At 39.2% G+C, this 107,438-nt stretch overlaps 5 protein-coding genes across 9 annotated transcripts in view; 3 read left to right on the top strand and 2 right to left on the bottom strand.

The window, feature by feature from the left end:
- Window positions 1–2,492: 2,492 nt before the first annotated feature.
- On the bottom strand, window positions 2,493–24,062 carry pak4 (p21 protein (Cdc42/Rac)-activated kinase 4). Its single transcript, XM_036561935.1, has 10 exons — window positions 23,899–24,062; window positions 14,665–14,886; window positions 14,027–14,247; window positions 13,113–13,560; window positions 12,363–12,806; window positions 11,633–11,766; window positions 10,898–11,024; window positions 8,109–8,234; window positions 7,838–7,972; window positions 2,493–7,726 (listed from the first exon to the last, which is right to left on the bottom strand). The coding sequence occupies exons 2-10, from the start codon at window positions 14,863–14,865 to the stop codon at window positions 7,571–7,573; spliced, it is 1,992 nt and encodes a 663-aa protein (XP_036417828.1). The 5' UTR covers window positions 14,866–14,886; window positions 23,899–24,062; the 3' UTR covers window positions 2,493–7,570.
- A 1,949-nt stretch (window positions 24,063–26,011) lies between these two features.
- On the bottom strand, window positions 26,012–37,468 carry aifm4 (apoptosis inducing factor mitochondria associated 4). Of its 2 annotated transcripts, none has more exons than XM_036561916.1 (20): window positions 37,175–37,468; window positions 36,678–36,797; window positions 34,869–34,947; window positions 34,200–34,309; window positions 33,787–33,896; window positions 33,593–33,637; window positions 33,373–33,448; window positions 32,047–32,159; window positions 31,805–31,891; window positions 30,730–30,821; window positions 30,519–30,649; window positions 30,266–30,381; window positions 30,109–30,180; window positions 29,964–30,027; window positions 29,052–29,128; window positions 28,851–28,968; window positions 28,674–28,772; window positions 28,507–28,582; window positions 28,285–28,389; window positions 26,012–26,654 (listed from the first exon to the last, which is right to left on the bottom strand). In XM_036561916.1, the coding sequence occupies exons 3-20, from the start codon at window positions 34,940–34,942 to the stop codon at window positions 26,621–26,623; spliced, it is 1,599 nt and encodes a 532-aa protein (XP_036417809.1). In that variant the 5' UTR covers window positions 34,943–34,947; window positions 36,678–36,797; window positions 37,175–37,468; the 3' UTR covers window positions 26,012–26,620. The 2 variants fall into 2 exon arrangements, with proteins under 2 accessions (XP_036417809.1, XP_036417816.1); XM_036561923.1 differs by having other exon boundaries at window positions 37,335–37,468.
- A 2,092-nt stretch (window positions 37,469–39,560) lies between these two features.
- Window positions 39,561–69,262, top strand: tlcd2 (TLC domain containing 2). The gene is made up of 4 exons (XM_036561904.1): window positions 39,561–40,135; window positions 40,240–40,322; window positions 43,007–43,089; window positions 64,062–69,262. Exons 1-4 carry the CDS (start codon window positions 39,957–39,959, stop codon window positions 64,479–64,481), a joined length of 765 nt encoding a protein of 254 aa, XP_036417797.1. The 5' UTR covers window positions 39,561–39,956; the 3' UTR covers window positions 64,482–69,262.
- A 1,514-nt stretch (window positions 69,263–70,776) lies between these two features.
- On the top strand, window positions 70,777–83,957 carry si:dkey-54n8.4 (coiled-coil domain-containing protein 92). Its single transcript, XM_036561891.1, has 4 exons — window positions 70,777–71,257; window positions 72,300–72,444; window positions 74,360–74,407; window positions 80,211–83,957. The coding sequence occupies exons 1-4, from the start codon at window positions 71,246–71,248 to the stop codon at window positions 80,879–80,881; spliced, it is 876 nt and encodes a 291-aa protein (XP_036417784.1). The 5' UTR covers window positions 70,777–71,245; the 3' UTR covers window positions 80,882–83,957.
- A 2,192-nt stretch (window positions 83,958–86,149) lies between these two features.
- cluha (clustered mitochondria (cluA/CLU1) homolog a) overlaps window positions 86,150–107,438 on the top strand; it is a 23,401-nt gene continuing 2,112 nt past the window's right edge. Inside the window, exons 1-26 of one of the 4 annotated variants that reach the window (XM_036561853.1) lie at window positions 86,150–86,446; window positions 93,159–93,352; window positions 93,465–93,636; window positions 93,845–93,988; window positions 94,079–94,206; window positions 94,742–94,896; window positions 95,055–95,180; window positions 95,341–95,488; window positions 95,571–95,663; window positions 95,747–96,441; window positions 98,638–99,017; window positions 99,793–99,894; window positions 99,979–100,079; window positions 101,179–101,331; window positions 101,421–101,483; window positions 101,606–101,850; window positions 103,198–103,282; window positions 103,377–103,530; window positions 104,042–104,181; window positions 104,276–104,356; window positions 104,556–104,681; window positions 104,860–104,981; window positions 105,175–105,268; window positions 105,995–106,129; window positions 106,237–106,310; window positions 106,389–107,438. The exon at window positions 106,389–107,438 is cut by the window's right edge and continues 2,112 nt beyond it. In XM_036561853.1, coding sequence (XP_036417746.1) covers window positions 86,317–86,446; window positions 93,159–93,352; window positions 93,465–93,636; window positions 93,845–93,988; window positions 94,079–94,206; window positions 94,742–94,896; window positions 95,055–95,180; window positions 95,341–95,488; window positions 95,571–95,663; window positions 95,747–96,441; window positions 98,638–99,017; window positions 99,793–99,894; window positions 99,979–100,079; window positions 101,179–101,331; window positions 101,421–101,483; window positions 101,606–101,850; window positions 103,198–103,282; window positions 103,377–103,530; window positions 104,042–104,181; window positions 104,276–104,356; window positions 104,556–104,681; window positions 104,860–104,981; window positions 105,175–105,268; window positions 105,995–106,129; window positions 106,237–106,310; window positions 106,389–106,518 — 4,170 coding nt within the window. In that variant the 5' untranslated portion in view covers window positions 86,150–86,316 and the 3' untranslated portion in view covers window positions 106,519–107,438. Of the gene's footprint in view, window positions 86,447–87,638; window positions 88,156–88,476; window positions 88,564–93,158; window positions 93,353–93,464; window positions 93,637–93,844; window positions 93,989–94,078; window positions 94,207–94,741; window positions 94,897–95,054; window positions 95,181–95,340; window positions 95,489–95,570; window positions 95,664–95,746; window positions 96,442–98,637; window positions 99,105–99,792; window positions 99,895–99,978; window positions 100,080–101,178; window positions 101,332–101,420; window positions 101,484–101,605; window positions 101,851–103,197; window positions 103,283–103,376; window positions 103,531–104,041; window positions 104,182–104,275; window positions 104,357–104,555; window positions 104,682–104,859; window positions 104,982–105,174; window positions 105,269–105,994; window positions 106,130–106,236; window positions 106,311–106,388 lie in introns of those variants that run through there. The other 3 variants (XM_036561836.1, XM_036561845.1, XM_036561863.1) reach the window with 3 other exon arrangements.

Raw genomic sequence — 107,438 nt, 5'->3', positions numbered from 1 at the left:
AAATCTTCGGAAAATGCTGCTGAATTAGGCCCATTGTTTACAAATTACATCAAAATATTTTATTTCAAAAAAGAGAGAAAAAAAAACAGTTTTCCATGATATAAGCCCTTTAAATACTGAGAGACTTGTACAACTGCAGTACTACGTCTTAGTACATCCAGCATCATCACAGAAAGTAAAATTTGTTAGGCGCCTTCATCTTTTTTTAGGTAAGTAAATAAATACTAAAGCTTTACAATGAGATGCATGAACAACAGCAAAGCGCTACAGATGTGGTCACCAACAAATCAGAATGAAAGTAAACACAAAAAAGGAATTAGTAACTAAATCATGATGACTAACAGTAACATGAGTAAAGCATTGACTCATTTCCTCATGATTACACTGCATGTCAAAAAGTATCCAGACACTCCCTCTAATTAGTGAATTCATCTACTTTAAGGTGCACCCGTTGCTGACGCAGGTGATCAGCTTCTATAATCTCCATGGAAAGACTGACTAATACAATAGGATGCTCTGGAGCGGCTCAAAGCCAAACATCAGCTAGAAGGGCTTAAAGCCCCCCCAGCACTGGCCTGTAGAGTAGTGGAGCTGCATTCTTTGGAGTGTTGTAATTACATCCAATACCTTTGGGATGAGTTGGAGTGGTGGGTATGATCCAGAACCAACAATAATCAACCAACAATAGTGTCTGACCTCACTAAAGCTCTTGCAGCTCCATGCAATCAAATCCTCACAGCAATGTGTTTCAACATCTAGTGTCTACTCCCAGAAAAGTAGAAGGTGTTACCGCAGGGAAAACAAACTTATATTAATACTCTTGATTACAGAAGAAATGTTGGATGAGCATGTATCTACAGACTTTTGGACTTATAGTGTCCAAAATATGAATTTACATATGGAATGACTGGTTATTTTAAGTAGAATTTTATTTATGAGATTATGATGTCATTTGTGTTGTATGTATGTCATCAACAGGTGATATGAACGCACGTGCGGTATTAAACAAACCAGAGTGGAGGCTGTTTGCTTTGTTCCTTTTCGTTCATTTATGAGCCAGATAGGACATTTGAAAGATGTTCAGCTTCACTGCTGCCTTCGACGTCTTTACAAGATAAACCCTTTTCAGTGAAAAACAGTGAAAAATAGAACTGTACTCATCATTCATTTAACATGGCTAAGTAATGACTAATACAGACTTGATGAGGAAAGAGTCACTTGCTGTCACAGTCAGACTCTCCGGCCCAGATAAAAAAAAATGTATATCCCTGCTTTCAAAGGCGCATTGTAACATTAGTCATACTGGGAAGCTTGTTTTCTTCTGACCACATCATTCCAACCCATTATTCACATCAGCTCTAAAAAGAGGTGTTTTCAGTAGTTGTTGTATTCACCCACTCTGTTGGTCATGCTGAGAAATAAAAGTATCTGTGAATATCACAGAACATATTTTGTCAAATACACGTATCACAAATACATGCCATACATTTTAAATATCCTGTTAAGTCTTCTCATAAAAATGCACGGGGGCATCATCGTTTGATCTGCATAAATCCAGTGATCAGTAAATCGGGTGATGGGCCTATTTGAGCCATAAGATGTGAAAAAGAGACAAGATGATCAGACAGCAGTGCTGCTGGAGTTTTTAAACACCTCAGTGTCACTGCTGGACTGAGAATAGCCCACCAACCAAAAATATCCAGCCAACAGCGTCCTGTGGGCCGCGTCCAGTGACCACTGATGAAAGGTTAGAGGATGACCAACACAAACTGTGCAGCAACAGATGAGCTATCGTCTCTGACTTTACATCTACAAGGTGGACCAACATGGTAGGAGTGTCTAATAGAGTGGACAGTGAGTGGACAGTGTTTAAAAACTCCAGCAGCACTGCTGTGTCTGATCCAGCACAATACACTAACACAACACCACCACATTAGGGTCACTGCAGGTCTGAGAATGATCCACCACCCTAATATCTGCTTTCTGGCAGTCCTGTGGAGGTCCTGACCGTTAAAGATTAGGGTGAAAGGAGGCTAGCCAAGTACAGGACTACAGAACAGGACTACAGTCTGTAATTGTAGAACTACAACATGCTCCAATATGGTAAGTGGAGCTGATAAAATGAACAAAGTGTAGATACAACGAGGTGTGATTAATGCAGTGGCCAGTCAGCGTGTGTGTGTGTGTGTGTGTGTGTGTGTGTGTGTGTGAGAAACCAATATCTGATGATGTATTTCTTATACTCTGGAGGAGTATTCTCTTTACTGCATCTGTAACCCTCTTCAAATAAACATTAGATTTCCCCATAATGCTGATCCAGGTTTTTACATTTTAGAAATGTTTACATATCCGCATCGATGTACATGAAAAATGGGTTATCAGCGTCGGCCCACAGTTCCCATGTTGGTGCATGTCCTTAATCTTTACCTATCCGTCTCATTAAACAACTTAACAGAAACTATAACAGTAAAAAACACGAAGGGAAACACTGGTATGAGGGAAAAAATGTATTTGCAAAAATCAGAAAGTCTGCAACGCTGACAGTCCTTTAAACAACAAAAATTCACAAATCATGGAGGGAACTGATACCAGTTGACTACGAAAAGTGATGCGATTGCATAACATGACTACAGTGAACAGAATGAGAGGAACACTGATTGAACTCTGATATTTCACACACAAACATGAGCAGGCCAGTCAGTAGTAGTCACAGTCCAGGATTCTGGGCTTCCGTTTGAGGAAGTTAGTCTAAATTCATGAGTTTTAGTAATAAAGACAGTCATGTCTAAATCAAATCAAAATCATGTCATCAATAGTCTATCAAAGAGTTTTATCGTCATATGTCTACTCCAAATTTAATTAAACAAACTGATTCTTTAAAATAGAAGGCTGACAAAACAGTATTGTGATTACAGATTTAGTTACAAATGCATACATTCCAGCATTCATCACAGGTTTTAGAAACAAGCCTTTAAATGTAATAAGAGCCACTGGATGAATAAGTGAGATCTGTTAGTAGTGTAGTGACAAACTGAAACAGATCTGACAGAAGGAGACATATTAGGCATGTATGATAACATCAGTACCATATCACTATCAGCACAGTACACAAACCACATCAGTATCAGACCAAAATTTAGTGCTGATTTGGTAACACATGAATTAGCCACATTCTGCATGAGCTAATGAACTTCTATACATACTCAGTTCAGAGAGCGCATAGGGCGCCTTTTGGACCATTAGTGTAAAACAAAGCTTCAAAGCATTTCTCATCGGGATGTATTATCCATATTTATAGCACTGGCAATTAAGAGACGTAGAAATAAAAGCATCAACCCAGAATGATCACATCTTGCATACAAATGGGGGATGCACCGATTTCATAAATGTACCTCTTTAGTGAACGCTGGCATAAATCACCAAATTCTACAAATAAACCCAAACTGTTAAAGGAATGGTTCGGTTTGAAAATCAAATTTACACATTTTGTCCTTGTATTTCAGATGTAGTCCATCAGCAAAGACATGTTTAGTGTCCAAATTTCGCTTCTTTAGTAAAACTGATACTACAAAGCTAACAATGCTAATAAACACTAGAAATCAATAGTCACCCAAATAATTTCCATAAATACATTCCAAAAACTTTTCAACCTGCTCAACTGCATCCAGCTCTTAAGCTTGTAGACACTTATCAGCATGGTTTAGAGCACAGTATCACTTACTGAAACTATACAAATGAACACAACTTCACCATGCAACGTTAGCTAAATGCAGCAGGCAGCAACTTCAGATAACACCTGCTGTCTAAAGTGGCTGCCCTCTGCATTAAGCTACCCAGCAAAGATTCTCATTTTTTAGCTCACTGTAAGTCATACTGTGTCTTAAACCACACTGCCATGCTTGTGCGACCTTAAGAAGTCTTTTTAGTGACTACTGACATCTATTGACTTAATAGTGTTGGCCTTAGCATAATTAAAGGAGGCAAAAATTGGACACCAAACATGGCTTGGCTAATCGACTACATCTGGGGTAAATGGAAAACTGTGTAACCAAACCATTGCTTTAAATGGACACAAATATTTTAGTAAAAAGAGAGACAGACAGGAAGTTCCTCGACACACTCATTCACAGAAATGTTTCTCTGAGCACAGCATTTTCCATTTTCACATTCCAACAACAAATATAAGGCTTGAGGCTATAAGGACGCATCCTTATACTGAAACAGTCGTGTCATATGTGAACATTTTGCAGTTTCAAAGGAAGATGCAAATATCTCAATGAGAAGCTGCAGCTAAAATCGTTGGTAATACCCTGTATGTAGTGTCCACGGACACAACAGCATGTGTCATCTCGTAGTGCGGCTCTAAGGATTTTCCTGCATTAAGGCTATATGTTCGTCAAGGAATGATCAGGATGGTGATCCCTGGATTCAAAACTTCTCTCAGCTTCTGCCAGTTTAACATCTACATAGAATTTACTCTTCCAGCAATGTTTCAACAAACCATGTGATTCTAACCAAGGCTATTTGGTCATCGAAAATAATTCATTCCATTCCTACACATTAAATCTACTTTCTCTGGCATTAAAATGTTAGCATTTCATACTATTTCATATTTTACTCAGACATTTGATTGTCATTTTTTTTTGTTCTATCTTCCACCTCCAGAAAATTGGAGCACTTTTCTTTTTTAAATGAAGAAACAAAAGATGTTAAAACAAATATTACTACTAGGAAGGAAAAACAAACAAAAAAAAAAAAAAAAAAACAAAACACAATTCAATCATGTTCACTAGATCTGATCATAAGTTGAATTTTTACAAGAATTTATGACTAATATTAGAGTGAATTAGAGATGTTAAACCATCAGCAAAGATTCTTTTAAAATATCTCACAAAATATGTACAGTATCAAACTAACCTCTTCAGTCTAACCACTTTCTACAGAACATTTTCGCAAAAGGTGTTAAAATATCAAACTGCTCAAGAGACTAAAATGAGACTACTCCTTTGATTCTGATTATTTCAACACGCACTCGAATCATATACACCGGCATTTCCCAACCCTGGTCCCTCGACTGCACAGGCCCATCATCGATCACGAAATTTTAGCTGATGATTAATTGCCATGTAAATGATTGTGATAAACAAAGTGTCTTTTTTGTTCTTTGTATGTAACTTTTAAAGTAGAAACCTAAATTGGACAAATAACCTGATTAGCTACCTTACTTCCTAAATGCTGATACTTAGTAGCTCCCAACTGATGACAGACACAACTTGGGCTTGAATAAATAAACATTATTTCACCTCCAAAGGTGTTCTAGCACCAGGCAGAAGTTTGAACTTTTGTTGCTTTTGTGAGACCCATAATGGGTCTCAATGTGTTTTCTGCACTCTTTCATTTACATGCTTTTGCTTCAAACCAACTGAAAACCAGTACCCGTAACTTTACTAGAGGTGTTTAAAATTTTGCATACGACTGTAAATAATTGTGATCAGTTCAATTACGATTGCGATCATCATCATCATCATACATTCATTACGTGGTTTGTACAGCCTGGTTTATACATTTTATTGGTTTCCCTGCCTTAACACACACAACTCAGTTTGGGGTTGTTAATGAGCTGATTAGCTGGATCAGGTATGTTGGCAGCAGGGAAAACACTAAAATGGGTAGAGTAGTCGGCCTCCAGGATCAGGGCTGGGAAACACCAGTGTTCACAACCGACAAATCCAAATCTCTTCCAACAGATCAACACCAGTAATCTAATTCGATCAGAACTCAATCCACTCATCCACTTAAGGCCTAAACATCTGTGACGGAAGAAGCGAACATACAGTATCATGACAAAACGCTGTGTGGTAGTGTAGTAGTATAGTATATAATTCAGTATGTTTGGGTCCATTCAAACCAGTGGGTTTCTAGTAGGTTACTCTCACTTCACTCTATGAATGATCTTTGGTTGCAGACTAGGTGCAAGCTAATATGCTACTAGCCTTAGGAGCTGAGGACTAGAGACTAAGGCACTGGTGGAACCCCATTTTGAAATACCAAAACTGTGCTTACTATAAAGTAAGCACAGACTTGCAGCTACATCAATGTGCGAGTGCTCTATGGTAGTGTTCAAGCATCAAATCTATGCAGTGGACGCGGTTCTAGCAGCTGCTTCACAGTCGGATTAAGCTAAGTCTCAACAGCTCCAGTCTACATCCCTAGCTAATTAGCCCTAATAAACTTTAGCCCTAGTAACATACAGGATGGCAGAGAAGTCAAGACTCTAGTACTGGATGGCAGGCACTGCAGAGTTTAGTATTTCCCCTGATTTAACTAATCTGACAATCAGCAAGCCCTTCATAAGCTGAAATGAGTGTTTTAGAGCAAACACTAAACTCTGCAGTGCTGTGGCCCCTCATGACTTGGTAGCCAGCAACAGGCTATACATTCATGTAATGCATTCCCCTCTTCCCTCCTACAGAGAACACCTTAAAGGATTAAAATCTGCACAGGAAAGGACTGTACTTCAACAGCGATGTGGATTACACAGCCCTGCAATGGAAAGACCCTAGTAACAGTCAATATCTGCAGCCATCGAGATATGGTGCTACAATAAAAATCAGCCTTCAAATGTAGTTCACGTGCCCCTCCACCCCCCTCCCCGAAAGAAAAGAGGAAAAAAGAACAAATTAAATGAAAAAGAGTGATATTTCATTAATCTATCACAGCCTTTGACATAGAAGAGGATTTTCTATGTGCTGGAATCGAAAAAAATGGGAGTGCAGCTTCAATCTCAAAACAGTGCTTCACTGTCACCCAAAGTAGAAAAGAAAAGAAAAAAATTAAATCACAATATATAAAAATTACATATCTCTATGTTTACCAAACTTCCATAAAACTAGAAATGGTCTGAAATAAAAGCACACTTCCAGTGTTTACCTAGCATAGTGTTGTATAGGAGCCTAGTGTTTTAGTGTTTTCCTTTTGATAAAGTACAAATATAGCTCTTCTTCAGTAGTTATTTTCCTCTTTAAATTGATTTGAAGTAGGAAAGTGGTTGTGGTCCAGGAGGTGAAGCTTGAGTTCAGAGAAGGAGCATAGTTTCCACTGTAGGGGAAAAAAGTGAAGCTCCGCAAAGCTCATTTGGTGAAGGATGTCAAGTCACTCACTCTTCACCTAGAGACACAGGGCTTAAAACCACTGACAGACGAGGCTTCCCAAAAGCAAAATGATCCAAAAAAAACCCTAACGAAGAAGGAACACTGGGACCAAATTCTCTCTTTAACAAAGACGACATATGCCAGTACGGTATGCATGAGACCATAAAATTAGTGTAAAACAATTAATGTTTCTTTTTTTTCAGTGATTTCTTTAAAGGCTTCTTTTTCTGTCTTTACAACAGCTCTCAGCTCTGACCAAGCATAGCATCCACAGTACCAACAGTTGGGTCTGTTCTTGGGTCTGCTTGACCAGAATGATAAACAGTCTCTGAAGTGTGCAGAGTAGCATCTCTCTGCAGGTCTCCTGCCTCAAAGGGTCAGAGATTTGAGCTCAGCTAAGGGTCTTTGAGATCTCACTCTCATCTCATGCGATTCTGCCTCATGAGGGGCACGATACAGGAAGGAGGGCCAGATTTACTGAGGAATGGGTGCTTGAGCAGCTCCTGGGCTGTGGCCCTCTGGGCAGGGTCTCTAACAAGCATCCTGTCCAAGAAGCCCTTGAGAAGTGGTGAAACCTGAAAAAAGTAAAAGAAGCTAAATAAGAAAGTGGACCATACCAAGCCAACCAAATTTGTGTTGAAGATGAAGACAATAAATGAGGAGGCATTAACTAAGGGACAATTTACCTTGTGAAGGTTTTTCAGTTTGGGTGGTAGATTGTCTCGGATCATCTTCATAGCCTTCAGCGGAGGTTCATTAAAATATGGAGGCTCTCCGTCAACCATCTCGATCACCATAATGCCGAGTGACCAAATATCCACCTGTAGCAAGAAGGATCATTTCAGTTTCCTTAATTGTACTCATATATCACTCAGTGTTTAAAGAATTAATGCACATAGCATAGTCATAGTTAATGAGGACAGAGTGGTACAACATGGTTGACAAACAGGATCTAACCTCTGGTCCATACGGCAGTCTAGAGATGAGCTCAGGGGCCATCCAATATGGTGTTCCCACAAGTGACTTCCGTCGCTGGACCTCTTTTGAGACTTGAGCACAGAAGCCAAAGTCGGACAGCTTCACCTGGGAATGCAGAAAAGAGGGAAAAGGATAGGTATGTATTATGAAACATTTAATGTGAGAATAAAGGTTGGAAATATTTTAAAACCACACTGTTTTAATGGTAAGAACACAAAAAATGGATAAAATGATGTCACACAGTCATTATAAAACAGATGTGAACATCACTTCCTAGTACATCGGGGGTTTTACACCTTTTGACATAAGAGGATGAAGCTTCACAAGAGGACACAAAGTCATTTCCCTTGATGTTCTTGCTAACTATGGCGCAACGTAATTCAGTTTTGTCAAGTACTGAACTACCATGTTAGCCAATAAATGTTGCATGCACGTCTGATCTGTTTTAACATTGCATACACTGCAAAAAGTAATATAAAAAAAGCTATATAATTCGTAATATTCCTTACATTTTCTAATAGATTCACGCATTAGAAAACAGATCCACAACTTTTATAATGAGTATGCATGCAGCTTGTGCTCTGTAAGGAACTTTTCAGCATGCTGTGACCTATTTGTGGCTCACGTGCCTCAATCTGGAGAAGCACTAGGTCAAAGGATGAAGAGACATATCGCCAATTCAAAATATGTGATGGCAAATCGAACAGCTACAGGAGAACTCCAAATATAAATTATTACTATCTCTGTTTTTTATAATTACTCAGTGAAGCTAATCAGGTTTTCTAAAAAGACTTTGCATTGCTTGGTTGGCTAAACATATGAAGAATTACGGTCTGCAGGGCACTGCAGCAACAGTCCTGCCCCACGTTAATGAGGAAATGAAACACATCAAGGCAAACACATACAAAGTCTGACGAGAAATGGCTAAGGGTTACTGAGAAAGCTTCCTCTTCTGTTACCGCAAGATAAAATCAAACACTGCCTCTATGTGACACCACCATTTATTTCATTACCAACAAGTGGGTATGGGACGGGCACCACAGAGGGCAACAAAGGCACTTAGCGCTGGTGGATGGTACAGGCAACGTCTTTATATTTCACAGATATAGGCTCTCAGGCTTCCAAGCACATTAAAGCTCAAAATGGATTTAAACAAGAATAGAGAAGGTACCATGGTTATGGTTTTAACAGTTTCGCTTTTCTAAACCATGTTCATGCTAGATGAGGACAACACAAACTCAAATTTATATTATGACATCTATTACTTGGACAGTAATTATATGATATTCCAATACATACAATTTAAAAATACTAAAACTTGTCTGCATTACTGTTTTGTCCAGTAGGTCTGCAGAAGGAAGCCTGCTCTGTATCACAAAATAGTAATCTACACTGCGCCAACAACAAATACCTGCACATTATTTCATGTTATTCAAGTCTAATTTGTCATGAGGACACAGCTGTCTGTGGCTCACCATTTTAGGGGTTATCATGGCATCCACTGTAATTACGAGCACGGGTACTAGAGTACGGGTACTAGAGTACGGGTGTTATTGACAACTCAAGGTGCCAGTATACACAAGCTAACAATTCAGTGAAACATGACGGCACTGCTCTATTTGTGAGTATGTTATGCTCCTCCGAAAACACAAAACAAAAAGTGCCTGGATAATGTCTTCCAGGTACGTCAAACACTAGAGGGCACTCCCAAAGCCAAAACGAAAGAGTTTCAATAGAGCTACTGTTCAAAATCATAGTCTGTAAATGCTTTATGATTTTTTTTTTTATGTAGTCAAATTATTAAAACACACAAACTCATCATTTCACAGAACATTTCAACAACCCTGTTATATTTTTATATTTCAACCCTGTTATATTTTTGGACACTACTGAACTTTTTAAGAGTGCCTCATGTATGTTCATGACCTCAGTGAGCGCAAACTGCTTCACTCAACCAATGAGCTGATCAGCTTACCAACAAATTAGCACTCATTAGCAGTAATGCTAGAGTCCTACTGCCCAAAATCTGTTTGCTGTAGAAAAATGGAAAAACATACTTGAGGTATATTTTAATTTTGTACTGTAATATATAATTCTACTTTCCAAAGTTAAGGGAAGGCCCTTCACAAATGGTTAAAAACAAGTTTATAGTTTAATTTTTAGTCATTTAGCTCCACTCTACCCCATTGATTGAGGACTCACGGAGGAATAGCTAGTGGCCAGGCTTCCCTTAAACTGGCTCTGTCAAATAACATAGACCCAGTGTAGAACATGACATGCCATCATCAGCATCCAATGGTACACTTGTGAGCTGTTACATTAGCTTACCTGAAAAGACAACCTCCGTTACTCATCTGACACAAAAACTTAAAGTTTCTCAGCTGTTTGTAATCATAAAACTGTTGCTCCGTGTGCTGCTATATTTTTGTGAGATACCAGTGCTGTCACTAAAAGGTAAACCTACAGCCCTATGTTATATATGTCAAATTCCATTTTCTGGTTGTTATTTTACCATCTCTGTGTTTAATTAAATATCCGCACATAAACTCTTATGGATACCTGAATATCAACATTATTCCAAATGCACATCCCTAACCCACTGTATGGTAAAATTCGTATCATTCACATGGGAGCAATGACATCTTCATATTCACTTTATACTGGTATTACTCTCAGCCCTGGTTCATACTTTAGATGAGGAGAGATGGTAACACTAAGGATTTGAATTTAAAAGACATAATGAAATAAACAAAGCTCAGATAACTCACTCTGCCATCGTGAGTTAGCAGAATGGAGTCACTCTTGATATCTCTGTGGATGACGCCCTGGGCATGCAGCACTGACAGAGCCTTCAGGACAGACAGACACACAGTGGCAATCTGCTCCTCATTCATCCTGAAACACAGACATATCATTAAGCAAGCTGTCATTACTGCAGTGAAGACAGAAATGAAAGTAACTTGCAGTGAGAAGCAGGGCCTAATGACTGCAGCGCAAACCTACCATCTAGTGGTCAACTTTTCCATTGACTTACTACATGGTACATATTAGAATATGAAATGAAAACAATGCGGATAACTGTTCTACTACAGAAATGTCCATTATTGTTCAACGAATATCCACAAAATAGCAAACAAGCATAACTGGCAGAACGCAATATTCTTACACATGCAAATGAGCAACAGTCCATACAGTACATTTAGATGAACACAGGAGCCTAGCTAAGTTCTGAACCCTTTTGCCACTTGTGTTGATGTCATCACAAAATGCCACTTACAACTCAAATATCTTGATTAGTCTGATATCAGCCTGAACCACATGTATCGTTCTCAGTAAGGTTAGGTCATTCTAGACTGAAGTTGGACCATGACAACCTTTGATAACTTGTAGGACTGAGTAGTCTCAGACCACTGGGATGTGTGTGTGTGTGTGTGTGTGTGTGTAGTTTAAGATTAATTTGTAAGTACTACTTCAAATTCATTTGAAAGCACACAAATACTTACCTGGTATGTGTGACAATGTCAGTGAGTGCTCCACCTTCAAGAAACTCCATGACAACCCAGAGCTCATCACCCACTAAATAACTATTGTACATCTCCACAACATTCTCATGATGATAGTCTCGCATAATCACCACCTTGAAAAAACAAAGCTACAGTAAGTGAAACATTTTACTAGCTGAAAGAGGCATCACACAAACGTCAAGTTTCAAACCAGAGAATAACTGTTACGAAATTCAACCAACGACCAGGCAGATTTTTAAGGCATGTTAGATTTCCATGTTTATACTGGAGGTTAAAAACCATGATAGCAGCAATTCTTAAAGCAAAGATCAGCTAACACAATGGCAAGTTTAAATTCACAGTACCACTGGATCTTATTTCACCGTAACAGCGCATTTTATCACAGATGAGTGGCAGCAGCGTCTCCAAACAAGAGCAGTGAATGAGAGCCTTCTAGTTCACTTGCCACATCACTTCCATTTGTTTTATTAATAAAAGATATTGGACGTAAATGCATATTGGACGTAAATGCATTATGGATCATTGTTTTAAAACTACAAAGTTCTCAGACAGTAGGAAAATAGAAATCATGTATAGAAAAAAAAAAGATGCATCGAGATGCATCGATAATCGTTTTATAATCGCATCGCAGCCCTCTGAATCGTAATCGAATCGAATCGTGAGGTGCCTAGAGATTCCCACCCCTAGCAGAAAGTAAGCAACAAGTCACCTCATTAAAGAGCAGCTCTCGCCGCTGCTGTTTGCGCAGATCCATCTTTTTCACAGCCACCAGTTTGCCTGTGCTCTTAACTGTGGCGATACACACAATACCAGTGGAGCCCTCGCCAATCTTGATGTAGTGGTCCAGGTAGGTGCGTGGATCTCCAGGGTCCACCACCATCTGCAGAGCAGCACGGAACTGCTCATGGGAAACCCGCTGAGGCTCCCTCTGTGGAGAACGGCCTTGCTGTTGAGGGCCAGGGGGACCTGGTGGTCTGGGTGCTGAGGGGAGCTGCTGACTGTGTGGTTCTGGACCAAGGGCTGGATGAGAAGAGTGATGCTGCTGGGACTCCCCTCGAGAAGCAGCTTTACCACCGCTGCCTCCACTTCGATTTGCCACACTGGAGGGGCCATTGTGGTGAGGAGGCTCATGAGTTTTGCCTGGTTTCAAGTCCTGCAAGAAATGTAGATAAGAGGGATCCACTATGAGAGCTGAGCCTACACACAATTGCTTCAGCAACAGGAATACAGGCTGAAATACAGCCTGTGCTGTTTTTGATTATGGACACAGACTGAACAACACAGTTTGAATGCAGTATTCTGTAGTGTTTCTAGCTCGCACATAGCAAGGGAAAAGACCTGGTAGAGTAAAGCACTGACAAAAGCTGACAATATTAGAACATACCATGTACAAACGTACCAAAATACCAGCTCTGAAGCCTCAGTGTTTCAGTTTTTTTTATTTTTGTTCTCTGCTTACCTGACTGCTGGGACTTCTCGCTGTGTCGCTTTCTGTGCGCGGGTAAGTGTTAAACGGTCGGCCCTGCTGGGCAGTCTTCATTACCCCTTCTGTGACAGGCAGGTTGGGAGTGCGAATATTTGGTCCAGAGAGTGGTCTCTTGTCCCGCGGTGACTGTGGGCTGCTGTCACGGCCTGTGTAGCTGGACTTGGGTCGTTTATCACTACCCCCCTCCCTCCTGACCACCTGGTCATGGTACTCGCGTGGCTCTCGCTCTCTGTCACGTTCTTGCTCACGATCTCTAGCTCGTTCCCGGTGAGGAGGAGTGGGCGGTCCAGCTGGACGCTCCCGCTCCTTGTGCCTGCTGGGCTCTTGTCCGCGAGGCTGCTGCGGTCGTCCATCTTCACGCGGGGCCCGGGCCGGTCGCTGCCGGGGGTCAGCACTCGGATGCTCCTGACGAGCTCTCTCTCTGCTCAGACAAGGAAAAATAAGTGGAATAATAAGGAATTTTCTCATCTTTTGAAAGCATTCTCCAGTGTTTGCGGTTTCATTACAGTAATTTCCTGAGTAAACTGTGTGAACCCACTGTATTGCTTCAAATGTTTTCTTTTAGGTGCCTTATCATGCTAGTCATGTTGAAAGCAGTTCTGCTACTACCTTGTAAAACACTGGCACTGCAGATATTACAAATAGTGGCTCTGCTGTATTAATTCTCAACTTGTTCTACAATTATAGATATTTCCACAACAAAAAGAATGAAAGTTCTGAAACTGTGTTTCACAGCCACAAGTTGAAAATTATGTCTATTCATGTTACCTCTACAAAAGTCAAGAAAACAGAGCAGAACATGGTAAAACAGCCTTAACGAAAGAAAAGATTTTGAACACTAATACTACAGCTAATACTAATGAATCAAAATATGTCTAACATTATACCTGTCTTTACTGTCTACAACGTGCTCAGGTCGTTCGCCATGGTGCCGACTGGGGTGCTCCCCGTTCTCCTGCCGCCCGGAGGAGCCGGAGTCTCTGCGGGGCTGTGTAGGTGGGCTGCCTCGTCGCAGAGAATTGGAGCGAATCACTGACATGGTCTCAAACTCATCCAGCAGCCATGTCAGAGAGCCATCCACCCCTATCTTACTGCCCCGCACAATGGTCTGAAAAACAACCACACATTGCAACAAAAGCAAGGGCAAAGGACAGCAAACCACAATGGAGTCATTATCTTAAACTTTTAAGAAGATCCAGTTTCATTTTAGCATAAACCAAACAAAATATGCCAAAAGGATTTTTAAACCCCTTTGCAAAAATCTTCATATAATATATGAAAGCAACTCGTACAGTAAATAAAATGGCATACATAAGTTTGTTGACCTAATTCCTGACACTGTTCTGCAGAGAAGGTACAAGTATAATTCAGTTGAGTCTGCCCATTCATGTCTCAAATGAGCACACCCACTACTTTGAAAAGTTTCATCTAATTGCTCACTAACCTTGGTCTCCCATTTGATCACTTATCGTAAACTAAGAATATACATTTGTTCTCAGTTGTTTTCCAACATACACATAGATACCTTGCGAGGCTCCACAGTGGTGATGACTGTGGCATCGATGAAAGGCTTAGGCCTCTTGGCTGTGTCCTCAATAAGACTCTGCCATTGGCGGGGAAGTCCCACAAACTTCTGCTCCTGCTCATCGAAGTCAGTGTGCACTCGGTGTTCAAAGTTGGAGGGTGCCGAGATCTGGATGCGCTGCTTTTTCTTCTTGCTGAACATGGCTGCAGCAGAGCATCAGCGCTTGAGGAGAGAGGAAAGCAGGAGTGATCATCACTAAACATGCTTGTGTAAAGAGCCTTAAGCACCACCAAAATCTTGCATTATGTGCCATGATGCACTATGTGCATAGAGGACACAAATGGTAAACCTGTAGGAACATCAATGCAGCAAATAATTTTTTTCTCTTTTTTTTTTGTTTGATAAATGGTTATTTAGTAAAAGGGTTATTTGCAGTGATGCCACAGAAGAACCATATTAATGTTCCTTTAAAAAATTCTTTAACAGATTTTTTTTTTTTTTTAAAGATCCAAACCCAGTAATCATTTAGGAACCTTTAAAAGTGTACATGTTGGATATATTTGTTTAAAATCTGCTTTAGGCTGCCCAAACTGTTTCTCCAAGTCCTTTCAGTTTCTCCATCTGGTAGCATAAACCTCTCTCTTCCTGGCTGGTTTTACTTTTCTAAACCCGCCTGTTCTCACTGCAGGGATCAGAGACACTCCCTGAAGCCAAACACTGGTCTCTGATATGAGCCTGTTGAAGCCCCCCCTGCCCTGACGGGCCAGGCCGGGGAAACCCACCGGTTTATTGGTCTGTGGCTGTACTGAAAGGCATTTTTCAAAGGGCAGTAGCTTTTGAAGTGCAATCGGATCATTTGCAGAGACGTCAGCAAGGGCATGAGGTCTGCCTAAGGGGCCTCAAAATCAGGGTGAAACTATTACTCTTTTCAGGCATTTTCCAGAGCATTTGACCAAATATGAAAAACGTAAGAGGAAAGGAATTGTGATTTCATTTGTTTCAAATGTTTTAGCAATTTCAGACAAACCACACAACCAAAACAACCACACACAGACACAGCAGGCCCACTATTCAAGAACAAAACCAAGCTAAGGATTAACTTCAAATTAAGTGGTTACTTCTACAAGAATTCACAATAAAAACACAAGAGATACAATTTCAATCTAAAAGTGCATTAAAAAGTGTGAATGGGACAGAGGATGAAAAAATTAATGACTGCATCAGTGAAAACTCTTAAAGTTTATAATCTAACATTGTGATATATTTTGAATTCTAATTAGAAAACATAACCAAAACAGTTCATTGCGTTACTCAGAGGATCATGCAGACCCGATTTCTTATAGAATCTTGCTCACTGGTACACAAAGCAGTATTCAGATCATGAATGTTTAAAAATGTCAATATCTTCTGTGTTCTAGGATGCTTCTGCTGATAGGAAGATGGACATTGAAAAAATATCATCATCATTACCTATTTAGAAAAAAACATGCTTTCTAGGATGGAATTAGCTTGTTTAAAAACTTCATGCAATGGAGCAGACTGAAGCTACAACAATCCCCCAACTTTCTACGAAAAACAGTGGAATGAAAATGAAACAACCCTATACCTGCACCTGTCAGGCACTTTTTTCCCCAAACAAGTCAGTTGTGAACCCCAGGAGCAGGTGATCACACTGACAGATAGTTCCTGAGGCCCTTAAACAAACATATGCACAATGGGTAGAACAGACAGCAAAACAGATGTCTAACTACTCAACTCATCAACTATTCAGTAATTCCATAAATATAATTCCATTTCACATAAAGAACCTGATAACATTTATCTTTATATAGTGTGTCTTAATGCACATAAGCAAATTAACCTAAAAGGTACACACAAGTCACAGTAAACTTCACACTTGTGATTTTAAAATGGTAATAAGGGTTCTTTACAAATTCCTCAACATCTAGTAGCATGTTCACGGCAGCTACATCTTTGCATAGACAAAATAGTTACTAAATGCATAAGCAACTCTGCGGTTTTTATCTGCTATGCATACAACACATTTTAGTATACTGGGGAGAAACAGTTAGTCACGCCTGAAATGTTAAGGAAGTGTATGGCAGCCAAACTCAAACAGGCATGGCATTTCCTAGTTCAGTCTGGCATTCCACTGACATACCATTATGCACTGGTGAACAGCGAGAAAGATGTCTCTGTGGTCAGGGCCATAGAGATACGCCACTGCCAAAGCCACTGGCCAGATCCATGAGAGACAATTTCTTTAAAGGAATATCATATCACTACCAAGACAATCGCAAAAATGTCCATTTAAACAAAAGAACACCTTTACTATGATACTCAGATATTCTTAACATGGAATGACTTCTGTAAATTTTCCTGTAACTGAATAGTAAAGACGTATGTGTTTTCTTCTACGTAAAAAAAAAAACAAAACAAAAAAAAAACTGCTGCACAGCATAGTCTCTCACTGCTGTCAATGGCAATCAAGTCACTCTTTATCAGACTGACCTTTTTACATAGCCTGCTGCACTCAGCACTCAAACAGCAGAACGCGGCTGACTCCTGAAATCTGAATCAGCATCAGATTCAATCCAGTGGGTACAGATCTAAATCAGGATTTCATTCCATCTATGCTTCCTACTAGCTCTGAGTGTTATATTATCTACACCGGTACTGGAGTCAGACAACAATATTGATTTTTTGGTTTTCCTAGCGTTCATAAATGACAAAAACATAGTGAACCGCAACGCATCATTTTCTGGGTGCTCCAAATTGTTTTAAAAGAACACCACAACTATGTTCAAAACACATAAAAACAAAAAACAACAAAATAGTAAGTCTCCTTTTTAAAAAAATGACAGCTGTCTGGCTGAAGTTCACAACATTGTAATAACCCAATAAAATCCAATAAAACAACCCATGTCAGATTTATGCAATGCTCTTTTTGTATGCAGTAGCAGTGTTCAAGAAGCTTGGGCTCATCTTGTTGACAAACTTACCAAACATATCATCTGATATCATGATATACTTGGAAAATACTGTCATGCTGAATTGTCTCAGTACCACACTGCATTACAGCCTACACTTACCAAGAATTCGAGATTTTGTGAGGGGTAAATTATGCCCTTGACAGATGCAAGCAAGACAGCTGTCAAAAACGATGACATCAAACCAAAACTATGCGAAATTCACACCTACATCATCAGAGCAACAGAAATGAGTAGTTTATGCGGTTTACATTTTCAGCTTTTAACTGTAAACTCTCTCCACTGATCTTCCAAAGTGACGGTCTGACTGTCGCTCTTGTTTTGACTAGTGATTGACAGAAACCGCTGGCTGTTTACTGATCTTTTAGGATCCCCTTAAGGACACTTGGTCAAGGCCATCTCAAAATAACACACTACATTTACTATAACATTGCTACACTGCGACTTATTTGCAAATGGATAGCAAAACAATCAACCAAAATAAAAACAATGACCTTTGCTTTCAGTCTCAATTACCTGCATTGATCTGGCTTTGACTACTAAGCTTATAGTAGTATGACAGTCACTAACATTAGTCTACTGCTGCCTTCACGTTGCATCGGAAATATTGTTTTTGCGCAGTGAGCACACATGAACGTCACCAAAAAGTCATATTTACTAGTGGGAAAACTTGATTGATTTTTCAATGAGCCCTGAGCTGGAGACAGGCTGTATTTCAGTTATTCAGCAGCCACACATGAACACCGCAGGGTAAAATCATCTACATGCGAAAATACAAATGTGAGCACATTATGTGATGCTTGTAACTAGATTTAAAACACTATTCATCTCATAAGAATTCTCCGATCTTCATTTTGTTGCAATAACACAAAGTACACAGACTCTCTCTAGTGACAGGAAAAAAAAAGAAAAAGTATAAACATTATCTCCAGTATATCTATCTAATTTACAACCAAAACCACTTGAATTCAAATTGAGTTGTTCTTACGACCTCCAAAGTCGTATGTAGGAACTTCCAAAGAGGATACGAAGGCAGCATATTAGTGGTTACTAGTCTATCAGGTTGCTACTATTTAGGCAAACTCATTATGCTGTTCTAAACTCTACAGGCAACAACAAACCTAGCAAAGCAAGAAGTGATGTAGCAAATTCATCAGTGATTTCTCTAAACAATACAGTTTAAAAAACTACACCACAATAACATCAGTCATCTCACAAGGCTTCAAAAACAAGTTTCACATTTTAAAGAGACCGCTCCCTGTTTAAACCTATTCATCAGAAACAAAAGCGCCGCTGTATCCCTTCCAAATATTCTAGGATAAGGCCTACATAATGCAACAAAAAGCACCAGCACCTCTTTTCTTGCTTAGCCAAAATAAATAAATAAATAAATAAATAAAATAAATAAATAAATAAAAAAGACCTACATGGCATTCGTATACCCGGCAGCAGCTGTCCTGTGACCATAAACCATAATGCTTTGCAAGTGCTATGTATACATGGCTTTATACTGTCTGGATTGCAGTCCTAAAAACATCTTCTGATGGGTACAAACATGCTGATGCCACTGAGTACCATATAATATAAGGCAGATCAGTGGGCATGGCACAACACTGCTGTCATGACAACAGCAATGGTTGGTAAGCTCAACACAGCACAACTCCAGACGGAGGCAAAAAGGGAAAAAATGCATTACACCACACACTGGCCTACTGCCAATCAAGCACTTCTCAGTGAGCATAAACCTTCATACTTATGACCACCTCCTACACTACACAGCGGTTGTCAGACCGTGCCAGGTGCTATAAGTGGGAACTAAGCCTACAAAAGTAATAGTTTAATTTAAATTCCTCTACAGGCAAAATTCTCACATCATAAAAATTCAGATAATTACGAAATCACTGCTTTGATTCTACATTTAGACAAACAGCCACATTAGATTTTTCTCCCTGTATATCCACCATACATACAGTTTTGACAAATTATAGGAAAAAAAAACAAAAACAAAAGTGGCTTGGCATAGATTCTACAAATCTCTGGAACTGTACTAAAGAAATGGAGGACCGTTCTTTCTAAAGATATTCTCTTAATTAATGTTTTGATGATGGCCGTGAAAAACGGCAACACTTTGGTCAAAAATCTCCTATAGGTTTATAGTCGGGTCTGTGAAGGCCATGATTAACAATTTCCATACTCATAAAATAAGGGTTTAAAAATGTACCGTGACATTATGTTAATTATCATCTGATATATTGACATTGCTTGAACAAGAAATTTTGCGAATGAGCTCTACTCCCAGCTCTACTCCCAGCTCTACTCCCAGCTCTACTCCCAGCTCTACTCCCAGCTCTACTCCCAGCTCTACTCCTTTCTAAGGGGACAAGTGGAACCAAATCATGCCAGCAAAATGCCTTCCTACAGCTTAACAGAGCCACCTGACCTCCTCACTGTAGGGGTCAAGCATTCAGGCCTGTACCACTCTTGTGGTGTATGCCACACATGCACTGGCCCACTTGTGGAGAATATGGTGAAGGATGGCTCCTCTGATCATATCACATTTTTCCACATCTCTGTAGACCAGTGTCTGTGGTTTTGCACCACTGAACTTTCAAAGATACATTCATCTTTGTAATGAGTGTTTAAGTACTGCAGCCCTCCTATAACATTCTTCTTTATGTAGCTGTGGACGGACCCTTTTTCCCCCAAAAGTCTCTTTATGTCCTGCACTGACATTCTCAGTCACTTGAGGAACAGATGCTCTTCTGTGTCTACTTACATATTACACTAACGCATCATGCTCACTGAATGTGTGCCATCAACTACAATTTCCAACCCTATTTACTGATGTCTTTTCCATAGACCTAAATGCAGATGCCACTTTAGTCACCGCTCCTATTGAAACACTAGTCAGCTGAGTTGTCTTTGTTAATGAAGTATTTTCATATATGCCACAGAGCACAGCAGGACATTAACTGCTTAATTGTATCATGCAATACACCTGTCTGGAAGCATCTGCACTCACTATGTTTCTCTACTTACCTATCTATTCAGATTTTTGCTTTAATCTGTCACCCATCTGAGTCTCAATGTACTGATCAAACGTTCTAATGACCAACAGGGCCAATTAAACTGTCACAAGGCACAAACAACACTGATTTGTCCAAGAAGAACTGTTGTTTGTTAGTAGTAATGTTTGACTTGAATGCAATGATATGCATTAAATGTGCAGTACTCAGTGTAAATCCAATACACTTTATATCTCCTCTCCTCGTCCACTAGCTGTCCATCTGTTCTATTTTGCGTGCTGGAACAAACTGACTGAACTCCACGCACTGTCAAGAAGGAGAGATGGCTGAGAAAAATCCAAAGAGAAGAAAATCTGAAGAACCAAGGCTGAGACAGAAGTTTGTACATCAAGCAAGGGCAGAGAGCTGTGTTAACATCAAAAAGGCGTTTCAAAGATGGAGAGACCGCCGAGAATCAACGAGGATGAAGTCAGCTTCATTTTCACCAGCTTCTTGTTTAAATTTTCCTGTTCCATTCCCTGCACCATTTAAGGTGGAATGTGAAAATCTGAACAACAAGAAGCTGGTGAAAAAGAACCTGACTTCAGTTTCATCAAGAGTTGAAAAGCATGAGAAGCATGAGGAGGTTGCTGTGTTTTTGCTTGACAGGTGGGTAACATTTACTCATTTTTGCTGTTTCACAGAACCAGTAGGTCAGTATTGTTTTGTCCCATTTGCTATTGTTTGTGATAGCTAATCCTAACTGGTTAGCTTCACAGCAGCAGTTGTAGCGACAGTTTGCTAACCCACAACCTAGCTAACCTTAGTTACATAACTTGCTGAGCTGTTGTTTGCTCTAACCATTCATCAGGCTATCTTCTGAAGAGTTTTATGGTCACGAAGATCTTAAAAAATAAATAAATTAACAAGTTTGCTACCACAGCATCATTCGTCTTGGAAATGCATGTCCATGCATTGGACAGAGCTTCTGAAGGAGAACTGATGCGAGGGGTGTTTGTTTTTCTTTTAAGTTCAAACTCCACCTTTAACAAAGAATTAAGTGTGCAGTTCTACTCGCACACAAACATCAAGCTTATTTAAACACATTCCAGTTTAAAGATACTGAGCTTTTGCCTGCAAACTGCTATCTGAACACTGTCGGAATCACTCAGTTTAATGCAGCATATATAGCTCTAAAGACTGCACATTCTGTGCGCCCCTGTTCAGCCCTAGTATGCAAGGAATGTCTGGAGTGTCCAGTACAGATATGACTCATCCAAATCTCCCATCACACCTCCTTGAAACTTTTAGGATATCAGCTGCCATATGTAAGAGTAAAGCAGTTGTAATGAGGCAAACTCAGAACAAAGAAGTCAAAGACAGTAATATGGGAAGACCGTACTTGACTAGGACAGCAAAAACTGTATGTGACTAAAAATGTCAATTATTTGTGGTCCATAAAAGGAAATACAGCATGTTTCAAATCCTTCCCTCAAAAATTCCTGTGGGAAATAAATGATGAACATTTTCTAAAAAACAGTGATTTATCTTGAACGACCAGTGATCAAATAAGTGTTTCCCCAACAGTAAACTGGACATGAGAGAAGATGGATTAATGTTCCTTTACAGTCCTGGGTCATTATAAGCAGTCTGCTTGTCTTCAATACGTGTTAATGAATTAAACACCATTACATTACATCAGTTCTGTTTCAGCTGCACACTGTGCTTCACCCAGCCTCACTATCAGCATGCAAACACTTGCAGAAATGAGTGTCGGCACATAAATACATTACAAGTTACAAAACAGATGACTGTCTAGGTATATAAATTACATGACAGGTGACTTTACGAACCCTACGAAGACTCGCTGAAGCATGTGGAATTGGAATATTAACTCCTTCCTGGCACAGTTTTAGTCAGGCCTTAGGTCTTAGTCAACTCATCATCATGCAACTCCTACAGCAAGTAAAATGTGTTTCTTTCCAGCTGGACACCCATGTTTTGAGGTCAACAAGTTGTTCACTACATAACAGAGTGCATCACATAACGCAGTGAGCTCATCTTCTGGAGAAACACACTTTTTATACTGAGGGCACATGAATTGCTCATCATCTCAAGAACACTGAAACTAACAGGCACTGACCTGAACCTATTCATCAGGAAATGAAAAAAAAAAATAAAAAGGCGGGGTGGGGGGGGGAGACAAAGTGGCTTTTTATCAACAACAAAAAAAACCAAACAAGAATTAAAAGATCAACCAGGAACTTTTCGATTAGGTAGAACAATTTCACCACTTCTTCCTCACCTCCCACAGACCTTAACCACAACTAATAGCAACCATAGGTTCAGTGTTAACATAGTAAGCCAGTTGTATCTACAGCTGTGCAGGTTTGTTTTGGGGAAATAAGGGTTACTAATACAGGCCACTGATTTCTAAACTAACTAGGTTACATAACTCGCTACTTAGCTATCTGACACCCGGACAATTAGGTTACAATGTTATTATGTCAAGCTGATAGTTTAGCTGTCCAGCTAAACGTACACCTCAAAATAAAAAAATACTCACAAGTCAAATAAACAGAGATATGTAGACATGTTAACAACTCAAAACACAGCCAATATCAATATCAATAGCTACGTTTCGAGACACTATAACACTACAAAATCAAGGTCTTGTTAGCTACACGCTAAATAGCTGGCTAGCTAACTACTTAACCTAAATAACTAACCTAGCTAACATTCATGCTGAGCTACAGCAAACACTGAGCTGGCTAGATAAGACTACTGTCATGCTTTCGAATGAAACAACAACTTGGCAAAAGTAACCAACTTAACAAACAATTAAATTTCACGATAATAATTTAACAAAATAGTTCGTTCAGGTTTAGCAACACTGAAGCTAAAGGCTACAGTCTGTTTCCTAAGCAAATCTGAGGAGCTTATTATTTAAGCTACCGACTCTAAGAAAGGTACTAGGGTTTTACCCAGTCAGTCATTCAGTCAGCTAGTTTTATATGCAATTATCTTTCAAAAATAGCCACAAACCTAGGACACACTGAAAGTCGGGGTCCCAGTGCTAGGCTGAGTGGACATAAGCCGAGCATGTGAGCTAACAGTTAGCGTGAAACTCTGAGCTGAACTCATCGAAACTCCAACAGTCTCAAAACAACCTGTGTTTGTAGAGCGAGAGATCCTCAAATAAACCACTGGAAGGATAAACGGCTCAGAGCCCCACTCACCTCGTATTAAACGGGCTTCTGTTAAGGGTTTAATCTCATAAATCCCCCGAGCGTTGTGGCGCTGTGAGATGATATAAAGTTTACCCTCGGTGTTCAAGTCGCTCATCAAAAGTCAAAAACCCTCCGAGATAAAACCCCCCCGCCATGTTGGAACTCAAACAACATCCGGGAAACTCGCTTTACTCTGCAACGCCCTCTGTCCGTTGATCCCGCTCACTGCAGACACTCAGTCTACCACGAGATTTAACTGTCTAATAAAACTGTTTAACTGAGGTGTGAAAGGCCCAGAGAAACTGCTCCTCAGTGAAAGTGTGGGTGCTGTGTCAATATCTTACCCAGTTAAAAGTGAACGTATGGAGCCAGAAATATACCATATATATAAAATTCAAATACACAAGAACTCAACTAATTGTCAAGAGGAAAAGAGAAAAATCTCCTGGACACTGAAGTGATGAGAACTTTGAAGGCCTGAATGAAAATGTAAGGGTAAAGTACAAACAAGTATGAATCTTACAAATATATAATCAAATAATACTCAAGTATAGTAATGAAATACAATTACTCAAGTATTTTCTTCCTCTACTATTAAATATATCAATTCAAACACGGGGTTGAGATGTAACGAAATACAAGTATTGTGCATACGTATTCAGAATAAAGAAATTAAGTACCTGTATTCAGTCCAAGTCACATTTTTTAAAGACAGTATTCAGAATACAGTTACTTTTTACATGCTTATAAGAATACTTTTAGAATACTGACCTACTACATAATGAAAAGTACACAATCTTCAAAAGAAACATTATCAATTCTTGTTCATTAATAGAATCCGTGCATTGTGGGATTGTGGGAGCAGCTGTGGAATGAAGCAGGCGGTGAGAGGGCAAAAAGCTGAGAATTTTCAGAATTTCACTTAAACCGACAAATGCCTACCAGTAACAGTAAGGAATGAGCGTGAATTAAAAAAACAAGATTTTCCTATGTTTCTTATCAAAATGTATTCTAAAATTATTCTAAATATCTTCTGAATATGTAACTTTTTAATGTATTGTAATGGAATATGTTACTTACATATTATACATTTAGGACAATGTGTTCAGCCATCAATACTCTCTCAAAGTATTTTGCCCAACCCTGTCTAAACATATATGTTTAAAATTATGTAGACACCTCTTCTAATTAGTGAGTTAAAAACTGGTAACTTTACAGGAGAACAAAAAAAAAAAACTTTTAATGGAAGTTAATGAAACCACATTTTTTTCCAAGTAATTCTGCACCATTTCTGTTAGTCTGTTCATCATGAAATTTTAACACCAATACAATGGGCAACTGGAGTTATTATGCAAAAAGTATAAAAAAAACAAAAATGGAGATACAAGGTTTGTTGCAGCAGCAACTACTTACTTTTGGACATACAGAGTACTCAAATATCTATTTTAACATATAAATATGGAAATATATGAGTTTGGAAAAAGATCAACCGAATGTTCAATGTACAATATGCACAGGAACATCCACTGAGTTGTCGATTCATTAGTTATGCCCACCTTGTAGCTATACTCACTGGCCATTTTATCAGAAACACCTGCTACATAGGTGCACTTTATAGGTTAACAGTTACCAACAGTAGCCAATTTGTTGCTACACAATTTATTTGTCACCATCAACAGAAAGGCACCACCACAGCTGACCATTGCTGATGAGATATTTTTGAGTGGAGGACCATTCTCCGCACAGCAGTGATAGCATCATGTTAGTGTGTGCTGCTCTGGTATGAGTGTATCAGCCACAGCAGTATTTCTGGGATCTGTAAACATCAGTGCTTAATTCACCAAACATAATTTACCCAGCCAACAGTGGTCCTGTGGTCAGTACAGACCACTGATGAAAGGCTAGAGGGATGTCTAACACAAAATGTTCATGGAAATAGATGAGCTATTATCTCTAACTGTACATCTGCAAGGTGTCTAATAAAGTGAACAGCATTCATACCAACACAAGAGCCACTAAATAGCCACTACCATCTCACTGTCACATTGACTGTGTCCCTACAGTTAGTGATATTGTACTAATTCTTGGTCATAATTATTATTTTGTAATAACACTTATGTTCCACATTCACATACTACATTTTTTATTACATCACAGACACATCAAATCCACAGTTCTGCATATGTAACAGAATATACTTAATTCACTGCAATCTGCACAGTACTAGAAGTATAATTGTAAATCCCCACACATCCTTCTTTTCAATTCCATTTCTTATTTCAAATAACTACAGATACAGACAGTTCAATGAAATGACACAGTTATAGGGTCTTTGAAAGATTAAAATTTCTTTCATTTCTAAACAAGAAGAGGAATGAGTAAGTTGAATTCAAAGTGAATAATATCAAGTCATCATGTATGTTTATACTATACAATATTAAAAGCTCTTAAAGGAAGATTGGAAACTAATACAGAGACGTGCAATTTCTCCAACGTGCTATAAAAGATATTCAAGTACTTTGATTAGTTGTCAGTCATCTCTGAGCCACTGAATCATTGGTCCAGAAGACATTACATGTAAACTCAAACTGCTCATGAGTCAGAATATCAAGTCACTCTTTATCACTAAACAGAATATCAGAAGGCAGTGTTAAGTAGAAATGTAAAACATAAAAGTTTCCTTTGACCCAATAAGGGAATTTTGCTGTCTTCAGTCATGCAGATGTTTATTTTAAGGCAGCTGCAACCAACTAAGGTCCTCTGATCTGTGAAAACAGACAACATGGTGTATGAGTAATAAGGTTTGGTATTCTGTGCTCATATTTCAGTCAAAAACAAAAGTTGGCAATGCGAGGCACTTTCGACAGAAACAAATGTAAGGTTAAACAAGTTTCATTCAGGTCAGAGAAATTCATATAAGCTACTTCGTAACTCCATTTTTGTTGTTTTTCACTTTTTGACATTTTGAAGACACCAGCTGTCCTTTATATTGTGTTAAAATTTCATGATGACTGGACCAATAGAAAAGCTCCAAATTGACATGGAATAAACCTATTTAACATATTTTGGTCTGACAGTGATGACTTGCTCTTTCAACAGAACCTGATGGCTGTACCCAATAAGAGAGGTGGACAGTACCTAGTTACAGTAATTCAGTTACATGTACTTAAGTAAAATCTGGATGCACTTATAAATCAGTAAATGAATCAGTCAAAAGATAATACTTTTATTTTCACTCAAGTACTTCTGTGAGCAAAGAGATCTGTTTTTACTCTGTTACATTTTAAGCATTAACATCTGATTACTAATTCCTTTTCTCGTGTTCAATTTCATTGTCGGCGACAGCTTCTGTACTGTTTTGTGATCATTCACCCATCTGACTTTGAGGTTTATCATTTTATTTTAGATCAATAGTGAATCAAAAAGAAAAGAACAGTGCTTCAGTTCTTGTGCTGATACATGCAGGTTGTACTACTAAGTTCCAATGCAGTTCTAATAGTTATTATTATCATTATTTTTTTTTACACAAGATACTTTTTTCTTCTACTTTTATACTTCTATACTTTTTTTTGTAAAAGTACAAATTCTTACTGAGTCATTATTTCACCAAAGAAACAATAGTACTTTAACTTTTTCGTATAGCTTTAGGCTACTCTACCCACCTCTGCCTAACTGGTAATATAATTACATTCAGAAGTGGCTTGTGGAAAAACTTAAATAACTTCTTTAATGTCATTCATTACAGGTAATAATAGAGTTACTTATTCAAAACACATATGTCCTTATCAGGTAAATAAATCTGTTTTCTCTGAATTGCACATGTAGTATAATATATAGAGTGTACTTAATAAACCTCCCTAAAGTGTCAGCTGTCATAATAATTGTTATTCAATAATAACATGTACAGCGTAGACTGAAACATTTTTACAAACTAGCCATGAAATGTAAACCAATATTTTATTCACAATTTAAAGTGTTTTGAGAACAAAAAGAAGTTGATGGAACAAAGGAAATGGTATTAAACAATAACCTGAAATGATATAGTTAAAAAAAATTCTGACATAAAAGAACTATGAAAAGCTATTTAATCAGCAAGATATTGTCACCACGTTTGAAATATGAGGCATTCTGGATAGATTAGTTCACTATCAGTGCTGTACAGCATTCTCATCTGCAGATAAGCATCTACGAGAAGAACTGAAAATCTCTTCATTTTTACAGCTACAATTTTTCTGAAAGCTACACAATATTAGCATCATATTTGAATAGTTTTATGCATGTGAATACAACAAAGTTAGCTTTATATGATTAAAAACAGTGATTCCAAACTTTTAAATGGTGATCCAGAAATTTTGAACGCTCGTGTCTATGAACAGGACACTATAAGACACTTACTCAGCTTGTGACTTTGTGATTTTCTTCCCTGTTGCGATTATTTCTGCCACTTTTGACACAGCAGGGTCAAAGTTCAAGCTGGCTGCTGCTACAACTTCATCACCTCTGTGACGTGAATAAAGAAAAGATTCAAGTACAACTGCAGTCACAAGATGTACTTAATTGTTTTGACTGATATGTTAACAAGTTACTTTAATGAATAACAATATAGTCTTCAATTACTTTATATAAAACGCAAGAAACTTTCTCTCTTCAACATTTCCTTTGAAAACAATGTCTGTGTAGCCTTCACCGTAACCTTGATCAAACAGAAAAAAATAATGATTAATTAGGGAAATCAAAATAGGTCCCATGTTTTAAAGGTGAAACTCGTTCATTTTAATGGTCACCTGTATATCGGATACTTTTTCCCAGCAGCACAGTCCAAAAGAATGGAACCGAGTTGAGTTCAGTCTGCTTATTCAGCATGTTTAAAGCAGCAACTCTTCCTAATGATAAAAACAGAAAGTTATTCTCGTTCTGTTCTTCACTTACTATTTGTGCTGTTACTTGTTGTGCTGAATTACCGTGTGCTTGTGCCAGTTGCCAGTGTCCAATCTGGACCCTCTTATCCTCACGAATAGAAAGAGGAAAAGATGCCACATCTCCAGCAGCGAAGACATCTGGAATGTTGGTTCTCATGAACTTCAGACAAAAAGGACAGACATTTAGTATAACGGCAAGCAATCCATGGACCACATACCATATACTGCATACAGAAACCTTACCTTATCAACAACAACAGCATTTCTTGAATCAACTTCCACGATACTCCCCTTCAGGAAATCAGAATTAGGGATGACACCTATCAAGAAGTGGACAATCAGACATACAGAAATAGTGCCACTCTAGTGTCAGTTTTTCAAACAGAAATTGTTACCTCTTGTATTTGACTTTCAGGAGCATAAAAGATGTTCTACACACAGTCTAATGTATCAAATGGGATTCATTATGGGAGCATTTTTGCCCCTGTATTTTCTATTTCTGGGGCAGGTTTGGGAGCATGTTACCCTGAGCCTTAGTTCATTTTTGACCTTGTGCAAGATGCACTGACTTAGTCTAACCAACAGTCTTACCTAACATTAATATTAAGCACCACTCCAAAAGTGGCGTGGCAACACTTTCAAAACAAACAAAACAAAAATATTCTAAAATAATGTGTGGCTGGCTATGTGACAAAAGACAACTAGGCCATGTAAAGTACCTTTCAGCATTACATAATGCATGTCATTCTAATAAAATATCCCTATAAACCTATTCATGAACAGTGTTAGTGTTTGTTTTGGCCCTGCGGGTTCACTCCTGAGGGTTAGAAATGTTTGAAAATCTCAGGTTCAGCTCTGATAGCAAACTTTGCTAGCTAACATCTTAGTTTAGCAAGACAGAAGTAGGACATGTTGAGTTAATACATTTAGTAAATTCACTAAACTGTGACCAACTGCATTAGTTTGTGTATCACAGTATAACATTTTCACCAGATTAGTGAGATGCAGCAGTCCTATCACTGAACATGAACTTGAGGATGCTTTACTATGTGGGAAATACCCAGCTGAAATGGAGATCGGTTCTCTTTCTGTGTATGACTCTCTGTTCTACCCTGTGGTTCCAATGGCTCTGGTATGAAGTCTTTTTATACTTACCAATTCCCACGATTACAACATCTGCTGGCAGGACATCACCATTTTGCAGGACAATTTCCTTCACCTACAAAAACAAGAGTTTATCACAATGGCAGTGTGCTGTTTTTGAGCACAACAATGCTTTCTGAATGCTGTTCACTCTTACCCTTCCGTTTACACCTCGCATCTCAGCCACACCACTGCTCATGTAGAATTTCACATTCTTCTCCTCCAGCATCTTTAGACAGAATCAAAACAGAGTTTCAACACAAGAACTGTTTCACAGCAGTAGATTCAGACAGAAACCAAAGAAAGTCTCTGACCTTCATAGTCATTTTCCCAATATCTGGTCCCAGTGAAAACTGGTAAGGAAATTTGGACTTCCCCACAACAGCTACACTGGCTGCTTTGTCAGACAGATATGCTGCTACCTCCATTCCTGGGATCAAGAAAGAAAAGGTTTGTTTTAGATGATGAAAATAGTAAACAAATGTGAACTATAGATTGTTTCATTTTTTCTTTCACAGTATTATATATGTTCATGCAGGGTTAACATTATCGGGATGCAGACTATACCTATGAATGATGTTCCAATGATAACTGCCTTTTTGCCCATGCTCATCTGATAAATTCCAGCAGCATCTTTATAGCTCTCCAAGAGTTTCACATTCTCCATCTCAGCACCTGGACACTGCATGGCTCTAGCTCTACAAGATAAGAGGACAGCTGTAAGTTACCATCACCTGAAGAAAAAAGGTAGCAGACAGACACAATAAATGGAACTGACCTGGCCCCTGTAGAGATCAAGAGCTGATCGTAGTGTTGAGAGGTGCCATCATTGAATGCCACTGTTTTTGCCTCTGTGTTCACAGACACCACCTGTAATGGATAAGAACCAGTAAGCCTGACCAAAAATAACATACAGTACTGTGCAAAAGTCTTAGGCACCTTAGAAAATCATATTTAAAAACTATTAACAGGGCAAGTGTTTATTTGCTTAGAAAAATAATAACACTGCAATAAATACAAATAACATTAATACATTAAGTAGTGATTTTATGTGTGCTGCTGTTTGCCAAAGCATTTCTAAACCTGTCCTCGTGGCAGCCTTGTATTATTTGTAGTTACATCAAACACCTGGTCTGACAGTGCATTATTAAGTTAAATCAGGAGTGCTGGTGGTGGAATTTAACATATCCATGTGAGGGCTGGGAGCATCGAGGAGAGGTCCTATGTTTTTCAAAAACAAAAATTTCTGGTTACGTTTACTGCATTAATGTTTGTTTGCATTAATTCTAAGGTTATATAGTGTTTTTTTACAAACACAGACAAAATAAGTGTCAAGATAAATGGCTTTAAAAACTTGTTCAGGAGCCTAAGACTTTAGCACAGTACTGTACATTTTCCAGCTGGTGTTCTCCAAATTCCTTATAGGAAAATCTTTTCACTCGGCGACCATCTTTGCATCGCTATCCTGCAGTTATTTCCAGCCATACAAGACCAGACTATCTTTGAATGGGGAGAGACCTAAAAATTTGAAACTGAAGGCCAAATTACTGTTCAAAGACACATTTGACATCAATAAAAATCTGAATAAAAACTCATAAATAGTTTGTAGTGTTTGGCTCAGTAATGCACAAAACATGTTTTTTGGGGGTTTTTCTGGGTTTTGTGCTTGGACAGATCTCCACAATGAGGTGGGAGGGGGCTTTCCCTGCTCACGGCTGGCTCATTTTCTTAAAAAGCAGGAGTTTCTCCACAAACAGACGGCGCATTGAGTGTTACAAGCTTTCCCATTCATATTTCAACCAAGGTCTCTGTCATGACTGTCAGGTGAATTTTGCTGAAAGTCTTCTACTTACTTCCTTTTCTTTCCACACTTCAATGCCATGCTGTTGGAGGAAGTCACTTGGACGAAGGAGAATTTTTTCAACCTCTATATTCATGGCCTACATAAAAGATAATAACAGAAAATTAGCTTTAGCTCAAGTAGTAAACAAAAACAAAAAAACAAAAATAAGTGAAGTTTTCAATCACTCTCCATTGATCAAGAACACAAAACTAAACACAAAACTTTTAAAACTGAAATCTGAATCATTCTCACCTTACTAAGTTTGGTCTTGTCGAGAGGTAGCTGCTCATCTTTGGTGACCATTATAATTCTCCCTCTATAGTTGTTCTGTCGGAGGGTCTCTGCACATTGCAAGGAGGCTGGACCTGTGGAAACACACCATAAACACATAAACATGAGGCATGAGGAAATGCAGCCCACTAACAGTTAACTAGGGATGCACAATAATATTGGAATGATATTAGTAACAGTATTGGCAGAAAATTGATTTTTAAAAAAATCATGTCATCAGATGCATGTTTACATTTTGCTGATATTTCAAACCAATATTTAATGACTTATTTTATTGTACTCTGTTTAGGTCATGCTGGGATACTGCACTAAAATGACTGCATTGTATTCATTTTACTGAATTTTATTTGTAATCCTAAATAAGTAAATGTTATCTATGTCTGCAATGTTAATCAAGATGGATATAATCTCAATTCAACTTTTTATAAATGTTTATGTATCAGTCTCTACATTGGTAGATATGTACATGAAAAATATTGGATATCAGCCTCAACCCACAGTTCCCATTACAGTGTATCCCTAGGTTATAACACTTTGTATGGAATGGAATGACATACTTTTCAAAATAGCGTTTTTCATTATCTGTATGCACAGCGCAACTTTCAACTCACTAACTTTTATAAATGTATTCTTACCACTCAGTGCACATGTAATTCTAGGAACAGCACTGGAGTATATGAAAAGTGTGGATATACAGGCTACATGCAGTCTCCACAACAGTAGGAGAGTGTTAAAGCTGACTGTTGTGACACACACTGAAGCTGGCAGTGTGTGTATGTATGCCAGGTTCCAGTGTTTGCATTAATCTCAACTGCTGACTAACTATGACTCATTTGTACTACAAATACAATTATCCATTGTTGCCAAGTAACCCAAAAAGATAGTGGACAAAAAAGGGAGCTAGTTACCTCCCAGAGGTTTATGAATGCATATGACAGTTAAGGTCGTTTGCAAAAGTTTAGGCACCCCTAGTCAAATTGCATGTTTTTTATTTAAGGAAAAAACATAAAAATTGGCCTGTGCAAAAGTTGTGTCATATCTCATAGTTTATGTTTTTTTTTTCATATGTAGAAAAAAAAGAAACTGTGCACTAAAATGTGTAGAAAAGGCATTTTTATTTTTTTCCTTGTGCAGGATTTGTTGACTTATTTTCACTTAATTTAATTTGACCTTCAGCTTTTGCATATGGCTGTAGTTCCCAAATTCAATCCAGCCTCAAATTACACGACTTTAAAAGGATGTTTATAACATCAAGACATACAGAAGATAGTCTAACATTAGTCTCACCTCCTCCAATCAGGAGCACAGTGTGGCAGACTCCAGGCACTCTGCAGCTCATTTCTTTAACACGCTTAGTCAACTTCTAACATGGAAATGAACAGGTAAATTGTTGAAACACAAACCAATACAACATCGTAATTAGCAGATTTCTGTATTTCTTGTGCATCAAACATTTGATACGATGTGAGAGCTGGACAAACACAAATGAAGAAAGTATGAAATTAACCTGTTTATCTGCTGTCACATAAACTTTACCAGCTTCAACTTTCACCTTAAAAACAAGAGATGGAGAGCAATGAAGGTGTTTATGTGGGATGTACAAAAAAGGGTTTTACACATTTAATGGAACAGGTTTACACAATTTCTTACACAATGCATAAACTTACGCAATTTCCACAGTGTTAAACTTCTCAGACATACCTTGTATGTGGGCAAAGAGTCTAAACCTGGATATTCTTCAATATCTCCAGTCGTAGTGTTAAAACAAGCCCCATGCCAAGGACATCGGACTCTGTTCCCCACCAAAGCTCCTGTTCATCCAAACACTTAATGAACTTACAGAGTTACTGAACTTAAGTAGAGATATCTTAAACGTGACTAGGTTTGAATTATAACGCATAAGTTTATTAAAAGACATATTTAACTGATAAGTTGACCAAATGAATACAGAGCATTACAGTTTACGTGAATATAGCCTGATATAGCAACAAACTATGCTCTCATTCATAGTAGGACTCATAAAAGTGTGATAGAAAGCAGTGTTGATTAAAATAAAATGGCCTGGTCTGTTGTTTGTATGAGGACATATTCAGCAGAGCAGAGCAATAGCTTACCTTTAATAAGGGGAGCTCCATAATGAGTGCACAGACCACCCACAGCACTGAACTTGCCTTCATTACGAACCAGCAGAATTTTGTGATGGTTGACCTCCACCTCTTTCATTCTGTAATGCAAAGACAGCCATACAGGAATCTGCTGACTGTCAAAGTACATGATACTAACTGTACCATCCTGTCTTGCCCTGTTTATGTCTTTCTCTGTTTCAGTCTTTGTTTTCTTGTTCCATGTGCTTACGTTCATTGTCTGCTCCCTGGTCCTGCTTTCTTGTTATCTGTCTCACCTGTCTGTTGTCTGTAGCCCCACCCTCTCATTAGTCCCAGGTGTTTCTGGTCTGTTCCATGTGTATTTATACCCCTGCTAGTGTGCCTTGTGTTTGCTTGGCATGTTATTCTCTCAGGTCCTGTTTTAGTTAGATCTCATTTGTTTTCTAGTTTCTTCATGTTCCTCTGTCTTCGGTTTTCTTCATTTTGTTCAGTTGTGTTCTGTCTTTGTTTTGTCACCTTTGTAGATACCTTTGTGTCATGGATTTTTAATAAAACCAGGACTTGCATTTGCATCCTCCCTATTTGTCTCTCCCAACATTACACTAATGTACTATTGGTGTGATTAAGTAGCACTGAATATTGTGTTGTATAAAAAATGTAATGTATTAGTGATATTACTGTCCATCCTGCAAGTCTGACTCCAGACACACCACTTCTGTGACTTCATCACATGGTGTTGGCCCCATACTCATTTTACCTGCACATATAATACATAAAAAAAGCTCTCAACATGAGAAAAGAGATCAAAGCAAATAAAAACAGCTGAACTGGAAAAGAAATCTAACATCTGTAACAAGGCATGAAACAATTTTAGTAGTAAAATGACTAGAATAACAGGACACTAGAATTACAGGCATTTCATAGTAAGAATGGGGACTGAGTGGTATAACCTAATGCAAGGTAAAATGTAACATGCATTTTTTATGTAGTTAAACAAGTTTAATCACATGCTTCTGGTCACATTATCTTATTATCATAACAGTGTGATCTGCTCATTGTGACAGCTATGTGACATTCCTCAAGATTCACACTAAAGACAACTTCCTTCATCATAAATGTGTTTGATTACTGAATTCCAAGCATATCTTACATAATCCCTCTTGGTGGCTACAACACAGCACAGTTGTGGAGCATATAACCAACTCACAGTGAGAGTGAGCCAGGCTAAAAGGCAGCCTCCACACGTTGGGTTAGTTTCAACATGGTGTTACAACTAAGCCACCCAAATTAAACAATGACAGTTTCTTTTCTATAGTCAAATATTTACAGCTGTACAATACATCCTCTCCAGGGAACAAACTCAAATATGACACTTTTCTGCTAATTTTATTGCACAATTTCTATTTATTTGCTGAGTTTAACATTTTGTATACAAACAAAACATGTGCCACTGTTTTTTTTTACAATGTGTTAAATTCAGCAAATAAACAGTAATTGTGCATTAAACCATGCAGAAGTGTGATCTCTGTAGGGGATGTCTACTTATTTTCACTTAGAAAATCATGCAAATTGTAATTTGTAAATTGACCTGGGGTACCAAACCTTTGCATGTATCCTAGTGGGAAAACATATTCAGTTTAAACAACATAACATTGTACTGAATTAATTGTGTTTTGCATCAGTTCACAGGACTTTTCTAGCATCTGTAACTAAGCCTAGGGTAAATGGGTTAGGTTGTAAATTTCCACTCACTCCACTTTGGGTTGAATTATTCACAAAATGAACAGTCTTATGCAATTTTAATTAATTAATTAATTAGCAAAAGCTGAAATGTGTTAGGTTGTGATCTGCTGTTCCCTACTGATCTAGGATCAGCTTCTATGACTGAGATCAACATAAATATGAGAGCAACCCGACCTCAGATCAGCGATCCTGCTCAGAGATGCTTTGTGAACATGAGCCCAGGATCTGGAGCAGCAATGATCTACTGTCAGTACTGTGACCACGAATATTACAATTACAGGAGAAACCTGCTCTGAGGTCAGTCCAACTCAAAACTGCTTGGGAACTCAAGAACTGCTAGTTTAAGAGAACAAAAGCCTGAGACTGTGAACTAGGAACTGAAAATTAGACAGCCTAACAGGGAAGTACAGAAAACAGAATCAGAATTATGCACTAAGATAAAAACACGTCTTCATAGGTGAAGGCTGTAATCAGAGAGGATCTAACTAGAAGACAAAAGGTTTAGAGGTGCCAGGGTGGAGGGGGATGTATCACACCATCAAGGGGGTTCTGTGACAACTTCCTAGCAGTAGCAGATCAGATAAAACAAATTTTATTGTCCCAGATAAGGATAATTGTCCAACTTCGAAAGTGATATAAATTTGCACAGAAAAGTCTAGACTGCTAGTCTACATTATATAATCGCAGCAGCAACTCCTACTTTAGGAGTCCTACTTTACTTTTACTTTAATCACCCATAATTACCCCGGTGCTTCTGGTGAGCCTCCTGCAGCAGCACTCTCTGTAGTCGATGATTTCCTCCAGTACTCCCACACAGCGAAACAGGTCTGTAAATCCAACAGGTTCTCCTACAGACCAGAGGACCTGAGAGAGGGGAGATTAGTTTCCTGAGCACGGTGCTATAGCTCAGTACGAGCCACTGACTGCTCAAACCAGCAGCTGATACTACAGCGTCTCGCATGAACGCTGCATGTAGACTGCGCAGAGTCATGCTAAGACTAAAGAAACCAAGAACTTATTCACATATAGGCTACAAAATACACTGGAAGACAACCAACCAGTGCAGTTAAACTAATCAGCTACTGTTAATGCCATACCAGAAGCCTGTGGGCTATGTTTGCGTAGGCAACGCAACCGTTACACAAATCCTGCGATCTATATAACATATACAATCACTGTTTTCCTGAAATTGTTATTTACAGATCGGGATTTTTACGTTAATCTGCGTTACACTTACGCACCCGAACACTTTTTCCGCGTTGCTCCAGTAAATTAACCCAAGATGCGTGAGAGACAACCTAGCTCTAGCTTAAATTTACTTTGTATTCCTTCAGTTTACACCCAGACTCTGATTTAAGTTAAAAGGTTCCTTGTGCACCTCTCTAAGCGCCTAGAATCTACCTGTCTGACTGCTTAGCTCAGCTCAGTAAAAACGCCACCACCCCATCTCTCCTTTCAACGAGAGCTGCGGTTGTCATTGGCAACCAAACGTAGCGATGTTCATAACAGGTAAATCGCTGACGGTCCATGACACAGCAGACTGATGTGAGCGAATCACGGCTGTGTTTTTTTCCCGCATGTTTTCCGATGAACCCCGCCCTCCTCCGTAAGGATTGGCTAGAAGTTCAAGGCGGCCCGTGTGAGTGTGAAGCATTAGCCAGTCATAGTGCGGAACGTGAGACACCACCAGCCAATCCTAGCGCAAGGGGGCGGGATTCATCGGAAAACGGGTGGGAAACAAATAAGACGCTCCGGTAGTGGAGTCATTTCAACGTTCATTTCGCGATACTGATTTCTGTTCGTTTTTGTTGTATTGAATCGTTGACTTTTTACTTTTAACAACTGAAAAGTTGATCGACATTGAAGCGGTTACAAAACGACTTACGCAAGCGTATTAGACCACCACAGGAGGTCGCTAAAAACACGAGGAGGGTCGGAAATTGACTCGGTGGCCACTCCACTGGGTTTATGCAGCTGTATCGACAGCCTGAAGCACACTCGCTCTTTCTTCTTTTCTTTCTTAAGACATTTCCTGTACCTCTCTTTTCTCACCATTGATGTTTTTCTTTCTTGTTCACTCTGTCTTCCTTTTAATGGAGGACAAAGTACAATACTTCTGTCCTTGAGTAGTAATACTCTTAGTAAAATATTGCATATAACGAATAAAAGTAAGTGTTCTGCCTATATTTCTATCTATATCTGTATTTTTTTATCTTTTACACAGTCCTTCCATTTTCCCAAGTTCAAAAGTAATTGGACGGACTAACACAATTATAAATATGTTTTAGATGTTTTCTAGCAAAGTCTAATCTGACCTTTCTGTTTTTGAGTGTTACCAGTGGATTGACTCTTTGGGTAAAACCTCTGTATTTACATTCATGGAGGCGTCTCTTGATTGTAGACTTTGACAACGTTACGTTAACTGCCTAAGCAAGTTTTTTCTTCACCATGGAAAGAATTCTGAGATCATCAACTTTAGTTGTCTTCTGTGGTCACACCTTTTGGTGTTGCTAAACTTGCCAGTGCATCCCTTCCTTTTATGAATGTACCAAATTGTTGATTTGGCCACTCCTAAAGTTTCTGCTATCTCTCTGATAGGTTTGTTTTGTTTTTTTCAGGCTAATGATGGCGCCCTTCACTTGCACTGACATCTCTTTGGACCGCATATTAAGAGCTCTAATGAACAGCTACCAAATGCAAATTCAACACTTTGAATCACTCCAGATCTTTTATCTCCTTAATTTGTCATGAAACAATGAGGGAACAGGCCACACCTGACCATGAAACTGCTTATCAGTCAACTGTTCAGTTACTTTTGAGCCTTTGAGGGACTGTGTAAAAATGGCTGTAATTCTTAAATGGTTAAAGCAATATTTTTGTTAAAGCTCTTGAATTAGAGCTGAAAGTCTACACTTCAATCACATTTTGATTGATTCATGGTGAACAGATGCAAAATAACAAAATGGTGTCACAGCCCAAATACTTATTGGCATGGTTGTATATATAGGGTAGCCTTGCTCAAAGGAACAGTACAGACCATGCTGGTCTAAGCTGATGCATGCTGGTTTGTTCTGGTCTGGTTCTGGGTTAGATGGTTGCCCAGCATGGTCATGCTGGTTGACCAGCATACCAGCATCCAAAACCGTCATTTGCTAGTTTTGCTGGTGATCAGGCGTGCAGGTCTATGCTGTTTTTCTAGCAGGGAGGATTGAATCCAACATCTATAATAAGGTAGCATACTTTGAGGTTTTATAGACATGGTGTAATATTATTTTAATGGACAAATTGTATTAAGGAGATCTGTCTGACTGCAGACACAAACAACAGTCACACAGATCACAATAACATAACACAATATCTATAAAAAAATATTTTAATACTTACATTTACAACCCCTTTGTACTTTGACTGAAGTACTATTTTACCAAGAGTATTTCTACTTTACAGATGTGTTGCACTTTTTGTCCACTCCTGATTCTTCTCTCATCACTTGTGAAGCCGCTACATTATGTACTACATTTCCCAGATTTCCCTGCTCTCCGTACAGGGGCGGTGTGTATGACGGTGAAGCTCCTCCTGTGTGTGTTTGTCTCCGCTCCTCATGACGGCGGGGCGGGACTCGGCTGTTCGTTTACTCTGAGTGTGTGTGTGTGTGTGTTTTGTGGGGAGTTACACAAGCATTTCAGCTTTCTGAAGTACACGCTCGCTACAACACTTCAGATACTTTCCATCTTTCCTGAACGTCCGAACCGAACCGGACCGAAGTCTCCGCAGCAGCTCAGCGGGTTAATTCAGCTTCTGTAGTTGTTTTCCAGGACACGCGCGTCTCCACGGTGTGATTTGATCCCCATCACGGAAAACCAACACTCTCCATCGCATTTAACCGCGCAGAAAGATGGAAAACCGGGCTGTAATGTTTCGTAGGTGAAATAAACGGTGTGAGGAGGGTCGTATCTCCACAGTGTGGAAGCGCGCGAGAATCCGACTTGTAGCGCGCGTCGGAAAAAAGATCAAACCAACAACATGGAGCTGCAGACGGTGGTTTTGACAACCAGCGCGTCTGTGGGCTTTTTCAGAGTGGTGAACTATGGCTTTGACAAACTCCCCATCCCGGAGACGGCTCAGAGGAACACGTGGAAGTGGAGGAACATCTCTACATCTTTCGTTCACAGTTTCATTACGGGAATCTGGGCTGTGCTGTGGTACGTGACCGCGTTCCCACACATCATACATGGCATCATACAAGAAAACACCGCTGCTGGTGCTCTGAATGACTTACACCACCATGTCTTCTCTTTCTTTCTAGTTTCTGTGTGCATCCACAGATGGCTGAAGACTTGATAGAGACGCATTCCGTCTTCTCCCATGCTTTGGTGTCCGTATCAATTGGTAAGTTTGACAGGAGAAGAAAGGTTTATCTACTGATGCTTTTCTTTCACCTATTTTGGATACTCAGTGTGTTTTTAGACTGTTTATCAGTCTCCAAAATGAGTCATAGTCAGTTTCCAGTGTACTCCACTTGCCCCAGTACCTCCAGGCTTTTACATACCTCTAGCAGTTGCACCTCTGCCTACACAGCATTATCTGCTTTAAAGCAATAGATTGACAATGCTGGACTCTTAAAGTGAGATGTGAGGCACCTTCCCCTCCTCACAGCACTAGAGCTCACATGGATCCATAACTATCCTTTCCTCATTTTGAGAATGTAGTCATTTGTTCTAAATCCATTAAGGTCCATAACAAAAATATAAATCCCCTTTCTGTGCTTGCCTGATCACAAATCTGAAGAAAAATGTAAAATTGAGCAAACCATACAGCTAAAACTGATATTTTATCTATTTAAATATGATACTTATCATATTAAATGTAACATTCTTGTCACTTTTTAAATTTTAACACACAATAATAAAAAAACGGAAATCTGACAAAAGTATCAAAATTGCATACAGTAAAAAAAAACAAAAAACTGTTCAATGTTAGATGTTCACCCAAAGTAAAACTATGCAAAATAGCACCACTTTAGACCAATCAGTGCAAGTTCTATGGCATTTTTCCTTATCACACCAAATTTAGTTGTTGAGTATGAATGGGCTTATTTCTCAAGACTGTGTGCACATTGCACGACTGGTACTCAAACTTGGATATCAGCGACTGAGTTGACTTTACATCCTGTGCATATCAGCGCACACACTCTAGGTGCAGTTTTGCTTAAAATCCACATAGGTGACTGATTTTTTTTATAGAGACTTACAAATATGCCGGTTGACCAATAATGCAATAATGCACTGACAATTACTGACATTTTTCTGTCACAAGCATCAGGGATTTGAACTTTAGGTCTCGTGAGGACAGGGCGAAACAGTTAATCTACTGGGAGACTAATAAGATGTGCCCTCTTATTAATGGTATCACAGCAACACAGCCTGAACTGGTACCACCAAGGACATATTGTAATTTCTGCAGGCTGCCAAATTCCACAGATATTTTAAATTCTTAGTAGAATCCCACTCTTGGTGTTGCAGAGAGGTTAGCTATGGCAGGGAAATCAATGGAGGCTTTATGATCTGTCCCAGGCACCAGCGCTAGGACTTTTAGTCACATGACACTACAAGAATGGGCCAGTAGTCCTAAGGAACATTTTATTGTAGCCTAAATCTGTGCACTAGCGGTGAGGGCATGCATCTCAGAGCCCTTTAGCTGAACAGTGCTATAATGTGGTGGATTTGGGCATCATAGCCTTTTCCTTTTAGCAAGTCAGCTTAGATTCACCACAGTGTTCAGATAACAGACAGCAGAATGATGTATTGTTAACTCACTAGTTGAGTTTCAGTAAACTTTTACCACCAATTTAAAGCAACAATACAGATAATATATATATATATATATATATATATATATATATATATATATATATATATATATATATATATATATATAAATGCTTTACTTCTAAAAGTACTGTTACATGACACAGGTGTTGAAGACATGTGCACTTGTACATAGATAAGATAGCTATAGATAAGAAAGTTATAGATAAGAAAGCTATGAAACCTAGATGGCTATATGACCAGTTCCAAAGACCTCTGGTTAATGTAGATAAGGGTCTTTCTGAAGGACAAATGACTGGTTATATGACAGTTCCAAAGACCTCTGGTTAACGTAAAGGCGTACTTGACATTGTGTTCTGTTCAACAGTCAGCGGCTGCACTAACATAGGGCCTCATTCTCCAATATCTCCTGAAGTTTTTTTCTTAAATTTGTTCTTGAGAAAGGTCCTAACAAGAAGTCTATGTCAGACTCATGACTTGTTCTTAAACCACAGAATTGTTCACACATTTATGCTCTTGAGTGTGCTTAGATTCTGTTCCTACCTAAGAACACATCCTAAATGAGAAAACACTGTTCAATGTCAAAATAATTGCAAAACTGCATAAGTGGGTTTTAAGAAGAAATTTCGTCTTAAAAATGGTGGGTGAATGAGGCCCATAGAGTGTAATCTGATCAGTTCCATCTGACTGAATGCTCAGTGTTTGATTGACAGTAATGTCCAAGACAATGTAAAATGTCTACTGTCAGTAAAGGCCTGTAGCAGATCTGTATAATGTGCTTTGTTGAGTATGTAATTTGAGCAGGGCGCTTAAACTGTTGCATATGACTGTACATGAAGCCACAGCACCTAATCAGAACATAATGACATACTGCATTTACAGTACGTGTTACGCCGTTTCCAAGAATGTGTTACACTGGACCCTGGTATTATGAAGATCCCCCGATGGTTGATGACAGGCTGTCAGAGTAAATTGGAAATGCTGATCATTACATCTACATTAATGGGCTCTCCTCCTGTGTTGCCCTCCATTCTTTACTTCATCCACCACCACTCTATAAACGCTGTCTCCATGGATACCTCCATGGTGGGAAATGGATATAAATAACCTTCTGTAACTGACATCTTGGTTACTATCGTCATGGGAATTATGCCCCTAATAACTATCATCTGCCACAGGCCATTTTTTGTCAACTATTCTTTACTCTTATTCAGTTTATTAATGAGGTTTTTTTTTCATTTCTAGGTTACTTCATATATGACTTCTTTGACATGATTTTTAATCAGAAGATCAATCAGTCATGGGAGCTTCTTTTCCATCACATAGTGGTGAGTATTGCTACAGAAACCTCTTTGAGGAGGAGACAAGGCAAACTAACAACTGACTAATTTATTCCTTTGTTGTGAAAAGCTGATATTTGTGGGAACCAGGGCATGTGATGATCCATTAGTGACGTTCCTGTTTTACTTGTTACTGGTTTCACTAACAGAGTGACTGAGTTTTGGCCCAAGAAAGCCCCCTTCGTATTCTTTCCTTAAACTGTTCAACCTGTCTAACCACCTGTTGCTCTGCAGAGAAACTCAAGTAGCACCTGATTATGTGGTTTGTGCTTTCAAAAGGCCCTTTGCATTAAAATCAACTTCAAGCACTCACCACTACAAAGAGATAAAAATGATCTTCTCCGAGTGTATGTACTGAAAAGCTCAGTGCCAAGCTTAGTTGCTTTAAAGTTCCCATATCTTACATTTTGTTTGTATTTTAATTTTTCTCCTGAGATCTACTTCTGTTGTTTGTGTGGTTTTATGTATGAAAAGCTAATTTGTTTTTACCTGATTGTTTTCCAACCTCTCTTTATTCCTTAGGATTAAACAGGCTGATTTTGTTACTGAGCCTGTAAGACTGACATATGTAAATGTCCTCTGTTTTGATTGTCTGTTCATTCAAAAGTGGCTAATTTAAAAGCAGTCCAGGCTGAAACACTCCTTATAACTTCAGCGTAAATGGGTGGGGCTAAATTGCTCTAGGCTGAATAGGTGGATGAAATATTGTTGGGACAAAACCTTGTATGTCCATTTTTGTTGTTTTTTTTTTTTCTTAAACAGAATTTAAAAATGCTGTTGCCCTTTACATTGTGTGAACATTTCATGATAAATGGACCAATAAAAATGGTCCAATTTTAGTTGGAAAAAAATCTTCTTCCATTACCTCCCATTTAAAATTAAGAATGTTTTTATCGTCCTTTTGTAAAGTTACTATTTTGGAGATGCAAGGTTTTGTCCTGATATATATGCCTAAATTCAAAGAGGCTGTTTTTGCAGCTTAATTTACAAAAAGGGATTGTATGGACTGTGGGCTGAACAGTATGTTTTGAACCTATTTAACAACTCTTTTAATACAAAAAAACAAAGAAAATCCCATTTTTATGATTAAGGCTCTTTAAATGAATCAAAAGCAGACATCCGTTAATCAGGTCTGTTTGGTGTTAGAGTCTGTTTTATGTGTTTGAGTAAATGGAGAAAGAACCTGTTAGGCCCACTCAGACACTCTGTGGTGAGTTTGTGCTTTTTTGCTGCTGTGTCACTGTTTGCTTCCGTCTGCACAGGAAAAGAGCCAACTTCATTCTCTGTGTGTTTTTGTTGTTGTCCTCTGTTTTCCTGGGAGCACATTCACTGAATTGGTCGAACAGAACATGCTGCCAGATTCTCAATGGCACTGTGAGAAACTCCCTCACTGCCTCAGCGGTCCACCTCTCTTCCCACTTGCTTAATCCATTTCCTCTGCACTGTTTACTACATGGAGCAGGCTGGTGCTATAACAGAAGCTTTGCTGTGACTACGCCTCATGTTTGAGAGGAATGCTGTCCATCAGTACATGAACACATTCCATTGTCACTGGATCATGACTTGCCTGACAGTCATTCTGACCACAGCAAAACAATGTAGTCATCTGATATTCTGTGGAAGTTTGCAGTCACGTTCTAGTAGAGCTGGCTTTACTTTTAAAGTGGGTCAATAAGTTATGGGTGCTGGCTTTCTGCTTGTAGTTCTTTTCCCCTCAAACTCCTGACCTCCTCCTTCCTCCGGGGAAACAGGAAGTCCTGCCGTCTGGGACAGAAATAGGGAGCTGATGTATTGCTTGACCATATATGCGTGAGAGGAGAACAAGCTTTTTGAGCCATCAGGCTGTTGTAAGGAGCCTACGCAAGTGCCTTTAATGAGTGTGGATTAGAGCTAGATGGTTGTCTGTACCGGCACACTGATATTAATCCCATACAGAAATATCAGTTTTAAATTGTAGTGATATTGATTGATAACATAAACATAGTTAAAGAAGAAGTCCACCCATTTTTTAAAATGTCTGCATAATTCAGCTGTTGAGATGTAATCAGTCATTCAGAGTGTTTTGATGTGAAGCTGTTTATTGTAGATAAACTTACTGACTCTGATTTCTTTGTAGTGGCGCTGATAGGAACCAGGAGTCACAATGTTCACAGATATAACTATTTTATTTACTATCCACTAACTCTTTTAAGTTTTTATATGTGATGTTGATAATGATAAAATAATAGTAAATCTGAAAAAAAAAACAAGTTTTCTCTAGGGACTATTTTTGCCTTACAACACCCTGCATGTACCTCTCCAACATGAATGGAGTTTAAAAAAAATGTATGTTATAGGTCAAAACCTTCTCAAAACTCATGAAACAATGTCTCAGACACCAGGACACATAGTTTTACTGTTTCGTGTTGATATATCATGTGTAAGAGAGCTTTTAGAGGTGTTAAACTTTTTTTAGGTGGTTTCTATCACCACTGTTGTAATGATTCTGACTCAGTAATTGAACTGAGCACTTCACATCAAACCACTCTGAATGACTTTTTTTTACATATTAACCATTTAAATATGCAGAAATAAAAAAAAATATATGATGGAATTCCCTGTTTAACTACAATGTACAATGCCATTTGCTGGGTGCAGACGAATGAACTGTTTTGAAAGGGAATAAAAAACATGCCTTTCAATAAATATTTAAAAAGTTTCCTTTCTGAAAATATGGTTTCTGTGTCGGTACGTTTACAGTGTAAGGTCCCTTCTGGTGTAATTTTAAGAGAGAAACAGTCTCATCAACCAAGCTATGGCAGGTTTGAAAGATGTTTTTTTAGCATGGAGTACAAGGAAACATAGGTTTGTTTGCTTTATTAATGCAAATGCTGCTGTAATATATGTGGAAAGTATTGTTGTATTAAATTTTATCAGTATCTCCCAGCACTAATGTGGATTAGTTAGTTTCCTGTAGGGTCATGGCAGCGGTCTCAACAGAATAAGTGGAAAAAGAAGAAATAATTTACTGTTCTTGTAAAAGTACTCAGCGTTTGTATATATACCACTTGGCAGCTGAGTTTGGAAAATACTGAGTTTTCCAGAGGTGATAGAGTGGAAACTGAAAGTGTTGCTACCCAGGAGAGATTTTGAGGAGAGATTTTTTAGGATAACAAGACATATGAATAACAATGTCAGAATTTTTTTTTCTGAAAAAGACTTTTTGCTCAGGAGGTCTGCACACAAATTGCTGTCATCCCTCTGTCATTTAGCAAAATTGAGTTTGCTAATTAATGTAGGAGACTGAAAGGATCACGCGGGAGAATCATTAGCCTTCACTCATGGCCTGATTTCTCAGAGACTTTGAGGCACGCCCTGTGTGGTTTGGTCCCAGTGCACGTAACGCATAGTGAGGACATATTAATGGTGCATTCTTTACTGACAAGCCATATAAACAGGCAGCACTGGGGGAGCCGGCTGTTTGGCAAAGCTTCAGGAAGATCTGTAGACAGCCGCAGCTCTCTCTCTGTGGAAAGTCGAGGCATGTTGTGTTACGCTGGCCTTATTTGCTGGTGGGCAGAGCTGGAATAATGCTATTGGTTAATTTTGTGCCCGCAATGAAAGTAGCTGCTCCTCTCCCAGTTAAACTCATTTGTGCAGAACTCTTAGACCCGCTATGCTGTCTGGAAACTGAGGCTTTCCATTCCGTTCTCCAGCTGTGTGCATTTAGGACACTCCCATGAAACCAGCAGCCATGAAACAAGCTTTGGAAATGAGTTTTTTGTAATGGAAGGCTTACAGTTGGACTACATGTTGATGATAAAATGTACAATGGCAACAGATGTGCAGTTTTGCACAGTAATAACTAGATGTGGGTAGATTGGATGATATGTTCATGATTGTGATAAATGATATCACAATACACTTTTTTGAGCACATAGTGAGTAGGGCGGAGTTTTATTTTAGTTTTTTTCTCTGAGGTCAACTTTTAAGGTTTGTGTGTTTTTATACCAAAAACAGTCACAATTCATTTTTACAAGATTATTTTCCAACCTCTCTTTATCTGTTAGAATAAAACAGGCTGTTTTTTGAGACTGTGCCTTTGAGACTGAGATATGTAAAGGGATATCTGCTCTGATTGGCTGCCCCATACTTTGCTTCATTTAAAAAGCAGTCTGGGTTGAACATGCTTTATAATTTTATTGTTAATGAGTGGAGCCCAACTGCTGTAGCTTCAGTAGGCAGATATATGTAAATTTAATGCTTTGCATGATATCAAAAAAGCAGTAAAAGTGAACAGTATGCTTTAAACCTTGTCGCTGTAAAAATTGACAGTGTTTACATACTACATCAAACTCTTTTATTTAAGTGAGGAAGATTAAATGTTCCCTGATAAAGGCCCTTTAGTGTTGATGGAAACTTAATATCAATAAGAAATTTAAAACATTGCAGTAAAATATTACAGTGATGGTGGTAAATAATTAGAAGACTGACTTGAAAATGTGTCTCTTTATTAGGGGACTATGGTAACTTCCAGTTCATGACATAGATTCTTTTTTCTTTTACAACAAGATCTGTCTAACTAACTGTAACTTAAGTTTTGTTTCTGTTATTTTGATTTTGTGTTTACATCTCAGCTGTGTGCATATGGTCAATTTCTTAGTAACAGACATTGTTGATGTCTTGAGATAAGATGTTGTAGGATAAGACAAGATTAGCTTTTGTACTATGAATTTGTGAAAAACTTTATCTAGAAATTTGCCTAATATGGTCACTGAACAACTGCCTAAATGCATAAACTGCCTAGAAACAAATAGTTGATTGGATGTTAGTCTATTATGCCATTTTTTGCCATATCACCCACCCTTCGAAATAAATGTGCCGGAGTCCATTAGGCGTGTAGTGAACTTCATAGAATAACCTTGAGGAAGTATTAAACAGTTCTAAAGAAAATAGACTCTTTTGCTTATCAGGTCATGCCTGCATTATTGGTCTTTCAGCCAGTATGATTTTGCAAAGTGCAAATAGTAGGACATGGATCACTGCCAGGCCTGTACTGTTGGAAAGCGGGACTGAAAACGATGGGGAATGGGAGGTAGCAGAAGAATAAGGGGGGGAAGGAATGTATGTGAGTGAGGGAGCTGCACTTGGCTGAGGCTGTGGTGTATTTCTGTCTTATTCTGTTTCTAGATGGAGCCCTTTTGTTTTTTTTATAGCACTCCTTTTTCCGAAAGAAGCAGCGACATCTGCTCTACACATGTTCCTGCTTTGGAGAGTGCCTTCCAGGCCCCAAGAAGGAGACCCCAGTGAAAACAAACATCTCTACCCTTCCCCCAATCCCTCATATAGATCCCTCCCCTAGATCTGGGGAAAGCTCTTCATTCACCTCCCCTGCACACCCACACACACTTTCATTAATCCCTTCAGAACAACAGGTTGTCTTTGCCAAAACAACCCAGACAGCCTTAAGCACTTTAGCAATTAAGAGCTTTTTCTATGAGGAAAGCAGAATTAAAAATGAGAAATTTACGCATGTTCATATTTTACAATGCCTTGAAGCTCCTACAGTTCACCTACAGTATGGCCAGCAATCTTTATGTGGAGGCTTAAATGCTCAAGCAGAAAAAAAAGTAGATGCACAGAAGCATAGCAGCTGAAATACAGCAGGCTAAGATCTAAGTTTGGGTGGTGCCAGGTGTAAATGGCATATACAGTAGGTCTAGCCTTATCCACAAGGTTTTCATTCCAATCGAGCAGTTAATTATATATATATATATATATATATATACACATATATATGTATATATATATATATATGTATGTATATATATATATATATATATATATATATATGTATGTATATATATATATAAAACACACGTAGTGGTCTTGCATTCAACCTGTTCTATTCACACTGTTGTAGAAAGTGGTCCTCCATTTACACTGTTATACAATGTGGCCAGGGCAGCACGGTGGCGCAGTGGGTAGCACTGTTGCCTCACATAGGCTCCAGCACCCCACCGCGACCCAGAAGGATAGTGTTTTTAGCGGTTTTAGATGATGTATGTATGTATGTATAGAATGTGGCCCACTGTTCTAGAATGTTGGCCTCCATTCACATTGTATGAAGTCCTGCTCTCACACTCATTCATCTGTGGTGCCAGTTCTTATTCTGGAACAGTTTAAATCAGACTGCTAATATTAGACTGACTGCTCTTTTTTCCCTAAAGAATCTTGTCTCAGGGCAGAGGTGCATTCTGCTGTTGTGTGTACCTTCACTTGTGAAGGGGCTTTTGGGATTGGCTGTGTTCTCATTATGAAGGAAGAGTGGCAGTGCCTCTTCTCTGTTGCTAGGTGACAGTCTGCCTAATCGAGAATCTGTTTAGTCACATGGCAGACTTTGTGGTAGAAGTGTGGTAAAAAAGTTAGTGGTTGGTTTCGTAGACGAAGCAACTACAATCCTGATATCAGTCACAAGGCAGTGGGGTTCTGTGAATTTCAGGCCTTACAATTTTACCGTTTTTGATGTTTAAAACTATATATGGCACCATACCACTTTTTCATTTTGAGATACTGACTTTGATATTGGAACCTTGAGTATTAGCCGATACAGATGCTCAGTGACTCCCACAGCAATTCAAACATAAAGGGAAAACATAGTGCACACAGAATTACACTTATCGTATTGATATATCATGCTTTATATGCCAATATTAAAACACAAAAACAATTAATGTTATTAACTTAAGTAATAATGAAATACATATTCAGTACAGAGATTCAATATATTCGCCTGTTACAATTTTTCTTATTTCCATTGTTTCACTAAAATTCTTATTCTGATTTGCATGTTGTTAGAAATATTTTTGCAAAATACCCCAATAATGATAAATATGGCGATAATTATGAAGAAAAATGAAAGACTATTTATAACTGCTATGGCTTATGTCAACAATCATAGTATCTTGCATAATTTACTTTGCATAATTTCAGAAAAGTGGAGAAGACATGTCCCCCCATCCCAGCCCCCATTATACGATGTTACTTTAAACATTTAGCACACAAAACACTAAAATGAGCTATTTTTAGTTGAGGCACTTCATAAGTAGGTTATCAACTCAAACTACTGAAATACCGTGCCTCAAAGAACAAGCAGAGCTATACAGTTCACAACATCATGTCACGCAATGTGCTGTTTTAGGCTAGATTTGTTACAGGATTGATCCAATCCAGCATTTTCTGCCATCTTTGTTTTATACCAGTAATACCAGTGACTGAACACTTCACTGACTAATGGAAATTAGTGATTTTACTGATTGCCCTGAGCAGTTGGTAGCCATGCAGTAGAGAAACAGAAAATCAGTGATCTGGCCAGCTCAGCACAAAACCAGACATCAGTGTGTTAGTGGTAGTTTCAAACTTTCTAGAACTTTTCGGTCAGTCATCACATGATGCAAATTTGCATTTAATGTGCTGCCAGACATTTATAAACTCATAACACATAAAATCATGCCTGCTTACATCTATAGCAATAATCATCATGAAAATGGCTAGATATAATAACACTGTAAAAACATTATTAATGAATGAGCAAAGACTTAGATACAGTTAAACGTACTTGAACAAGATTGCACTAAAATAATATAGTACAAACCATAATATATATACATAAAATGGTTTGAAAATAGTAGTTGTTTGAAAACCAGCAGTGGCAGTCTTCATGCAGTGGCATTACAGGTCTTGTTCACTGGTCACTGCGATCTACTTTGGAGAAAAATCGAAATGTAGATAAGTAAAACTGAAATGTTCTTACACTGCGACCTGGAGCAACACTATGTCGTGCCCTAGTTCCCACTCGGAGCATGAGATCCAGTAGGCTTGGAAAACTGTTAGCTGGATACTTCCATAGACTACAGTGCCCCTACTTGTCTGGTTTCCATGGAAACCATGTTTGTGCATGTGTGTATGAAGCTCTTTGTACATGGTTCTCAGTTTATATTAATTTCAAAGAGCACAGGGTGGGGAAGCGTTTCCCCGCTTCAGTGTTTTCTTAGATCACAGTCATGTTTTGGAATCATATTTGTCTCTGAGAAATCAGACGTGTGATTTCAGATAGCAGAGAACAAGGGCAGTGTTGTTTTAGCCTTCTGATGTGGCACTGTTCATGGATGGTCTGTCTAGTAAGACAGCCTTTGTTTTCAATGCCTAGCATTAAGGGGGTAATGATACACAATGCCTATTTTCATGATATGATTTTGAATTTGAGGATAAGATTTGCTTTGACTAATTTTGGTATTTCTTGTGTTAAAAATGTCCTGGTTTTACAAAGCTCTAATTATACAGATCAAAATTTGAATTTTTCACTAATTTCTCTTTTCTTTTTTGACTTTGTTTCTTATGCGACGTTATCTTATATCTGAACTCATCAGAAATAACTTCAAAAAATGAATAACTCATACTTAATGCCCGTTTAGACTGGAAATTAAATAAGTGAATGGTGGTGTCTGACTTTTGCACAGTACTGTATGTGTATCATGTGGTCGACAACACATTGATGAATACCTCCTTATGCTCATTCTGGGGGGAAAAACACATTGATGAATATCTCCTTATGCTTGTCAAATGAAATTTCAGCTTCTCTACACCATAACAGTGATCAGCTGCTCACTCTGCCCTCAGTGACATGGATTGTGACTTATTATTTTTTTGGCATCTGCAATCTGCATCAGGATTTTGCTGACCAGGGGCTAAGGTTGTAAGGTCATAAGGCAATTTTTATTTTATTTTATTTTTTTTTTAAGATAAGACTTCATGCCTATTGCGGTAACTAGGGGTGCAGGAAAAAATCGATTCTTAGATGCATCGCGATGCGGACAAAAATGATTCTAAATCGATTCACAAATGTCAAAAATCGATTTACTAAATATTTAATTTATAACGTAATGTTGCAAAAGGCGGAACCTGGAAGTGGGTAAGTGCAGCGCCCGGACAGTCTGTGGCGACACATAACAAAAACACTACTGGATGAGCGAGAAATCCGACCGGCTCCCTCTGCATTAAAGCCAGGTTAGGTCAGGAGTCACAACTCAAATGATAAGAAGAGCTATTTTGTCCTTTCAACAAAAATCAAACCACCTTGGGAGCCGCAACATTTAATGTCTCAGTATGTGTTAATGTCCTAGTATAGGCTAAACAATATAAACGAAAACGCAGATTTACTTCGCTCTGCTTTAAGCTTCGCCTACAGTCGCTTTCCTCCCATCTCCGCCAGAAAACTTTTCCTCAGAAGTTGATCAGTTAAATGTCTCTCAACGTTCGACTGTCTTACGAGGCTGAAGTCGCTTCTTATTCTCCAGCTTCTCGTTCGAATTTTCCCGTTCCACCTTAAATTCTGACTGAGGCGCCGAAGGTAAATGCGACACCATTTAAGGTGGAACGGGAGAATTCGAAAGAGAAGCTGACTTCAGCTTCGCAACCGTTCAGTGTTTGACAGTCTCTCGTTGCAGATTTAACGTACCAGGAAACCAACTGCGCTGCTTATAAATGCGAATAATGCATCGCTGCTATGTGACCCGCAATTCTCAGTCGTTGCGAAACAGGGCTTTTGCGCTATGTTTCACACGTCCCGTCTCAAAGATACTTTACTGACACAGCGACCCCCCCCCACTGTCTCTACAACGAGACCAAAACCGAAGTTATAAAATCACTAAAGAAAACGGGTAGAATAGCTGTAACGTGCTGCGTGGACATCCATCACCACTGGATCTTATTTCACTGTAACTGCGCATTTTATCGCAGATGAGTAGCAGCAGCTTCTCGTGCTCCAAACAAGAGCAGTGAATGAGAGCCTTCTAGTTCACTTGCCACATCACTTCCATTTGTTTTATTAAAAAAGATATTGGAAGTAAATTCATTATGGATGATTACAAATACTTTGCTTTAAAAGTACCAGGTCACTTTAAATAACAACACAGAGTCAATTAGTCACTTTAAAATGTATGTTGTCTCTATATTCTGTGTATATTTTGTGTATATTTAATATATTTCAGTTGGTTTTTCTTGTATTTTTATTTTTACTTATTTACTTTCTGTAGAGTGATTAGCTGAGCTTCACCACAAGCATTTCAATGCATAAATGTCCTGACATGTTGTGCAAGTGACAAATAAACTTGAAACTTGAGCTCACACAGTGAGAAAATATAAATGCTATATAGAAAAAAAAGATGCATCGAGATGCATTGATAATCATTTATAATCACATCGCAACCCTCTGAATCGTAATCAAATCGAATCGTGAGGTGACTAGAGATTCCTACCCCTAGCGGTAACCAAAGTTATAATTAAAATCAGTCATCAGCAAAAAAATGTGTACGAATAGTTGCTAAGCAGCCACCATTATTAAGCAAAATTGCTGTTTGTCCCATGCATAACTGTTAACTACAGGTGTCTGCAAAAATTTGGGCACCACTGGTCAAATTTTTTTGATTGACATCCTCTACAGAGAACAAACATGTATACATTTTAAAACACAGATTGTTTATTTGCTTAATCTAATATGTTGGAAAAAATAAAACATAGATTGTGGTATGTGCAAAATTTATGGCATTTTTTTTATTTGATGGCTTATTTTTCCAATATGTTAAACTCAGCAAATAAATAGAAGAAAACAGAAAAGCAACCTAGAAAACTAATAGAAATTGTGCACTACAATTTGCAGAAAAATGCCATATTTAAGTTTGCTCCCTGTAGAGGATGTATACTTCTTTTCACTTAGATAATGATCAAAACGTAATATGATTGAGGGTATAAAAACTTTTGCATGATACAGGGTTAAATATCTTGCTAATTCAGTCTATCAGGAAAAAAGCACAAACGTAATGAGACAAGAGTGTAATTGACTATAATGAATAATATAGTCTGTATAAAGCCAAACTGATGGCCAAACATTACAGATTAAAAAAAAGTCAACATGTTAAATAATGACTGTTTGAATCTGAGCAGAAGGTCATGAACTACAATCGCTGTCTCTTATCTGCTGTGTCGTATGTGATTTATGTACCTTAACTTAGGGTGTGGACTTTGTCCTCTTTGTGCTTGTGCACACAACTCCATTTTCTCTTTATGAGACAAATGAAGACCCGGAAGAGACATATATGCCCTTACACCCATTAGCCTAGCCTTATGTTTTCTCAGGACTCTGCCCATTAACCACCTCAAAGCTGCTAATGGAGGAAACTGGCATTCAGTCAAGCAGAGTATCGATCCACTGTTAGTAGGTCATTAAAAGCTGCTGCTACAAAAGTTTGACCTAGTTTTTCTCACTGGCTGCTTTTCATGTAATGTTCAGTTTTTTATGTGGTAGTGCTGTAAGTTCACCAATAAAGATTTCAGGATTGTGTGATGGAAACCTTTTTATGACACAGTCTAGGTTAAATAGGTTTGGAGTGGCTGATAAAAGAAGAGTTCTTAGTTTTTTTGTGGTCCAAGCCACTTCCTATTGGTCAGACAAGGTTTATGTAGAATTCAGAGTGGTTACAGTGAATGTAGTTGTATTTCTTGTGGTTGCGATTGTTGAGGTCACAGGGATTTTATTTGTCACAGCCATTCTTGGCAGCTCTGGCCTTCCCTCCTGACCGAAATACCGCTCACCACAGTGTATGTCAGTAATTCACTAAAGTCAACAAAGTATGTACGGCATGTACTAAACACACACATGCACAAACATAGAGTTTTGTATTATTGTATTATGTTTTTTCTGTCACTTTCAATTATACCTTATGTTCCTTTGTGTTCACCTTCCTCCACACTTTCATTTCATAAGTCAACATTTAAATACAACACACCATCACACACACACATACACACACACTAAGCGTGGGCGATATGGCAGAAATATATTGTTCCTGTTCAAAAAAAAACAAAAAACACAAGTATGTCCATTGTTTTGTTTTTCTACATCAGCACAGCAGCTGTACTTTACACTGTGTGAAAAGTTCCAATAGATATGCTCAAAAATTGCTTAAAATAAAATCTATTTACATTATCTTATATTATAAATAAAGAACATGTTTGCCCTCTCCTGTAAAGTTGCCATTTTTGGACTTTTTTTGGACAGTGATATGTATCACAGTATTTGTTTTTGTTTGTGAAGTTTGTAAAGAAAAAAGAGTACCAGAAAAATAGCAGCACCACACTCAATACGAGTGTATGAAAAACTGTGCAATTACGATGTGCAATGCATTTTTAAGTAACTATTAAAGTACAAGCCTAAATGTTGCTTTCTAGCTGTCAATACTTAATAACCCCAAAGGGACGAAAGACAAAGCTCAGCTCAAATAAACAAACATAACTCACCACTGCCCTCTAAAGGTGTTCTGGGCACTTCTAGTCAGAAGTTGGAACTTCTGTTGTTTTTGTAAGGCGTGTCTCAATAAATGCATTTTCTGCTTTCTTTTATTTACATGTATTTGCCTCATCCACACCAATAAGAATGCAGCCATTTCACATTCTGTTTGTTGAGACATATGATTTTTGATCATTGATCGGAGCGTACACCAGTGGAAAATAACTGCAGTCAGCTCAATCGGTTGCAATCCTGTGATTATGCAAAAATTATGACAGGCTTGATATATCATCACAGTACCCACCCGACACACACACACACACACACACACACACACACACACACATACAGACTCTCCTTATCTCTCATCCGCACTTTGCTCTCCCTCGTACCATCTGCCCATCTGCTCCTGCCAGTATCTTACATGACATCAATTTTGTAGCATGTATGTTTATGTGGCTGATATATTTAGTGTGAGGAATGTGTGGGATGCACTCTGTAAATCTGTGTGTTTACATTATGGTTGCTAAACACTCTTACTTCAGCATCTGTGAGTGGGTGAATGAGTAAGTATGTGTGTGTGTGTGTGTGTGTGTGTGTTTGGTGCTGAAAAGCCTGGTTTCCTCACTCACAGTCACAGTTGTTCCACCTGTCTTCTCCACTATCATTTCCTAACCCTGCCCTGAGGCTGGCTGGCACATTTACTGTTTAATATATCTTGCTTAACTGGTTTTATTTGCAGAATGCTGCTTCCTGAAAGATTTCCGCTTGCAAGCTTATTAATCTTTTTCAAAACACTTCTACAACTTATTTGCGTCTGTGAGGGAATTCTCCAGCAGATTGTCCAGAGTCTCTGTGCCCATATTCTGTGCTCTTGCTGTGTCTTCCATGCAGGAGCTGCTTAGAGTACAGAGATGCTTATCATTGCTGAGGGTGCTGGTAATTGACCCCACAGGGAGAGGCTTATGGAAACAAACACATAAGTCTGAGGTTTTAACCAGTCATCTCTCTCGTTTTATCTCTTTCACTGAATGCTCAAGAGAACAGGGGAGAAAAGCTAACCACACCAGAGGCACTAGTGCCCCTATTACATCAACCTAACTCAAAATAATCACTCAAAAAATCTAATTTACACAGTTTTTCCCCCTTACCCCAAATTTAACTGTTCAGCTAAGACATGTTTGGTGTCTGGAGTTTGCTTCTTTTTTACACTGAAGCTACAGTGCTAAAGTAGCTAACAAGTAGGCTAATAGAATCTTATGACCGTCGATTATCATTGTGCAAACGACATAACTAAATCATCACATGCTTAACTCAAACTGCTCCTAGCTGCTAAAGAGATATTTTAACATTTTTTCTTTATTTTCTTTGGGTACTATTTCACCCTTATAGCCATACACGCACCTCACTGCTCTGCATATATTTTACAAATATCTTTTAGACCAAAGCTTTATCTCAAAACTATTATAAAACAACGTCTCTGGCATCAGGCAGCATATTGGTAACCATTTCATGTAAGCACTTCAGAACACTTCAGATGTCTGATTCCTATCACCACCACTGTAAACAGTTCTGACTCTGTAAGTGTACAGACTCAAGAATATCACTTTCCATATCAAGTCCCTCTAAAATTACTTTTTGGGCATCCTAACCATTTAATTATGCACATTTAGAAAGAAATGGTTAAAGTTACCTTAAATTAATCTGAAATAGACTTACTCGCTGGTTTCTTGCTAATTTAGTGTGCCATGAACAGAGAAAAAAGTCACCTAGAATGAATTTTAATTATGTAAGATTTGGGCATATTTTATTTTTTTTTCTTCTGACTTAGTAATGCTACTTCTTTTTACAAAATTCACCAGGTGTTCTTATCCTGAGCAACTTACAATTTGATCATTTTGTACACAGGTAGATGAAGGTAGTGTTAGGAGTCTTGCCCAAGGACTCTTCATATTGCCGTAGCGTAGGGTACTTGCCCAGGTGGGAGATCGGACCCCAGTCTACAGTGTGGAGGGCAGAGGTATTACCCACTATACTCTACCTACCACTGCTACGTTCAGTTTTAACAAAAAACAATCGTACATAGTGCAGTTTAAAAAATCGCTGTTGATTAAATAAATTATTTTCATTTACAAAAATTAGCGGAATTGTCCTTTTAGAAATCTGAAATGAACTTGCTTATGTGGTTTCTGACACTGTATGATGTTCTGTTATCCAGTGGCAAATTATGACTACTTATGTTGGTAGTTGATCTAATGTGGAAGGCTCTCTGTCGAGCTTTTGAAGTCCTAACCGCCTAACCTGAACTAAAAATTACAGACATTTATTTCTTATTACACATAAGTCAGGAATTCTCTACTGCTCCCCACTGTTGTTATGTCACACAGTTAGAAACAGTAGTAAGAGCTATCTTAAAGCTGTACTTTTCCAACTGTTGTTAATGAAAAACTTTAAGTGAGATCTGAATGTGCATTGCTTTAGCACACTCCACACACTGGTCAATTTTTGTGTGATTGTATCTCTCGCAGTGTCAGAAGCCAGTCTTATGACGGATTAGTGGAATAAAGCTTGCCAATGCTGATTCACACTGACTGTTTGGTGGTGTTTGCGGGCAGAGGGGTGAGATGGATTAGTGAGGCTGCAGCTACACGGGGAGCTGAATGCCCTGGGGATTCATCACCTCTGCCACTGTTCAGCTAGCAGTGTCCAACTCTGATCCACTCTCTTCCACTGTGCTGCACCACCACTACATGCTCTAACTGTAGAGCAGTGGGTAACAGTGTTGGTGCCTCATTTATAAAAATCTATTTGAGTTTCATTCTAATTTTCTTTTTTGAGGGATACGTTCTCAACATTTGCAATTTTTTATTGTCTATCAGTTCATATATCAGCATCTTTTAAGGCCAGAGTAGCTTAACTAGTCCTAAATAACAACAAATTAAAAAGAATTTGGAGTACATCATGGGCCTTTTGTAGTATTTTAGCCTCAATATTTCCCTGTAATTTTCTAAAGAAAAAAGAGAAACCATGATTAATCAAGTTTTGTTTTTTGGATTTTGCCTGATTGTTGTTATGGCAATGCAAAGATTAGGCCCATGACATCTGTAGGAAATCAGTACAGTCTCGTAGACATGCGTTTTTTCAATGTTTGTGAACTGCATACTTTAATGTCTGGAGCAGTTCCACTAAAAATTTCACGTCACATTTAATATTTATAAAACATTACTTAAGGGCGAGTACATTCACTTTAGGATCACATCTGTGTGTATGAATGTTTTAACAATAAGGCTCCTGCTCCTGGAGTAACTTTGTCCTGCATATTTTGGTGTTTTCCCTGCTTGAACACACCTGATCCAACTAATTATCTAATTAACAAGCTCTTCCAAAGTGGGTTTGTTAGAGCAGGGAAAACATTTAAATGTTTAGGACAGGGATACTCCAGGACCAGGGCTCGGAACTGCTTTAATTTAGCATTGAGCCTTGCATGACACCAGCCTTCTCTATTTGTACAATCTAGCATATACCGTACTGTGCAAAAGTTTTAGGCACTTAAGAAACTTACGTTCAAACGTCTATTTATCTAGACAATAAGTGTCACGTTATTAAATGTCTGTACAAGTAGACACTAATATAAGAATAAACACAAGCAACATTAATATAATAATGCCAATGTGTTCACTTAATCATTTATCTTTAATAATCATCTTTTTCTTTAATCTTTATTTGATTAATGTTATTTAAATAGGCAATTAAAAAGTAACAATTTAAAATGCCACTTTGGTCCATAATAGGGCAAGAATTGTTATTTGTATTGTAACTGGCTGATAAAAAGTTCTGGAAATATGCTAGTGTGTTTCATGTGTTCATGTAGCTCACACAGTGTGAGCTTCAGACAAAAAAAAAACAATGGCCAAAAAAGATAAGCCAATTTGACTGTAAACAAATCAAAATCTGAATGGGCCATAAAAATTCATGTCAAGTTGTATATCAAGTATTTATGTTCATTTGTATTTATTTTAATGTTATATTGAACTTTTACTATCAGAAACACACTGCTGATATAAATGGTTGTAAACTGTTTGTAACTTTAGTGCAGTACTATACATTAGAGGTGCGCAATAGGACAATATTTTATCGTTGTCATAATCAATTATGTCACACTTTTCTGAGCATATCATGGATATCAGTACTTAAAGAACACTGACCACCTGCATGTTTCATTACAAAATGAGCATAATTAGGCCTGTATAATTGGATTTAGTGCAGCACAGTTTGTAAAACATTGAATAAAAATAATTGTAGTTGTAAGTTAATTGTTGTTATTATTATTGTAGGTTTTTTATATGTGCAGGTTCTATTTTGTCTGTTCCAACTTATTAAATCTAGAAAAATCAAATATTGTGATTCATATGTGTATTATGAGAATGCCTTGAAGTATCGTGATATAATTTTTTGCCGTTTCTCCCACCCCTACTGTACAATAATTCTGCTCGTTTCCAGGTAAGGGTGGAATTTATAGCCTGTGTTCACTATTCCTTTATTGACTCATAAAGAACATCATCATAAAGCCTTTATAACACTCGCATGTCCTTTGTTTTCTTGACCTGAGAAACACTTTGTTGACCGATTGTACACAAAAGCTAGGAGTCGTTGTTTGTTTTCCACTTCCTGCGACCATGAAAATAACACTGTATCAGAAAACAGAGTGCCATTGACCTTAGGCGTCTATAGGCTCAGATAAGGTTAGAATGGCTCTAATTTTACTCTTCTCTGAGGAAGTATTGGCATATTGAGGAAAGATAAGGCAGTTTGGTTGGGAGGAACTGAGGCTTATCTCTAAGTTTGGGGTCAGGACACAGTGTGCTTCAGGTGCTGTGTGTTGTGTAAAGAGTTTCCGTGACCGAAGGAGTGCAAGAGAGTGTTTAATCTGTGCAACCCTCCTGTTACTGCACCTAAAGTCAGACAGACCAGTCAGACATTTGTGTGGCCCACATGGTAACTACTAGTGAAACAGTAGTTTGAGTTCTGGAAGTATGATAGTAACTTTTCTGTAATAATTAGGCTTGTCGGTATTTCCAGTTTCAATTTAAAGGTTCCTAAGTGGTTTGGATGTTAGATCTTTATTGCTTCAAAGAAATCAGACCTTTTCAGCCAGTGACCTTACAGCTTAGGATCGGATAAAGAATCTCTAATATTAATATGGCAAAAATAAAGCATTACAGTTCTTGAAGACATTTCCATGGTATGTCATGCATCACAGTATTTAGTTTACTAAGGTTTGCAAATAAAGACTGAAAGCTGCTTTGTGAGAAACTAGGCTGTTTTGCTACATATATCAAAACTGATGTACGAAACCTGGGTGTAATTCTGAGCTGTTTCTATCCCTCACATAAAAACAGTCATAGAAGTAGCTTCTTATCATTTGAGAAATACTGCTAAAGAGAAACTTATTTGTGCATTTGTTACAAGCAGAGTTGATTACTGGAATGCTCTTTCTAATGGAGAAAACTATCCATCCTCTACAACTCATACAAAATGCAGCAGCACAGATCCTAACAGAAACAAAGAAGAGGTCATATCACCCCTGTTTTAAAAGAACTGCGCTGGATACTTGTGTCTTTTATGATACAATAGGGGATAGGGGATTGTGCTTTATACTGTCCCAATCTAACACTCTAGTCACAAGTTAATATGTTAGCCCCAAGCAAACACACAAGCCACAATGCAACATACTAACTATGATCCAATACAACAAATTATTAAATAATATTAAATATCATTTTAATTATTATTAATTATTAATCAATTAAATATTATTATGATAATATTAATTATGTTATTGATAATAATGAAATAGTGGATTTCAGCAGTTAGGCTACTAACTCTCCCTTGCTCACTGCTGCCTTGTTGCAGCTCAGTATCAAACGATCCATTGCCCAGTACCGGTCTGTGGCCTAGTGGTTGGGAACCTCTGGTCTACAATACTGACAATCCCAATTCTCAGAAAATTCTCATATTATAATGTAATTTATCATGAGAACAATAACTTGCCAGTTAATGTTAATGCAAGAAATTAGTATATGGACCCTTCTTGAAGTCTATATTTGGCATGCAGGTGTGCACATGACTCTGTTTGGTGTTTGTAGTGTGCTCAGCTTAACAAGGAGTCGTTCGTTTGTATTTCAAACAAACGTGAGCCACCACACATCACATGCTTGCTTTAAAAGCACATGCTACTGACTGCTGTAAGGGGCATGTAACCTCATTGAGGAATGTCCCAGCCTGTGCTGCGCTGGCAGCTAACGCCTCCCTGTCACACTGAATGTTGCTGCAGTTGTGACATTGCTGACCACAAGCTACAGCTGTTTTACGTGTCACTTTGGACAAGGCTGTGTGCAGATGAGCCCCCACCCCCAGCTTCTCGCACAGGAGTGGAAAACCTCAGCTCTAATGTCCTCTTACCAAACCTGTTATATCAGAAACAGCCTTGCTGCGTCATTGTTATGAGTTCAGGGCTGTCTGTGAGCAATTATTAGATGGACCTTTGAGTTCAGCTCTGATGCTACGCGTGGCTTGGAATGTTGAAATCATCATAAATTGACAGGATAATTGAATCAAATTACTTTTCGATAAATATTAAAAGAGAACCTGTGGATCATTATTTTCTTTCAGGATAAACTTTGGGTGTAATTGTGAAACAAGAGAAGTGATGTAACAAAGTCATGCTTTCATAACTAAAAGCCACATACCGCCACCTAGTGGATGGGTTAAGAAGATTACAGAGCTGTATTAAAGGGGTATTCCACCGATTTGGCCAGATGTCTGCGTAACTAAATAGTTGAGATGTAAACAAAGTCATTCAGAGTGATTTGATGTGAACTGCTCTGTTCTAGAGTCAGAATTTTTCACAGTGGTGGTGATAGGAACCAGGTTTCTGAAGTTTAATGCCTCTAAAACCTAAGCCGCAGTAAGTTATTACAGGAAATGGTCATAAATATGCTGCCTGATTACTGAGAAATGGTTTAGGATAGGATTTAGCATAGGATTTTTTTTATGTACACATTGCAAACTCTGCTTCCTATCACCTCTACACTGTTAGAAATAAAAGTGCTGCACAGGTACATTTTTTGATCATCAAGGTACAAACAATGTAATTGTACCCTCAAAGGTATAAGAGCGTTTTTCATAATCTAATGTTTTAAAACAGAACAATAAAATAAAAAGCCTGGAGACGAGACGGGGTGTGTGGAGTCAATACAATTAAGAAAATATCATTTCAATGGTTTATGGTACAATTATATTCCCTGACTAAAGATACTGAGATGTACCCTTCGTTTACTATCTTTACACTTGCTGAGTGTTTTTAATTTTTTTTCCTGTAATAAACAAGAAGTGACTGGAGAAAAGTCTATAGAAACCAGATGATATTAGATTTGAGCAGTGTCTGTGTCAGGAGCGGCTTGGTGATTTACAATACCAGTTAGAGCAAGCATGTGCGAGATTAGTACCACTCACTGTGATCACAGTGGCAGATCTCACTGCTGATGACAGGTCAATGCTGTCTTTGTGTCCGTGTCCTCAGCTGCCTCTGGTGAGAATGAGATAAGACTGCATGCAAAAGTAAGATTCATTTCATCTCTTTTATAGCAACCACTGCCATAGATAGCACTGAGAAGAAGTAGCATCTGTTATTGAGATGAACCACATAAAAGCAAGAGTCTTCAAAATTAATCATCAACAGTACACAACTTTTCCCCCGAATACAGTCAATCAGCCAAGAACTGTTTGGGGTTTGAAGTTTGCTTCTTTAGTTTTGTATTCGAGATACAAGGCTAATGGAGATGACAAGTAAAGGAAGCCTATGACCATTTTCAATTAGAGATGGCACAATACCACTTTTTATTTTCTGATCCCCATATTGAAACCTTGAGTATCAGCTGATACCAATACCAATCTGATTTTAAACTTAACAAGCGTTTTAACTAAAGCACTTCACTTTAAATAAACATCTAAAAGTAAGCTTATACTCAAACTAACCAAATACAAGCATGTGCTATTTCAGGATAGATTTGTTACAGGATTGGGTTGGGTTTATTCTTTTTTCCCTATGATATCCAATATGTCATTTTCAGCTGATATCAGTCTGAAAATGACAGTCATATGCAAAAGACACCCCTGGTAAATGACATGTTTTGTTGATTTTCTGAGTGAAAAAGGCAATACAACCTCTGTAGAGAACACACTGAAATGTTTAAATTCAAATCCTGCAATGTTTTGCAAATTTTTGTGCACAGTTTCTGTTTATTTGCTGTGTTTAACATATTGAAAAACATGAAAACATAGAGTGCCATAACTGTTGTACCCCCCCCGGTATGTTAAATTCAGCAAATAAACAGTAGCCTAAGTGTGCAGAAGTGTGTTCTCTGTAGAGCACGTATCAAGCTCCAGTCCTTGCGGTTCACACACTGCAGCTTTTAGCATGGTGCCTCATTAAACACTTGAGTCAAGTGTGTAAAGATGAACAATTTCCCTAGAAATGGCAGCTTCGTTAATGACCGTGGACTATGTGGCCATACCCTGCTGAAACAACCCATAGAAAACATTAATCATAATAAAGTTTGTTACTCTGTGTTTGCAGGTGATCACTTGTTTTGGGCTGTCAGTGCTGACTTGCCGCTACGTGGGCTTTGCAGTGGTGGCCCTGCTGGTGGAGATCAACTCCATCTTCCTGCATCTACGGCAGATGCTGCGCATGGCCAATGTGTCCAAAAGCACGCTGTACAGGGTTAACAGCATGATCAACCTGGGCACGTACGTGGTGTTCCGCATCAACACGCTGGCCTGGATGACCCGCTGGCTGGTGCTGAACCGGGAGCACGTCCCGCTGCTCAGCTACACCGTAGGCAGTGTGGGACTGGCCATCATGACCGTTATGAACATCGTGCTGTTCTACCGCCTGCTGCGCACTGACTTCCTCAAGTCCAGCCGCGAGAAGGAGGTCAAGAAGGAGAAGGAGAAGGAGAAGGAGAAGGAAAAGGAGAAGGAAAAGGAGATGTGAAAGTTGGTGAGAGCGCTAACACTCGTGTCTCACCTCCAAGCTAACCTGCAGCCCCACCATTATTTGCCTTCCAGATGCCAGCATCTGGTGCAGTTCACTAAGTTGATTTTATTTTCCATCAATCTGCTGATTTTATTCCCCTTTGACCAGCTTATTGGTGTAATCAAATTTGAAAGCCTGTCTTGATTTGTATGCCCACATGCAGTCTTGTTGGTGAGCACTGATGATTTTACTGAGAGCTTGTCAGATTTTTAAAGAAAATATCTAGACAGCAAACAGATGCTTACACACATAAGCACTGCTAAAGCCGATTTACACTACACGACTTTTACCCTGATTTTAGCCCTGATTCTCAGTCTGGCTGAGTCTGTGCTAGTTGGCTCTAGTCTGCAGATTTTTGGGTCAGTCGGAGTCGACAGTTGGAGAGAGAATCGAGTAGTGTGTGAGGGGCGCAGACTCAGATTTTTTTGCCTTCCGCTCGCGTTTCAGACCAGTCTGAGTATATCAGATATGTTTGATTTTTTCTACCTGAGCTTAATCTAGTAGTGTAAACTGGTCAGCGACTCAATCTGAATGGATTCCTGCAACAGCCAATGAGAACAGAGAGCGCGAAAGAAGAAAATACAGAAAATAAACAAAGAAAAATGGCGAAAAGTCACTCAAGTGTGGAGCAAAGCTTTTTAATGAGCACAATCAAGTTTATGTACGTTTAAAACTCTTAAAAAATACCACACTGATCACATTTTTAAAATAATGACCCATGTGATCCCCAATATTTCAGTCTCCCAAAAAATCTTCAAAAACTGGTTGAATAGTGTGAGATGCCTAGTCTTTTTATAATCTGTTCAGACCTTAAAAGTTGTGTAGTGTACCTAAGGCTTAAGTGGAAAATGTTTGTGGTAACACACAAACATACTCTAAACAGCCTTTAAACCAACACAAGTAAGCAAAGCTAATGCTATTAAACCTCACCACACTTTTCATTTAAAAAATATCTACTAACTAGTGACTCTGATGTAGAAGCGATCATGAAAGTAATTCTTTGCAGCCTAATCTCTGTCTTCCACACTTCTTTTTTAAGCATTGGAGTCAATTGATTTCTGTTTTTCTAAACACATGTAAAATATCGAGGTAAATCACTCATATGCAACAGATGTGGCAGATAGAGATTAGGTTGAAAATGCTGGAATATTTCCTTAATACTCAAAGTGATGAGATGTCGTATGTACAGTTGTATGCAAGTGTTTGGCACCCCTTGTCAAATTGTTCGTTTCTCTAAGTGAAGAGGGAAGGCTACAAACGATATCAGAGCACTTCCAGCTTGCAGTTTCCACTGTCTAAAAATGTCATTAAGAAATGGCAGTTAAGGGGAACTGTGCAAGTCAAGGCAAGATCTAGAAGACCAAAAACTCTCTAAAATAGTTGCTTGTATGCTGGCCTGTAAGGCAAAGCAAACCCTGACCTTTTGCATACACCTGTGTGATTGCAAACATTTGTTTTGTGGAGATCACATGTTTTTGGTTTGTTTATATTGAATTACTAAGAGCTAAAGGAAGGCCTCTTGTCAAGCCTTTTTAACACCTACACCTGCTACCTCATAAATGTGTAGCAGTCAGTTGGCTAGTCTCCTCCTAACTCAGTGTGAATGTTCAGCCACCGACTGGCAATTCTGACAGGATGTCACAGGATGCCAGCTGTTTGACTCAAAGCTGTAACGTGTGTAAATCAGCACAAATCTAAAATAATACTGTTCAGATGGAAAGAGCAGCCGAATGAAGTGTGTTGAAAGAAACGGCCCAGTGTCCAGTACTGCATCTGGTCAAGAAAAGGCTGTGATTAAACTTTGCTGTTTAAACATGACCGCAGCCCTTCTTTGAAAATAACTGCCAGCTGCAGTGGTATCACTGATGTACTGCAAAACACCTCAGTATCCTCCAAATACAAATGTTTCGGTTTCGGAGGAATTTGATTGATTTTTTTTTAATTTGTGCATATTTCATTGAGTCATTGAGATTATGAAGAAAGCTCATTCAGAGTGGTTTGATTGGCATGCTCCGTTCTAAAGAAACGTTCTGACTTTAATTTCTTTACAGTGGTGGTTATAGGAACCAGGAGTTGCATGTGAATATAGCTGTTTTATTTTATATCCAAAAAGACCAGTGAACCTTCAGAGTGTCTTCTGAGTTTAGAATTGAATGTTGATAACGGTAAAATAGTGGTAAATCAGAAAAAAATGTACTATTTTGTCTTACAACACCCTGCATGTAACCCTCCAGCATGAATGGATAAAATGTTTTAGGCTAAAACCAATGTAAGCAATGTATTTGTATATCTTTCATGTCATAGCTTTGTGTGTTGGTGGCATTAAACTCTTCAGACATCTGGTTCCTATCACTACCGCTTTGAACCGTTCTTGGCAAGTTTCTCAAGAATGGAACGTTTCACACCAAACCATGCTGAATGTTTGAATAATCTGTAGAATTCCACTTTAAGCCCTCTTCTGTAGCACTTTAGTTGAGCTGTTCTTTAATTGGAGAACATATAAAGGAGAGCTTAACTGTAAAATCAAATAAACATCAGTGTTAACAAAGAGAATACTTGTTTTCTAAAAGAACCATGTGGCATTCAGGCCTTGAACACTGATCTTTATTTGATGCTGTCAAGCTTTCCTCTGGTTTGTTTTGAAATGGGGGGACAGCCTCGACTAAACACTGTGATATACTTACAAAAAAAGGCTACAGAAAAGTGCTTATAACCTAAACATTTGGATTACAGTGTGTACGAGGGATCTAAATCTTACTGCTGGAGCTATTAATGTAGTTACAAAGGGGAGTGTACCTCTCTCTTCCTCACAGCACTGACAGTGTGACATGTCTAAAGTGATGTCTGACAGTTGCATCACAGCCTGATGGACTGTCAACTGTCATTATGCCTGTAGGTGGCAGTGCATGCCTGGTTAATAACAATGACCTCATACTAGTCTTAGCCAAGACTCCTTAGTTATAGAAGCAGCTGTTAGAGCTGTGCCGATCTTGCCTAATGTGTGGTGAACATTTTACAATGGAGTTTTATATCTTGTTGTATGTTTCATATGCACATTTTGTATATTTGTAATTTATTTTTACTCAAATAACATGATTGACAAACAGTGGATTAACATTTGATGCGAAAAAAGAAATTTCCCTTTGGAAGAATTTTGATTACAGTGAACAATAGTGGAATATTGTGATTTTTTTTTTTGTGGTGGTCAACAATGAATGATCCAGTTTATTATAAACTAGAAGCCATTAAGCTTTGTTTGCCTTTTTGATGTGCCCTTCCCCCAGTTTTGCAGGGTGCAGTTTGAGTTTGTAGCTTGGACGTTGATAGCTGGTCAGTAGAGATCATGCTGGCCCTCTCAGGGTTCTGAGGAAGTTGACACATACACTGTAACCACATGTAGCATACCAATATGTGCCACACACGTATTCATCTCAAAAGCACTGTATTCATAATGAAAGGTTTTTTATATTTTTGAAATTGCGTTAGAACTACTAGGCTGTGGGTGGTATACATATATATATATATATATATATATATATATATATATATATATATATATATATATATATATATATATATCACTGTTTAAAAATTCTGATTAGGTACTGCTTAAAATGCCCAGGTTCACAATGAATTTCTGAGGCTTTCCTGCCCTGGTTCAAGCGATTGGTAGTTAATCAATGCTAAACGTCCTGCCTACTTGTTTTTGCTGAAATACATTTTTCTGGTTTTCAGAGTTTTATGCTGTTTTTGTGTAAAATCTGTGCTTATAACGTAAGATATGGCACAAAAATGACTTCCCATAGGCTTCTGTTGGGCTTAGACTGGGACAAGAAAATTACTTTTTTAAATTGTAATATACAGATGATGCAGTAGCACAATGCTGTGGGTAGTGATGTATTTCTGCACGTCATCTTTCCTCTCAGGAACATATGAAAATGAAACTAGTATGAAGACGTTTTATGCTAAAAATGTTTGCTACAGTCAAAAACGTCATCTCAAATTCATCTTTCACATCACAAGATGAGGCTGCGATGTAGTTGAGCTGGTTTATGCTCAGTTCTTGTTGCACAAGAACTTTCTGAAACTGGATGTAGTTCTGCACCCTCTAGAAGCCTATAGGAGATTTCTGTGCTGCATCTTACTTTAGAACGGCATGTATTTTGTATCAAAAAATAATTAAAAAAAACCTCTGGAAACTGCAGTTTTTGAGGGCACAATCCTGTGATTTGGATATTCTCAACATTATTCTCGTGTTGTTGAGAGCTGAGATCTATTTGGTGGGCAATGAATGATCATTTTATTCACTTTCATTTAGTTATAAGAAGTTGGCAGTGTTTCATTTGGTTATAAGTTGATTATAAGTGCAATTCTGTGTTGTGTGGTGAAAATGTGCTGTGGTTATGTTGTGAATGAAATTTTACTCAGCACTGTAGTGCACTGTCACGGTTTCCAAAGCCATAGATGATAACAAAACTGTTTACTTGTGTACTTGATTGGGAAAATGTTTAACTTTTAAATTAGCATATCACTATTCAGCACTACACCAGCGAGAAAAGACCATGCTGAATGTGGTGCTGATTCCCTCTTCATTAGTCTGAAATTTAATATGATTGTGTTTAAATTGTACATTGCATAATAATTTTATTATTCAGTTTGTGTGAATTATTGTTTTTATTAAGTCCAATTTATATATTTTGGTTTTTATTGTTAAGTGTGAAAATAAAACATTATTAACACTTGGTGTTTTAGCTATTCATTTTGATTTGTGAGAAGAAATACAAATGGAAAAGATGTTCAAGCATCACTCTTGAACATCTAGATTATATAGTTGTATGCATAGGTTTTGGCACCCATTGTCAAATGACATGTTTTGTTGATTTTCTAGGTGACAATACTTTACACATCATCTACAGAGAACACACTTCTGCACATTTTAATGCACAATTACTGTTGAATTGCTGATTTAACATATTGCATGTAAAACATAAAATGTGGCCTGTGCAAAAGTTACGGCACATTTTCATTTTATATTTATGTTCTCCCCCAGTATGTTAAACTCAGTAAATAAATGGGAATTGTGCACCAAAATATTTATGCTTGTTCCCTGTAGAGGATATGTGAACATATTCTCACTGAGAAAATCAAGAAAATGTAATTTGATTGGGGGTATTCAAACATTTATATATGACTGTGTGTTTCCTATAATTTTTTTTGTATATATCTGCTCAAGGTCTGTAGAAATAACTATGAATAGTTAATATAATATCTGTAATGTTAGTGGAAAAGGCCAAAAAGTTGTAACTGTTCTCTAGCAAGTAGCTGAAAGTAAAACTCATTAAAAACTTTATAAAGCTTCATTGGAACATCCAGCATCTATCAGCAAAGGAACTGAAGCTTGTTAGACTCTGTTCTTCTCTTTTTGGGTCATTTGGTTTATAATAAAATAATATAAAAAATAGGAAATATGAAAAATGAGAGGCGTGTGCAACAGTGAAGCAGTCCGAGAAAACGGCATATCTGTGTTTTCATTAAACTGATGCTGAAAAAATTATATACCAAATAAATGTTTTTCACTTCCACCCTCTTCCTCCACTCCTCACAGCCATTTTTTCACTGAAATACAAAACCCATATAATGCATATAAGAAGACTTTGAGGTATTGATATTGCTGTTTTGCATTAAGTTTTACTGTCCATCGAATTAAAAGACTGTTAGTGTTTGCTCTCATCTCTGGCAGTCACAACTCTAACCAGTGTAACTTTTTATTGCAAATAACCATTAATTCATCAGAATAAGAGTAAGATACATTAAAGCTAACCATACACATATCAAACTGAATGTCCTTTCGAACATCAACAGAGAAAAAAAGAAAAGAAAAAAACAATAGAAGAGAGTACCCTTTTGGATTTAAATAAAACTGACAGCGATGGATTTACAAAATGTTTTGTTTGCTGCAGGCGTAAACTGACTGATGAAGATATGTAATTATATAGATCTGTGTGTACAAAGGTTGTATGTGAAGGTATTTTTCTGGCAAATCTCGTGCTACGTATATAAAACCTAGCTATCGTTACGATCACTAACCAATAGGCTTGACACGAACTGGATTCATACTAGCCAATCACAGCGCAGGAGGCGGGACAATATTAACCAATCCCAGCGCAGGAGGCGGGGTTTGTCGGAATACGGGTGGGGAGAAAAGCCCTAACAGCTGTGTGGATGCCAGCAGGGCCGCGTCTGCCAATCAGCCTCTCGCGCGTGCACGGCTCTCGTGCTCCGGTCACGGCGCCTCTCTGCGCCTCCAGAAAACACTGCGCGTCCTCTGATATCCGAGATGTGCAGGAAAATGGCAGCCTACTGCACGTTTACGGTTCATTATTTTAACACGGCGGTGACTTTTCTTCGTCAAATCGTGTAGGAGAGAAGAGGAGAGCACGGTGGACGCCGCGGAATCCGGTTCTCGTATTCGCTCCTCGACCCCCGGCTTAACCTTGCTTGTCATGTTGAGGTCTTCGTTCTTCTGCTTGGCTGGATATCGATCGAAACGTCGCATCTCCTCGAAGGATGCCGTCAGTGCGAGAGAGCAGGCTTCACCCGCGCTGTGAAGGGAGGATAAATCCCAGCAAAGCTTCTCTGGAAACGCGTTCATTCATTCCTCGCGTGATTCGCTGAAGCTTTGTTTATATCGTTTGGAGATCAGTAGTCTTTAGCCTGCGGTGATGGAGAGCACGGTAAGTGTTAGCGTAGACAGTAAAACAGCTACCCTGGTTCGCTTTAGGATGCTTTGATTTGTCCGTATTGGTCATATGGCTCTCATAAATGTGGCGTGTAATGAAGCCACATCTAATTAAAGCCTGTTTTTGAGTTCATGTATGGTTACGGTTTGTGTGCAATAAAGGCCTTCAGTTTGTCCCATTTATATACAGTCTACAGTGAAAAATGTGTTGAGCTAAATCCAGATTTTGTATTCACTCACCACTCCAGGAGTAGGTGTGAAGGTCTAGAATCAGTTATTCTGACCATTACTGTAATAGGTATAGAGGAATCTGATCTGAGATTAGTCCTCTAGTTCAGGACCCCTGTGTTAATACCAGTTCTTGCCTAATGAACTGGGCAGAGCTTAAATTAGTGCTGAAGGTTTTCCTGCATCAGATCATAAACCACTGTCAAACTTTCTCAGGCCTGACTTTTGATTCTGTGGTTGCTAAAATGCAGTCATGCCAAGAAAAAATAAGCAATCTTCACAAATATCCAAGATGTGAGATTGGAATAGCAGCACAGTATGTGCTTTATGATCTGCTGGATGTTCCTTGATATATCTGGACTTTAATTGTAATTCATTCATTAAATGTAATGAAGATATCTCAGATTTACTGTTACTGGCCAATTTAGACAGTGGTGCCTGTGGGTCATATGCCACATGTTGTCATATATGCTTGTTGCATTGAAGTAAGGGATGCTGTAGCTTTCTCTCATTAAAGTCAACATAAATTGTAAATCATAACTCATTGTGCTTCTGTGTAGTGACATATTTCCTAGTGGAACAGTATCAGGAAAGGTTGCGGATCTTGTTTTTGGTCGATGATAGGTGGGGGTGGTGGGAGAAGGAGGGGAACCATGATGTTTTTGAAAAATATTTGCGGGTCAATATTTTCTTTATGAAATGTTATAGTATGATGAATCAGGCTTCATGTGACCAGGGACTGAACTAACAAGGTAAAAAAGATCAGTTTTGAGCTCAGGTTGACTTTAGCATATTTATTTTTGGTAAAGAGGTCACAGGTGGTGATGGACAGGAGTGCGCTGGCACGGCAGGTGGAGAGCGTGGAGAGGAGTATCGTTTTCCTGCGGCAGGAGCAGCTGACCCTTCTGCACGGCTTACACCTGGAGATCCTGTCCCTGCAGAAACGCTGCACAGGTGAGTTTCATCGCATACCACCTCTGCAGCAGTTCACATTGCCTTAGAAACACAAACATGCGCACATTTGCTAAACGCACAACCAGTTGTTTCGTTGAGGGTGCAGAAGTTGCCCTTGCTCAGTTGCCCATGGCACAGAACGGAACAGCTACAGTGAGAAGTGCTGAAACATGGGCTTTTACCCATTGAACGCTGGACAGCTGATTTCACAGAGGCACCTTCAGAGGTGCTGAAATAATACCATAGTAGAGTGAACCAAAAACAACGATTTTACCAGTTGACTACTTCCTATTTTTTTCTTTTTTCCACAAATGTCCCATTCTCGCTGAATTGAGCTGACGTTGACTAACCTTAACATGAACATAAACGTGCAGGGCTGCTATGTAGTATTAATTGGCAAAAATGGAAAGCAACTTACTTTATACTACACTGTACATACACAGTAAATTGTGTTTGATTATATAGTTACTGTGATGTCTTTGAAAGGTCACAGTTATCATATAATAACAGTAACAGATGACATAACAGCTGAACCATGCAAGTTCTTCAATGGCATGCACTGAAATACAGCACCCAGATTGACGAGGCTGCATAGGGTTCAAACCACTGCCTAAGTCTTCATCTTAAAGGAATTGATTTTATTTATGATTGACCACTGCTGTCTTTGGCTGTCTCAGTGGAAATGGCATGGTAAGGGATTGCATAGTAGCTTTTGTTTACCCTACCCCTGCTAAGATATTGCTAATTTCTGCTAGCATGGTAATGGGAATTTCAGTGTTATGTTAGCATCAAACTAATCGTAGTTAATATTTGCATTACATAGCAGTTCTCTAGATTAGACATTTGAAGTTTATAACAGACTTTTAAGTAACATGTTCTTTACTTTTTTGGATGTTGACTTCTTCAGTAAAGATTTAAACTCTGGTGAGGACAGAATGTGGTCCAGTTAGCACACAAAAAGCCTGTTAACATGAATGAGAGTCTTCTGGATACCAGGATATCAATTCTGTGCTACATCGAGCAGCAAATCGTAAACACCATAGAGTCACATGCTTTCTGGAAAAGGGAAATGCACTACAAAACAACAGACACTTCATAGTTTGACAGTTTTTGGATGGTAGATACAATGATAAATATCATATGTATGAAATGGAAATGAAAAAGCATCTTTGCTTATGATGTCTCTTTTAAATCAAATAGCGTAATCTTGTACCACTAGCCAACATTATAGATGCTCCTGTAGTAGAAGCAACATTCTAGTCCTACATCATACTTTGTACTGTAGGAGGAATCACATGCATTATTGTCAAAGCTCCTACTGTATGAAAACAGTGCAGAAATCTGCACGTGCACCTCCAGCACAGGCCCTGCTGCCACGCCCAGGGAGGGCTCATTAGTGTGTGCGCGCATGTCATAGCCGAGCTACGCCACTCATCCTCTAGCATGAGGAGGAGAAAACGGCTTCCTTTCTGCCTCCCTGCCTCTCTGTGGGATGGTGCAGACTCCACTGAGAGAGCTACGGGTCAATAGCTTCCTGGCAGCGCAGGGCTTGTGTTCTCGCCTTCAGTAATACAGTACGAGGCCAGTTCACCTGAGCCTGTCTGAGGATTTGCTGAGCCAGCTGAAAGGGAAAAAAGTGGAGCTCTGCTGCATATTCATGGCTTTGCCCCTGCTGCTTGTAGGGTTTAGATCAGCAAGCTGACCACTGAGCACTCCCTATTACTGCTGAATGAGGTATATAGTCTCACAGTGATCTGATTCTATCAGAGTCCCTTTTGTATTTCCAGAGTATGAATGATGATAGAGGAGCAACGCAAAGAAATGGGGGTAAAATTCAGTCACACAGAACCTACTGCAGGTTAAATAAAGCTGTATGTGAATTGCTTGTAACTAATAGTCTGTCGTATTTTTACAGAACTGACCCACGAGCTGAACATGAAACCTCCTGGCAAAAGTGAAGCAGGTGAGTGCTATCTAGAGGTGGGCAAGGTATTATTATTATCATACCAGGGTATATTTTTGAACAATTAGCCATCTGTCACTCAGTGGTGCACTCGTCCATGATCATGTCATAAATATATGCGATACCATTGAACTGTAAGATCTGGACAGAATACCACATTGCAGTGATATTGCAACATATTGCAATATTCTATTAAAAGAGAATAAAAGCAAAGTGGTTAACAACTTTTATAGGGGACTTCATATCGATGGCAGCTCAAATGCTTTACAAACAGGTGATAAAGCTTAACAGTAATAGAAAAAATTATAAGTATTAAATAAAAATCATATAAGGCAATGACAGATTAATTTAAAAAGATAAATACCAAAAGAGATGTACAAATTTAATCAAATGCTAAGTTAAAGAGATACGTTTTGAAACGTTTCCTAAAAGTGTGCACTGAGCTTGACTGTCTTAGAAAAGGTGGAATGGAGTTCCACAGTTTTGAAGCATAGTAACAGAAAGAGGCCTCCCCACATTTTCTGAATTTTAGGGAAGGTATTTGCAGAAGGTCAGTGTTTTCAGATCTAAGATCACATGTTGGAATATAAACAGACAGACATTCTGGGAGATATGCAGGTGCTAGGTCATTTAGAGCCTTAAAACCTAGTAGCAGAACTTTAAAATTTGTCCTGAAAGATACAGGTATCCAGGGAAGTTCTTACAAAATAGGGGTGATAAGAGCTCTTTTTTTTCCTTTTTTCATAAGATTCTATACTGCTACATTTTGTTTGAGTGTAGAGGCTGTATTGTTTTCTTAGTTTTCTTTCAAAGGCTTAACATGTACATAAACAAATTAAAAGATTAAAAAAATATATACATACTGTAAAGAACCATAGATAGATAGGAAAAAGGAGTTAAGATGATAACACTGCAGGTATGTAAATTACTTCGTGGATGACTTCATAGCAAGAATAATGCAATGTGTCAAAAATACAAGCTGTGTATTTGGTAATCTAGTATAATCTAGTGGAATAATAGGAGGAATTCTCTGCATATTGTGTTTTAATTGCTTTGTGTAACTGTTAAGTTGCACAGAGATTATGTTGCAGGCAGCTAACAACATGCAGTTAGTTACATGAAAGTTTCACTGTAAAGACAGTCTTAGATAGGGTGCTAATTAGTTTGTCACTTAGTTCTAATCTAAGTGCTTCACATTTAAAAAGACCAATTATAGAGAGCTTGTAAATGTAAACCACTGTATAGTCGGTGCATAAACTGTAGTTCTGAATAGCTGATTAGCCTTTTTATTCCATTACTTTATTATTTTATTTTTACCAGTTGTTTGTTAAATTAAAATGCACATTAGTACTTATAGATTGGAAAGTGTAATGCTGGCTCGGCTAATCATCTCGACCTTGTAAATTGCAAGCAAATCATATCAGACCTCATAAGTTGTCATAAGGAGAGTCTCCAATGCTACTCACTCTGCGAAGTAACGTCATTTGGCAACTGCTGAAGTTGTGAAAGAATTTTATCAAAATATATCAAAACCAAGAGTCATATTCAGATAATAATGGTAAAATTTAGAACACTCATGGGTAGTGGGAGAACAGCATGGTTGTTGGATATCCAATAGTTGCTAATGTGAATATGATTTAAAACATCCTGTACAAGGTTGCGTAATGCTTACCACTTGCTTTTTGGCTTTGGAAGTCAATAGCAAGACGTGAGTGACTGTACATCACAGGAATGCTTGAAGAGGGCGTAATTTATCTTTCTGCACAGTGGCCTTTATTGGAGTGTTATTTAAAAGTACATTACTATTTTGGCATTGCTCCTTTAAACTATATATTCTTGGCTCATGCTAGTATGCTAGTATGCTCACTGTGAGGATGATGACCCTTTTGGAGCAAGATATATATGTTTGACTGAAAAAAAGTAATAGCATTCTGTCTTTAAAAAGTTTCAAAGTTTCATTTTAAGCACTTAGTAGTAAATAGATGATAAATAGCTGTCTCCCATGTTTGCATACCACAGGAATACCACTTTGCTTCACACAGGTGTATTTTCGTTGTAGCACTGTGTTGACAATGGGCCTCATTCACAAATTTCTTAAACGTATTCTTCAGAAAGGTCCTAAGAAAAAGTCAACGTCAGATTCATGACGTGTTCTTAATCCGCAGAACTGTTCACACCTTTGTGCTCTTGAGTGTGTGTAGATTCTGTTCTTACCTGAGAACAAATCCCAGGTAAGAAAACATTGGTGAATGTCAGAATCTGTGTGCAAACTGCATGTAGGTTTTAAGAAGAAATTTCTTCCTAAGAACAGTTGGTGAATGAGGCCCAAAGGTCTGTTCCTGTATGACACGCGACAACATTTGTGGTAGGTTGTTCTGCAGATCAGTCACATGGCTCCTTCCTGACAAAGTAGGTGGTTCTTTGCCAAATTGAGTGACAAAACATACCAGAAAGTCTGATGAGGCTTGAAAGATTACTATTACCTCAGCCACTGTAGAAAAGAAAAACATTTTCCCTGCTTAGGAACTGCAGTCTTTCTTAATACTTCATCAGTGTTTAGTACATAGTAATGTTTTAATAGACCTGAGGGCAGAACTGCAAGGCTCTCATCAGGCCATCCATCTTCTGATCTCTCCACCTCAGCCTCCTCTCTCCTCCTCTCTGGCAAATTGATCTCTTGCTCCCCCCCCCCACTCTTGTTTTCAGTACAGTCCCAGTGGGGATATCCAATTACAGCTTGTTTTTTTGCTGAGATTATGTTGGTCAGGGAAACGGTGAGGATGTGTGCAGTATTGGGAGGGTAGTAAAAATGACTGCAAAATCAGGCCATCAAAGTCTCCATACAGTGGAAACTGTTTCAGTGGAAGAATCACATGTGACAGGCATAAGAATAACAATGAATTAGATCAACATGAAACAGAATTTGAATTAACTGTGTTTGTGACATCATAAATGCCTCAGTCTAATAGCTTCTGCAGGTAATCAACAATAAAATAAGATAATAAAAAACAATGCAATAATTTGAAAGCCTAATTTTAAGTAACATTTTGTCTTGGGTAGGATGTGGTGCTTTTTTTCACAATACTGAGTAAAATTCAGGGGCGATGGGGCACTTTGTGAAATATTCAGAATAACGTTTTATCTTGACCTAATGTTAACTAGTGCTAAATAGCTAATTAAACAGAGCAGAAATGAACAAATTGGTTTTTATTGGAACAAAATACAGCAGAGCAGCCCGGGCTTCAGTAGGGAGAATGGTGGTGGATGTGAATGGAAGGCATCTGGAGCAAAAACTACAGAATTGATGAGGAGCAGAGGAGGATCAGATAACACTGCATTTTCTATATTCACTGCATGAGCTCATCTGAGTCTGGCCTGCTGGGCGGCTGATAGGCTGGCAGCATTTGGGGAAATGAGGGCATTAGGAGCAGGGAATACCCGTAGAGGCCTTGATGCTCCTGCACTTGCAATAGAGGGATATAAAAGGAGGCAGTATAAGTCACAGATGGTCCCATGTGGAGGTGAAGAAGTCTCAATGCTCTGAGTGTAATTGGTTTTCAGTGTATTTACTGTGCATTTTATACCTGATATATTGCATCATTGTTTATGTGATGGTGCATAACGTCCCAGGGTATATTTTTGAACAATTAGCCATCTGTCACTCAGTGGTGCACTCGTCCATGATCATGTCATAAATATATGCGATACCGTTGAACTGTAAGATCTGGACAGAATACCACATTGCAGTGATATTGCAACATATTGCAATATGCTATTAAAAGAGAATAAAAGCAAAGTGGTTAACGTGTGTCGGGATGCTCACAGCATATAATAAACAATTCTGTGACTGGTTATAGAGCTAATAGAGCTACCATTTGCTAATTCCTACAGCTTTTCAAACCTAGTAATGTATTAGGCCTTCACACAGCCTATGTGAAAGGAATAGTGACAACTGTTTTCATTTTGTTTTAACCAGTTTAGGAACATTATATTGGGGTAGGAATGGAAGATAAAATATTGGTTCTGCTTGGATTTGTTGATTTTGATTTTTTTATGTTTCTGAGCCCTGGTCCTTACATAAAAATGAGGTCTATCTAGTCTATACACTCTCTAGCTTCAGTATATCAGTGGAACGGACTGTAAGGCAGATCGTAGCCTGAGGTGTTTTTTGGTGTGTCTGATAGCCCTGAACAGATGGCTCACCCTGCCAGGGGTCTGGCCAGAGCTGAGATTGGTTGTTAAGGATTTGCTCAATAATTCTCTAATCCTTGCCCATTACCACTTAGCCCACTGCCTTTTGTCTGACTTTCCCTCCACACCTCATCAATTAGATTAGTTGGCAATATGCTTTTGGAGTCTAGTGCCTAATTTTAAATCAGAAGGGATTGTTCATATAGTTATAGCTTTTGTCATTTGACTGACTCTATCTTATATGACATCTATGCTATTTTAAGCTCCCTTGGGCGAGAAGCCTGCTAAAATTACTCATTGATGGATCTGGTGTGGATTTATATTTTAACAGATAGCGGCGAATGGCTTAAATAAGTATGTCTTAAAGTCAAGCTGAAATCAGATCAGTTTTTACTTTGTCAGTGCATATCTTTGGTCACATTAAGGATGATTCACCATATCATATCATTTAAAGGGAAAAATGTAATGACTTTTGTGTGCCACTACAATGTCTCGTGATTCATGTTTAAAAAAAATGTAACCCATAATAGTAAAATAATATTAGCATAAAGCCTTGGGCCAAAATATAGCACTTAGTTGTAAGCCATACAAACAGAACATCTGGAGGACTGCTTGGAAAGATGGCAACAAATATTTTCATTCTGGTACAGAATGCTGGGATACATGCACATGAAAAAACCCATATCAAGAAGAGTGGTGCAATGGCAATGTTTCGGTTTCCAACCAAACAAGCATAAAGAACCACTGGATGTTAACAGTATTAAATGCCAACTGTGCAGAATGTAGTTATCATAGGTGTCATATAATTATACTACCATCAGACAAAATGCAAGATATATGTAAGGTATGGCTCTGTAACACTCACATGTGGTAGTTAGTAACTAAATTTGAAATTATTGTGACAATGCTGCAGTCTTTTGTCTACATTTACATTATTGCCCAAGCTTATTAGGCAATAATTCTCAATAGTTCTCTCTCTCCCTCTCAGCACCTACAGTGGCCCCAAAAACTGTTTGGACACTATAACCATTTAACCATTGGTAAACTTTAATTAAGTTCTTTAAATTATATTTTAAATGTTTAACAAAATGGTATTTGTTTCAGATACAAACAGTTTTAGCACAGCATTAAATTGATGGTAGACTCTTCGTGTGGCGAAATCCTGCACAAGAATTCCAAACAGACTGCACTAAGGCTATTGTAAAGCACAGAGGTGGAAAAGTCAAAGTCTCGGGCTGTTTTTCTTACAGCTTGTGTTCATTTATTGGTTCAAGCACTGTGGTTCATAGTGTAGACATTTTGGATGCAAACCTGCAGAGTTGTTCAAAGAAACTGTTCAAAAATGAACAATCTGAAACAAACCAGCCACCTTTGGAAACAATACTTTGCCAAAAAGAAAATTACTGTCTTGGAATAATCTGTTTAAAATAAATGTCACATGGTTTGACATTACAAATACAATGAACGTAACACTTTTTTAAGTATGTTCAAACTGACTATGTAAAGAACCTCCAGGACACCATGATTCACTCTATGTCAAGTTATGATTTCTGATTCGCTCTGACACTTTTCTTTTGTATGTGTGCATGTTTGTGATGCGTGTGCACATCAGAGGTGCGAGAGGAAGAGGAGCAGCTGGAGGCGCGCTGCCGGGATGTGGAGGGCAGGCTGCAGGAGCAGCAGCAATCGCAGTGCGAGCTCCGGACAGAGCTGACCCACAAGGGGGCACTGGTGGGTGCGCTGCGAGCCAGCCTAAAGGAGAAAGAGCGCCGCTTTCTGGAGGAGCTGAAGCGCCGCAGCCACAGGAGCACAGCGCTGAATGCTGAGCTGCAGAAACAGACTGAGGCCGCCGCCTACCTGTCCTTTCAGCTGCATGCAGCCAGGCAGAAACTGCAGCAGCAGAGAAGGAAGCAAGCCGCTTTGGAGAAGCTTCCAGCTTCAATTGCAGAAAAACCTTCAACACACAGCCAGCCACAGCAAATCCCAAGTGTCAAACCCAAGCGCCGCAGCGGTTCTAGACCGTCCTCTCACCTTCGGGCTGAACGGGCCAGAGAGTGCGTGCCTCGAGAGAGAGTGACAGGCCCAGAGGAGCCCACGGCCATGCCGGACCCCGCGCTCTTCCTCCGTCCACGAAGGTCAGCCTCTCGGCCAAGACATCTACACACGCAGGGGGCAGTCGGCGGAGAGCAGTCGGATGAACCAGATCAGGGAGACTCAGCGAGCAGGCTGGTTACCACGGCCACTGTAGCTACAGCAGCTGCCGCTGAGAGCAAGGCGGACTGACTCTGCCATCCTCCTGCTTTATCACCCGCAGGACCTGCCTGCTTCTTTCAATGCTGTTTACCTCTGTGAACTGAAAAAACCTGTTTGTAACAGTGGTAGACATGTTTTTCTATATTTGCCATGTGATTTCATTCCACTGGACTTACACCTAACGTGTTAAAGGAACAGTTCAGTGAAAAAGTTAATGCACATTTTTTCCCTTAACTCAAATGTAATTGTGCAGCTGAGACATTTGGTGTCTGAAGTTTGCCTCTTTAATTTTGTGCTGGAGCTACAAACAAAAATCTCAAATGGACTAATACAAAAAACAATGTCATACAGTATCAGAAACCACATAAGTACGTCTGTTTGAGATTGGGTAACAGTGCAGTTCAGTTTCAGTCAGGCATTTGGTGATTTAAGCATATAGTTTGATGCTAGTGATATTAATCGCAAATAAGCATCCATTACTTGTTAGCTGCATTGAAGGCAAAATCCTCAGACTGTTCAAGATGTCTGCATAAGAAACTTACACTTCACAATGGTGATGATAGGAACCAGGCATAGTTTCCAAGTGTTTAATGCCTCTAAAAGCTACCTCACAGAGAGCTTTACAGGAAATAGTTAGGAATATGTTGCCTAATGCCTGATACATGGTTTTGTGATAGTTTTGAGGTAAGATTTACACTTAAAACTTATTTTTTTAAAGAGTAGACATCATCACCCCTGGTTTTATCATCTTTATTGTAAAGAAATCCGAGTTGGCACATCTCTCATTAAACCACTCTGAATGATTGAGTTGTGCAGACATTTTGAAAAATCTTTAGGATTCCTCTAAATTCCTCTTGTAGCTCCAACACAAACGTAAAGAAGCAAACTTTGATCATCAAAAAAACCTTGGCTGATTGACCATATTTAGGATGAGGGGAAAGACATGTAAATTTGACTTTTTACAGAATTATTCCTGTACTTAATGGAATGAAAAGATTTATGCTTTAGTTCTTGTTGCGCAAAATATAGTGCATTGGTATTAATGGCCAGTGGACTGGCTATGGTACACAGCACTGCTGTGTGGTTCTGCCTTGCCTTAGGAAGGACAGCCATAGGGCAGCTTGTAGTTGTCCATATGGTAATGTGTCTTTGTCTTTTGGTTCTATGACTTCTGTTTGACTTGGTTATTTCTTTCTCGTATACTCTTGCTGTTGTGCACAGAGGTTAGTCATGTTTGTTGTCATTTCTGTTCCATATCTCCACGTATCAACACACTTTTATTAACTGTGCTACACTGCAGTGCATGCAGATTTGATCACTGTAATTTCATTCTCAACTTTTGGCCTTTTGCTCATAAATAATAACCAGTTGCTTAATCCAAATAGGGAAATAGGTAGAACCGTCAGGGGTGTTTTTTTTATGAGGTTTGGTACGTAATTAGAGAACGCGTGAGTCTTTGTGTTCGTTCATAGATGTGACCGGTCAGGGCCTGACCGATATACCAATTAGCAGATATCGTGGTCCCACAGATTTGTCTGTAGCACCATGATAAAGCACTGATATTTATCGGATAATTTTGTATTTCAGTGACATCTGATGTGAGGAAGAACATTCATGTCTAAGGATTTAATGGCAATATGCTCAGAAAAGCATATTATTACATATTGGGTTGTTATTTATCATGATACTGATAAATATTGTCATATTGCCTAGTTCTACTTTATACTGGTGTACCAGTCTTTATAGAGACCACTAAGCTGATTGTCAGCCTCATGCTGTTCACATTTGCTACAGTGATATGCGTACTGGTACATTTGAACACTTTGGCATGAGAATAAAATGTTATGCCTTCAATAAAGACAAGAGATGAAAAATAAGCGCTAATTAACAGAAAACAGCAAAATCATTAAGAATGCTAGGAAGCTCTGCCCCCTGTGCTGCAATATTTAGCCCATTTCTGACTGTAGCTTTCTGTTGTTTGAGTTTAAGATGTGATAATAAATAACTGATGATTATATCTGACAATTTACAGTTGACAACTATTTTATATTATATATTTATGCAGTTATATTAGTTAGTAAAACAAAAAGTTTAACTAAAACGTGTGAAATTTAGTTTAATTTTTACCCAGATTGACTTATATTTGACATTATTAGCCTATATTAACTTATACTGGAAATTTTATTAATTAAAATCAGTGTCAACATTTTTCATACCAGTCGGGCCCTACAGGAGTCGGGTCATTGTCAGAAAGTTGCCCATAATCGGTCAGAAGCTCAGCCCTGATTGATCCAAGAACTGTTCATGATCTTAAATCCCATACATAATCTGCCCTAGAGCAAAGCAGGCATGCAGCACAAGTTACTGTGTTGATGCTGCCTGGTTAAAAGTGATGGCATGAAGGCACCTGCCCAAGTCAGCTCCTTCTTTTAAAAGAAAAAAGCATTGTATGTAATTCATGAGAAAAGTAGTTTCTAAACCTAATCTCATGACTTTAAATTGGTTGTCATGTCCTAATAGTGTTCCTTTCTCAACTACTTGATGGCTCTGTTGTGTGACATATAGTCCTATATGATGTTATGCAGACATGACATCAAATAGGATTTTAAGAGTATACTGCTTGTACTAGCCTTGCGATATGTAGAATGTTCCATAATGTCGTAGGACAGGCTAATAAGATAGATTTGAAGCTTAGATGGTGATAGCATGTGAAAACCTCTCTAAAAACAGTTCACAAAGGCAGCTGTCCTGGGGCAGGCACATATTAAACCTAGTAATATGGAGAATATCCTTACACAGTGTAATTTAATCTGTGGAAAATCAGCTGTTGGTACTGTGGAGAGCTCTTGTTTCTGAATGCACAAAAGTTGCTTGCGTTAAGCTAAAAGACCACTAAAGCCCAGTCTGGTGATTGTGGCTCTTTTCAGGGCCTGTGTTTTAGGTTTAGTAAATGTACTTGCACTGTATGTCTATAACAAACTCTTGTATTGGAACAGTGCAGAGAAGGAGAGGTTGTGCTTTACTGTGTGTTATATAATGACAATACTGACCGTTAACATATCATGTTGTTGATAATAAGGTTTATTTTATTGAAGTTTTACATTATCTGTACCAAAATGTTTTTATGTTATTTTTCCTCTGATTTAACAATGTATTAGCTACTACTGTGATTAGCCTTCCATGGGTGGTAGTAAGAGATATGCAATACTGCCTCAAGTGGCAACATACTGTAAACAGTGCATAATCAGCTTTTCAATATACATCTTTTTCCACATTTATCAAAAAAAAAAAAAAACTTCAGCATAGCTGTGTCGTCTTGATCTGATTCTTACTGATAGTTTGAGCCTTTTCTTAATCGAAAGAGTTTTTTTAAAGAAAAAAAACAAAGAAACAAGTCCTGAGTGAGAAATCTAGAATCGCCTGTCTTCCCTCCTCAGAGTCATAAAACTATTTGACTGTTACACAATATGGAAAGCTTTTGTGTTACGGCAGCAGCAGGTTAGTGCCGAACTGTGCTTACAGCCAAATTCTCTTTGCAAAGTCTTAAACAAGTTACCTGCTCAGTCTCTGAATAACATGAGATGTTAAGCACCAAAATGTTGCAATAATCCACTGTATCTTCTGTGGCTCATGATTAAAGAGTTCTTATCCTAACAAGTCTGTGGAAGCCTCTCTGTGAATTGATTTCTTTATTTGGACACAGTGTCGTTGGGCTGTTCTTACCAAGTGATAATTCAGTAGCAAACAGTACTGAGAGAACTGAGATGAGTGACAGCTGTTGTTAATCTAATCTAAAAGGTACAAACATACTCGTGCTGAAAAAGATGGTGATTATTTCAAAGAAAAAAGTAGCATTTGGTTAAAACATTTAATGTAGCTATAATACATAGCCTTTATTTTACTCTTTTAAAGCTCACTACAAGTTACATTGCTGATTTGACATAAAATCCTCAAATGAACTGTCTTTACTCCACAAGCTTCCATGCTCTGCCCTTTTTTAATCTATGCAATAGAAATAAATCTACCTTTGTACCTTGAATTAGCCATTCATTAATATGGACACTGAACAGATCTGCAGTAGTATAAAAAGGAAGTATGACAGAGTCTCAACGCATCTCTCACATCTCTGCCATTCTAACCAAAAGGATGTAAGTCTTCTAAAGATCAAAGGACTAATCACTGCTTTCTCCACATTTACATCTCTGTAACAACGTGACACAATGTGCAATTGTGAAACAATTAGCACATTTCTACCAAAGTGTAAAAGCTGCTGCTACTCTGTGGGCATTCAGTCTTGCTCAGATAACAGTGAGTAGAGGAGGCTTACAATTATTTTGCTGATAATGTATTTTTTCCTAATAATTTGATTTACTAGTTTACATCAGAAGAGGCCTCGAAACAGAGTACAGAGACATTCTGACATTTTCAAACTTAATATAAAAATCACATTTGCTTTGGTAAGAGGTTTCCTATAAGTTTAAATCAAGCATCAGATTCTAAATAAAATTTATGAGCAAAACCGATAATCACCAAGATTTTAATTCTACCCTATCCTGTATATTTAGATGAATATCATACAAATATTATCAAAGCTTTTTAAAATACCATTCATAAATTATGTGGTCCACTTCTTCTGGATCTTTTGTGTAATTTTACACTTCTGGAAAGATTATAATTACATGGGTAAATGTTATGCAAGATTCTTAAAGGGACGTTCCACCAATTTTAAAACATTTTACTATAATTTGCTTGTTGAGAAGCATACAAACTAAAGCAGTTTTGAAGAAAGGGAGCCTATTCTGGAGAACCTTGCTATTAGACATTTTGATAACTTTCTGTGAGGTAGCTTTTGGAGGTTTTATTCACTTTATACACAAGCCTGACTTGGCAGGTTTCTCTAGAGTGATGCATTTTTCATTAAAACAATCTGAATGGCTTTGCTGACTTTGTAACCAGACCTGAAAACTTACACTCAAATTTTGAATAAAGGAAACTTGATAAAATTTCCACTTTATTTTCTGAGAAACGCAAAACCTACAAGACACCACGCTTTATTCCATGAGACTCCCATTAAATTACATGCATCAAGGCATAATTTACCTTTTGGTATAAAGATAATACATTTTAAAAATGTATAGGGCCTACTGTAGTGTTAAAGAGTGTAAACTCAGTGTTTCTCGATAACACGGGAGAGTGGCACAGCGGGCTTGCCGTAGCTGTGTTGTAGGGGAGGGAACAACACAAAGGCAAAGAGGTCAAGAGGAGGAGGAGGAAACCACGTGTGACAGCCGACTCTGGAGCTGTCTGTCCTTCTGATGGGAACTTGTGTTTGTGATCTCGGTGTCTCTGCATGCTGCTAGCTTTACCCGGAGAAAGCGACTGACTCTACAGATCTGCTCCACATCCCTCAGCAACGGACATCTGTTGCTACGTCTGAAAGCTCGTTCGCTTGGAGAAACCACATCATGGTGAGCAAGACGGATGACATCCCGGCGTCAGTGCCCAACTGCACGGCTGTGGATCTCGCAGAGGACGGCGAGACGCCGGAGAGCGCAGAGAGCGGCAGGACAGCCCTGAAGAAGCCCTGTCCCTGCGGTACGTGAGCTCCAGACCTGACCGCTGTTCATCCCGAGAGCGGGAGAGAGCTAAAGCGGGCTAGCTTCAGCTCTCACAGAGAACATTACAGCGCTCTAGATAGCCTAATAATCCCATTGCTGGTCCTTGACGAGTCCAGACAATTTAGCAACAAACCTCTAGTCCTGGTTTACCAGTTACCGAGGCTGTAACAGAAGTGATGAGTAGACTCTGTCGTGTTTGAATCCGCGAAGGTCGCACACGGGAGGTCTGACAGACATTCTACTCACATGCATCCGTGTAGCTCCGTCCTCCTCCTCACTCAGTCACCTTAGCTAACTTAAGCAGGTAGCTAACAAGCAGGCTAACACTCAGCTAGCACATCCAGCTAAGCAACGAAATGCGCGAGAGATGCTCACTGACGAATTCGCCCCACCATGTAAACATTTACAAACTATTTCAGACTTTAACTCGCCTGCAGGGAGATAAAATAGCCAGTGAACTGAATGGCAGCCTCTCCAGCTTGGCTGGATGAGATATAGGTTAACCTTAATAAAACAATGAATGCATAACTAGCGACCTCCTCAGTGGAGAAGAACAGTCAATTTGCCTGTTTAACTTGTTACAGTCTCGTCCTCCCTGGCCAGTTTAACGGCCGTTTATTGGTGACCTCCCTTTACCAAAACCCTGCCACAGTGAGGCAGTAAGTCAATTAGCTCGCCACATCTTTAGCATACATATCTGCTCGTTAGTCAGTCTTCAGCTTAAAGTTATTCAGCAGGTCAGTTCATCATCTGAACGTGAACGTGGTGCCACGTTTGTACTCAGTACAGCAGCGGTAAATAAGGAGAGGCTCTGCAGAGAGACGGGGTGAAACGGCTAGCTAAAAGGCTGCTAGCTGCTAACAGCAGGAGCTAACGTTAGATGTCTCCTCTTTTAATTAGAACAAAAACAAAGGAATAAAAAAGTTACTGCAGTAAGGCAAAGCAGTAGAAATGATACAGTAACACCGAGGTGCACTGACAAGACGCAACGAAGCTGAAGTTAGCTTCCTATTCGCCAGCTTTGCCTTCGATTTTCCGTTCCACCTTAAATGTCACCGCAGTTCTTTCAGGCGCCGGTACAAGCGCTAGAATGTAACTGCTGCGCCGTTTAAGGTGGAACGGAAAAATTCGAATAAAAGCTGGCTGATCAAAACAACCCAGCACAGTGAGAAGCAGAGGGGTGGTCCTCGACTTTAAATGGTTGAGAGTGTGGGTAGAAGCCTTGTATTACTTTCCTTTATAAAGTTCAGGGTCATTCGTTAAAAGTTTATGTGTATCTGTAGCTGTAATCTCCCCGGCCGGCTCGCGCACATGCTATGTAACCGCGTGCACGAACCAATGAACTGAAGGTCACCTTCATTGGAAGCGTCCAAAGCAGCAGCTGCGAATAGGGGTGTTTGTAGTTCTGCTTTCACTTGGAGCCTATATTGACCGATGCCGTACGGCTGAGGGATTTTTTTTGTAGCACACAGCGCACTCAGTGAGCTAAAGTCAAAGAAGTTACTCGGCCTCCGTGGGCGCTGTGGGTGTGCAGGCTCGTTTCGTAGTTTCCTCGTCTCCCCCCACGCGGTGCCGTAGAGGTGCTCGGTTGCGCGACCGGGAAGCGGATGCTGTAGCACATGGAAAGTGTATGTGTGCCGCTGGAAGGTTATCGCTGCCTCTTACACACAGAGAGCGGACGCTGTGGTAAGCGTTGCGCTTTACAGACTCCATTAAAATATAGATAACAGTGTGTCATATTTGGAGACCTCAGTGGAGGAGTTATACGTCGATGCGTGCTCGGTTTTGGCCGACAGCCGGCCAAGTTATACAACTCGGCGAGCTGGCCGGCATTTGCGTCCACTGTCATGTAACAACGAAGCTCAAGTCAGTTTCTCATTCGCCCGCTTCTTGTTCGAATTTTCCCGTTCCACCTTAAATGGTGCAGCAGTTGCATTCTAACAGTACGAGCGCCAGAATGTTGCTGCTGCATTATTTAAGGTGGAACGGGAAAATTCGAACAAGAAGCTGGCGAATAGGAAGCCAGCTTCAGCCTCGTGTTTAAGAAGGACCTTGGAAAGACTGTACCTGTCATCATTGTTGCAAAAGAAGCTGGTCGGTGTCGTTGTGGTCACTGTTTGGTTGTCAGGGGGTGAAAGGGGTATTCCACCGATGTTTCAAAAAAATTTTCGCAAAATTTAGTTGTTGATATGTAAAAAAAAAAAACGGCTGCGTTCAAAAGAGCATAGAGCCACATTAACAACAGTTAAGAGTATTTTAATTAGTATCGCACGTACAGTGTACTGTAGCATGTGGTTTTGGACACAACCAGAGTCCTTCTGAGTGGTTTTAAGTGATAGTGAATTGTAGAGAAACTTACACAATTGTGGTGAAACCACTTCAACACAAATATAGCTGTTTTATTTTCAATCTAAAACACCTACAAGTGTCTTCTGAGTTTCTAAGTATAATGTTGATTATGGTAAAGCAGTGGTAAATAAAAAGGGCTCTATTTTCAGCAGGCACTTCTCTGTCCTGCGTATATTTTGTATATTTATGCAAAAACGTTTTGTCAAACGATCATGAAGTCTGGTTCCAGCCCAAAATCCATGTAATAACTTTGTTAAGTAGCTTTTACAAACATTAAATGCTCCACCACTGTGAACAGGTTTTGATAGAATGATACATTTCACATTTGCTTACACCTTCATGGCTGAATTGTGAGTAAATTTTGAAAAATTGGTTGAATTCCTCTCCAGAGCAATCTGGCTAATCGAACCAGTTTGTCGCTGTACAAACCTGAACTGTCAGGGCTCGCTATTGTTGAAATGCACTGTCGTCTCTCTGTGTATTACAGTAGCTTTACCTCACTGTTACAGTCATGTAGAAAGTGTAGAGATACATACTTATGAGTATGAGTACAAGGTGCTGTAATTTAATTTCTTTATGTTGCACATATTGTTCTGTTTGCTTATCAGTGTCATGCAAAAGTATTCAGGCGTATGGCATTTTCTGTACTGAGGTTACTGCACATGTATCTGTGCCTGTGGATTCGCCTGTTAGTGACTTAGTTACAGGACTTGTCAGCTCTTGGTGTTTTGACAGAGGCTTTCCTGCTCCAGCAGATCAGGCAGGTCAGTAGGGGGTCTGGCTGGCTGAAGTGTCAAGGCCACTTCTCTGCCAACTGGGCATGGCCTCTTAAGTACTCTTAGGGCACTGTTAGCTCAGCTGAGCGTCTGGCAGATCATCCATTCTCAGAGAAATCCAGTTATTTTGTGACTTGACTGTCAGCTTCTGCTGCTGCTGCTGGTAGACTTTACCCAGGAGTTGTTCTCTTTCAGCGTACTATTGACTGACTCCTGTTGGGTGCAGTTGATTCAAAATATTTGCGTTACTTCACTCGTTAATCAGTACATTTGTAGTGTATACTTGATCCTGTACATGATACACATCAGAAATAATGTTTTGTGTGAGTGATTTGTCACCAGAAACTTAACTGCAGCCATGAGTAACACTGAAGGAATTTGGCATTTAATCGAAGGGGGAAACTGGGGTTGGAAGAAGAAATGAGAAATATGTGGGGGTATTTTTTCTGTTATCCTACAAATATTGTCCTGTTTTGTGGTTGGCATGCACTGTGAGAGGCCTCACTCTTTGACCCAGTGGTCAGAGTATCCTTTGTAACTGGATCAGTGAGAAGCTCAGGGAGGCTGTGCTTTACTAGTGGAAAGCCTGTGCCATGGCTACCCTCTGAATGATTTACCAACAAACACTGATCTGCTTGTTGCATGTTAACATTAAATAGTCTACTCAGGATTGTTCCTCTACGGTTAGTCTGCATTAGCTAGTAGAGCTGATGCAGATATCTAAAATTTAAGTAGTGCTAAACTCAGTGAAATGGTGTTAAACCTTAACAGACGGCTGTATTGAACAAGTGCTGATTAGCTGGACATCTGCTGAACTGACAGATGTGGAGAAGTAGCAGCTTTGTTTAAAAAGCAGTTTAGAATCTTAACAGTTTTAGTAAGGTGGAGAAACTGTGGTCTTGCTGTAAAACCTGGCTTGCAGTCTGGATGCACAGATAGTACTTGCACTTTTGAAAAAATGGTTCCTAAATGGTTCTCGGCTTGGACCTACTGTTCTAGGGGAAACGTTTAATTGGTATAGAATGTTTGGAAATTCTTTAAACTTTAAAATGATCCTTCACTAATGCATTGATGGATCAATTTAATTTTTTTGTCCTGTTCAGGGAAGGGTTAGTGGTCAGAAGCATGAATGAAACAGGGTGGCTGGACTTCACCCAGATCATAGACAAAGAATTGAAGGGCACACAGATTGCCCCTGGAATTGTGCAATGTGGAGATGCACTTAGCCCATGCACACTTTGCTCTATTTTTAAAGCCAACCAGGCCTGTTTTGCAATTTATGGGATTAGGCCATATTAATGCTGTTTCATACTGACTGAGGCCTTTTGAACATCAGGATGGCAGTTTATTAATAGCAACATTTTGAAGGAAATACCACTGATATCCTTCACACAAACAGTTTAAATTTATTAGGGATGCACAACATTGCATTTTATTCATTATATAGAAATAAACTAATCCAGGTGGATCAGGTCCCAAATTATGTTTTATGTTTTATAAATGTTTGTTTCAGTTGTATCAGTATTAGCACTAATAATAAACATTAGGGTATTCATAATGTTTTATTATTTACTTATTGGAGCTTTCTTTTCAATTTTGAATAGCAGATGTTAGATGATGTTTGGATTGAGCTGAAGCTCTAAAATGATGAATGGGGGAGAATGTGATTTAGATGAGTGTTAGAATTAGGAATTAGGGCACTCTGAAGGAGTGGCTGATCTAACTCCTTTAAATCCCCTATTTGAAGGAGAGGTGAGAGAGCCGCCTGTAACAGTCTCAAAATTCTTATAACACACAGGGTTGTGTTCTTAAAGCTACTCAAATGTCTGTTGTGTTCCTGCATTATCTGAAATGTTTCCATGATGATGTTTTCGGTGTGTGTTTATATCTTTCTCTTGATCTGAATCAAAGTTTATTACAAAATCTGTTTGTCTTACCCCCCAGCCCCCCCAGGTCCTCCATGTAAGGAGATTCCTGCTGTTGCTACAGCCCTGACACTGGTTACCTTGAAGGCAGCCAAGGACAAACTGCAGTTGTCTGAAAACAAACAGTGGGCAAACCTTTGCTGGCCCAGGCTAGGTTCTAACAGAAACAGCTGTGCTGTAGTGGGGGGGTCTAAAAACAAAAAGTGTTACTGTTAACCTCCAGCTTGGGAGCCACACTTTAGTTTGATGTTTGTGTGTAAGACCAACATGTAGCCTCTGTCTGAATTGAATTAATTCTGGATCTAGATCTGCAGAATTTACTGGCTAGTCTGCAGTCATTTGTGGAGCATGCCTGGAATGTTCTCCCTCTCCACATCAGCTGCTGTTGCTGTGGTGATGTGTGTGACGGCCTGTAGAGCTCTGGATTGTGTACAGTGCGTGAGGTGTGACAGGACAGTGGCCCAGCAGCTGACCTGTGATTTTTAAATGACTGGCTACACAGAAAGTGCTCACACTGTTACTACACTCTTAAAGTTCACCAACTTTTAAAAGGTTTTTCAGACTTGGGCATATTATTTACAAGATTGGTTCTTTTAAAAACATCCACTGAAAGGTTCTTTAGGAAATCAAAAGTGGTTCTGTTAGGTTTCATATGGCAGCTCTATTGTTAAGAGTGTAATGAAGGACTTATTTTAATATCTGTGTCATTGGTGATGCTAAATAATAGCTCAATCCTTTAGGGCTGATTCTAGAGTGTATTTCTGTCATTTTTCTGCTGTTTTTTGTTAACTCCTTACAAGGCCAGAATCTGCCAGTGGGCCCAAAGTTTTATTACACAGTTCTATAACCTAATACCTCAGCCAGTTTGCGTTGCTGTCCCTGTAGTTACTGAATAATAAGCCTTAATATGTAATAAGCATGGGATTTTGAGGGATTAATGATGTTTCTGAATTCTGTCATTGTGTTTATTTGATCTGTAAAGAATTTTATCTAAAGCAAAATTGGTGGTTTCTACTCAGTTTGTGCGACATAAGATTTTAAGTCATGCATAAATTGTGCTTCATCATGATCATATCTTTCATGTGAAGTCTTTTCTGAAGAACTCACATGTTCTCTTGGGGGGAAAAAAACATGGTGCATTCAACAAGAACAGGAAGCCTTGTGTATAATTTATACAGTGAAAGAAAACACAGTAGGACACAAACTCTGGTTCGTCATGCTGAAATTGATGAAATATTTTATTCTTGGCAGTGGAGATGTGCATGTGGCCTAGCTCCTCTAGCAGTAGAGTTCAACAAGCAGCTTTCTTTCTTTCTTTAGGCTGTACTGGGACCGTCAGGTTATGATTTAATATTTACCCTGTAACTTTAAGGTAACAGACCAAACTACAGATTTTTGTGGACAGGCACCTATCCTTTTTTTTTCTTTTTTTTCCAAGTTACCAACCTATTTTTTTTTTTTTTCAAAAATATATTGAAGGTTTGTAGAGTACTCTAGCTATGCTCATATACTTTAAATGTGGCATGTCAAGTCAGTTTTACTTATATAATGCATCTGAAGACAGTTAAACAAATTAAATAAATTTAGTTTTCAGTGTAATCTGAACCCCATTTCTTCTGTATCTGTCTCTGATCTACAGAGCACAGTGCAGCTGCAGTAGTAATGAACGGAGACGCAGGGCACGACCAGGCCGAAGAAGCCGAATCCAAGCAGGATGGCAGTGGTGACGCTGACCCCGGAGATGACGGCAATGAACAAGAAGTGATTGTGATTCAGGATACTGGGTTCACTGTGAAGATTCAAGCACCCGGCACCGAGCCCTTTGACCTGCAGGTACTTTAGCAATGGTGCTGCACTGAGCATTGGAATCATGTATGAAGGTGTAGTTGAGGTGTTGAGTTATTGAGGTGTTTCTAAAACAAAATGGTCTCTTGTTCCTGTTCAGGTGTCTCCACAGGAAATGGTGCAAGAAATACACCAAGTGCTGATGGATCGTGAAGACACCTGTCATCGTACCTGCTTCTCCCTACAGCTAGATGGCAATGTGCTGGACAACTTTGCAGAGCTGAAGTCCATTGAGGGCCTTCAAGAGGGGTCCCTTCTCAAAGTGGTGGAAGGTATGTTTCATAGGACAAGACAGTGGCTCCCTGCCCGTGGTCCTGTAGTACCCCTGCCCTGCAGTTTTTTCCTTGGTTTTTACCTCATGAAAGGTTTGCAACTGAAGCTTGTTAATTAGCTAATTAGTTGGATCAAATAATTGTCATTAAAAAAACTTTGTAGTCAGTCTTACTCTTTGGACAAATACCTATTTCCTTTACTTTACAGAACCTTATACAGTACGCGAGGCTCGCATTCACGTTCGTCACATCAGAGACCTGTTGAAGAGTCTAGATCCCTCTGACGCTTACAATGGAGTGGACTGCAACTCTTTGTCTTTCCTCAGTGTCTTCACAGATGGAGATCTGGGAGGTGCGTGTAACAGGGTTCATTCACTTGAAGATGGAAAACGGCTTCAGTCTGAACTCTCTTGTAATGTTTATTAGCTTGTCTCTCCTACAGATAGTGGCAAACGCAAAAAGAAAGGAAGTGAACTTGAGCAGATTGACTGCACTCCTCCTGAACACATCCTACCAGGCAGCAAAGAGCGTCCCCTAGTTCCCCTGCAGCCACAGAACAAAGACTGGAAAGTAAGTGTCAGAAGGCATGTTTACTTGACCTTTACAGCATTCTCATATTATTTACAAAGTGCCTTAGATGGATTGCAGTGTTAGGGAGAGACTGCCAGCCAACAACTTTTGCTCTTATGACTTATGAAACATTAGTGTGCACCTCCCACCGTTGGCTGAAATGGGCATGTTTGTGTCTTTTCGCCACCATTAACTAGAGGGTGTGACTAGGGTTATACCCATATAAAGGTTGATTCAGCAAGAATGTTGTCCCATGATTTGCTTTATTAATCATATCATATATGTTGTTATGGTGTTGCACTGTGCAACTAAAGGCAGAAATTCCAACTGCCTTTTTAACCCTGCATTTGCAGGAATATGAAGAAACATCTGGAGGGCAAGTGACAGTTAGCATTAGTAAAACAAAGAAAGCTTTGACTATACTGAACATAAACTTTTTTAAAATCATATAATTTATTGTTGCTCAAAATGTTGATAATGTTATATACATTTCAGTTCAAAGCTCTTGTATAACACATGTATTCTCTGTCTACAGCCACTGCAGTGCCTGAAAGTCCTCACTATGAGTGGCTGGAACCCTCCGCCTGGCAACAGAAAGATGCATGGAGATCTCATGTACCTGTCTGTTGTGACCGTAGAAGAGAGGAATGTCAGCATCACTGCCTCCACCCGTGGATTCTACCTCAACCAGTGAGTGCACCCAAACCCTTACTAGCATCTTCCTTCAGTCTTCTTAAAAATGAAATCATGTGTTTTTATGAATATTTTTATCTCATACATATCCCATCTTTACACCACCCGGGGTGTATTCTTAGCTGGTGTAATTGGTGTAATGTTGACTGTTTCAGGTCTACCACCTACACTTTTAACCCTAAGCCAGCCAACCCCAGCTTCCTGAGCCACTCTCTGGTTGAGCTACTGAGCCAGATCAGCCCAGCCTTTAAAAAGAACTTCACCACCCTGCAGAAAAAGAGGTAAGGGCCATTTTACTGAATTCCCCTTCAGTACAGGCCCCAGACTGAAGCACTACTGATTGTAACTACTCTTTTGTTGACTCGACTGAAATTGAAGTTCAGGCTTTCAAGTACTTGTTTATGTAAAGAAGTAAAATCATTTGAAATGATTGTGCTGCAGAGTCCAAAGACATCCATTTGAAAGAATAGCCACACCATTCCAAGTGTACAGCTGGACAGCTCCACAGATTGACCATGCAATGGACTGTGTGAGAGCAGAGGATGCCTACACCTCCCGTTTGGGCTATGAGGAACACATACCTGGCCAGGTGGATTGTCCTTTGCATCTTCATGGCAAATCTATGCTTCAACAACTGAGTCTATTATTAAAGCTCTTCTCTCTTTCTCTAGACAAGAGACTGGAATGAGGAGCTCCAGACAACTAGAGAACTCCCTCGTAAGAACCTTCCAGAACGCTTACTAAGAGAGAGAGCCATTTTCAAGGTGCGCTTATAAAGATAATTTTTATGACATGGGGAACAACTAGTTTCAGTCTGTGACTCAAACCCAAACTTGTTATTCTCCAGGTACATAGCGACTTTGCTGCAGCAGCCACACGTGGGGCCATGGCTGTGATCGATGGCAATGTCATGGCCATTAACCCTGGGGAGGAGACCCGCATGCAGATGTTTATCTGGAACAACATCTTCTTCAGCTTGGGCTTTGACGTCCGAGATCACTACAAAGAGCTTGGTGGAGATGCTGCGGCTCACGCCGCTCCCACCAATGACCTGAACGGAGTGAGGGCATATGGGGCCGTGGACGTGGAAGGGCTCTACACACTGGGCACCGTGGTGGTGGACTACAGGGGCTACCGGGTAACTGCCCAGTCCATCATCCCTGGCATCTTGGAGCGTGAGCAGGAGCAAAGCGTCATCTATGGCTCCATCGACTTTGGAAAGACTGTTGTGTCGCACCCCAAATATCTGGAGCTTCTGGAGAAGACCAGCCGGCCGCTGAAGGTACAACGTCACTGTGTCCTTAATGAAAAGGACACTGCTGTGGAGCTCTGCTCATCTGTGGAGTGTAAGGGCATCATCGGCAATGACGGCCGCCACTACATCCTGGACCTGCTGCGCACCTTCCCTCCTGACCTCAACTTCTTGCCTGTTGAAGGGGAGGAGCTAGGCCCTGAGAGCCAGAAGCAGGGCTTCCCTCGACAGCACCGCCACCGCCTGGCCTGCCTGCGCCAGGAACTCATCGAAGCCTTTGTAGAACACAGGTATAGTCTCACCAACTCTTTTTCTTTATTTATGCTGCTGTAATGAGTTATAGCCAGAAACATACCCAGCATAAGTATGAGAATCCAAATTCCAAATGAACACCACATTGTACAGTAGGTCTGTAGGTTTGCATCCTACCATTCCTAATATATAATATATTAGGGATGGGAATCTTTAGGCACCTCACGATTCGATTCGATTACGATTCAGAGGGCTGCGATGCAATTATAAAACGATGCATCTTTTTTCTCTATACAGGATTTCTTCCTACTGTCTAAAAACTTTGTTTTAAAGCAAAGTATTTGTAATGATCCATAATGTAAATATATTATGGATCATTACAAATACTTTGCTTTAAATATCTAAAATATCTTTTATTAATAAACCAAATGGAAGTGATGTGGCAAGTGAACTAGAAGGCTCTCATTCAGAGACGCTGCTGCCACTCATCTGTGATAAAATGCGCTGTTACCCTGAAATAAGATCCAGTGGTAATGGGTGTCCACGCAGCACGTTACAGCTATCCTTCCCGACTGGACGCTGAATCTCGGCTCCAAAGTGTGCAGCATAGCGCGAAAGCCATGGTTCTGAGAACATACAGCAGACAGCAGGTCACATAGCCCCGAAGTCTGGCCTCGCCAATAGCGAACGAAGAAACAGATTAAGACAAACATTTGGAGGACTTATTCGCATTTATAAGCAGCGCGGTTGGTTAAATCTGCAATGAGAGACTGTCTTTCTCTAAAAAGTTGCGAAAATGAACTCGCTTCTCTTTCGAATTTTCCCGTTCCACCTTAAATGGTGCAGCAGTTACATTCGGCGCCTAAGGCAGAATTTAAGGTGGAACGGGAAAATTAGAGCGAGAAGCTGGCGAATGAGAAGCGACTTCAGCCTCGTAAAACAGCCGGATGCTGAGACATTTTACAAGAAACTCTTCTAGTTTTGAGGAAAAGTTTTCTGGCGGAGATGGAAGGAAAGCGGCTATACCTAAAGCTTAAAGCAGAGCAAAGTAAATCTGTGCTCTTGTTTATATTTTTAGCCCATACTAGGACATTAATACATACTAAGACATACTGGGCATTAAATGTTGTGGCTCCCAAGGTGGTTTGACTTTGCTGAAAGGACAAAATGGCTCTTCTTATCATTTGTGTTGTGACTCCTGATCTAACCTGGCTTTAATGCAGAGGGAGTCGGTCGGATTTCTCACTCATCCAGCTGTGTTTTTGTTATGTGCCGTGACAGACTGTCCAGGCGCTGCACTTACCCACTTCCAGTTCCGCCTTTTGCGTTCCGTCAACATTACGTTATAAATTAAATATTTAGAAAATCGATTTTTGACATTTATGAATCGATTCAGAATTGTTCACATCCGCATCGCGATACATCTAACAATCGAGTTTTTCCCGCACCCCTAATATATATATATATATATATATATATATATATATATATATATATATATATATCCTTTCAGAGTGAACTACTATGCACATATCAAAGATTTTACTGCACAGTATTAGCTGGATCATGTATAAATACTAAACACATTTTGAAACTATAATTTTGAAAAAATATCAAAACATCAGTCCAACCAGTACATCTCTAATTGAGTTCCAAGATGACCACTGAAGATCAGGTTGTTCATAACAACTAAATACCTGGAAATCAGTCTGCCAACCAAAACTGTCCAGTCGGCAGCAGTCCCGTGATCACAAACTAAAAACTGATGCTAGAGAATCATGCACACTACATCACATACATTTATTGGCTGTTATAGATATATGAATGTATGTGACGTATGTGGATGTATATAGACTATTAATAGCTATACGAACATAACAATGTAACATATGACTGTAGCTCCAGTAAATAAATAAACTAAATAAATGAACTTCAGACACCAAACATGTATTAGCAGATCTACAGCAAAGTGTTGTGGGTGTTTTCTGCATTGGCTGAACTATTGCTTTAAGTTCATTTTAATTGCCCCTCCCCTGTAATTGTTACCCACTGTTGGCCACATTAGCATTTTTGGTGAAGTATTTCTAGAAGCCTTTTTATATTCAGCTACTTTTTCCTGCCTCTTCATGGGCCACAGGAAAAGGTCACTTGAGAAGATAATTACTGTTTTACAACATATAGACTGCATTGTGAGTCAGCTACTTTAACTTTCTTAACTATTTGTGGGCCAAAAGGTATCTCCTTTTCATGAAGATGGCAGCACTCCAGCTGATGCAGCAAAAAGCAAACAAGGAAAGCAAGACTGCAGCCTTGCCTGAGAGCATCAGTGCTGAGAGCGTGTCTGACAGTAAGCCAACAGCTGCTCCCGAGGCCTCCGAAAAAGCCTCTGAAGCTGCAACCCCAGCCTTTGATTCACCGACCTCCTCTGAGTCCACACTGACTCCTGAAGACACAGCAGAATCTGAGGCAGCGCTTGGGCATGAAACTCCTACATCAGAGGGCCAGGAGACCTCAGCCACAGACAGCTCAGCAGTTCCCACAGTGACCGCCAACGGTACCCATGAACCCACAATTCCAGAGAGCCAGAATGGAGGATGTGACAGTCCTTTGGAGGGTAAGGAGGCTGATGAAGCTATACCAGGACTAGCTCAGGCTAAAGAGCTGGCAGAGTCTTTAGCAGCAGATGATGGATCTGGAATTGGTACGTTATTCAAGCAACCAAACATGAGCCATGGGGAACAGGAGCATACAGTTAGCAGAGATGTGCATGGAGAACTCTGAGTTTTGCCTATTTTACTCTAAGCTCTGTCTTTGTCAGTCTTTGCATTGTTGGAGGCATTTCTGTTTTCCTTTCCATTGTTTGTACAGCTTTGCTGACACCTCCTGGTGATCAGAAGGCATCTCTCAGCTAGCCTGGGTGCTCCTGTTCTCTCTCCAGGGCTCACATAAGGAGAGACATCTCCCTAATTGGCATGATGACAATGAAACTCCAGCTTTCCATGTCTTTCTGATCCCAACCTTTATATTCCTGCACGCTCACTCTCTCTCTCCCTGACTTGAATGTGGTTTAATTAACAAAATTGGTGAAGGATTAATTTACAGTGTGAATTATTAACTGATGGTGATGGTGGGGCTCCATAACTCAAGTTATAACTGCTGCTAATCATTCTACCGGTACATGCTAATCATGCTTTCATCTACCCAGTACATGGGTGTCTAATTCAAGTGTTGGTCGTTCCTGGGTTGTTCTTTGCGTGGTGCTAAGATGATCATGTCCTGTTATCTTGTCTTAATGGACAGTTGTTTTTTTTTTGTTTTGTTTTTTTTTTAAATACTTGTATCTGATTATATTGATTTGAACAAAGCCTGTGTCTGTGTCATATAAACAGACCCCAAAAGTCGAGAAGTTGTCCTCAACGCTTGCAAAGCAGTGGGCTCCATCAGCAACACTTCATTTGACATTCGCTTCAACCCAGACATCTTCTCTCCAGGTACAAAGCGTAAAGGCATTATGTGTATTAGTCTCTGTAATCTGATATGAACAGCCACGACAGTCCATACCTTTTGTGTTCTAGGTGTACGTTTTCCAGAAGATAGTGCCGAGGAAATCCAGAAACAGAAGCAGCTTCTGAAAGATGCTGCAGCCTTCCTGGTATCCTGTCAGATTCCCTCTCTGGTGAGTGGCTTCAAGCAGCACCTACAAATGGTGTTTTAGTAAAATATCCAGTCAGTAATTTTTGTTTTTTAGATTCACTAATAGCAAATTTAAGGTCTGATCAGTCTGATTTGTAAGGGTTTTTTTGCTTTTGTGCATTTACATTTGCGTCTGTACATGAAATACAGTGAGTGAGTGATGGTCAGAGCCCTAAATTTATCACTGATTAATTTTATAAAACCATAATTTAACTAAATCTGATGTGGTTTTACACAACCATGATTTAAAATCAGCTGCTTACTGCAACGTACAATGGTCAGGTGATGAATGAAAAAGTGTTATTGGTATAGTAGTGGCTATCCCAATATCTTTGATTTTGTGATTTGGTTCAAATTGCTTTTGAGTATCACATTCAAAGGATTTTTTTAAACTCATTTGTTGTTGTTATATTCAGTCATTGTGTTATCAGTTATTGCTTGTTATTGATTGGTGTAGGCTTGTTTGTTTCTTTAGAGGCTTTTTATTTGTAGCTTCCAGGTTCACTACTACATGATGTGAGTGATTTGAGTCAAATTTTTAATTAGGGAAATGGAGATCGCTAGATGTTGCTTTTAGCTTTTGCCCTGATGAAGGCCAACTAAGCAGAAATGTTGTTGACATTGAAATGGCGTTGTGATTTACTATTGACATGATTCAAATGGTAAATGGTAGTGCATCCAGGGCTAACTTCATTAGAGTGCTTCTGTCCAATAATGGGTGCTTCTATGGTGGTCCCTGCTTGAATGATTTTGTGTTTTAACAGGACAGTAAAATGTTACACACTTGCAAATACAAGCAAAACCGTATGTTACACTTTGCCGCTCTGAAACACAAGTGCCCACACTTGAGTGTTGGTTTTGTCTCTTCAACATTGCTATCAAGTAAAAGAGTACCCCTCCAGTCCTACGTTAATTTCAGCTGTACGTTTTATTTTGGCAGATTTTTCTTCCTTTTCCCCTCCCCATGGGTAACTAGATTAACACTTGCAAATACTCAAGTATCAAAATTAGTTGGTCCATGGTTTTTGTATGTATGAGGTAGTAACCTGTGTGTATGATGTTTATGTGTTTATTGTGTACAGATAAAGGACTGTTTAGACCACACTGCTTTGCCAATGGATGGAGCCACATTGACCGAAGCCCTCCATCAGCGTGGAATCAACGTGCGCTACCTTGGCAATGTGCTAGAGTTTGTTGACAAGATGCCAGCCAAGCCACAGCTTGAGCATGTCTATGTAAGTACACAGTCTCAACTTGGACAGATCATATTTTTATTTATTAGTAATATGCATGTACCTTATGCATTTTCTTTTTCTTTTTGCAGAGAATAGGAATTACTGAGCTGATCACAAGATGTACAAAACATATCTTTAAGACCTACCTCCAGGTGAGTGCTCAGTTGCAGCAGTAATGTTTCCTATTAAATTTGTATTTTATAGGTTTGGTGTAAATGTTTCTCATTGTGTGTGCATGTGTGTGTGTGTGTTTGTGTGTGTGTGTGAATTGTAGGGTGTGGAACTCTCAGCCCTGTCTGCTGCAGTGAGCCACTTCCTGAACTGCTTCCTGAGCTCTTTCCCCGATGCGGTGGCCCACCTGCCCGCAGACGAACTGGTGTCCCGCAAGAAGAACAAGAGAAGGAGAAATAGAGTCCCTGGAGGCGGAGACAACACGGCATGGGCGAGCCTGACTCCCAGTGAGCTGTGGAAAAACATTGCCTCAGAGGCTCTCAGTTATTACCACTTTACTCTACAATGGTGAGGAGCTATGTAGAAGATTATGTGCCACAAAGCAGCAATAACAGATTATAATAAACGTTAACTGCAATATGATTGACATTACTTTTTATTAGTGACATTGGGAAAATGCTCCAAACTAAAATCAAACCCTTAATTACATTATTCTGACATTACTCCTTGCTGAAAAACAATTAGCAATGATTTGCTTATTAAGAATGCTGAATTTTTGTCCACGTTGCGAAGCAGTCCCCACAGCTTTTCACTTTTCACTGAGCAGTGCTTTCTAAAGGGCAAAACTAAATGCTAAGCACATTGCATTTCTTTGTATGACACCATAGTCTTCATTGCATTTCCATCAAGTGTGCAGGAAGCATACCATACTGAAATGCAGTCACTGTCCAATCATAGACCTCTGCCGAATTCCAGCATGGGTTGTAATGGGTCTAGGAAGTTTGTGGGTGGAGTTGGCCATGAATGCTGATCCAAGATCAGATTTGTAGCTTGCGTCTGTTTTAAGCACTTAGGAGCTTCCAAGGCTGATTTTAATCAGGCATGTACAGGAACATCCTGAGCCAGATTTATTAAAGCATCACGTTAAAGGGCACACATGCTACGTTTTTCTTGTATGTTATTTTTCCCCTAAAGCCTGATTATAATGTTTCTGTGGTTTTGTGCACCAGTTTTAAATTGTTGCTACATGAGCATTTTCCAACCTTTCTTTATTCCTTAAAATTGGATAGGCTGTTTTTGTTACTGTCATTTAATATATGTAAATTACTATTTTTCTTACTGGCTTTTCTCATTCATTGTATTTCATTCAAGAAGCAGTCCAGGCGGAAACACGCCTTCTTAACTTGAGTGTGAATTGGAGGGGCTAAACAAATGTAGGCTGAATGGACAGCTATATATTAATGTAAAATGACATCACAAAGCTACAAAAACAGAATTCTACCTGATTGTTTTTGTTTCCATATATGGACCGGTTAGTGAATATTAAAGTGTCGTAATGTTCCCGTGTTCACATACTACCACAGACTCTTATTTCAAGGCTAGTGAGGGGTGGTTTTCCAAGAGATGGGCCCTTTAAAATACTGGAATATGGAATTCACTTCTGTTGAAAGGCTCTGAACTTTTTGCCTCATGCACAGTTGTGTGTATTGTAGCATAACCTGCGAATCAAGAACACACATTTACTTTTAACTAAATTTCTCTCTTAACACCAAAATTAATGAGTAAATCAACTACCACACACACCTCAAATAGCACACTGAGTTATCTAGAGATATATAGGATTCAGCTGAGCTCTTATTTAGATCTTGCCAGAAATGTACACAATTTAACATTGCATGTGTTTTGTATTGGCAGTGAGAGTCCAGACCAGGCAGTGGAGAAATATGGCCTGCAAAAAATCACCCTGCTGAGGGAAATCTCTGTCAAAACTGGCATCCAGGTAGAGTTTGTATTGATCTGCTCGTAATCTCTCAGTGTGCCAGATGTTTAATCAGGTCCATATATCATGATGTGGCTTTCTGCTGTCCTTGCAGATCCTGATAAAAGAGTACAACTTCGATAGCCGCCACAAACCCGCCTTCACTGAGGAAGACATCCTGAACATCTTCCCAGTTGTAAAGCATGTCAACCCCAAAGCCTCTGATGCCTTCCACTTCTTCCAGAGCGGGCAAGCAAAGGTCCAGCAAGGTAATGACAATTATAATTTATCTGGATAGCAACAAAAAATGTATAACATGAGGTACATTTTTTTTCACAGTTATTTCAGCGGACTGCAATAATTTTTCATAATTGTGATATTTGACAAACATATTGTGCTGCAGTATGGTAAATGTAAATTTGGTGTGCTGGGTTGAGGGAAATAAATGTAAATAAAAGAAAGCAACACATGCATTCATTGACACACAACAAATAAGCTTTAAGTTAGTGCTCTGTTTGTTTTTAGCTAGGTTCCAACAGCATGTTTTAGCATACATACAAGACAATTAAATTGTTAATCGCAATTATTTACATGTTAATCGTTGTCCTACCATGAATACATTGGATTTTGTGATGTCACAAGAACAATGAATTCAAAACTTTAACACTGTTTACATACTATGTCACAGTCTTTTATTTCCAAAAAAATAGGAAAATTTGGTTTTCCGTGTTGTTGGCCTTGTGAACGGTAGTTTCTAAAAGGCTTCCTTTATTCCATTAGGTTTCCTTAAAGAAGGCTGTGAACTAATCAATGAAGCATTGAACCTCTTTAACAACGTGTATGGAGCCATGCATGTGGAAATCTGTGCCTGTCTGCGCCTGCTGGCCCGCCTCAACTACATCATAGGCGACCATCCTGAGGTATGGCTCGTACAGACATCAGGTGTTTCTCATGGTCCATTCTGTGTATTAGTTTGAATTTCTCATCATGATCAAAACCTGTTCATCTTTATAGGCTCTCAGTAACCAACAGAAAGCTGTTCTGATGAGTGAGAGGGTTCTGGGGATTGAACATCCTAACACTATTCAAGAATATGTAAGTGTCCAGACAAATATTTAAAAATAGATGTGGTTTGCTGAGTGAGGATAACCTCTCGAAATATTGATGAGTCTAAATGGATCTTATGTGTACATATGTTTTAAAATACTACATTGTTTCCTCAAACCACTTTCAGTGTATGTTTATGATGTTTTAATTTTCCATTTAGTGACATTTGTCTTTGTTGTTTTAATAGATGCACTTGGCTCTGTACTGCTTTGCCAACGGCCAGCTGTCCACTGCCCTGAAGCTGCTGTACCGTGCCCGCTATCTCATGTTATTGGTTTCTGGAGAGGACCATCCTGAGATGGCTCTGCTAGATGTAAGTTGTATGAAAGGGCCATCATCTTCTTTCTTCATCTTCTACTTTTCTTTATAATTGAAAGAACTTTGTCGAGATTTAAGCAGTGAGTGTTAAAGTGCTCTGGCGATGTTCCCACTGTGAACTGAGGACCCTCTTCATCTCTGATTGCTCTCTGATAATAATTTCTCTGCTGTAGAGCAATATTGGTCTGGTGCTACATGGAGTGATGGAGTATGACCTGTCTCTACGCTTCCTTGAAAATGCCTTGTCTATAAACTCCAAATACCATGGTCCCCGATCCCTCAAAGTTGCTCTCAGGTATGGGTTCTTGAGTATGTGGACATCAAAACTTCAGTTATTCATTTTGTCTGATCTTCATCTTTCACAACATGCATCTTGCTTTTGTTTTTCAACAGCACTAACAGTGACATCTATAACCTTATCATAGCTATCTGATTTCAATAGTGCTAAACTGGGAAATGTTCTTGTTCCTCTCTTTGTTTCTCTGCAGTCATCACCTGGTGGCCCGAGTGTATGAGAGCAAGGCTGAGTTCCGCTCTGCTCTGCAGCATGAAAAGGAGGGTTACACCATTTACAAGAACCAGGTATTAATTTAACAGCAGATATGTTAATAACACCCTGCTTTATAGTAATTGCTGTCTGTATTTTAGGTATGGCTTCATTAAACTGTACCAGGGTCTAATTTTAGGTCACCTGTTTAGTTGCAAAATGTCAGGTGCCAGTATGTCCGTAACCATTAAAAATACATGCAAATGGCTAATACTGCTATTTACTCAAAAAACAGACTATTAAATCTGTTACGAAATTTGCCCGTCACATTTGACTGTCATAAAACTTCAAAGTAGACAAAGTGACTTTCATGACTGAAAAAGTCACTTTTTTTCTCTTAGCCCAGAAGTGAATACCATAAAACCTTGCTAATGGTGCGCATACAACATACAAATGCACATACAACTAAAGCTCATATATAATGCTGTTTAATGATGTCATTTTGGCTTAAGGGAGGAGGGTTTATCAGGGTCCCATCACAATTCTAACAGGCCCATTTTCACATCCTGCACTGCAATGATTCCAATTAAACAGCACTGATTATGCTCTCTTTGTAATGAAATATGCAGTTGGACTGTGTTGAAGTACTGATGTCATATTGTTTAGTAATTTATAAGGATAATAGTAAATGTTGACATTGCCCAGCCCTGTTTTTTTTTTTTATCCATGGTGACTGTCCATAAAACATCAATACTTTTAACAGTCATTTCTGTCCTGGTAGAGGAAAGAGAAAAATATGTAAGCAATCATTTTGCTTGTAGGTTGGTGAAGCCCATGAGAAGACGAAGGAGAGTTCTGAATATCTGAAGTACCTCACCCAACAGGCTGTGGCACTACAGAGGACCATGAATGAGATCTACAAGAATGGCTCCAATGCCAGCATCATGCCTCTCAAAGTTGGTTCCCCTCAGCATTCGGCCAGTATTCATATTCATACATTCGCAAATGTTAGTTGGTAGTAGACTGGGATAATAATATTTTTTGGGGGGTGTTCTCTGTGCAGTTCACAGCTCCAAGCATGGCCAGTGTTCTGGAGCAGCTCAACATCATCAATGGCATCATCTTTATTCCTCTCAGGTAGGTTCTCCAGGTTTTGTCATCTTTGAAATATGCTTCAACCAACTGCGGTAACTAATACCTACTGATGCAATACAGCCAAAAGGACCTGGAGAACCTGAAGGCAGAGGTGCAGCGCCGGCAGCAGCTCCAGGACTCCGGGAAGGCCGAGGAACAGCAGGAGGACAGTCAGCTAGCGCTGGATGACAAGTTACCTGTCGACGATTAACCCCACACCCACCACCCCTGCCAGGGGAGGCCATGATGCAACAGCCATCTGCTTGAACCTGTGGACCTGAGAACTAAGCTGTGTAATTTAAATGAGTATATTTGAGCTTAAAGGGAGGGGAGGGCCAGGGACAGGCAGGGAGATATGCAGTGAGCAAGACAGTGAGTAGCAGTCACGCAGAGAATGGAACCAGAGTTTAACACAGGCTGTCTGAGGGCCAGACACCATGGCCTGCTCAAGAAGGGAACAGAGAGAGCACCGTTGTTTCTGCCAGTGCGTATGAATCTGGAGGTGACCGAGGATGACCATGACATTGTATACCAGAGCCTTATCCATCCAATCATCCATCTAGCTATCCATCCCTCACCCATCCCCCAGCCTTCCCATTCTCATCTCCTTCTCCTGTCTGAGTCCAGGACTACCACCCACTATCTCACCTAAACACAGAATGGGCTCAATGAAATGCAGCCCTCCTCCCCTTTTTACATCCTTTTGTCTCCCACCCACCACTCCTAGCACACAGCCTGTCTGAAAACTCAGGTGATTTCTACGCTGCACTAGATGTGATGGAATCATTCACCACTAAATTCAGAGAGGTACCCAAGAAACAAAATGGAGGCTTTAGAATGTATGCATTAAGGTCTAGCTTCAAGACCTATTACACCTGTACCATTACCATTGACGTGGTTTGCCCAAGTGGTGACTGCTGTGTCCTCAAAATTTCACAAATATGTGTTTTCAGCCAGGCTTTTTAGATTGATAACACATGTTCTGTAAGAAAAAAAAATGATGAAAGATCTCTTTGTAAAGCAAATGGGATGGGGAATTATTAAGCCATTTTATATTCTTCATGTATCCATTTAATTTAAGCCATGACTGTTTTATAGAAATATATATCATGGAGAGATGTGTACATCCGT

Source organism: Colossoma macropomum, unplaced genomic scaffold, assembly GCF_904425465.1.
Source record: "Colossoma macropomum unplaced genomic scaffold, Colossoma_macropomum, whole genome shotgun sequence".
Classification (NCBI taxonomy): Eukaryota; Metazoa; Chordata; class Actinopteri; order Characiformes; family Serrasalmidae; genus Colossoma; species Colossoma macropomum.
Note: the sequence above shows the minus strand (reverse complement) of the source record. Positions and strands in the feature narration are given on the sequence as shown.

What these genes read in the sequence shown, in the direction of transcription:
- si:dkey-54n8.4 (XM_036561891.1), top strand. An exon ending in CCTGCAGAAACGCTGCACAG is followed by an intron (nt 72,445 to 74,359) that starts GTGAGTTTCATC and finishes GTATTTTTACAG; the next exon opens with AACTGACCCACGAGCTGAAC. An exon ending in TCCTGGCAAAAGTGAAGCAG is followed by an intron (nt 74,408 to 80,210) that starts GTGAGTGCTATC and finishes TGTGCACATCAG; the next exon opens with AGGTGCGAGAGGAAGAGGAG.
- tlcd2 (XM_036561904.1), top strand. Translation starts at nt 39,957, where the DNA reads ATGGAGCTGCAGACGGTGGTTTTGACAACCAGCGCGTCTGTGGGCTTT. An exon ending in TTTGGTGTCCGTATCAATTG is followed by an intron (nt 40,323 to 43,006) that starts GTAAGTTTGACA and finishes TTTCATTTCTAG; the next exon opens with GTTACTTCATATATGACTTC. An exon ending in TTCTTTTCCATCACATAGTG is followed by an intron (nt 43,090 to 64,061) that starts GTGAGTATTGCT and finishes CTGTGTTTGCAG; the next exon opens with GTGATCACTTGTTTTGGGCT.
- pak4 (XM_036561935.1), bottom strand. Translation starts at nt 14,865, where the DNA reads ATGTTCAGCAAGAAGAAAAAGCAGCGCATCCAGATCTCGGCACCCTCC. An exon ending in GAGAGCTGCTCTTTAATGAG is followed by an intron (nt 11,767 to 12,362) that starts GTGACTTGTTGC and finishes TGTTTTTTCAAG; the next exon opens with GTGGTGATTATGCGAGACTA. An exon ending in GACATTGTCACACATACCAG is followed by an intron (nt 11,025 to 11,632) that starts GTAAGTATTTGT and finishes TCTGTGTTTCAG; the next exon opens with GATGAATGAGGAGCAGATTG.
- aifm4 (XM_036561916.1), bottom strand. Translation starts at nt 34,942, where the DNA reads ATGAGTATGGGGCCAACACCATGTGATGAAGTCACAGAAGTGGTGTGT. An exon ending in TGGAGCTCCCCTTATTAAAG is followed by an intron (nt 33,897 to 34,199) that starts GTAAGCTATTGC and finishes TTGGATGAACAG; the next exon opens with GAGCTTTGGTGGGGAACAGA. An exon ending in CATTGGAACATCATTCATAG is followed by an intron (nt 30,382 to 30,518) that starts GTATAGTCTGCA and finishes TCTTGATCCCAG; the next exon opens with GAATGGAGGTAGCAGCATAT.